Source organism: Pocillopora damicornis, chromosome 10 (genome assembly GCF_964200805.1).
Source record: "Pocillopora damicornis chromosome 10, jaPocDami1.2, whole genome shotgun sequence".
Lineage (NCBI taxonomy): Eukaryota > Metazoa > Cnidaria > Anthozoa > Scleractinia > Pocilloporidae > Pocillopora > Pocillopora damicornis.
Genome location: NC_142679.1, coordinates 9,322,660 through 9,461,322, shown reverse-complemented (window position 1 = coordinate 9,461,322; position 138,663 = coordinate 9,322,660). Strand labels below are relative to the sequence as shown.

The 138,663-nt window shown below is 37.4% G+C and overlaps 14 protein-coding genes, 3 long non-coding RNA genes and 1 pseudogene across 51 annotated transcripts; 7 read left to right on the top strand and 11 right to left on the bottom strand.

The window, feature by feature from the left end:
• Positions 1–149: 149 nt before the first annotated feature.
• Positions 150–35,434, bottom strand: LOC113677042 (BAI1-associated protein 3). Of its 13 annotated transcripts, XM_089184355.1 has the most exons (39): positions 35,283–35,411; positions 32,392–32,647; positions 31,901–32,049; positions 29,751–29,835; positions 28,728–28,832; positions 27,846–27,953; positions 26,042–26,101; positions 25,734–25,761; positions 25,007–25,045; positions 24,579–24,768; positions 22,246–22,290; positions 19,996–20,073; positions 19,288–19,378; positions 18,107–18,214; positions 16,852–16,956; positions 16,103–16,209; positions 15,383–15,500; positions 15,058–15,182; positions 14,858–14,942; positions 14,629–14,685; positions 13,068–13,165; positions 12,546–12,594; positions 11,668–11,813; positions 10,781–10,904; positions 9,963–10,031; positions 9,776–9,850; positions 9,493–9,597; positions 8,879–9,094; positions 8,472–8,540; positions 7,436–7,515; positions 6,962–7,028; positions 6,814–6,855; positions 6,454–6,525; positions 5,314–5,397; positions 5,069–5,147; positions 4,213–4,251; positions 3,643–3,763; positions 3,345–3,562; positions 150–1,516 (listed from the first exon to the last, which is right to left on the bottom strand). In XM_089184355.1, exons 3-39 carry the CDS (start codon positions 32,032–32,034, stop codon positions 1,428–1,430), a joined length of 3,510 nt encoding a protein of 1,169 aa, XP_089040481.1. In that variant the 5' UTR covers positions 32,035–32,049; positions 32,392–32,647; positions 35,283–35,411; the 3' UTR covers positions 150–1,427. The 13 variants fall into 13 exon arrangements, 11 of the variants coding, with proteins under 11 accessions (XP_089040481.1, XP_089040482.1, XP_089040485.1 ...); XM_089184356.1 differs by lacking the exon at positions 31,901–32,049 and having other exon boundaries at positions 35,283–35,434; XM_089184359.1 differs by lacking the exon at positions 9,963–10,031.
• A 162-nt stretch (positions 35,435–35,596) lies between these two features.
• Positions 35,597–45,455, bottom strand: LOC113677051 (transmembrane protein 26). Of its 2 annotated transcripts, XM_089184368.1 has the most exons (6): positions 45,179–45,455; positions 44,504–44,994; positions 41,548–41,695; positions 36,647–37,309; positions 36,262–36,532; positions 35,807–36,090 (listed from the first exon to the last, which is right to left on the bottom strand). In XM_089184368.1, the coding sequence occupies exons 2-6, from the start codon at positions 44,695–44,697 to the stop codon at positions 36,047–36,049; spliced, it is 1,320 nt and encodes a 439-aa protein (XP_089040494.1). In that variant the 5' UTR covers positions 44,698–44,994; positions 45,179–45,455; the 3' UTR covers positions 35,807–36,046. The 2 variants fall into 2 exon arrangements, with proteins under 2 accessions (XP_089040493.1, XP_089040494.1); XM_089184367.1 differs by having other exon boundaries at positions 35,597–36,090; positions 36,262–37,309.
• Positions 45,456–49,010: 3,555 nt separating this feature from the next.
• LOC113677048 (uncharacterized) lies at positions 49,011–58,705 on the bottom strand. Of its 2 annotated transcripts, XM_027193793.2 has the most exons (7): positions 58,545–58,705; positions 54,622–54,720; positions 54,053–54,199; positions 53,697–53,785; positions 53,481–53,561; positions 51,409–51,490; positions 49,011–50,595 (listed from the first exon to the last, which is right to left on the bottom strand). In XM_027193793.2, the coding sequence occupies exons 1-7, from the start codon at positions 58,644–58,646 to the stop codon at positions 50,524–50,526; spliced, it is 672 nt and encodes a 223-aa protein (XP_027049594.2). In that variant the 5' UTR covers positions 58,647–58,705; the 3' UTR covers positions 49,011–50,523. The 2 variants fall into 2 exon arrangements, with proteins under 2 accessions (XP_027049594.2, XP_089040495.1); XM_089184369.1 differs by lacking the exon at positions 53,481–53,561.
• A 468-nt stretch (positions 58,706–59,173) lies between these two features.
• LOC113677049 (epsin-2) lies at positions 59,174–75,415 on the top strand. 2 transcript variants are annotated; one of them, XR_016180289.1, is made up of 3 exons: positions 59,181–60,977; positions 74,630–74,738; positions 75,113–75,415. XR_016180289.1 is itself a non-coding variant. In XM_027193794.2 (2 exons), the coding sequence occupies exon 1, from the start codon at positions 59,322–59,324 to the stop codon at positions 60,942–60,944; it is 1,623 nt and encodes a 540-aa protein (XP_027049595.2). In that variant the 5' UTR covers positions 59,174–59,321; the 3' UTR covers positions 60,945–60,977; positions 67,375–69,195. The 2 variants fall into 2 exon arrangements, 1 of the variants encoding a protein (XP_027049595.2); XM_027193794.2 differs by lacking the exons at positions 74,630–74,738; positions 75,113–75,415 and adding an exon at positions 67,375–69,195 and having other exon boundaries at positions 59,174–60,977.
• LOC149038831 (uncharacterized) lies at positions 64,682–65,659 on the bottom strand (annotated as a pseudogene).
• Positions 68,591–76,357, bottom strand: LOC113677050 (protein N-terminal asparagine amidohydrolase). Of its 14 annotated transcripts, none has more exons than XM_089184330.1 (11): positions 76,149–76,357; positions 75,968–76,053; positions 73,776–73,881; positions 72,954–73,019; positions 72,420–72,534; positions 72,060–72,133; positions 71,928–71,981; positions 71,349–71,402; positions 71,087–71,187; positions 70,226–70,348; positions 68,591–69,725 (listed from the first exon to the last, which is right to left on the bottom strand). In XM_089184330.1, exons 2-11 carry the CDS (start codon positions 76,049–76,051, stop codon positions 69,555–69,557), a joined length of 948 nt encoding a protein of 315 aa, XP_089040456.1. In that variant the 5' UTR covers positions 76,052–76,053; positions 76,149–76,357; the 3' UTR covers positions 68,591–69,554. The 14 variants fall into 14 exon arrangements, 13 of the variants coding, with proteins under 13 accessions (XP_089040456.1, XP_089040459.1, XP_089040457.1 ...); XM_089184333.1 differs by having other exon boundaries at positions 75,968–76,086; positions 76,149–76,355; XM_089184331.1 differs by having other exon boundaries at positions 75,968–76,083; positions 76,149–76,348.
• Positions 76,358–76,561: 204 nt separating this feature from the next.
• On the top strand, positions 76,562–79,673 carry LOC149038830 (uncharacterized). Its single transcript, XR_016180292.1, has 3 exons — positions 76,562–76,698; positions 79,147–79,254; positions 79,534–79,673. It is a non-coding gene; the product is annotated as an uncharacterized LOC149038830 (long non-coding RNA).
• Positions 79,674–80,786: 1,113 nt separating this feature from the next.
• On the top strand, positions 80,787–87,924 carry LOC113677038 (general transcription factor 3C polypeptide 4). Its single transcript, XM_027193782.2, has 8 exons — positions 80,787–80,954; positions 81,552–81,781; positions 82,786–83,291; positions 84,169–84,317; positions 85,325–85,535; positions 85,948–86,096; positions 86,184–86,574; positions 87,148–87,924. The coding sequence occupies exons 1-8, from the start codon at positions 80,820–80,822 to the stop codon at positions 87,699–87,701; spliced, it is 2,325 nt and encodes a 774-aa protein (XP_027049583.2). The 5' UTR covers positions 80,787–80,819; the 3' UTR covers positions 87,702–87,924.
• Positions 85,206–87,238, bottom strand: LOC149038829 (uncharacterized). The gene is made up of 2 exons (XR_016180293.1): positions 87,054–87,238; positions 85,206–85,732 (listed from the first exon to the last, which is right to left on the bottom strand). It is a non-coding gene; the product is annotated as an uncharacterized LOC149038829 (long non-coding RNA).
• An 853-nt stretch (positions 87,925–88,777) lies between the features above and the next one.
• Positions 88,778–99,517, top strand: LOC113677040 (uncharacterized). Of its 4 annotated transcripts, none has more exons than XR_016180291.1 (7): positions 88,784–89,034; positions 90,298–90,679; positions 91,190–91,231; positions 91,832–91,874; positions 97,946–98,008; positions 98,090–98,134; positions 98,806–99,517. XR_016180291.1 is itself a non-coding variant. In XM_089184343.1 (7 exons), exons 1-6 carry the CDS (start codon positions 88,962–88,964, stop codon positions 98,106–98,108), a joined length of 666 nt encoding a protein of 221 aa, XP_089040469.1. In that variant the 5' UTR covers positions 88,784–88,961; the 3' UTR covers positions 98,109–98,134; positions 98,806–99,517. The 4 variants fall into 4 exon arrangements, 3 of the variants coding, with proteins under 3 accessions (XP_089040471.1, XP_089040469.1, XP_089040470.1); XM_089184343.1 differs by having other exon boundaries at positions 91,832–91,918; XM_089184345.1 differs by lacking the exon at positions 98,090–98,134 and having other exon boundaries at positions 88,778–89,034.
• Positions 92,606–93,548, bottom strand: LOC149038828 (uncharacterized). The gene has a single exon (XM_089184346.1). The coding sequence runs from the start codon at positions 93,406–93,408 to the stop codon at positions 92,743–92,745; it is 666 nt and encodes a 221-aa protein (XP_089040472.1). The 5' UTR covers positions 93,409–93,548; the 3' UTR covers positions 92,606–92,742.
• LOC113677039 (uncharacterized) lies at positions 94,992–95,762 on the bottom strand. Its single transcript, XM_027193783.2, has one exon. It carries the CDS (start codon positions 95,700–95,702, stop codon positions 94,992–94,994), a length of 711 nt encoding a protein of 236 aa, XP_027049584.2. The 5' UTR covers positions 95,703–95,762.
• A 1,917-nt stretch (positions 99,518–101,434) lies between the features above and the next one.
• LOC113677037 (gamma-glutamyl hydrolase-like) lies at positions 101,435–113,704 on the top strand. 2 transcript variants are annotated; one of them, XM_089184327.1, is made up of 10 exons: positions 101,435–101,732; positions 108,132–108,243; positions 108,797–108,847; positions 110,290–110,374; positions 110,563–110,731; positions 111,533–111,639; positions 112,058–112,151; positions 112,291–112,428; positions 112,937–113,081; positions 113,396–113,528. In XM_089184327.1, exons 1-9 carry the CDS (start codon positions 101,573–101,575, stop codon positions 113,053–113,055), a joined length of 1,035 nt encoding a protein of 344 aa, XP_089040453.1. In that variant the 5' UTR covers positions 101,435–101,572; the 3' UTR covers positions 113,056–113,081; positions 113,396–113,528. The 2 variants fall into 2 exon arrangements, with proteins under 2 accessions (XP_089040453.1, XP_027049582.2); XM_027193781.2 differs by having other exon boundaries at positions 112,937–113,704.
• A 358-nt stretch (positions 113,705–114,062) lies between these two features.
• On the top strand, positions 114,063–118,628 carry LOC149038827 (uncharacterized). Its single transcript, XR_016180288.1, has 2 exons — positions 114,063–114,346; positions 116,691–118,628. It is a non-coding gene; the product is annotated as an uncharacterized LOC149038827 (long non-coding RNA).
• A 3,808-nt stretch (positions 118,629–122,436) lies between these two features.
• On the bottom strand, positions 122,437–125,731 carry LOC149038826 (uncharacterized). 3 transcript variants are annotated; one of them, XM_089184324.1, is made up of 6 exons: positions 125,593–125,715; positions 124,946–125,185; positions 124,691–124,737; positions 123,763–123,843; positions 123,128–123,298; positions 122,437–122,895 (listed from the first exon to the last, which is right to left on the bottom strand). In XM_089184324.1, the coding sequence occupies exons 2-6, from the start codon at positions 125,030–125,032 to the stop codon at positions 122,790–122,792; spliced, it is 492 nt and encodes a 163-aa protein (XP_089040450.1). In that variant the 5' UTR covers positions 125,033–125,185; positions 125,593–125,715; the 3' UTR covers positions 122,437–122,789. The 3 variants fall into 3 exon arrangements, with proteins under 3 accessions (XP_089040450.1, XP_089040448.1, XP_089040449.1); XM_089184322.1 differs by lacking the exon at positions 124,946–125,185 and having other exon boundaries at positions 125,593–125,731; XM_089184323.1 differs by lacking the exon at positions 124,946–125,185 and having other exon boundaries at positions 122,437–122,892; positions 125,593–125,731.
• Positions 125,732–125,846: 115 nt separating this feature from the next.
• LOC149038825 (uncharacterized) lies at positions 125,847–126,837 on the bottom strand. The gene is made up of 2 exons (XM_089184321.1): positions 126,206–126,837; positions 125,847–126,100 (listed from the first exon to the last, which is right to left on the bottom strand). Exons 1-2 carry the CDS (start codon positions 126,671–126,673, stop codon positions 125,849–125,851), a joined length of 720 nt encoding a protein of 239 aa, XP_089040447.1. The 5' UTR covers positions 126,674–126,837; the 3' UTR covers positions 125,847–125,848.
• On the top strand, positions 126,821–132,030 carry LOC113677046 (coiled-coil domain-containing protein 166). Its single transcript, XM_027193791.2, has 7 exons — positions 126,821–127,087; positions 127,440–127,493; positions 128,539–128,593; positions 128,893–129,037; positions 130,006–130,085; positions 130,817–130,993; positions 131,501–132,030. Exons 1-7 carry the CDS (start codon positions 126,969–126,971, stop codon positions 131,747–131,749), a joined length of 879 nt encoding a protein of 292 aa, XP_027049592.2. The 5' UTR covers positions 126,821–126,968; the 3' UTR covers positions 131,750–132,030.
• Positions 132,031–132,182: 152 nt separating this feature from the next.
• On the bottom strand, positions 132,183–137,543 carry LOC113677047 (uncharacterized). The gene is made up of 5 exons (XM_027193792.2): positions 137,142–137,543; positions 136,679–136,772; positions 135,868–136,027; positions 133,827–133,979; positions 132,183–133,384 (listed from the first exon to the last, which is right to left on the bottom strand). Exons 1-5 carry the CDS (start codon positions 137,276–137,278, stop codon positions 133,185–133,187), a joined length of 744 nt encoding a protein of 247 aa, XP_027049593.2. The 5' UTR covers positions 137,279–137,543; the 3' UTR covers positions 132,183–133,184.
• Between the last annotated feature and the right edge of the window lie 1,120 nt (positions 137,544–138,663).

Below are 138,663 nucleotides of genomic sequence, written 5' to 3'. Positions count from 1 at the left end.
ATCCCGCTGCGTAGATTTTGGGCATCTCGAAGATATCCAAGACTCGTTCGGCGACGGTATTTGCAGCTAGCGCTTTCGCACCAAGGTGCCCATTGCCTTAACCACCAAGACAGTGAGCAGCATTACTAGTTAATGAAGATGCCTTACTCTTTTAAGACATTGTAATAGTTTATTTAACTCAGTGTTGAACGAATAGCTTTAACCACAGGTTCTATTCAAGTTCTAACAGAAATTGTAATACACAAGTCTATATATTACCATAAAAAAGTTCGGATATAACGCGCGCTGTCGTTGGTTGAAAGAGCATGCTCTATAAGAGTATAGAGCTGAGCTAAAGCTGTCACACCGTCTGCCAAATTGTACTATGTCCGACCTTTTCCGGGACTTATCTCTAGTTTTTTTCCTTTGATTGAGAGTGAAATTTCGGAACAGGTAAGTCGGCCAATAGCAACAGATGAACCAAATAAAGGTTTGTGAACATGCCAGGCGCAGTAATTTACGTTATTATAACGTGAGCAGAGACAAAAAATCCTCAATGAATAAACAAAATGGACATTCCAAATTTTGATGGTTTTCACATTCATATTTCAAGCTTACTTACGGTAATAAAAATTAAACACAGCTAACACTCGTGTCGTATATATAGTTTCGTGTTCAAAAACAAAACAGAACAAAACAGGAATGATAAAAAATAAAGCAGTCAACTAAGCCTCAGAAATTACATCTGCCGCCCTCTGAGAGAACAACTAAGAGCTTGCTCTGATATCCTTTCCGATGCGTTGAGTTGAAGCCAGTCAATTCGACCGGATTTCGCTGGATATTAGAGACTAAAAGACTTCAGGCAAAAGTGTTAAATTTGACCTGCCGAATTACTGAGTTTGTAAACTATTGCAGAAAGTGAACTTTGATTGTTTGACATTTTTGACAACTTCAGTCTTGTACAGCCAATGGGATTATTTGAACCATTCTAACAGGAATTCTGATTAGCTTATTGTGGCGTACTTTGTGAGAGAATAGAGCATGATGACGACACAGTTGTTTGCTCTGGAAATAAAGTTTGTCTTGAAAATTGAAAGTAAAACGACTACGACTCGCGTTTCTTCCTGCACTTCTTTCGTGCTCTAGCCGCTTCCTACGTGCTTTACAACGGAACAGAGAACAGTCAAGGCTTCTCTATTTGTTAAATATAAACAAAGAGATGAAACGGTTTACAATCTACTGAGACATTAACTTTTCACACCATTCTGCTTGGTCTCTTTCGAAACACGTCATTTGCGGGCTTGATGGCTCTTGCTACCTCTTTGGTAAACATGATTTGAAATCGTTCATCTCAGAAAGTTAGCAGGCCAAGTGAGCTAAATGACGAAGTATTGCTTAAATTCTTAACAAGACAGAGACTGAAGTTGCGTCATGGCCAACCTGGTTCCTCACGCATGTGCGCTGATTGTTCTCTCGTGCAAGTCAATCTCTGCTTTCGCAAACCGTTGAGCCTTTTCGTCATCCCGTGACTCGAGAACTGAAAAGAAAAACCCCTTGGTAAGGAAAGTGACATTAAAGAACTTAAGCAAAGGTGTTTTAAGACGCGAAGTATTACTGGGATAGGAATGGTATTGATTATGGCATGCCTTGACACTAAAGCCTGGTTTTCACTAGGGACGCAAGCATAAGCGCAAGCACAAACGCAAGCATAACAGTTCTTATTTCACCGTGAAAAAGGCCTCGACGTAAGCTTAAACACAAGCGCAAGCTAAAACACAAGGATCAAAAAAATTTTACCTTTCAGGATTTCTCACATCTTAAATTTTTTCATTCTAAAATGTTTCGTTAAGTTGCCAATCTATGTTATTTTCTAAGGTGAGAAGCGAAAAGAATCGTTGAAACTATATATCCAAAATACTTTTTTTTCTTGGCTGGAGTAATTAATCGAGAGTAAAATTTCTCCCCACAGTCACCAATATCTACCAAAGTAGAATTGTAGTGAGAATCACAAATTGCCAAGGCTAAAAGAGCTTTTATAATTGTAATATACAGATCCACTTTTATTTGGACACTTCATACTATCATGTTTTTTATCAATTGCACCAACGCAGTGAGGCAAATTCCACAGGTCTTCGAATTCCTTTGAAATTTCTCTTCAGTCATCAGGCGAACTTGGTGGTCTTACATAAATGTCTCCCAGGGCCTTCCAAATTGCACCGCATGTCTCTCTTAGAATGTGGCTAACGGTGGTCCAGCCAGGGCAGTAACTGAAAGCTAATGATTGTTGATCATACCCACTGAGGGTTAAGCGTTCTGCAGCAGAAATGGGCTCTCTCATTTTAGTAGTCTTCTTGGAAATTAGGGGCCAACCAGGATCAACAGCTATTCGAATCTTTCTGGGCTCATGCGTTAGTATCTACAATTGAGGTGGTAAAAGCCAAAATAACAGTTCATCAGTGATGACAATTTGGACAATTTGTATAAAACTGAATTTCATTCAATCAGCTGAGGGAAACAGAAAGCTCACCTTAACTTTCTGGAGCTAACAGAGAGTAAAGTAAACATACAAAGTTTACCCGTTTATATTGAATATTTTAAAACTTTCCATCTCTGTATATAAGCTTACCTGAAATAATATTCACGATCTCCAAGTCGTAGCTCCTCCACGAGGTTGTAAAAATCACCTTAGCTTCTCCTTTCTTAAAAAAGATCCCTAACCCAAAGGCATTTGTTTTTCTCCTCTTTTGTAACCGTTTTCGCTTTCTTCGTCGCAAGAATAGAAGAAACAACAGGACTCGACGCTTTTAGGTGTCTGCCGCCATATCGGCCGAGTCGAGATCAACGAAGCCTTGTAACTAGTAAAAATTTTGTGCTATGATTCTTAAGCTTATGCTTTAAGACGTTCGTTTTCACTCGGCATGATTACCTCGAGCTTACGTTTGTGCCTGCGCTTGTGCTTGCGCATGTGCTTAAGTCGCTAGTGAGAACCAGGCTTAACAGATCCGCAGGAAGGTCCAACTATTGCATTTCAAACCAAACGCTGCTGTCAAAAAAGGTGAAAGGATAAGAACTCTCAACTCTCGGTTGCCTCAAAAACATTTGCGCTTAAGCTCCCTGTCGTAATCGTTTTCAGGCAAAAATTTCACCGACACCGTCCCTAAAAGATCGGACCAAGTGCATAAGATCCACCGACTTTTATTTCTAATCTTGATGTCTAGGTTCTGCGCGACTCGCAATTATCTCCATCACCTATGGAAACAACGAATAAATATGGGCCTGGAACTTTGTTGGGTATGGGAAAGATATCAGTTTTGCCCCATACTATTCTAAAACAAAACCTTAGTCTTGCAATCCTTAATCCTTACCTTCAAAGTACCGGCCTCCAGGCTTAGGATGGAAGATATTTCGTGTTTGTTGAGGTACGTTAGAAAAGCCTCCTTCCACAACTTCCCGCAAACCGCAGACGTTATTCAAGTTGAAGTACACGTGACCAGCAATATCGTCATTTGAAAATACGTCATAATCCATAACGGTCAAGTGTAAACAGGAACCAGTCTCTCTCAGCAACTCCGGCTCAACATCACTTAAGGAGGGAATTTGACACCTAAGTGTTTGGCAGTAATCAGTAAAATCAACACCAAATCAAGTAATAATTGTACTTACAAATCGAACTGCTCATCGAAAAGTGGAAACAAAGTGTTCTTGATGATTTCCGTTTTTTTCATCTCCTTTCCGTAAAAATCTTCTGGCAAAAGCTCCACCGTCACATACGGATCACACAGCCCTGATGCAAAAGGATAGAAAAAGAGAAAAAAAAACTTACAATTACTAATTTTAATTACAGCTTAAAAGCAGTAAAGGTAAAGTCAACAATGGATACCAAACAGGAATAACCGACGTTACTGGCTGAAAAAGCTACTTTTTCACGTGGTCAGCTCAAGGCTGAATGCTTCTCGAGCAAAAATCTCAAAATTTTCAATAAACAAACTTTTTGTCCTGACGACACTCTTCTATTTCACTGATACTTACAGTTCGTCTCCTTCGGTATTATTTGGATAATTAAGTGAGTGACTTTGGCTGAACTTTGAATTGAGAGGTTGGTTTTAGTTAGGCATTACCTCTCATCGCTGTTCTTCATCCGTACTGAAAAGCGGAGACTACACAGTCACAGCATAACATCGAAAGTCAAAATGTAGGACCTTCAAAACGTCCAGATAAACTCGGTATACTTACCGTTAGTATCTAGTGGTGGAAGGTTCTTTGCATTCAGCACTGTAAGAAGAAAGAATGTGTTTGCACTGCTCATAACAAATCAATTGTTAGGCATGGGCTCATCTAGTTTTTAGCACACTGGACCAGATCAGGTTCGGGTTCTACCCTGACCAGGTCATTATGTCACTTGTCTCAGAGTGCCTCTTTCCACTCCTAGGTAAAACTGGGTATCAGCAGAAAGCTAGGGCTGATACTTGCGGTGGCGGATCTAGGGGAGAGACCCGGGGGCCTGCCTCTCCCCTCTCCTCCCCTCCCTTTTTATGGGTAAAAAAAAAAAAAAGAATCTTAGACGGAAGAAAAGCTGGCAGGGCAAGCGACAAAAAAACCGCCCCCCTCCCCTTTTAGCTCAAGGTCTGGATCCGCCACTGACTTGGTGAAGAGCCAGAGGGTGCCTAAGAAACGTTAAAACCTTGGTCAGGTCAAGGAGGCCACCAGTTTCTTGATACTGAATATACAGAGAATACATTGATTGAAAAATATTCCAAAAATGCGCGTTGGATGTGAGATGACAAAGACACGTAACCAATGTCGTATCCAACAAGTGCGAAAAAAATTATTGGTTTGTCAGATTCTCACTGTTTTGATATTACAGTGGAAGCTTACTAAATTTATTTTCACGCAAAAAAATTTTCGAATCTGATTAAAACGTATCGAGAGGCACTGTGTACAATTATTATTGTTACTGGGATATTATTGACCCGTAATAGTTTTTCTTGTTTTTCTCTGTTCTGAAGAAGCGTTCGCCTTCAGCCGAAAAGGAAGGCGAAGATTAAAATGACTTTAAATGAGAAGGAAAGAAAAAATGATTATAATCTACCTTCGACTTGAAGCTTCTGGTTATTAAAATCATAGAAAGCTTTAAATGTTACGGCTCCATATTTCTCTTCGGCAGTTTCCTTACAAAGAAGCCACAACAAAGCAAAAAATGAGCTCCATAACAGTGGCAAAAACTCAAAATACAAACGATCTCTCACACTAAAGCTTTTCTGTGAATTTGAGGTTTTTTTTACTTCTTCATGTATCAAAAAGAGAGAATAATATCTAAAAGGCTCTTGACTGTACCTGTTCTCCACACCTCTCGGCAAAGTAGTGTTGGATTAACTCTGTTGTGGACATCTTGCGTAAGGCGAGGGTTTCAACCAAAATCTAACGAAACAATTTTTGCGTGGAAATTCTCTTAAAGAAACTTTCCCGTTTCGAGATATTTATGCGACTACTCTAAGACTTAATAGGTAGCGGCTTACGGGAACGTTTGCTACACTTTTCTGGCGTTGATGGCGATCTTCAAAAACCCCTCCATGGGCCAAGAGTGATCGGTGAGACAAAATGTTATGGGAAAAGTCCTGAGTTTCCAGTGGATATGGCTATGGTAACAGTATCTAGAGTGCACGTGAGTTTGCAAGCTCGCAATATCTATGGGCTGTTCTTTAACAACTCCGAAACAAAGGAAATGCTGAGACTAGTTGGCTAAAAAGTGTGAAGAATTGGAATCTCAAATAAACGTAACAATGTTCGCTTGAAACAGTGAGCACAACCTGTGCAAAAGTTAGGAGTCACGACATTTATAGAATTTCCAATTAAGGAAAAACTCACCAAAAGTTGAGTCGTATTCTGGGCTGTACCCAGACTAAAACAGATTGGTTGGACTGGTGCGGCGTCGGTGGGGGAGCATAACATGTTAATTTGGTTTTATTGACTGAGTTGATAACTTAAATGGCCACCGTGGAGAGTTTCTAAGCTGACGTTTCGAGCGTTAGCCATTCGTCATGGGTCTGACGAGGGGCCAACGCCCAAAAAGTCGGCTAAGAAACTATTTATGGTAGCCAGTTTACGTTATCAACTCAGTTGATTAAAGTACATTAGCTTTGAAATAACTTACTCGTGTTGAAAAAAGAATTCAGCAATGAAGAATTCAGTACATTTGGGACAATTTGAGAAGACTTGGTCTGAAGTTTTTTTCTATCGGTAACACCTTCAGTGTAGGTTACTGTTTGCGGGCTTGTCGGAAAAGCCTCATAAGAAAAACGGTTTCTGGTTTCAACATCACTGATTATTCAACCGCTAAGGGGTAGCGTCCATAAGCACGAGATATCAAACCATTTTGATTGCACAAATGATTAAAATCGTTTAATGTTCATGCAATGAACTAAAGAGTAAAAAAGTGAGCTGTTGTTATGCCACATGTAAATATTTCAACGGTACCTTATAGTTTCCCAGCTGCAGACGTTCCAAAGGAACCCCAACTCCATCGGCGTAAAAGAAACTCTGCACTATCTAAAAACAAAAGACAGAATTTTCCAATCAGTTGTAAAGTTGTACAAAAAAACATTACTTGAGTCATTGGAGTTTTGGAATTTCTCTTTGCTGTGTTTACACTTTACATACCCGTAACAAGTTGAGGACGAGAGAAGAAATTGCATATCTCAAAGCGTATCTCAAACATTACCGAGCGACGAAATGTTAACGGGAAGATAACAAAATGATCTTATTAAATTCACAAGATATTTCCAGCTCTCCAAAAGAGGCAAGAGATACACGATTACGTCTCGCCAAGAGTCTCACCTCAAGTGCTTCGCATTGTCTTTGGTAGAAGGACGCAGTTCTCTAATGAAAAAAGAATAATTAACTCTTCATAACTTACTGAATCATAGCAAAACATGTTAAATCAAACAAATAGAAGGAAATTGTAATGTATCATCAATGACCTTACCCCTCCGTTGGCTTTAATACCATTACTGAAGTTTTCAATCACTATTTCCCAAATGAAATGGAGAATTCTGTGAACCAAGAACACGAATAACTCTCAACTAGTTCAAAAGTGTCCATATTCAACAAGGAAATGAACTAGGATGGTAAACGAGAATTGGCGTTGCAGCTTCTTTGCAGTTCTGTTAAGATGACAATTTGGACAGTTTTGGTCCAAGTTTCACCTGGTTCGAGTAAACACTGAAGGAAGAAACGAAATTCCTTCGAAATATCAAGCTGCATAATCTTAAACACTAAGCTCTGAGGATTGATATCCAACTGAACGTTTTCAACATTATTGCAAATAAGACGAGAACCAAAAAAAGGGTAATTTTGGCCTTGCGAAACCAATGATCATGTAAAGGGCTTAATTCATGCCATATGCAAACCACGAGACGTGACAGATATGAAGCAGTTTATCTGGATGTGAACATTTTACCTGTGAAACACAGATTTGACAACGCTTGTATTCAGAACCATGAGATCATCGTCCAAGTATTTGAGTAAAGGAACCACAACCTTAAAGTGAAACAGCAAAAAAATTGTCAAGTTGATATTAGCCATAACATTCAATATTCCAAATTCGCTATGACGACATTTTCACGCCACGAATTGATTAGAAGCATGTAACCCAGATTGTATGCTTCTGATTGACAGAGCCAAAACAAATTGTCAAGAATGTTGCAGCTGCAAAATCAAAATATATTGTTTGAATAAAATTCCACTGGAATAACGGATAGGTGCTCGAAATAATAGTCGTTCACTTCTTTCCATGAACGCAATTGCAACGAATGCACCGTAATGATTCCATTTAACGTCCTCGTTCAGATAAGCGCCCCTAGATTATGAGCGCCTCCTTTGAATTTGATTATGCTAATAAGTGCCCCGATTCTAATAAGTACCCCTTTTGATAAAGCATCCTCATTCCAGTAAGCGCCCATATACCAATAAGCGACCCTATCCTGTTTCAGTGACAGCACCGGTAGAGTACGTGTACATTGAGATCAACCACGGTTCATCTTACTGCAATTGCTGATTCCTGAACAAGGAATAAGCGCCATGTTTCGTTTAAGCGCCCTCCCCCCTTGAGGTACCAATAATAAATAATCGCCCCGGGAGCTAAATGGAATCATAACGGTAAATCTGAAAACATTAAAGAAAAACGGCGGAAAGTAAATCAAACGATGAAATAATCCCCGCTGTCATTTTTGGCGATCTAAACAATTTCAAGAGGATGCTTTAAAAATAAGGGCGTCCTATGACAGCTATGAATATCCACTTTATAATATTTAAGAAAATGTCTTTTTTTCCCTACAAATTAGCTGCTTTTGTCACTATTGCGGAGACACGGAGCTCGTTATTGACCTACTCTATGGGTTAGTGGCTTGATTAAAACAACTTAACACGAACGCTGAGAAACATCCCTTTGAGGATCTAATCATCATCTCGTCTAAATCTTCATAAATGAAACTTACTTCTTCAGCTGGCGTGTCTTCTGGGGCACAGCACAGTTGAAAAACAAATCTCTTGATATCGACCCCCATCTATCAAGGAAAAAAAATCAAAGAGTCTACCAGAAGAACAGGGATAAAAACGAAATACAAAAATACATATGAACGAGGGGAACCGAAAGGATAGCGAAAACTCGAGAAGAATGCACTGACAAAACTATATTCTTAGAGAAGAAAGGGCACTGTTTTGATGGAGCGCAAGGGAATATATCTCAAAGACGAAAGCTTGACGGGATGTTTACAAGGAAGCGCGAAGGGCCCTTTCACGCGTCCTGGTAAACTTTTGAGCAAGCGCGACAAACGCGCTGAATAAGAAGAAAGAACACACCTTTTCACTAGTATAAAGTTAAAATGAACCACTGTATACGAACCCGGTGCCCAATGTGCTCAATAGCATCGGCAACCTTATTAAGCATGTCGTCGTCTGCACTACATAGCATATTTTCCAGAGCTGAGCGTGCATGCTTTCCACCTCTTTCACCATGCGCTGTTATCAAGGCGTTAATGACATCTTCCCAGCCCAGCTTCTCAGGCAGTTTCGATAACCAAAGTCTCATGTATTCAATGTTATTCAAGGTAACACATAACTGAGAGATTTTAATAGAGAATACAAAAACGTCATACTTAAAAGGACTATCTATGAAGTTTCACGAAGTTAGCTGCCTCGTCATTCAACTTATTTTGTTGATCACAAGGATTACCACATACAAAGGAAAGAAGTGTAGGTTGTTCAAATTTCTCAAGTTATATTGTAAGTTATCAAATTTCTCTTTGAAACGTTATTTTCATAGAATAGTGTTCATTGGCATCACAATAGCAACAAAGAAACTAATTTGCCAACCTTCAGTTTTGAGAGTATACGACAAAAAGAGCTAACGATAGAATGAAAAGCGATAAAAAGAAGGAATATTGTTGTTGGCCACTTTTAATCAGAGCACATGACTCAAAAGAAGCGTATCTATTCAGAGATTCGGGTTGAACATACCTGTTCACTGACGTCAAACTGAGAAGGATCCTTGTCATAATAGTTATTTTTAATCATCTTGTCGAACAGAAGATCAGCGTAGTATGATCCACTGCTACAAATTTGCTGTGGTATAAAATTTCATTTTTTGTCACTTATGTATAACGTTAGGTACCTACCATTTAAACGTTGTTTTTAAATCAGAGAGATCATTTGATAAACTCCCGAAAGAGGATTACAGTATTATTCTAATCATATCGTCTCGGTGAAGTGCACCATAAGTGTTTACAGGCATCTTACTTACGTTGGTGATGTGCATGACAAACACGTAGGATCCAGATGGGTCCGGCCAAGCCAACTTCTTCCAGAATTCTCGAATCTAAGAGGAACAAAAATGGATTTACATGTACAGCGACAAAGTCAGTCAAAAAGAAGAAAGCAAACAAGTGGGGAGAGAGACACAAGCCATACACCTAACTCTGTTCATATACCTGGTAAAAGCAACCAACTCCATCGATGGCTGAAGTTGAATGACTAACACTTGCATCAATCCTCAAGATCTAAATGATCAAAGTTAAACAAAAATTTTTTTTCCTTTATCGAAGTTTGAAGCTTGCGATTCCCCGGCAAGTTTCCCCCGGTAAAGGTATGGTGGTTCATAAACCCATTGAGGATTTTCGACAATTAATATATTTAGTTATATTATGTTTATATTATATTATATCATATTATATTGTATCACTGTATGAGTAATTCCTTTTATTCCTTCTGATGTATTATAATTAAACATGGCAAAAATAAACAATAAAATAAATAAACAATATATGGTAACGGGCATCTGTCGGTTTTTTTGACAAACAATGGCGAGATTTTTTTGTCCTATGATGTAACCTTCTTGTTTCGAAATGTGCCTCACGGCGCCGGAGACAATTCACATAATGGTTGACAAAACTTTTGTCGATGACCGGCTAGATAACTACTGACTGCTTCCTGAAAAATTACAATTCAGCCCTGTTTTTACTTTTGTCTCGTCACAATTTCTCATCAAACAGAAAATGTTTTGTTAGTCGCTATTTTTCTAGCTAATACTTAATTGTTCAATTCATGACGCTATGTCATTGGGAAAACTGGTAGAAGTAACATCATTATGCAAAAGAGGGGACGTGCTCGGGAGAGATGAAGGATAGAAAAAGTCCTTTGAGGTACAGAAAAATTAAGATTATTTATTCGCCTTAGTCCTGGATTTCCATTACTCCACATTAAATAGCCCCAATATAAAGGAACACGGTATTGAACCCTCTAGACTTACCTTGTCAATTTCAACTGCTCTTTTAATTCTCTCTTTGGCCTTAACTTGTGCAATATCGAGCCAACGTAAAATAGACTGTTTGAACCACCCATGATAGTCATCCAGGGCATACACATGGTCTGGCCTGAAACATAATGATTATGGAACCTTGTTATATAGGCCTGTTTCTGGCCGAGTGCAAACATTTCTCATAACGGTCGAGCAAGTTAGAGGTTAGTTTATCATATGGCATTCGGACCATGCTTGTTCAAAGGGCTTCCACCGTAAGGTATTTTCGAGGGTGCGAGCAACTCAGACAGAACATGTTTCTTCAAAGACAAATGTATTGAACTTTAAATAACTTTTAATTAAAGGGAGACCGCTCAAGAAAGGTTGAGGACATTTAAATTGAAATATTACATCAGCATCAATAGCGGCAGGTTATTGTCGAAGCAACTAGAAGTTTCTCTCGATTCGACCACGAGTTTTCATTAAACTGAAAAAAAATAGAAAAAAAAAGAAAAAAGTTCTGGGGCAAGTGGGATTAATTTAGTTCATTTGTTATGTAATTAACTTCAATGAAGCGAAGAAGAGTGTTTATAGCAGATATATTCTCTTTATTTGTATTGTTTTTATTTGTTTGTTTATATTTATCTGTGGTCTTCTTGCTGTCCTTTATAACTTTCAGTCTCAGTATCAGAAGTGTTCACATCTTCGCGATAACAAATTTAGCTAACAAGATTTGGGCCATTTTTAGACAAAGAGTTAAAGCTATCGATCTTTCCACAGATCATTTTCCGCTCTACTTTAAGAGCGATTAAGTTTACGAAAAAGGACTTTCTTTGCCAGCACTTTAAAGCGTGTCAGTGTACTAGTTCTAGAGCACTGACGATGATTTGTTTTCTTACATTGACTCTCCTATGCTCCGGTAACTAATGACTTCCTTCACGGCCAAATATAATGAAAACAGCTTCTCTCCAACAATGTCAGCGCCACCTTCCTGTTTAAGACGCTTGTTGACATTCCCCATAGTGTTGTGAACATCAGATGCAAGCTAAACAAAATAGATAAATAAAGGGGTAAGTTTCTAAAGGAACTGTGGTGCTGCGTCGGTGGGAGAGTATAGCAGGTAATTTAGTGTTAACAACTGAGTTGAAAACGAAAATTAGCCACCGTAAAGGGTAAAAAAGCTGACGTTTCAACCCACAATTCCTCCAATCGCTCTGGCGAAGGGCTAACGCTCGAAACGTCGGGTTTTTTACCCTTTACGGTGGCTAATTTACGTTTTCAACTCAGTTGTTAACACCACATTACCTGCTAAACAAAATAGAACCAACAAAAAAATATATAACATTAGAACATTTCACGATACCTTCGGCACTTTTTTCTGAACCAAAGGGTTACCCAAGTATTTCTGGACGCAAAAAGGAAAATACTTAACAGTGACCTTAGTTAGGAGTCGACCCCTTTACGCCTGACACAACGCGCAAAACACGTGTCATCGACACTTTCTTCGCACATTAAATACGTTCTATGAGAAACTGAAAGGAAGAAGCGGAAAATGCTACAATTTTTTTTCATGCTTCTCCAGATCCTGACTGAAATAGTAACTTGCTTTAAGTTTCGAAACGCTATGACACATGATCTATCAATTTGTTGATAACCTAATCATTAAAGATAGAAAATATAGCCAAACAGACGAACAAACGAGAGACCAAACTCTAAATAACAAGAACCACAACATTTTTGAAAAGACAATGGGAAAAAGGATAATTTCATCACTTACCATTAATTCCAACTGGTTGTAAACTGTAGTGAAATACTTCACTCCCGTTCTGGTGCAAAAAATAAAAACATAACTGAACGGTAGAATATTAAGTTGAAACTTGTGTTTTTGGTTTCTTCAAAATGGCCCCTCGATAGTTTTATCGTATCATTCATTCGCCTCCATTCCCTTTCAGTAGCCACATCATTGAGACTAGAAACTATTCTCGCACGAAAGATTCGTAGCAAAAAGGATTAGAAAATTTTGCTATTCTGGCCCTTTTCACCCAATTCACGACGTTAGATAACCGTTCAAATTGACACAAGTTTGCGTTTCAGTATGATCCGAACATTAAAGGGGGAAAGGCGTGCAAAACCTTCTTTGCATGTTCTCGGTCAACTGAAATTGGATCTCTCTATGCATTTCCCAAGGTTGTCGGTTTTCAGATTTCAAAATCTTAACTTTGCCACGAGCCACTACAAACACTTTAAAAGCATAAATTGCGTTGTGTGGATCGCAGCTAAACCTTCAATGAACACTAACACTGCGAATATCTTTCTGTAACAGGCCTTGGCTTGAAACATGTCTGTTACTAGAGATTCAGCAACATCCACCATAGCTGATAGCATAGCCTCTTCGTTCTAAAGAGCAAAAATAAACGTAGTCAAATTTACAACGAAATCTTAGCATGGTCAAAACCCCGTATACAAATTTTTCATCTGAACAAGTAATCAAGCACTCTTTTGAACAAAATCAACTTATTTCGGAAAACATGTCTTATTGTGTGCACAGCATGTACAGTGAAGCCACATGTTGTCCACATGCTACCAGAACTTACTATGAAAAATAATGGTGAGAAAATAAGCCATGAATGGCTGTTTGGCATTCATCACAACGTAAACGCGTCCCATAGCTAACAAGATGGCCCTAGGGTTTCCACATAAAGAGATACAATCAGGTGAAAGCATGAAATCAAGGAATAGTGAGTTGAAGCCACAGAATGATAGAACAAAGATTAGATGGAAGTGAAAAGAGGTCTCTTCCATCGAAACAAACAAACAAACAAATAATAATAAACACAAGAAAAAATTTGCGATGCGCCTTCACATAGAAGGCTTACGCGTGGAAGAATACTGTCCGATTCCCACTTACAAGACGAGCGTCATGCATCAGGACGATTACTAGTCTCAAGCAAAGTGCAAAGTTAACCAAACCTACGTTTTGAGTAGAAGGCATAGTCGACACGGGGGAAGAAATTAGATACAAGCTGGCCACGTTTGCGTGATCAGGATTAAAAGTAAGGAGAATAGTAAGAATCAAAAGTAAGATTTATATGAGTAAGTGTTTCACAAAAGAGGACGGAAGCTCAAACCCCATGATAATTTGCATAAGCTTTGGTCGAAAACATCAGTTCTGTTTAATAATAGTGACTGTAAATTGAAGTTCCAGGTGACAGTTGGATGCGAAGTCAATATTAGCTTCAAGCTCTCCTCTTCTACGCGAAACTGCCGAAAACTGGCGGTTTTTTTTATTGTTTCGTAATTGTGTAATAAACCGTGATCCTTGTCCGTGTAATTGAGGATTGACACGCCCAACGAATAAATGAAAATGGGTTTGCCCTTTTCCTGCTTCTCGTTGCATCTTCATCAGGTTGGTGACAGAGAATAAACGAATAAATGAAAATGGGTTTGCCCTTTTCCTGCTTCTCGTTGCATCTTCATCAGGTTGGTGACAGAGAACTTTGATGAAGGAGTAGGAATTCACGGCGAGCATAGTTGGTGTCTTTATTCTAGGAGGGAATACCTTGACAAAAGAGCCTAGATTTTATTTAGATAAGGCTGAAATATTTTTTTTGCGTTTGACTCTGCTTTATCTTTTTGCACATTACTGCGCCAAGGGCACGCACCTTTTTCTTTACTTAGGCAAAGTCTGTGATCCAGACGAAACTCGTTTGGTTTTGCCCTAAGTCCGAAATTTGTGTGATTTTGACGGAAACAATTTTTGCCCCGCAACCAACGATAACCCCCAAAATTACGAGCTATGGGCAGGTTTTATAAGGATAAAACAGTACAACAATCAAGGCTCAAAAGTTTGGGGAACATACCTTTGTCTGAGGCTCCTTCCATGCATACACTTTCTTGTACCAAGCAAGGGCTGATTCCTGTATCAAAAGTTACCGAGAGGGGTAAACAACATATGTACAATTAAAGGTTATCAGTTGCCAGTCAGCTTCTTTAAAGAAGTTCAAAACTTGTAAGGCTGAGTTTTTTCATAGCACCTAAAACTTATCAGAGGATGCCCTCTAAAACGGATAAATTGCTGCTCTCACTCACTTTAAGAAGATTTGACATTTGAACATTCAATGGTTCCTTAATTGAATTCTTGAAAACTTCGAGCTTGTATAAATTTGACAAACACCTACAAACAAACAAACAAACAAAAGAAACGTAGCACATCAATGGTTGTGGCCGCATCCAGGAAGAAGATCTATAATGGAAAAATGAGGTGAGCTCGTATGGTAGGATAAACTTACTCCAGTAAATTTATCAAGCGACTGAGCTTTCCTTTATCTGTGGCAGGGAAAACGTCTCTATATTTTATCAATAACCTCCAACAGTTATCTGTAAATATCTTTAACGACTTGACCAATGAATGTTCCTGAAACATGTAGAAGCAAGATGCAGGTTATCGCATAATAATTTACAAGTTTCAATCGCAGCTACAACCAATAATAGTCCGGGTTTAGCTAAGTAAAGAGCTTGAAACTAGTTTGAAATTCATCCTAGAAAAAAAAGCATCTCTAAACCTAAGTTCCACAGTTCTAACTTTGTTTTCCTTACACTCATTTTCACATGTACCTCTCGTTGGCTGAGTGCCCCAGTTTTCCATTCCTTCTTTAGAGTGCTCACTAATACGTTTAAAGAGCTGTACTTCATTGGCTCAAGCCAGTGATGGTGACTGAAAAGCATCCAGCGACTAAAAACATGTAAAAATTTAATAAATCAATGCAAATAAGTGATCTGAAAACTTGCTTCTTCATATCACATTTCTTCTGTAAACAAAAATAGTAGTGATAGTTTTAACTTAAAGGCCACTTGGAAATATCACTCTGTCAGTTGTGCACAGTCTTTTCAGTCAGTTGTAAAATTTAGTCTTTACGCATTTATAGTCGCCCAGTTCTAAACTTCACGCGTCAAGCTGTGCCTCCCACACATTTGGTCTTAATACTCTGACAGGTATACGGGCTAATCCCTTTGGTTGCAAAAAAATTATTCTGCTCGTTTTATGCACAAATTCGATCGGTTGTAAACATAGTAATATGTCAGTTCTATGCACTCATTCGGTCGTTTGCGGGAATTACTCTTTCAGTTACACAGACTTGCACGGTCACTTGTAAAAATTACCCTTCGGTCGGTTTTACTACCTAGCAAATGTTTATATTACATAATCATATTAATTCTGCTTTCTGATTTAGCGACCAATGCATCCCATGTGAACATCTCTTGGTACCTCATTCGTTTGTGCCGGGAAGAAATAGAATAAGGCAAAGAAATTGTAAAAATCAACTAATAACTCACATGCTGACTTGTTGAAGATCGTTTAACTCATTCTGTAGAGCATGTTGATGAAGAATGAACTCCGCTTGTGGACAGAGCTCAGTTGAATTTCGTTTGCTGTCAGTGTCCTATGAAAGTTCAAACACAGACGTTTCGCACAACATATACGCGTTCCAATTTTCAAAGAACAATATCAATAGTAAGACCTTTCATTTGGCCAAAACATTTGGATAATTAAGGTATTATTTTAAGCGTATTTCAATCGTTTGGAAAATACAGCTCGTTTTATGGGCAATTTAATTCACAATGTAATTCTTCCTTTAAAAAATACTTAAAACAAAGATTTCACTTTACTCATTCTTTTCATCTAAATCTTTGTAAGAATCATTAACAATAATTGCCGATACCATTATCGTTATCTTCAAAACTAAAATTCAGTTATTAATAACTCATTTCAATGTGTAATTACTAAAAGGATACGACGTGACTGTAAAGGTGGGGCCATGCCACCCACTCTGAAACGCGATAACATCACAGCAGCAAAGCATTTTCAAAGGTCCAGACCTCTCCATTATCTTACGTGTGTTAGGAATATAATTCAGTCCACAGCTACTGCATTACTACACACTGATATTACAATACAATTTATTTTACGTCGGTAACGTAGGGGGTGGTTACCCAATCCCCCGAGCCAATGGCTCATGTTGAAGACTTACACTTACATTACTACAAATTGATTATAAAGGAAGAAAAATATCATTAAAGCTAACCTGGTAGTTTTCACAGCCATAATGAATAAATTCTCTTAAAAGCGCACCATGGATATCCAGGGTTGTTGGATAAAGATGCTTGATTTCATATGGAATGTCAGGTTTCTTGAGAATAAAAATGAGTGTAAGATCATCTCAGCAATATATATAGGGTGTATTGTTATAATTATAAACAGGGTAACAAGCGAATTTTAAGCGAGTTGATAATTTCAAATATAAGTCTTTCATATGGCAAGTGCTGTAAAGCCACAAATGATAACATCTCCCATCTCATTGGAGTATCTAGCACCTCTGCACAAAAGGTGTCATAAACTCACTAAGTAATAAATCGCTATATCCCTTAATCTGACCGACAAGACTATTGGCTACATTTGGCAACATTCTTCGCGACTTTGGTTAAAAATAACACTCTTTTTTAGATCTTTTCTCTTTTTTTTTCTAACTCTAGCAATCCAACTTTTTATTGTATAAAGGTTCAACCACATTCACTCGATATGAAAAGGTCATTCCAACCGTAACTTTGCGGAAGAAATATTGTTGGAGAATAAATTTCTGCCAAACTGGCAGAGAGAATGGGCAAAACAATATAATGCAATTACCGTATTAATCAAAACTATTACAAAACTCTCGAACGTGATTAGATATAGCCCGACAGACAGATACCAGCCCGATTTGAGCCGACTACCAGGACAGTGTACGCGTCATGCTTGTAACTGGACAGTGTAATAGGACACTTAACACGAAATACCTGTGTAGGTGAACAGAACGCTTCATGTACACGCTGTTGTCTCGTATTTGGCCGAGTTAACTGTTGCTTTTTTGTTAAAACGTAAACCGATGTCTAGTTTCTTTCTCAAATTTTATCATAGTTTTGATTAATTGGTAACTGGACTTCGTGACGTCTAATTGTGGCTGTCTGTAATCATACTCGTAATTAACAAAGCGGGCTCCCGCTTCGCGGTCGTCCGAGTTTGGTAATCACTCCTATGATTACAGACGGGACTGGACTCCGCTCGGTTCTATTACCATTATTAATCGAATCAGGAGTAGTTAACTTAAAAATCATTAAAATTGGTTAAAATGGAAACAAATCGAACAAAGAAATCCAAAATGGAAAAGGGGAAAAACGGAGTCTGTGCGAAGTTCAGTAATTATTTTCAATTTGTGTGAATGCTTCCTTTGATTTTAGTTTTAAATCTTTACTTCTGACAATTTGCCAGCCTTGAAGAGAAATTACAGGGCCTCTGTAAGTTACCTTTCCAGTAGTAAGGGTAATTTTAAGATGACAGTGACCATCCACGTGAGATTTTGAAGAACGTCCTTTAAGCTTGAACCACTCGTCAATGCCAGCGGCTGGAATTTCCTGAAAGAGATTGTACCCAATGCTTATGAGCTGCAAATCCAATATTGGACGAAAAAAACGCGTTAAAAAATCATCTACCAGACAGTTCACATTAAAATAACTGAACTTTGAACTGAACAATGATTTAACAAGTCGATACAATACACAACTATTTTAGGACATTTACTGCGCGTACTTGCAGGGTGGTAATGGCTGTAGGGAATTTGAGCGGTTAAAAAATGCGACCTGAGTGCTGGAAACAAATCTTAACTTTGTCCAACTTGACGACTTTGAAAGGTAGCACATCATCAGTACTTCCAGTGTGTTCAAAATAAGATACATACACAAACCGACAAGAGAGCAGGTAATGTATATTGCTGTATTTGTATATATTACGAAGCAACATAATGACCAGCTTCCACTTGGCTTGTTAGCTCAGTTGGTAGAGCACTGCACCGGTATCGCAGAGTTCATGAGTTTTTGAAAGGTAACACATCATCAGTGCTTCCGGTGTGTTCAAAATAAGATACATCCACAAACCGACAAGAGAGCAGGTAATGTATATTGCTTTATTTGTATATATTACGAAGCAACATAACGACCAGCTTCTACTTGGCTTGTTAGTTCAGTTAGTAAAGCACTGCACCGGTATTGCAGAGTTCATGAGTTCAAATCCTGTGCAGGCCTGAATTCTTTTGAGGCCTTATTTAAACTACTGCTTAATTGTTGTTCATTACTGCGAAGATCGATCTTATATTTATTTCTCAATCTGCAGTTAACATATCATTTTCCTATATTTATAGCTATAGAAGCAAACTTTTGTTATTAGTGAGGTCATCTATGTATCTTTCCTCTGACAGATCATAAGTGAGAACCAATCACAGCGTCAAAGTTTGTGTAATTCAACTTATTATATGTAATTAGGAATAGACTGCAGGGGGATGTATTCCTCTTTTTCTATCAGTTACCACTGCCGCGATGTTCTCTCTATTTTTCTTTCTTGCAGCTCTCTATTCCTTATCCGCTGTCTAATTATACATAAATATTGTCAAAATAGTAATAAAGAAAATAGTTTGGATTGGACTGATTTGTACCTTAATTGGTATTTCAATGTATCCGAGGAAATCATCAGTATTGCCATCCTCTCCTGATTTTCGAGCTGACTGCATGACATCTTTGAAAAACCTATCAACAGATGAGATGAATAACTGTAAAGTGTCACATAATGTCGCAATTCCCAAGAGTATATGAAGAAATTTAGGACGTGCAATTGACTCGCTAACCTTAAGACTCACTACACACAGCCTGCTGGTAAACAATATAAGACTCTTTCTACACAATTCTTAGTTACATTTTCTGTTTCTAGTGTCTGAAAATGTAACCAGTATGCATTGTAAAGAAAAAAATCACTGAGGTAAAGAGAGATGTTCACACTTTCTAAGAAACATTTCCTTCAACAATTAAATATCTCCTGAAGAAATTAGAAAATGCCCAGAAAAAAAACCTTTTTACAATCGTTCAATTTTTTAATTCTTTCCCTAAGTCTGAAGAGCAGGTGTCCACACTTATTCAAGAATTTGTTAATCAGTTTCATGTGTGTAGCCACATTAACATGTGGCAGAGTGCACTACGTTCAATGAGAAATAAATGGGAAATCGCCAAATGGCCAAGCTATTACTAGCATCTTTGACTGCAAAACTGTTAGATTTGATTGTTTCAACCCACAAGTAAAATTTAAACTTAGATTTCTGAAAGAAAGTTGAACAGAGGGTAAGAAAAAGACTCTAGTGTTCATATTTCACCTTCCCATTCCAGAGATCCCTCTTATTTTTGAAAGTTTTCGGTCTTCTTCCTTAAGTAATGCCTTGTCATCACAGTCCCTGAAATCGAGAGTGACATAATTCGATGAGTGCAATACGATTTTTTAAAACCAAAGACTCCTAATGTGAGATTTGCATCCCAAATGGTTCTTGGTGGCTAAGACCTCGAGACCCCCGTGATCCATATCAGACCAAAAAACACTTGCATGCAAAGACTTTTTTTAACAAATAGAGAGGCCTTGACTGTGCTCTGTTCTGTTATAAAGCACGCAGGAAGCGGCTAGAGCACGAAAGAAGTGTAGGGAGAGACACGAGACGTAGTCGGGAACTTCAGCCGAATTATGGCTCATAAAACACGCGAGTTTTTCACATGACAAGGTAGAAAACAAACTGTTCAAGGCGAGTGTTTTTTGAATGAACGACAGCCGAATTCACCGGAACATGAAGATCGCTCGGAATGACAGCGCCTCAAAACTCGGCTGCATTGACTGAAGTGACTTTCCACAACGCATCGGAAAGGATATCAGAGCAAGCTCTTATTTTTTCACTCGAAGGGCAGCCGATGTAGTTTCTGAGGCTTGCTTTACTGCGATGACCGGAGATCGCCAAGATGAGCGAGCCGCGATGGACTTCAGCATGATCATGATCATGATCTCCGACACCGTCATGATTAGTATGAATTTTAACAGTTATGCCAGTTTGGTTATATTTTGGTCATCATTTCTGTTTTGTTCTGTTTTGTTTTTGAACACTGAACTTTGTATACTATGTGAGTGTTCGCTGTGTTTGATTTTTATTACCGTACGTAAGCTTGCAATTTAACTGAGCGTGAAATTCTATTGCCTACTTTGTTTTCCCTTTGAGAATTTTCGTATCTACTCACGTTTTAATAACGTTCCAAGATAAAGCACTATACACTGAATGACCAACAATGAGACGCTAGCAGGAAGAACCTCTTTTCTCAACTGAAGATGGAGTGACTGTCACACTTTTTACTGCTGCCCAAATGAACATATACGTATTTCCTCCCCCAAGGAAAGTTCTATTCACAGACCCGTGGTGCAACTATGGGCTCGCCCTTTAAATATCTATTATTTGTCTGCAACGTGTATATGAAGGACTTCAAGCAGGAAGCTTAAAGCATAGCTAACACATGGCCTTTGATGTGCTTGTTATTTAACGTTGATGTGCTTGTTATTTAACCATTAGAGGCAGTGATCAATGCTTCAGTAAAATTATTTGTATTAAACCTATCGTCATTTATTTAAATTTTCAATCTAAATATTTCCCTTGTGGTCTGCTTCGTTCCCTAATGCTGTAAAACTTCAACACTTAATGTTTTGAAACAAAAAAAAACATTTGCTGCTTTTAGTACGATTATCTTTTGACTACGCTATCGTAAATGTTACTGAAGCAATGAGACCACAGAAGCAAATTGTTTATAACACAATAAAAAAAGTGAGTTAGCAAATTTAGCTTGAAAGAGATAAGAAAGACTTGCGTTTGTCACCAACAAAAAACTCGCTGACGCGATATGTAGCGACCTATCACCAGAAAGATTTGAAGAATCGATAAAATGCACGATATATCACCGATATATCGGCGATATATCAGAGAACAAAGCGCGATATTTAGCGACGAATTTTTGGATTACTTTTTCACAGTACTGCAGCTGTAGTGTTTGACTAAATACCAGGTAGCCGGGCACGGTCTCAAATCGACTAAATGCCTAGCAGTCGGAAATTTGCAAAGAATTTCCACCGAAAGCTTCTTTCAAACTTCTAAAGATTATCAGATGTTTTTTTAATGAATGTCAAGTGATTCCATGTTAATTTTTGGAATCGCTTGATATTTCTAATCAAACATTAGGTATTCCTGAGACGTTTGAAAGAAACTTTCGGCGGAAATTCTTGAAAATTTGTGACTGCCCCCGTTAAGTCTATTTGAGACCGTGCCCGACTGCCGGGTATTTAGTCACAGCGTATCTTTTAGTACTACAGAGAAAAAAAGCTACAAGTACCAAAGGAAATGTCAAAGAGAGGAAAAATTTTCTTCCACATAACCTTGTTAAATGTTTTACCATACATAAAATGTCCAGACTACAGAAGTTTCATTGGTATAACCAAAAATGTATTTTTTAATAACTTCCCCAGCGTAGGTGGGTTATATACTTTAGTTAGAGTAGCAGTAGGATAAATGGGAGTCCGAGCAATATTTACATTGTGTACTCACCAGATGTCAAGATGCAATTTCTCTTCTTGTGAGTTGGTAACCTTCCTGCAAAAGCCAAGACAAAACTGCAAATAGGGCATTGTATTACTGTGAAGTTTTTTACAATCGGAGATCCAGAAAATATACTTACCCAATACAAAATATTGTGATTTGTCAGTGTCTGGCAAATTAATTTATCGCCCGAAGTCTGACATCAAGGAAAGTGATTCTATTGCTTGCCACCATTGTTATATTCAATGTAACTGGCCGTAACATTAAATAACTGTAACAGTTAGGTTATGAGAAGCCCTTTCTTTGCACAATTTGGTGCTCAAAGAGGAAATAAAACATCAACAGAAGGAAGTTGAAATTTAACGATGCTTTGCCTGCAGGTCACCACTTCACAAAATTTACCTTAATTTGTAAAATGTAATTTCAATTTTTGTTGTTGTTAAAATTCCATGAATGTGATTTGTGAAGCCAACATTTGGAAAGGGAAGAAATTTGGGGAAATGCAAACAGGTACAGGTACTTATTGTGTTCTAAATGATCATGCTATTTTTTTTAATAAGAAAATTTCATACATTAATTGTTACTGAGTTCAGCCATTCAGTTCAGCTTTATAATGATTCCATGCTTGAAGGTGAATTTTGAGTGATCCCCTCATATATGACATAGGCATGCGTAGCATGCAAGAATAATTTTTTTGGCTGGGTGGGTTGGGATGAAACAGTTTGTGTATTAAATGAGAAAAGAGCATAACTTTCAAAAACGGAAATATCGCAGAAAGACAGAAAAAAACCATAGTTTATCTGAACTCACACAGACATTATGTGATCTATTGTCTCTACTGTCTAAATCTTTCTGAGTAAAAATGAAATGCATCGGTGCCACGCTTACTGTTGTCTCCTTTGCAGCCTTTGTTAGGTCTCGTCACACAACGCCCTCTATATCTCGTTTGAGAGAGAGCGCTTGTTGCGTGACGAGACCAAAAAACGGTTGTGAAAGAGATTACTCTTACTGCCGTTCTTCCAACAGAGAAAATCAAAATTATTCGTCTACTGCTAGTTACCTCAAAAATATAATTCCGCGTGATTTTACTACGAAGAGATAACTGGAAGTCTGTTGTACCTCTAATAGACCTTAACCAAAGATGAATTCGGCGATCTCGAATAAGTGAAGATACATTGAACAAGAGAAAAGGATAATATTTCAAAGAAGGTTCCTTGATTGGTTGTTGCCTATTTGGACTTTGCCCTCTGTGTATGAAATACGTGATAAAATGCAGGTTGTTACTGGGATACCTATGGTAGCCCAGTCATAAAATGCCTTTGTTTTTTTGTCGTCTTTTTTTTTTCCTCCGCCACAAATTCAAGTAATCCACCCACCCTACAAAAAATAACTCTTGCATGCATAGCGTGCCTATGTTTTGAAGTAGGTGTATGCCCTTGGCCAGACTTGAGCTCACTATTTCAGTATACTAGTACGACACCCGTAGTATCACTACAATTGATTCCAAGGATCCAGTACCATCCAGGTATCCCAGTTACCCTGCTCACAGGGTCTAGTTTTACAAGGAATGAACACGTAATTGGGTTAAGTCAAAGGTAGCTTAAAGCCACTTTAATTCATAGAAAAGTCAAACGCGGGAGAATTGCGTGGAAAATTCAATATCACTAGCATTTAGTTCCATGTGGAATTTTTCAGAGGGTTCAAATGGCGATAAAATGCAGGTTGTTTACAAGAAAATGACACGTGATAGAGCGAAGTCTAATGTGACAAAATGGAATTTGATTGGTGAAATACAATTCAAGCAAGTGAAAAATTGCCTAATCTTCATGAAGTGCAATGATTGGGTATGTCCTGATTGGACTTGGACGTTGTTTATGGTACGTAATGGAATAGTAGTTGTTTGGCGTGAGCGTTTTGCATAAAGGAGCGAAAAAAATTTTTGGCTTAAAAATGTAAATGCAAACCTTCCATATCCCGATAAATCTCGACCTTAATCGACAAGGCTCTCGGGAAGGTTACAAACCATTACACTCAACAAATGAGCCCAAAATTTCTGGTTAATGTCATTCTTTGTGCACAGCCCCCTGATCCATTACATTATTTACTAGAACATAATACCCAAACGCTGTGATTAGTGCAAGATATCCAAATACGGCATTCCGATTGGTGCGAGATACATACCTTAATGCAGTGATCTGATTGGTGCGAGATACATACCCTAACGCGGCGTTCTGATTGGTGCGAGCAATATACCATTCTATACGCTAATATAGAGTTATTTTTTATTAAAAAAAATAACTTTAAAAGCTTCCATGAAGTTGTAGATGGCACTTGCTACTCACATCATGAACGTTTCATTCCATACTGGATTTAGAGTGTTTTCTTTCACAGTTGTCATATGCATAGACTCGCCATCAAGAACCTCTCGGATTGTGCTCTTAGACTTCCTACGATGTGCTCTGATATTCTTTATTTTCTCCTCTTCCTTTTCATCTGTTATTAACCCTAACATGCAGTAGGGATCACTCAAACCTGAAGAAAAATTAAATTCAATAAATTTTCATGTTTTAGTTTGAAAAAAAATATTAAAAAATGCTCTAAAAATGTCTCCAGTTTGGAATATTAAGAAAATTTGAATAGCATTTTATGTTTTTTATGCATTTATTTATATCAACTGTAAATTTAGTGCCTTTCCAGTAATGTAAATAGCTCCGGAGCAACAGAAAAAAAAATCAGCGCAGTACTTGAATTAATTTTTAAAGTTTCATACCATCTGCATCTTTTGCCTCCAGATGTCTGGCCTCAACAACTAAATCAAATAAAAACATTGAAAGGTATCTGAGTAACTGAAATGGTCATAAGTGTAAAAGTATTTTCAATTTAAGTTAATGGGAGAAGCATAATCAATTTGTTGCAGACATAAGACAAAGGAAAATTTCTGAATTGAAATAATGACCCTTAACCCTTTAAACCCTAAGAGTGAGTAACATCTAATTTCTCCCTACAGTATCACTCCTGAATCGCACATTAAGGTCATGAGAAAAAAGTAAATGGTCTCCAGAGAAGGAAACTTTTGATTGGCAAACAAATTCTCCTTGTCAGTACCTTAGGAAATGTATAAAGAACAGTGTGGAGAATATGCATACTGACGATAGGGTGTAAATGGTTAACTATTGATCATATCAGCTGCAAAAAACTTGTGGTATATTGAAAATACATTCACATTATTATGACCCTTATTATTCCCAGTATACTAATGAGATCTTAACTAACATAGGGCTAATTTATCATCAACCAGAGACCGAGGTCATCAATTTCTACCAGAGAAAAACCAGTTTAGTTCCTTTTTAATTTAGTCAATAATTGTTGTTACTGACTGCACACCTTTTCTTCAAACTCATTCTGACTGAAAAGTGTAATGGTTGTGACCGAATATTGCAGGTGAGGGAACACATAGAAAGGAGCCATAGAAATCAAATATTGATTGTAAATGTTACCTTCAACTTTTATGACACACGTTGGAGGCTAAAAGATATTAAAATGAAAGTTAAGTACAAGTGGATTTAAAAAGAAATAATGAAAATTTTTCACAAATTTTAAGCTACCTTACGTTGTTGTTTCAATTTGGCGACAAACAAGTTTCCTACCTTCAAAGACTAAGACCTGTTATTAGCTGAGTTTTATAGGTTTGGCCTCTTGATATCTACTTGCATCGAGGTCAATGCTGACTGATTGTGAACCTGACTTGTATCCTCATTAATTTATTAAAATACTATTAACAGAACACGAATTTCCTCCAACTTACTTCTCTTTCTTTTGTCTTGGCATAAAGCATTCGATGTGTCTCTTCAGATATTTTTAGGGCCTGATGTGAAAAAAATAATTTAAATACATCATTTAAAATTCATATGGACGAGTTTAAAGGTAAACAGTCCACTTTTGTGAATGAATGGCATATAGAAGGAAGTTTTCAAATCAAAACAAAGACCCAGAAGCAAAGACAACTTATTTTCAAAATAACATGCCAACTTTGAAAAGAGCATGCTCTCCAGCTCTCCTGATTTGTCCAAAACTTGCCAGATATAAAGGTTGGGGCTAGCAAAACATCGCTATTTGCCTTGTTTGAATTCTTAGTTCATTTAAAGCACTTCTGAATCAATTCGTGATGTGTTATGCATGATCTGTTCACAACAGTGTTTGTATGTGGTCACTGACACCGATGTTAAATTTTCAGGATTTATCTAGAGAACTATTTTTGAGGTCTTTTGAGGCTTGTATGGAAAAAGTTTCTGCTGGAATAAATTGCGTTTAAGTTTGTTGAATTCCAAATAAATAAACAGGGCTCAGCAATAAAAATTTTGTGATCTTTCTTTTGAACAGTTTTTACTGAGACATTTCTTTCAAATGAAAGCCATCCTGGCTTCAATTTCTTTTTCTCCAATCAATGTTTGACATTGTTTCAGCGGGGAAAAGTCCCATTATAGCACCGCATCCAAAGATGAAGACCTTTTATGACTAAATAAGGAGACAAGAATCCATCAGTTCTCATACAATTCTCGCTGGCACTTAGTTCAATGTGAAAAAATGAGCAGAATAGTCCATCTAGTTGTGTGTTTGGCTGCCAAGCCTTTTAGCTGGAGTGAGGCTAAGGGTGACCTTGTTATGATACAATTTTGCTGCTTTTTTCAAATGTAAATTGTTTTGTTATTATGCTAACTAGGTACTAGCTTCTATTACAACAAGGTCACTTTCAACCTCACTCCAAATCAAAGGCTTGGTAATTAAGTATACAACATAGCCTATTAAAGGAATACATGTAAAACTGATGTTTGAGTGCATGCTCTATCACCATTAGAAAGATTAAAACCACAGCTGGATTTCCAGCAAGAACCTTTGTTTTTGGGTCTACATTTTTGGTCTTTCTTTTTTGGGGTCTTAGCTTCCAGGGGGGTCTCGACATTTTTGCCACAACCCTTTGCTAAATTCTATAACATTCGTTGATCAAACAAAGAATCATTCAATAAAGAATTAAGCTTGGCTGGGGCAATCGTTCAGTGAAAAATTCTGCTTGGCTGGGGCAATTGTTTGCAGCCATTTTGAAGTTCAGTGCCCCTTCTATTATCTCTTCATGTGAGGCGATTTTAGCATGGTATAATGTGAGCTTCAACCAATCAGAGCATGATAATCTCTCAGACCTACAATTAAAACTCTGATTGGTCAAGAGCATACAGTAAATATACAATAATGCCCAAAGTTGACATAATAACCCAATGTCCACAGCAAATATTAAATAATCATGTCAAGTTTAAAGTCTGCCTGGTCTCCAAGCCTCACCAAGTCTATTCAGTGTCCTCAAACTTTTGCAGACTCAGAGAGAAGTGTCCCTTTTTACATATTGTTTAGAAAATGTATAAAACAATTATTGAATTAGATTTTTGCATGATATCATGAATAATCAAACCTTGTGTCTGTGTTATCTACCTCTAGACATCTGCATTGATAATTCATGATTACAATTCAGGATAATTCTTTCATACTCAAAGTCATCCAATAATTGCCTATGATCACCCAAACAGTTATTAATAATAAAACATATTGTCTTCTTTTACCTCCTGAGCATACACAAATAAATCTCCAGGGGTGAGAGAGGATGTCTTGCCACGTGCTCCGAGCTGGTGTATGACAGTATACAATAGTTCACAGTACAATGCAGCTCGCTATTGGAAGAACAAACGATGCACACCATGTCAAGTTGATAAATTTAAGTTACTACAACTAGGTACTACAACTAAACTACTACATCCTGTTTAGAATCATGTAGAACTTTGATTTGTTTTAAAGGATAAAATATGGTGCAGTGTGTCTTTAAAAAGCATACGTGCCCCCATTTCTTGAGTGTTTCATTCCTTTTATTTTTGTAACATCAAGGCCAGTAAAATGGAATACACTACTTATTATATATTAGCTTATCCAGAGTATGTGTTGTATAGCCCTCTTTAAAAATAGCTGGCAACAAGACCTCTTACCGGTGTTGAAAATTTCAGTCTGAACATTTGTAATGAACAAGTGCCTGTATAATTGCTGAACATCAGTGAAGATTATTCATATTAATTCCTGCCTTTTTTTATGTATAATTTGATTAATTTTATGCCCTCATTGACCTTGTTACTTTTTTTTATTCTTCTATAATCAGTCATACAAAAACTGAATGCCTGAATGATCAATCACATTCTCCTACATGTAACTGCTACATGTGTATTCTCCTATAGCTGCTACATGTCTAAGCAACATTTTCATTGATTGATTGATTGATTGTCTTTAATCTTGTCCAATAAATGTTTGTATATGTGGTTCAAGAGAATTTGACTGAAGACCCATTTCTTAATTTGAAAAAAAAAACCAACTCAGGTTATTTATAAAAATTTTGAAATTGCAGATGCAACTCACAGAATTAAAATATCAATCTTGGTGTATTACATAATTAACTCCACCTGTTTATCATTTAAAGTTGGTTCAGCTTCAATAGATGATAACACCTCTGCCTCACTTTGTTCATCTTCCTCTGATTGATTAAGGTTGTCATCAGCGACTGTGTCCTACAAACCACAATGAAAAGCCACCTTTTAATTAGCACTATAAGTTGGATTGATTCAAAGAAGTTTAGAGTAGTGACTAAAATAATATAATCTACCTATGGGGATGATCAAATACAAGAGCAGTTAAAATACCATACTGATTAATGAATACTTCATTGTTTTTCTTATGGTGTAGATTGAGTCACCATTGACAAAAGTCTTGATTCAACTTAAATTCTTCATAAGGCAGTTGCAATAAAGAGCATGTTAGTCAGCTGTTGCTGGTTTGCTACAGCCTGCTACCATCAGTACATTTCAATTAATTAATTCTTCCACTAGTAGATAACTGGTTCCCTCAAACATCTGCTCTGTCATTAACTAGCTGCCAAAAACTTGTGGTTTATTAATTTTATAGAAGTCTCACTATCACAATCTACAATTTACAGAGTCTCTATAAGAGGAGATCACAAATTGCACATACATGTACATCTTTCATATCTAACTGGTATTGCTTCTTAAATTTAATGCTTGAATATGATCAACGGAAAGCATACCAGTATCTTTAACTCGTAACCAAGTATGTTGCAAACCAATCTCAAAACTGTTTGACACGTAGCATCTCATCGAAGAATTACTAAAAATCAATTTCAAACACTTGACAAGAATTATCAGCCAACAGTTTATCATCATGTTTGTCTTTGAAAACTACAGAAAGGTAGATGATGGTTGCTGTTGGGAATTGGTTCTTCAGTGAGATAGGCTAAAGGTTTGTCATGGCTGCATATGTACACATGTACATAGTATCAAATATTTTTACTAAAATTACCAAAATCATTGGAATTTTACCATGCTTTGACACAACATTGGCAAATATATTTAAACATCTCATTCCAAAAAAATAATTCATTCACACAGCATGTACCATAGTTCTCTCCCTACCTTAATATTTTGGTTTTCAGCCTGTTTTTCATTCCAGTTCAGTGAATTGAGTTTTTCAAAATAGCTGTCATCAAAGTTTTTAGCCCTGTGTGCAATCAACAATTACAGAGACAAAAGGAATAATATTCTTAGGTTTTACAGTTTTACAGCAAATAGGGTCTGAGAATAAATTCCTGTAAAATATCTAAACCAAACAGAGGTATACTGTACAGCTTTGCAAAACCTTTGAAAAGTTGCAGACCAAAACCAGGAGAAGGCAGATAGTGAATGCCTTCATACAGGTTTCAACAAATCCAAATTTTAGGATCACACTACTTGAGTCATTTTTAACCTTAACTTTCTGCTAACTAACTATTAATCCTGTAAATTGATTAGCATCTAATTTGTCCAAACATTATCACAACAACACAACAAGAAGCTCTGAACTGTTAAAAAAATTGTCCTTGACACTGTTATAATGAACAGTATTAAGAATATGCATACTGATGTCAAGATGTAGCAGGTTTAAGAAAATGCAATGATTACAATTAGGTAACAGTGATGACAACTTTACTTTTTCTGCAGATTATCAGAGATTGTGGCAGTCTTTAATTGCATGTCATATTTTGCACAGCTTTTCTTAGAAAACCCACTCAATAATATTCAAAATATCTAATTTCCCCTTATTATTTTATCAACTTGCATTATGACTCTATACCTATAATTAAAGTCAGATAGTGAACAGCAAGTTAATTTCTATGCATGGGAATATGGTTTGAAAATTAGTTTGCAAGTAGTTTATGTAATAATTGTATGCATTATGAATAATGTTGGTTTGGTAAACCTACAGCTAACAGTCAGGTAACTTGAAACTGGTTGAAAGTAATCAGATCTATGCTAGCAATGAACATGAACATGCTTTTGATTGGCTGAAAACAAGTGCAATTTTAATTTAACACAAGTGCAAAGTTGTAATATGAGTGCAAATCACAAATGACATATCATTCAAAACTACTTCTCTTATGACTTTCTGTGATATTTTGGTGGTCTTTGAAAAATTTACTCCTGATTATTAACACCAAATTGCACTAAAAATCATCTTATTACCTATACAAACACTGCAGAGATGCCAATTCCTAAAAACATGAAGATTGAGACACGAGATATTTTATTTGGGTTTAAAGCCCAGAACCCACATTCCCCATCCACAATTTAATTCATGGACTGTATGGTGTCATTCTCCCTTGCAAAATCAAACAAATGCAAATATGCAAACTTTTTATCATATTTCAAACAAAACTTTTTCTAAGACTTCTCTTTATGTCTTAGATGCACATTACTTGGAGGAATTTCAAATCCTTGGAGAATAATTCTATTTTCTTTAAATTGGTAATTTAATGGAATTATCGTGACAAACCCACCACGTTTTGCAGAACAATTCAGAGTTAAGCAATCATCTTTATCGTTAACAGCTTCAATTTTAAAGAGGTGTAGTAGAGAAATCCCTTACTGCACTCTTTGACACATTTGACCAATTAAGAATGAGATATTTTGCTGATTATGTAACAAAAACTGTAAAGGTAAATTAACAATGCATGATAAATGTTAATTGTATCCAAAAAAATATCAAGTGAAGCAATGAACAGAAGTCAGTTAAAGGCAAGCTGTCACCTGATCTTTCAAGGTAAAAAAATAAAAACGTTAGTTGAAATCAATTTTAGGAAAGTAATAACCATATTACATTCTTCTCTCTCAATTATGTTTCACATAACAAATGTTAAACACAACATGAGTGAAATATTGTTTACGTATCGTATGTAACAATGTATTCAACTTGGGTAGTGTAATCACACGAAAGTGGCCCAATTAAATGAGCCAAAACGAAATTTCAAGCAGGAAAAAGAATGATTACAATTGTGGTTATTGACTCGACAGAATGAAACACTGTCAAACATGGTTTAAATTTCAATATCCCACGGTGAGATGAAGCTTGTGGATCAACAGTGTAAGTGCCGCCGACGAAATAGGGTACCAAGAATTAAAATTTAAAAACATACAACGGCAATTGATCTGATCGATTATTTTTTACTCACATCACGAAATTTCTTTAATGACTACAGTCAATTTCTATTCCTATAGACAATTTCTTCTCCTCAAGTTGTAGGTCTTACCGCTGAAATGGTGTTTGCCCCTCTAAGTACGATGCACGATCCGGAATAGACAATTTTTGACAAAGACCAAGTTTTCTTGATTTTCGCAGACGCTTTCGTTGTTCTTCGCTATCATTAGTGTCTTCTGATGACATTTTTGCTTCCCTGCTCTGCAAAAGATTCCTTCAAAGACGCTAATTTCTAAACATTTTTCTTTTGTTTAGAATACTCAGTTGATAATTAAGGCAGGCTCACACTCCGCTAATTACTTAGACTACAAATTTGCATTGCAAACAAGCTCTTATTTTGCGAGACTTGATCTTTTAACCTTGTAGGTTTTGAATAGCGTGAATGACGAATAAACAGCTGTGTTTTCTCAGAGTTTCTGATTCAAAGATAATTAAACACTTCACTAACACGCACACTGAGGTCAGAAAGAATGCACACTTGATGTCACAGGGTTACACATATCGGATAGAGAGGTACGATTCAGACAGCTGAAAGATACTGACCTCACGCCACTGATTTCATGGATGGTTCCACTTCCTTCAGAGCGCGTGGAAGGTGTGCTGTTTGACACATTTGACTCCTTTTTCCACCGTTCACGCTTCCATCGACCGAGTTTCAGTCGTGCAGCCATGTAAATAAAGCTTGGTCACAACGACTTTTTTCAATAAAATCTCCTTGTTTCTTACGTAAAACCCAGAAAGTAGCAGAAAGATTTCGTGCTAATCGTCCAGCAGACTTTGTCTCAAGAACATACTCACCCTGCCAAATCAAAGACATGCATGTTTAACCCTTTCACTCCCACAAGTGACCAAGATAGAATTTCTCCATACAATGTCAATACAATATCAAGCAGGTAGGTGATGAGAATAGAGAAGAATATCAATTATGGGATTATTAGTTGATCCAATACCAAATTCTCTGAACTAACATTATAAGAATTGTAGTGCAGATAGTAAGGAGAATTACTAATTAGATATTGGGAGTGAAAGGGTTAACAGCGATAAAGTTCGCAACCCTATAGAGTCTTGTAAGGACTCTCATTTATTATGCTTCACGCATACTTATTTATTATGCTACACGTGATGAAAGATTGACTCGCCTTTAGACAGTGGTGTCAATTGAGCCAAAGCAGAAACCCAAGCTGACTATGTTCTAATAATAGTGGTTTAATTGTATATATATTGTACTTTCAGAATTTTCGAATTGAATTTTTTAATTTGTAGAAGTTTTGATTTTTTTTGTTGTTTTTCAATCAATTTATCCGGTATCCTTTCTTCAGTTTGGCTGTGGCTAAATGCCCGGTAGCAGAGAACGGCCTCAAATAGACTAAATGTATGGGCGGCCGTCACCACCAAAAATACAAGGATGTCAAATAGATTAGCAAATACAAAGCTGGTCTAAAGATCAGCTGCAGGATAGAATAGCTAATAAAGGAATGGCATGGCCAAATTATAGACGGTTTAGTTTTCCTTCGTGAAGCAGAACACCCTAAACATGGATAGTTCAGCCAAATGATAAACGGTCCAGTTGCCCATGTCGAGTTGGAACATGAAATTGTGAGATGGACTAGCTCAATTGCGAATAGCTTAGCACTCCTTTGCAATACAGCACACAAACGGTGTTGCGTTGCGTCAAATGGGTCAGGGTAACGTCGAGTAGCACAGCGTACGCACAAACGGTGTAGCGTTGCATGAAATAGCTCAGCGTAATGTAGAATGGTACAGCGTACACACAAATGGTGTAGCGCTGCGTGAAATGGCTCAGCGTAATGTCGAATGGTACAGCGTACACACAAATGGTGTAGCGTTGAGTGAAATGGCTTAGCGTAATGTAGAATGGTACAGCGTACACACAAATGGTGTAGCGTTATGTCGAATAACTTTGCAGAACATCAGACGCTCTATCTGAAGATTAAATTGCTTAGCATTACACGAAATATTTCGATGTTGTGGCGAATCGTCGAGCTTGCTTGTGGCGTGACATGAAGTTATCTCGCCGAAACCACCAAAAATACAAACCGCAAATGAAACGGAAAGCGTACTCCGAAATCCGTCGAAAGGAGGTCATCTCGGGTAGATTTCCGATTACGAAATCCGAGCTCCCCCGATGTTGTGCTCGTAATAAAGGCCCAAGTTAGCATTTTTTACCCGCATAATAGAGTAGAAACGAACATGTACTTCGTTTTTGCTCATGACTTCGTATTAGCACAATAACTCACCTACAAATACTTTTGACATTGATCTCGGTAGGGGAACATGGGTTAAATTTACTTGAAAGATTACTATTAATTTTCTGTGAGCGGTTCCACTTTAAGTAACCGTTGAATACAGGTAGAAGACCATACAAACAGGCCGTTAGGACTCACTCAAAGGTGACCACTACCGCTCGATGGAGGTGAAAATCGCAGTGATTTAGGGGGAAAATTTGCGACTTTGACAACCGATTGCTCAATCCAGGGTGATCGCTTAATACGGTGCCGCAGAATACAGGTTCGACTGTACCATGTTATCTTTAACAATCATTCATGTTGCCGCTGCGGTCAGGCTGCTAAGTTATTGTCCTGCCGGCGCTTAAGACCAATACTTTTCAAGCTTAATATTTTGTTCACATTGTAAAACTGTGGAATATTATAAGCAATGTAGCTTCCCTAAGGATTATATCTCTACAAGATCCCATATTGTTAAATTTAAATATAATTCTCCTCAAACTTTTGAAATATGGTCAGTGACGAGTTTCCGAATTTCAACATCGTTATATTTGGAGAAATTTTTGAAGAAGAACTATTGGAGATGGAAGAAAAAGCGAATGAAAAATCCTCTGAAAAAGAAAGCTGGTTCTTAGTACGCAACGTTGAAAGAAAGTGGCGCCTCGTGGTTTCGCTTTGGCTTTGAACATTTTTGAAGTAATTTCTATGATCAATAAGGATTGCTAATTTTTAAAAAAACTTTCGTTCCCATGGATGACATGGGTGGGCGCCACGCTTGGGTCCGAGTGTTTACACGTCTGCACATAGGCTAAATAAATTTGTTGATAAAAGATCCGTATTCTTCTATGACATCATCGCCCAGCCTTTGCTTCTTAGCACGTTGCGTGAGAGTGATGGATCACGCTTATGCGAACAGCAAACGGCAAGATTTAATTTCTCTTTCTTAACAACATTACGAACCTTCAAGTTCAATGTATACGAGGTGCTTTTATCTACTAACTTTTTTTTTTTTGTGGGATCTGTTAAAGCACGAGAAGGAAATTTTGCGAAATCACAGTCTTGCCGTAGGTTTATGAACAGTTTATGAAGCGTTGACTTGTTCCGAAATCTATTCAAGTAATCAAGGTCGTGATTCAAGCTGCTACTTGTGTATTCTTGTCATCATTTTCCTAAATACTGACAGCTTACCTTCAAGGTGATAGCTCATGATGTTCCTCCCGTTTTCTTCTGATATCATAAACGCTGCGAGCATAAAATATATAACTATTACTCAGCAGCGCCGAGTCGAAAGATTAATCCCCACGCGTTAGTGACACTACTCTCTAACCACAGGCAGCCCAAGCTCATGACTCAAAACAAACGCAAACATGAATGTTGAACGCCATAGTTTACCAGCGGTGTTATGTCACAGAGGCGCCATTTAAAAGGGTTCGTATTCTCGATTAGCTTCGCTGTTTTGCGGGGATTGTTCCAAAAGTATGTTAATTGTTAAGGAAAAGAAATTTGTTGTTGTTGTACTAATACAAACTCAACAAGCTTTAATAGGGTTGAAATGCAATGTTTTGATATAACAGTAACTAAGGCAGTTTCGAGTTAACTGGAGTGTCCACTTCTACGAGAGAGACATCGATTGTTGAATCATCTTTCAGAAAGCTCGCCCAATAGCGAGAGCAAACGAATTTCTAAAATTAAGAGCTACGAAGAAGGTATTCTTGACTAAAATGATGATATTTTTTTAAATAATTACCATGGCGGCAGCTATTTGTAAACTTTGCGTGAGCGGCCAAGAAATGGAGTTACACATTGCAGACTAACTCCAACTTACAAAATCCAATATAAGCAGATCAACCGGTTGCACCACAGATTTATATATTTACGAAAAAAAAAAAAAACTGATGCTGGTCGAAAACGGTCAGTTTTTTTGACACCAGGCTTTCTATGGGTCCCAGGTCCTAAGTATCGCCCCTTGAATTTGAATCCAATTGTAGAAGTAAACCTGAAATCGAAATCAAAATCAGAGAAAGAAATAATCCTTTGTTGGAATCCAGTGGGTAGAAAGGGAATGTCTATACTGAGACTCTTCAGTCTCAGTATTTTATTAGATATCTTATTAAAAATGGAAAATTGAGTGGCAAAGTATGACGTCAAGGCATGTCATCTTTCTTACTGTCCGTATCTTTGGGATCATGCGAGGGACGCTTTATTTTAAAACGACCAGAGTTGAGGCTCCTCTTTCGGCGCCATTTTGCCTGCTGCTGGAGCCTGGAAACTAGGCTTAGGGCTAAACGAGTGTGCTGTACGGATTTAATGGCGGTCTGTACATTGTTAAGCCTGTGAGAACCATCGCTGTCTGGAAAAAAATCATCGATGTCCTCTTCTGGTGGCTTGTAATACAAAACGAAGATGCGGTAGACTTGAAGCATAACAACCAAGGCATTCTTGACAGTCAGAAAGTACAAAGTATCATGGTAAATTTGATAATAGGCAATGACTATGAGACGAATAACAAGAAAAGGGCCATCTTGCATAAGCATCGGTATAAGTAAACTTACAAGCTCAGTGTAATCTTTCATTTTGCCTGCAAAATTGTCGACACCTTGGGTAAACCTTTTCCAACATCGATTACATCTTCCTCGGGAAGCATGCGTAGCAGCTTCCTCTTCATCCATGCTTGTTACTGACGTCATTACAGGTTTGATCTCTAGTCCAGATTTAGTCTGAATATATCTAACCCGAATTTCTTCTTTTTCTTTGTATTCTCGACTTTGATCCTTTTTATAAATATACAAAGCCGGTGAGGGCGCCACTTGATTTCTCCTTCTTCTAAAATCTTTCTCTTCTTTAACTTTTCTGAGCCGCTCTTCCAGCTCAGCCTTCTCTTTTTCGAGTCTTTGTGCTGATCTTTCCATCGCATAAATGGTCAAAGGGAACTGGAAGAGACTAACACTCCAAAACAAAATAACCGCATTGACAAAGTGGTGATTCTGAAGCATTTTTGGGTTAGTTTTTCTGATGTCATCCTCTTTGATGATCTCAGTGAATTCCATAATGTCCGCTGCTGTACCGATGTAGATAAGCAACAGTTGGGATAACTGATCACGTGATATTCCCCCTTTTGGAAGAAGCCATCTGCCAATGACTAAGATGAGAACCAGAGCTTGCTCCATGGTGTACAGTAGTCTTTCGTCGTCGGTGATGTTTATTCCTTGTAAAAACTAAAACAAAAGTTTATACAAAATCTTATTGCATGGTAACTTATAGCGACTGAAAAAGGTGCTCATTGAAGAACTTTCTAAAGAACACGTGATTTCTCTACGTATCCAGTTCAAAACACAATCACAGTCTCAACTGAAATCACCAAGCAGCTGCAGTTAGTGATCTTTGATTAAGGATCCTTGCTCACTGGAGGTGAGTAGGAGTCAGGGAAGGTAAGGATATGGGAACTAATTTTGCTATGAACTTAGTATCAATAGAGTATTTTGAGGTTTACAATGACACCCATTTCTCACTCAAGTCTATTTTAAGTCTTTTTGTTATCTCAAATTTGTCAAATATTATAGATTATCATACATTCAACTCACTATCTCTTTACTGATTAACCGAAAACGTACAGTGAATTTTCGAAATCAGCGCTTGGGACGTCATCAGGCTGCAGATCATACAATGATCATGTCAAGAACAGTCAAGGTTGCGGGTAATCATGTCACGTATGGCCGTGGTGCACGATTTCTAAGGGTAATCATGTCACGTATGGCCGTGGTGCACAATTTCTAAGGGTAATCATGTCACGTATGGCCGTGGTGCACGATTTCTAAGGGTAATCATGTCAAGTACGTGCGCTTTGTGTTGCTTGCTGATTTGTATATTTTTACAAGATTAGATATATCCACCACTTTCACCGAAACTGAGGGGCATAGGGTAAAATATGGACTGGACCATTTTTTGGACCATTTTTTGGACCATTTTTTGGACCATTTTTTGGACCATTTTTTGGACTATTTTTTGGACCATTTTTTGGACTATTTTTTGGACCATTTTATAGGGGGGAAGCATACCATTAGTACTCAGGGAGGGGTGGGATGCAGTCTACTAGTACTGAGGGAGGGGTGGGAGGCAGAGTGTTATTACTCAGGGAGGGGTGAGAGAAGGACTATTGCTAGGCAGTGAGGGGTGAGAGGTGGATGTAAGAGTAAACACTACTTGTTAATGGAGCTTTTACTCGATCGTACAAATTATCTTCATCGGTTTTTCGACTGACTTTTTGAATGTTCTTCATTTTTGTCGTCCTGCGAAAGCAAAACTGCCACGTGAACACTGGACTTTGATTTCTATTGAAAATATCGCGTTTAAGATCCTCTACTGTTGAGTTATGCCTGTGCCTTTTGAGTCGGTATGTGTACCATCAGTTGCTTCACGTTTCCCTTCGTGTATACAGTATGTAATTACTAAATTTATTGATCTTCCTTTTGTCATTCATCTTATCAGACGAGATCACGAAATTTCCGGTCCTTAGCCCTTAATTTAGCAGTATATAGAATTCACGAGCGCTCTTGCAATTTTAACGTCTATACCTTTACTATATAAAATAATCAGCAAACGATTTCGAAGAGGAATCCATATTCGCGTATCGAGCAAAAGCACTGCTTTACTTGTAATATGGGAAAGATGGGAAAGCGCAAATATCGATTTTATCTGTTTCGCAAACAAAGGAGTTAATCACCCGCACCGGAAATAGCGACCAGGCATTCCTCGCGACTCCCGTACGTTTGCTTTCCAATTTGCCCGGGCCGCTGCCAATCACTTCTTGTGTAAAAACCTACGTAACCCGCTAAGTGGAAGTACAGTGACTACTGTTGCTTACCGATATTTTCCGTCGGCAAAACGTAGAAGTACTGTTCAAAGCAAAGTTTCAAGATGAAAATCCTAATATTTCATTTTGGGAACTTTACTGATAAAATCACGGGTGAAAAGCTTATATTAATAGAGAACAAATTTCCTAGTGCGAACCTAGGATAAATATTTAGGTATCATAACTTTTCGCAAGTTTGACGTCGGAATCCGATACGAATATTATTTTTTCCTACACGTAGATTTCTTGTGAAATTCATGGAGAGGTGAAATATTTCGCCACCTGAAATTGACTGTAATTAAAGCGAACGTTGTATGTGAAGTCTTACCTACCGCAATGTAAATACCATTGTCCACATGATGTCCTAACGTCGATTGCATCTACCCTTCCATGCATGGCCTATCAAACTACAATGTTTTGCCAGTTGATGTCACTAGTCTTCTGGGTAAGTATTGCACATTAATCGACCGTACCACTCGCGGTAGAGAGAAAATTGACCTCGTACCCAAGTCTCTTTCGCGGCCGTGTCCAGTCTTCGTGTTCAAAGCATAACCAGAAAGAAGCAAACTTGGAAATTCAGGTAGAAAACACTCGTTTCCAGCGAAATGCGCGTGAAGTTTTGGTATTGAGACATGTCCCAGGGTGCAGCGATCTTAGATCGTAAATTGTGGCTGAGAAAAATGCCGATCGGGAGGATTTTCGGGGCGCAAATCACCTCCGCGTGGACCAAGGTCGAAATCGGAGTGTGCAGCCTTGACTTCGTCTTTTGACATGGATAACAGTGATGGTAAAGCAAGCTTAAAACAGCAGAAATCGCTAGAAACTTCGACGGATACACAGGGCATGAGTAAATTTTTATTGATTTTACGTGTAAAATATTCAGATTTCGAAATATTTATCGTTATAAATCGACCATATTTCGTTCCCCATACTATGCCCTATAACGTGTTCAAATTTTCAACGGTTCCTCCCGTAACTTAACACCGAGTCACACAACGCGTGACGCGTTCATGAATTCATCCTTGGCTTTTTCTCGAGACGTGAGCTTGGGCCGCCTATGTATACACGAAGGGAAACGTGAAGCAACTGATGGTACACATACCGACTCAAAAGGCACAGGCATAACTCAACAGTAGAGGATCTTAAACGCGATATTTTCAATAGAAATCAAAGTCCAGTGTTCACGTGGCAGTTTTGCTTTCGCAGGACGACAAAAATGAAGAACATTCAAAAAGTCAGTCGAAAAACCGATGAAGATAATTTGTACGATCGAGTAAAAGCTCCATTAACAAGTAGTGTTTACTCTTACATCCACCTCTCACCCCTCACTGCCTAGCAATAGTCCTTCTCTCACCCCTCCCTGAGTAATAACACTCTGCCTCCCACCCCTCCCTCAGTACTAGTAGACTGCATCCCACCCCTCCCTGAGTACTAATGGTATGCTTCCCCCCTATAAAATGGTCCAAAAAATGGTCCAAAAAATAGTCCAAAAATGGTCCAAAAAATGGTTCAAAAAATGGTCCAAAAAATGGTCCAAAAAATGGTCCAGTCCATGTTTTACCCTATGCCAAACTGGGGTGAATAATTGTTTTAGTATATACCACACAGATACTAAAAAAAGTAGATAACTCGGTTTTATTAACTAATTTGATGATTCAATGCGATAAACGAAGGGCTAACGCTGGAAACGTCAGCTTTTTAGCTCCTTGCGGTGGCCGAGTTACATCATCAACTTAGTCGATAAAACCAAAGTATCTTGTTATACTCCCCCACCAACTCAGCACAACAGTTTCTTCAAAAACTTACCCCTTTTAATCATTTGTACTAATAAATTAGTTTACTACTTTCAATATATAACAGCAATTGAATCGGGTGGAGTGCAATTTGATCTGAAATCATACTAGTGATTTCAAAATCGAACGAGCGCCTCGCGCAGGACACGAAGTGCAATTATTACATCCATTTTGAAATCGCAAATTTCAGTCGCTCACATTTAGGAATTTTTAGTGTGTAGAAATAGTTTACTGATTCGGAAGTAAGCTGGTTGGTAAAAAGTTGCAAAGTTCTTTCATTTTCCTTGAAATCTGATTGGTTGTTGGATATAGTAAAGGTTTTTCATTGGCTGGGAAAGGATGCGATTTTGAGCAAAATTTTGTGATTAAAGGAGAGCCAATCAGATTGCGAGGCTCACCAGGGATGTAATAAACCGAAAAATGGTCGGAAATTAAACTCTTGACGCTCAATTTTGTCTCGTCGGCTGCTCGGAGGCGAATAGTACTCGCTATTCACTTCCGAACTAGCCAACCGCAAAAAGCGCCATTTACCTCTGTGGTATATGCTAACAATATAGCCTGCATAGCTTATGTTTTTTGAACGCTGAATGAAAATGAAGGCAACGAAGCTGTGAATAAAAAAGATGGAGCTTCGACTGGAGAAACCGCGCGATGCAATCCGTCGAGTTCTTGCGCTTTATTTAAAACCTAACTCGACCTATCACAAAACAACTTTTCGTAGCAAAATTGCCATCATATGCTTCTTATTCCTTTTGCCGCTTCACTGCTCATTTTCATGGCTCCGCTTAATCTTCAATGAATAATCACTAACCTGAAAGATCTCCTCGGTTTCGTTGACAGCTGTGATGCAAGTTGAACTTGCATCGTTACTGGAAGCGACGCAATCAAGCACTTCTATTTTAGCAATCCAGTCACAGGGAATCATAGTCATCAGGTATAAAAACATGCTTGGACAAAACCTACAATCAGCAATGTGAACTGCATGGTTAGTGGCATCTGACAGAAGCCATTTTCTAGATGTATTTGTTTAGGTTTAGTTCTGAAACCAGTGAAGACGTATAGGCTCATGTGAGGAAGCAAAGATAACAGCTGAGAAATACCATCCATCATAACTCGCCTACAATTAAATGTCTATATTTAGGTGTTTGGGAAACTGATGAAATTAAGAGGACTATTCAACTTCATTCATAAAGGTCACGTATCGCCTGTGTATCAAGAGTTTTCTTTCAAACCGAAAACATGGAGGGAGAGGTGAAAGAAGGTAGCTCAGATAGACGACACGACAACAGAAAAGTTTTTAACTATGGAAACATTTAAAATAAAATTTTTAGCACCCTGACTATTTTACGAACGACGTCTATGCAAGCGCCAAATTCTTTAATAACTGAATTCAGAGTATTTTTCTCGCTTTTTCTCGAGATTTTTGCGCGAAATAGAAAAACGCACAGCTGATACAGACTGAAACAGAACATCGACTGACTTTCAACGAAATGAGGCGGACTAAGAAAGGTAATTCATGAAAAAGTCTACGTCAGACATCTTTGAAGTAACAGCCCACGTTAATGCACTCGATGAAACTATTTTACGTGAAAGGCTCTATTCTTAAAAACTGTCATGAGCCAGAATTACGGCTGAAACGTACAATAGGCCTTAGGGCACCTGGAATGAAAGACCACTCACATTCGGTAATTTTTTTTTTTTGTGTTCTTGTGTGGTTTGTTTGACCGAATACAATCCCCGCACAGAAAGCTCTCCCTAGCTTCACAATTTAAATTTGTAATAACATGTATAACGAAAATGGTATGTCATGAAAGTGACGCCTTGAAAATTCTGAATATTTTGTTTTAAAGGTGCACTGCGGTAAGAAGTGTGAGTTGACTGTTTAATTTTTTCCTCGTTTCGCAGCACTCGTGGAATTCGGTGAAATTATCAGGACTCAAAGTGTGGAGAAAAGGAAATCGATATTCATAGGTTTTCCTCGAAACTATTTCGGGAAAAATATGTGATTCATAGAGTTAGCCTCTCAGTTTCTATAGAACTGTGTAGCCCCCTGCCCATTACATTCTAACAGAACAGCCTTTTAATGTGTGTAGATTACTTTGGGCCGGAAATTTACATAAACTTGCCTTAGAGAAGCAATAAAATTACAGCGGCATTTCGGAACTCAGCTTTTGAATTACAATTTAACAATTTGCGGCAAATTTGCGACTAGCGAGATTTAACAGTAGTATTCTCTCTTAGACTAAGATATACAGCCGGACTGTTGATCATTCGCTGTTTCTTAGATCTATCTCAGTTTAACATTATTGATAGTTTTGTTTTCTTACTTGTAGACTTCAGGTGTCTGCCTGAATTTGCAAATTAGATGAATACTATAACAGCGACTTCGAATCTTTTGTAGTGCCTAAATGCCCGGCAGCCGGGTATGGTCTTAAATGAAGTAAAGCCCGGCATTCAGTAAATTTCACAGAATTTGCATTGAAAGGTTCTCTCAAACTACTTAAGAGTATCAGATGTCTCTTTAGAAATGTCAAGCGATTTCAAAAATTTCTTTGGAATTTTTAAGTGGATGAATTTTCCAAGCTTGTTTATACTGTAAAATTGCTAAGTTTTTCGCTGTGACCAAGCGATTTTATAGTTACCGTATGCACAAGCTCAGGAAACTTGTCACAAAAAAACTGAAATAATTTCTGGAAGCGCTTGACTTCTCTAAACAAACATCTAGCACCCCATGAAAGTTTCGGAAGAATATTTCAGGGGAAATTCTGACTGCCGGGCATTTTGTCCATTTAGACCGTGCCCAGCTGCAGGGCATTTGGACACAGCCGCAAATATATTTAGGTATTACCACTGATTTTACACAGAGTGACGTCTTTTACACCTGTCAAAATGACAAAGCCGCCTATAGATAAATATTTTTATTACTTGAGCATGTTTCTCAGAACTATTAAACTCAAAGGTTAGATCATGTATAGTGAAGAGAGCCTATTTTTTTTAAAATCCGAACAAAGGTACTGAGTAGGGGATTACTCATCAGTAGTCATAGAAATATCGAGCCGTTGCAGTACATCAGGTTGCCAAGTCACCGAACAATGAATTCTAATGATTTGTAATTTACTCTGTGATGGTGTAGTATATGTTTATTTAAGCTTTTTATCCATAAAAGAGATTGAGACAAGTTCGCATAAAAACTTCAAGTTGTTCGCAAACTTCCTGTAATGGTAGTCTCTGGGGATACAACTCGGGCGTAAGAAAAACCGTTCACATTCAGCTCACAGCTCAACAAAGTTGTAGCTTTTCTATAAGAACGTGCTAGGCTATTTTCCGTAATTATTTCGACTCTGAATCGTTTTTGATAAAATGTAAACGAAGCTCGGTATGTTTGACCATGCCATCTTTAATAAAAAAGCGGATTTTCAGTTTTCATGAATGTTTAGTAAAGCTGACTAACAAAGCTTTTCTCTTGACAGAAAATAAGCCACCAGAATAAAAAGCCGGAAATTCGAATTCCCGAGTCTGCATTGAGATAAAGCAAGGCAACCACACTTCATTAAAAAATGTGTTTTGCAAAGAAAAAGTATGATTTAAGCGCTATTTGCTTATACCTTCGTTTTGGAAAATTGTTGAAGCAAAGAAAATTCATACAGCGAAGCGAACATATTCCCAAATTCGTTGGGCCGTATGTTAGTGATGCGGCTGACATGCATACTAAACAGTCTATGTACTACTAGGCTGGCTTGTGCTTGAGATCGTTTTCTTTTACTTACCAACTATATTCATGTCCCTTTCGAAATCCCACAGTGATTATTGTTTCCACTAAGAGAGCCACGAGAAGAAGTAAAAACAGAAAATACATTCTGTCTTGCTTCAAAGTCACCAGCCAGTAAATCATGGCAATGGCATGGAGGCAAAACAGCAGACGAGTGAACAACGCAGCTATGTAAGTAAAAATTCTCTCCATGGTAGCTCTGTTGTTAGTAAACTGATCTAGGCTGATCAACAGATACAAAGTCACTTCTGTTTGATGAGAACTGAGACACCAGCCGATTGATTCAGATGCGAACTTCAAAGGGGCGACACTTCTATGAACCAGGTTATTGTTTTCTTGGCTACCAAATTACTTCATTCGGCCAGTCTACATGTGGTAATTTTGTCTCCACGGGGGTTCACAAATGACAGATAAGAATGGACAATGTAAATTACCTATCAATGGACCCCACGTAAACATAAGGAGAATTTGGATTGCATCTGCAAAAACCTTCGGAGAAGAATAGAAAACTACGCTTCAACTCTAAAAATAAACTAGGACATACTCAGAGAAGCTGAAGACGGAAACAACCGAAAACCCGTTACATTCTAGATAATTTTTCTCCTGGGCCACAGTCATAGTTCACTAAAATATAAATTGCAGTATTACATTGCGAAACTTAACTCAACATTACCTTTATTTCATTCCTCGATGGTGAGTTAAGCCCTGTTCCAACGGTCATGGTGGTCATGACAGTCGACAATAGTTTTTGCGTTCAAACGGTTCATGACAGTTGATGAAAGTTGACAAAATCACGCAATAAGATCGCATAATTGTAAACAAATATGGCGCGCGTTTAGGTCCGCAATTTCGGTAGCATTTGAAATTTTAGATAAGAAGATGCGAGATGAAGATACTGAGGCCTACCAGGAGATGATGGCAGTGAACTATAAGAAATTCTGGGAAATTTTGACGACTATTTTAGCTAGTAAACCCCTTGTCATTTCGGTTTGAGCCCGTTTTTAGCAAAACTGCTGACCCAAAAACATCATTCACTATCATCCGCTCGTTCAAAGGCAAATACTATCATCAACTATTGTGTCGAATTTGAATATGTCTAAACTACATGATAAGGCAATCTAGTTTTATCAATTGAGTTGATAACGTAAATTAGCCTCCGTGAAAAATTTGTAAGCTGACGTTGCGCGCGTTAGCTCTTCGTCAAAGGACTCAGAGCGATTGGTAAACTACATGATAGTCAATGATAGTGAAGAAATGTAAAATGGTTTCCGTGTTTACATAGCCTGATGTAAACACGCGAGAGTTTGAGAGAACACGAGATAAGCGTAGGAAACCACGACGCGAAGTGGAGTGGTTTCCAGGTTATCGAGTTTATAAAATAACTAATGAAAGAGGAACGAAAACCGTGTTTACATACGCTCATGTAAAATGGTTTTATGGCCAATCAGAGCGCGCGTACTATTTGAATTATTTTATAATCGACAATAGTCCACGATTCTCTGTTTACAAACGCGCATGATAGTTGAAACTATCATCAATTATCACGACTGTTTGAACGGGACTTTACTATCATTTATTATTTAGTATAATCACTCTGGCGATGGTTTACAGCCAAGTCGCCCGAGTGTTATCTTGCCCGAAGTCATGTTGCCCGAGATTTTAGTTATGTCGCCTGAAAAAAAAGTCAAGTCCCCCAAAGAAACAAATACTAAAAAGATCTGAATTTCAGACTCTTAATAGGCAATAACGTTGAGACATTTTTATAACTAAAGCGCTCTTTGTTTCCGACAACACCATGAAGATTCTTAAAGCGTTGTTCGTTCCTAACAACAAAGGGAAAAGTTGTTCGTTTCCAACATCAAAATGCAGCGTTGTTTGTTTGGTATGTAATAGTTCCTTACTCACGGACGTTTCGTAAGCTTGAGAAACTCTTTCTTGGTTTCTAACAATACCATGAAGACTTTGAATACACAGAAATCGATCGTATGCTCGGAATTGAAATATGTTTGAGTTACGATTCTAAAAGCGTTGTTCGTTTCTAACAACAAAGGGAAGCGTTCTCCGTTTCTGACAAAAAAATGAAGCGTTGTTCGTTTGATATAATAATAATTAATTATTTACATGGCGCAAAATACATGTGGATATGATCTAATGCGCTATACAATAAGACTAAGCAAAATAAAATATGAAAACGAACTATAAAAGGCTAAGAATATACAATATGACTAACTAAAAACGAACCATAAAAGCAAACATGAAAATGCCTGTCTAAAGAGATGTGTTTTAAGAAGTGTTTTAAAACAATTAAGATCATTTACTGCTCTTATATTTGATGGCAATCTGTTCCAAAGTTTAGGAGCAGATGCCCTAAATGATCTATCACTAAAGTTTTCTTAGTTATGGTCCTGGGTTGCAACAATTGTAGTTCAGACTGAGATTGTAACATCATACGTCCGAATTGTACAACTGAAATTTAAATGCAATAAAGTCCTCGTGTAAACCCGTCCTTCTCCACTTTCTTTCAGCTTTCCTCCGAAGTCGCTTGGCTGCACCGATTTCAGCCGTATAACAGGGCACTGAAGGATGTTTCCTAACGGTCTTAGACTTCAGCGGAGCATGATGATTGAGCAGGTTAGATAGTGTACTGTTGTAATCAGCGACAAACTTGTTCAAGTCTTCAGTCGATGTTATAAAATGGCCATCTGGAAGGCGTTGACATAGTGAGGTTTTGGAAAAAGACTCCATGTCGATCTGTCTCCGCTTTCTATAATTGATCACTTTGGCCGTTTAATAAGATATACGTGATGTTAGGTTGCACATAAGTGAGGTATGATCTGAGACAAAGAAATCAGTCACAGGTGGAGCTTTGAGCAAGTTATCAGAGTACCGGGATATTACAAGATCTAATGTGTGGCCGAGCACATGCTGCTGAAGTCAAAAAGACTCAAGAACATCCAAGAATGTTACAGCATCAACATTTTTGATGTCATCGACGTGGATAGTGAAATCACCAGCAATTAAAATCTGTTCCTTTGAAAGCACAAACGATTCGAGGTAATCAGAAAATCCCCGAGGAAAACACTGACTGTATCCTTATGCTCGGTAGAATAAGGTGGACGGTACACGATCAGTAAACGCAGACTACTGTATATGTACTCGTTTCTTACTCACGGACATTTCTTAAGCTTGAGAAACTTTTTCTTGGTTTCTATCAAAGCCATGAATACTTTGACTACACAGAAATCGATCATAAGGTCAGAAAGGCCATATGATCGACCCTAATCGTCGCACTGTAGGGCTTGTTGACGTGGTCTAACTTCATCATCACACTCAATGCAAGGATAAATACTCATTTGGATCAGATCGTATTCGTATTGTAGCTAGATTTACCCTCTTCATATATACTTCGGATCAAAATATCTATGTGACCGCCGGAGCAAACAGAGCACAACTACATAATTTTTGCCTTTTTTGGTCCTAAGGGAAATGATGCTATCAGACTAATACTGTGAAAAAAGTCACAAACAATAGACTGTTATCTTAAAAATATCGCACTTACCTTACGCAAGGCAACAAGTTAATTTTATTTGTATGTTACTCGCTTTACCTTTTACCGACTTGACGAACGCGACAATCGACATTCGATTACCTGGTGTTTTCGAATTACGGTCGTTTCGCCTACGGGTCGTTTCGCCTACGGTCTGTTCGCCTACGGTTAGAGTCGATTCGCCTACGTCTCATATGTCAGTTCGCCTATGTGTTAAAACATGTGTTACAACAGTTGATTCATCTACTTTATGTGCGATCGCGCTCGGATCCTAGTCGGTCGATTCAATTCCTAGAGCGTGACTCATAAAGTCAAGCCTATCGAAGTTAAATAATTGTAAATAAGGAGCGTTCGTTTACCTGAAAATTTCCGTTTTTTTTTCCCACCTTTTGTGTAGGTTGTTACTTTAATCTAAACCTTGGTTATTTGAACCAAGTCCAAACGTGAACACGAACGTTTATTTATCTTACTTAGTCCGAAGTATATGAATATGATTACCGATTTAACAAGCCGCAACATCGAAATAAAAAGTTACATCAACCTGTGTAGTGTGAACAAGCTAATTTTGTGGTAAGTACTATGTATGCTAATGAAAACTCTCACCTCCCTTTGTATGAGCGCCGCTCAAGTCACAAGTCTACACAAAGGACGCTTTAAGTTTTTATATTATTTGTCTGTTAGATGAAAGTACGCAAACGGAGTAACTCAGAATACCCGGACACATTACATACATAAACTAGTTTATAGAGATAAAAGATTCAACGAGTCGCCCGCCAAATCGACGCAGAAATTGAACCGACTGTCAAGTCAAGCCGAAGCTAATTTCGTATATGTTAATGAAAAGTCTCACCTTCTTTAGTTTAGGCGCCGCTCACGCTTCACAAGTCTACACAAAGACCGTAAACAGTGGTTTGTTTACTGCTCTGCTCGCGCTTTACACGACCACACAAAGACCGTAAACGGTGGTTAATTTCATTTTAATACACATCTTAATGCTCAGTTTTACAATCGCACGTTTCTTAAATCATTTTAAGCAAAATATCTTTCACACATTCGTAGACGACCGGGTTCCGCCATAATAAAGTTTTTAAAAACGAATTTAGATGTTTTAGCGCGTTGTTTTTCTAGCCATCGAGGATAGAATGGAAGGAAAAATACAAGGAACAAAGACTTTTAATAATTCCGATTTAAAGCTTCAACATCTGACTCGTAGGCGAACTGACATATAAGACGTAGGCGAATCGACTCTAACCGTAGGCGAACAGACCGTAGGCGAAACGACCCGTAGGCGAAACGACCGGATACCGGTGTTTTCATCTTTCATTGTTAAGAAAGTCACAAATAGACACAACAGAACTTTACTTGTATGTTACGCTGCATCCGTGCATTTGTTGTTATAGAAACGAACAACGCTTCCCTCTGTTGTTAGAAACAAACAACGCTTTTAGAGTCGTTACTCAAACATATTTCAATTCTGACCATACAGTCAATTTCTGTATAGTCAAAGTCTTCATGGAATTTTGAGAAACAAGAAAGAGTCTCCCAATGGAGATGCACGCGCTCTGATTGGTCGAGCCTCCTTAAGGCACCGCATGAGTACTTACAGGGGCATTCGAATCGCACACGATTATTCCAGTTGTAAGCAAGAGACATAACGCTACGTAGACAACATTTGGGTACTCATAGATTCGAACTGACAATGTTTAGAGCAGTTCTATGTCTGTCTCCTGTGCTATCAAGTCCAAGAATAACGTGAGAATTAAACAGTGAAAAAGAAGAAGAAAAAAATTATAAAAAGGCCGCTACACTTTCCACTAATATCATGCTGACCAGTTTAACCATAGAAAGAGATGTCAAGCTGTCAATTGGAATACCATTGTTTTCACATTTCAAAACTTGAGCAATCGATTGGATCGTTATATATTTTTTTACGAGGGTACAATATCATGCAACCACACTGGCAATTTATGCCCATTCCAGGACCTCCTTGATTTGGACACGTGATCTATATACGTTAGCCTGCAGTGCAAGGAGATAGACGAAAGTTGAAATCCTCACAGGATTTAGACGGAGTTTTAAACAGAGCGGATTTAGACGGAGGATCCACGCAGGGGATCCAAATCCAAAGTGAAACTGGCACTGAGAGGACTCAAGTGTTCTTTTAGCATTTTGACATCAACAACTGATTCGGCCTCTTTAGGAAGACATCTTCTGTAAACATTGATCTTTTTGTTGCGTATAATGAACCACTTGTGCTCTTTAGGAATGTGCCAAATTCACTGCTGAGATATCACTTTTAATATCAGCTGTAAAGTACCATCAGACGAGGTAATTTCCATTGGCTAAAAGCTAAAAATTAATACGCACTCTGAACAACCCTTCAATCCGCTACTGGTGGACAGAATTATCCTACAAGAGAGGCCCAGCATCAAAACCAAACCTTCTAAAAGAGCGAACAGAGCGGGAAGACGTCAGCTGTCATTCAAACGAATTAGTTGTCTTGCAAGTCCCTTGTTAGCGAGTTCCACAGGTGGCATTTTCATCTGAAAGATTACGATAAAGGGGATGAGCTATGGACAAATGATCTACGAAATAAAACTCAGCATCAACCACCAACATTACCAAAAGTTTTAATAATCCAGTTTTCAATTCTCAACGACCATTGGAGCAGGTTTTCCTGACTAATCATAAAAAGTTATGATGTTTGGTTTAAAAACCTCCTATTTTCCACTAATTCACTTGTCAAGTTGTTGGCGGACAGTTTGTTATCGGACAGTTCAATAAGCCAATCCCACTCAAAGTTGTAGTCTAATTCAGCCAGTCACATTCAAAGTCGTAGTTTAAATGAACCAATCACAACCTTGGTTTCAATCACCATAGAAACAGTGCACAGACTCCTTAATTGGGGCTTTCTTCAAAATGGAGAAATTTTTTCCATTGAAAAATGACAATATCTTGGAAGACAGAAATTGAAATTTTCCCTTTCTTTCCCAACTTGGCAACTGTTCTGTTCTGGAAAATTGTAATTTTCATGATTAATTGGTAATAAGAGTTCATGTCATCCAATTCAGTCTGTAATAATAATAATAATAAACAAAGGCATGGTCGCCTGATTTTGTTATCACTTGTATGATTTCAGACTAAATTGGACTCCACTCAGTCTTATTACCATTACTTATTTCATAGCAGGTTTGCATCCTGTGATATATTGACCTTCACTTTTCCTCTCTGTGTAACACTTAAGGACACAAGGTCTAACAACTGGGTGAGCATAAAAGCTTTAGCCACCAGGCAAATTTTCTCAGTGAAGATTGAAGATTTTATTTGTGAGATACACTGGGTACTGAGATCATTACCTTATTTTCTATAGAGAGAGTTGCCCCATTTTCAACCAGTGTAACAGTTATTTCTGCCCTATCCTCCTCACAGGCCATATGACTGCAGAAAAAAACACATTCCAGAAGGTAACAGTAAATTTATTCCTCCAATTGGAATTGCACCAAAGATCTTAATAGCCTTGGCTATTAGTAGTAGACTACTTGAATGCTTCTCTAAAAATAATCACCTATCAGCAAGAACAAAAGAATTCTAACAAATAAATTTGCAAAGACTCTTGTAAACAGTTCATAGTTTTCTAAAAGAAATTGATTTTGGGCCCTCTGTACCTAATAAAGGTTGGATGCTGTGGCAGTTGACAAGTGAAGCCACAAATTTGAAGTAAATTGATGCAAATGGGACATTGGACACAAACAAAAAAAGCAGGCATGTGCCTTATCTTTGGTTAAGAAAGAAATTAATAAAGGTATGACTCAGATGGGCACCAGATAATCTGCCTATAGGCAAAGACAGCAAGGGAGGGTATCTAGTCAAGTCGCCGACGGTTCAACTCGCCGACGTATAAAATCGAGTAGAAACATCGGCGAGTTGGTCTTCAATCCAGTACAACTTATTAGAAGTTAAACATATAGAAAAATGAAAGATCTTTAGGAAAAAAACACTTTTTTTTCTTTCAACAAAGTTTATAAGGATCTCATGGCGAATAAAGCGAGGTAAATATCGCCAATGACTAAGAAAGCTTCAGACGCGAACGAGATTTAATGTGTGACGACAACAACACTCTAAAGTCTTATCATGTCAATCGGTCAAATTTTTTTTGAAAACTTGGCTTTCTGGACAAAATCTTCAGTAAAAAACAATCCTTTTTATTTCCAACAGAGTTTACAAGGATCTCATTGCGAATAAAGCAAGATAAACATCGCAAATGACTATAGAAGCTTCTAACAGACAGACGCGAACGAGTTATTGTGTGACAACACTGTAAAGACTCAACATGTCAATCGGTCAGATTTTTTTAAAGAAAACTTGGCTTTTTAGAAGAGATCTTTCGTAAAAAACAATTCTTTTTATTTCCAACAAAGTGTGTAAACGGAAAACATTTTCTAAATGCTTTTACAGTACAAATACGATTAATATCTAACCAGAAGCTGACCAGAATCCAAAGAAGGGCTAATAGACGATTGCAGAGTAAGGTGTTTGGATTTTGGGAGAAATATGAGAATTGTAAAAAAACAGCGGCTCCATTATTGAAATCGATGTCAAGATCAAACGGACCTTCAAGAGCAGAAAAATAGCATGATATACGTATGAAATTTTATCGTAAATCAAACGTTCTCGATCATAAATAAATCATTCTTTAAAGTGAAAAAAAAACGTGGTTCGCGTGGTTGCTTTGGTTGGCTCACAAGAACTCGATCGCGTCTGAAGCTTTAATAGTAATTGGATATTGGCGATGTTCACCTTTCTTTATTCGCTTTGACATCCTTACAAACTTTTTTGAAAAATACAAAGAACTGTTTTTTACTAAAGATCTTGCCTACAAAGCCAAGTTTTTTTTTCAAATCTGACCGATTGACTTAATGAGTCTTTACAGTGTTGTCGTCACACATTAACTCGTTCGCGTCTAAAGCTTTTTTGGTCAGTAGCGATGTTCACCTTGCTTTATTCGTCTTGAGATCCTTATAAACTTTGTTAGAAATAAAAAGAATTTTTTTTTTACTGAAGATCTTGACTAGAAAGCCAAGTTTCTCAGAAAAATCTGACCGATTGACATGATGAGTCTTTACAGTGTTGTTGTCACACAATAACTCGTTCGCGTCTAAAGCTTTTTTGGTCATTGGTGATGTTTACCTGGCTTTATTCGCCATGATATCCTTATAAACTTTGTTGGAAGAAAAAAAATTGTTTTTTCCTAAAGATCTTTTATTTTTCTATGTGTTTAACTTCTAATAAGTTGTACTGGATTGAAGACCAACTCGCCGACGTTTCTACTCGATTTTATACGTCGGCGAGTTGGTGTTGGCGAGTTGAACCGTCGGCGACTTGACCGTAATTCCAAGGGAGAAGGGGGGCAGTAAAGCAAGAAACGTACAGAGCAGTGTTGCCTTCAGCATCCTGTATATCACAATTTGCATTGTGTTTTAAGAGCAACTTGACAATCTTGGAATGGCCCCTATGAATGTTATGACAGAAAAAAAAGAAAAAAAAAAAGGTTTTTTAGTCCATGAAGATTGTTACGTGATAAATTCTAGTTCACAAATGATGCAGAATTCATCTGAAATCATGTTTAAGAGGAGGAATTACTGACCGTGATGCAGCACGGTGCAGAGGGGTAGCAGCACTTGTTTTGTCCTGTGCATCAATGTGAGCCCCATTCTGAAGAAGCAATTCTGCAATCTGAGAGATTGAAAAACCACCTGTAAAAAATTATGTATCTTATCACACAACTGCAAACAGCCATACTAGGGGTGGACAAGCCTTAGCTTGGGATGAATAAGTCACAGGGATGATATTTCTCCTGTCAAGGTATCAAGCTGGCTTGGATAGTAAGTGATTAATTTCACTACTGAAAACTTATAACCTGAAAGAACACAATCTTGTTGTGCAGCAAATGGATGCCTTAATATAATAGTTTTGAGGATCAAGATGACTGCAATGCATTACCTCATATCTGTTTCTTGATGCTGCATAATGCAGAGGTGTTTGTCCCCCATCATTTGTGGTGTTAACATCAGCTCCAAGGCTGATCAACATTGAAACAATAGCATCTCTTCCAGCTGATGCAGCAATCATCAAGGGAGTCCACTGCGCCTAATATGAAGTCAAATTTATAAAAAAATTATTTGGAAAAAGAAGATTCTCTTTTGGCCCAAGCAGGATATGAAATATAAATAGTCTGCCTCGGAGGAAGTATGTAACCCAATTAGAGTGACTTGAGCCAGGTACATGTAGTAGTTTTCAACAACAAAAAATCTTGTGTTTGAATTCCTGTATTAATCCCATTTAAACATCCCTGGTTTTCAATTAAAAAAAATGCATCTTGCACTGCACAACACATGGGAATTTCTGGCGTTTTGCAAAATGTTGAGAATGAATCAGCCAAAAAGAGAACAGACACAAGAGAGGCTGAGCTGAAGAAATTGAAGTTAGGTTTTGCTTTTTCTCTTGCTTGCTATCCACCACACACAAGCAAACCCTATCTTTGTGTGCATACTTAGATTCCTACAACTTACATCATCTTTGTTATCAGTTGGTACTCCTAGATCAAGCAAATGTTTAACAACGTCAGTATGTCCACCAGATGCAGCCCAGTGAAGAGGCATGCGCTCATTCTGTAATGCAAAAAAAGTTAACAGATAAATGACATGGACTTAGCATTCGCCTACGATTACAACTACTAAATTGGATGTGAAAATGATGGTACCCAGGTGAGCTATCATTCTAAAAGACTTTTTACTAGTTAGGTTATGTTATACCCAACATTTGAGCAAGTTATTTCCCTTCCACTTGCGCGACATTGGCTGCAGCTGCACTGAGAGAGTTAATTGTATTGGTATACTTTTTAGAAACCTAGTTAAAATTTCCAAAAAGCTTAACTCAGTTAAGGGTTGGTTATGTTGAAACAACAGGGTTATATTTTATCAGCCACTGCACTGAAAAGACATCAGGGGGGGAAACCAAGAGACAGACTTCACAGACCAAGTTCATATTTTCTCCCTTTTCCTTCTTTTTTTTTCTTTTGTTTCCTTACTCTGCACTCACTACTTAAGCAATTCCCCTTCCTTCTGATGCATAATGCACAAATTTCCAAGGCAGTTTTTTTAAACATCATGCTGATTTTTGTAGATGTCAGAGTGTTCTCCATCACTGTGGAATGAATCATCCCAGGTTAGGGTTTATCGGAGAAATCAGCAATGGCTTGAGGAAAGCAGGAATCCTGCCATGCTTGGGTTTTAAAGAGAACACTCTTAAATCAACATTGAGTCCTTTCAACCCCTTTGCAGTATTTTTTCACAATTAATGGCAAAAAGAAACTCTGGTGCTTCCAAGCAGCAATACTGATAACTATTTGGCTGTGATACTTGGGTAATGTAACTGTTTAATTTAGTGTTATCAACTGAGTTAAAAACATAAATTGGCTACTGTAAAGAGTTAGAAGGCTGCTGTTTTGAGCATTACCCCTAATGTAACTGTTGTCCTCAGAAACCATGTTCAGAAGCATTTTTTAGGTGCCATGAAGACCATTTCATACATAAAAAGTGATGACTGACACATATTGCGAAAAAGCCATTGCACAGCACTAATAAGAGACCACTTAGCTGGGTTAAATTATACAAAGAGGTAGTTTAACCACAATTTAAAATTAACCACACTTGGTTGAAAAAATCTATTGTTCTTCAATTAAGTTCCATGGTAGCCATTAACCCAGGTTCAGTTTGATCAAAAGCTAAAAAAAGCAGCCACATCACGAGTTCTCACTAACCCAGTCATTTCTAATTAAACAGTTAGAAATAACCTGGTTAACTCTCCTTGTGCAGCCTCGGCCATTGTAACTTAAAGATCCTTGTTGTTGTAAGATGTAAAGGCATAAAATGGTCTAAAACTGTTGCATCACAAGTTACGGAGTGACAAAAAAGTTATTTCTTTCGCAGCATTGTGCAACTAGTGACAGCAGTATTATTTATGTTTGTGAATGTTACTAGTGTCATAGGGCTGTAGTATCCACATTTAACAAATAGAGAGGCCTTGACTGTGCTCTGTTCTGTTGTAAAGCACACAGGAAGTGGCTAGAGTTTGAAAAAAGTGTAGGGAGAAACACAAGACATAGACAAGAGTTTTTCCCACTTCTGGGTGTTCTAGCTGCTTCCTAAGTGCTTTATAACAAAACAGAGCACAGTCAAGGCTTCTTTGTTTTACTATAAAGAACCAAAATTTGCAGGATGACACATGATTGATCCAAAATTATCTGCATAATGTGGAAGTGGACATCTCAATGTGATTTGCTATTTTATAAGTGTGTGAAGTGTGTTTTACAAGACTTACTAATTAGATTTACACAATAAGTGAACACTCTTTGATCTAGAAGGATACCAATCATTCAAAGTAGATAGTCTTAGTTCATTGGAAATTATTATTAAATAATTAAAATAAAACATTAATAATAAAACATTATTTCCACTAAACAAGAATCAGTAAACTGTGGCACTGTTTTGTGGTCTTTCCTGTCCTTTGCTGACCTTTGCTTGACCTTAAATGTCTTTGTAGGTCAACATTTGCATAAGGACTTTGACCTTCAGTGTTATTTTTGTTGACCGCCTGGTTGTGATAGTGCATCAGATCATATTAAGAAAGACCAGAAAGTATGCAAAACCATTGAATGAAAGATCTGAAAGAATGTAGACCCAAACAACCCCAATGGCTGAAACGGTAAAAGACATTGGTGTTTTGGTGTCATTTTATGCTGCCTGAGTAAATGGTAATGTTAGCAATGAGGCAGTACACAAGGAAAAATTTTGTGCACCAGTTAGTAGTACACAAACTTTTTCCAAGGTTGTCGTAGACCTAAACGAATTCAAAAGCTACGTTATATCCTTTACTGACAAAAAAATAGTTGTTGTACAGAAGGGGATTGGGCAAAACCTTAACATAAATATTGCCGGTATCAAAGAATAGTAAAGGTTGTGTAGATATCTATTCAATTTGTTCAGAAGACTCTTGGAGCTATGAGTGGCCACAAATTGAAAGGCAGCCAAATTAGCCAAGTTCATACCAGTGCTTGTGAGAACTAATTAGCCATATATGAGTTCACACTACAAAAACATTGTCAAAACTATGACTACTTACTTATTAAACAACACACTATGATGACTATGATGCCAAGACGAACACCTCAGATGGTGAATTGAAAAAATTAAAAAATCTTAGTGAACAGAACTTTGAAGGTGAGGCAAACAACAGGCTATTGGATGAAGAGGATACTCAACGAAGTAACTTGGGTAGTAAATATGTAAGCTTAGCTCTTGTGTTATATGTACTGATTCTTTAATTTGTTTTTACTATGTCTGATACTTGTAAAGTAAGATTTGATATTGTGATACCAAGCCTAAGTAAATGCTCTCAGAGCACCTCGTTTCAACAAGTGAGTTGTCTTTATTTGTCTCACAAAAAGCAATATGACAAGTGAAATGCAATTCAGTCCTGGATGAAAAATGTTAGATGCAATATAAGTTTTAGTAATACATCCTATAGGTTGAAATCTTACAGTATCAGCTTAGTACACTTACTCCTTTTTAAGTGAAGCATGATTGGTTAAAAAAATTATCCATGATGCATGATTTAATAGAAAAATTATGTGTGATGTGTGATTGGAACTTTCCCTTTGCCACCCTCTTTGAGGATTCTCCTCCCTGCTAATGTTATAATAACATAAATATTATATATTCACTTGTTCCAAAATTTCACTTTAAATTTACAAAGAAAAGCTTGAGAGAAGTTGACATAGTACAATTCAGCAGAAGGTGTGACAGCTTTATCTCAGCCCTATGCTTTGTACTCTAATAGAGCATGCTCTTTCAACCAATGACAGCATGCATTATATCCAAACTTCACTACAAATTAAGCTCAGGTTGTGTTCACCGGTTACCTAAATTAATATGTAATTGACAAAAAGCATGTCCCATTGAGCAACACACGACTTGATAACTAATCAGTCAATGCTCTTATTTACTGATTTAAAGGAAACCTACTGTCGTATTACAATATATGATACATTTTCGCCATACGTTTGCATATTGTAACGGGAGTTAAGAATACGATAAATCAAAGGCTTAGAAACTTGAAGGACGATTGAGGTCGTGATTACTGAGCACAATTAGACTGGATTAGAAAGGGGCCATGTGTATTTTCCGCTTCTTCCATGTGTTTTGCACGATGAAACTTAAACTACGAACTTCTCTTGCCAAGAACCCAATAAAAGTATGGTCTATCGCGAAGGAATGTAATATCATGAAACAACTATAGTTAGGGCTAAAAGGTTGCACGACAATTGATTATATTGTCGTGACAACAAACCTAAGTAACTAGTACCCACTGTTGAGAGGAATCATGATAAACAAGAGAGATGTTTTACTTGACCCACTTTAGAATTGAACCTCACCTCGTCTACCTTGGTCGCTAAACTCGGTTTCAATTCAATTTTTTCCTTTAACTCGTTAAATTTTCCCTCGTACGCGAGTGAACAGATCTCTACACAAGACATTGTCGGCGTCTTTTTGAAACCATCCGTCTCGTTTTCAGATCGAGGACGACAATACTCTCAGGGGTGGGGTCACTGTGAACTTTGGAGACATATCACAGTTGGTCCTAGAGATAGTCTTGACGACCCTATTTAAGACTCTTTAGGATAGATCGGCTTGGTAAAAATGCTTAATCATTAAGAATACATGAACTCAATCAAATTTTTTAGAAAGTAGGAATTCGTGAAAATATATGTGTATTATCTATGTATAAAATAATTATTTATGTATAAAATGTAAGAAAGCAAAATTACATACATTACACGGGTAACGTGTAATGTCTGTAAACTAATCGAGTTTAGCGGTATGAGCGGAAGGCCGGAGCTTGCTATGATTTGCGAGAACTGATGCCTCTTGCACCGGAGGCAGTGAGTGTTTTTATAAGTTTTGTTTTAAGCCAAACTTGATGAAATGACACCCGATTCGTGGAAATGACAAGGACTGTTACGCGTAGGCCCCGGGGAAGAGTCATTAATAATATGTGGGAAGCTTTGCAGGGGGTAATCTTATTTCGATCGTCACTCGCGAGGCGTTGTATTATGTCCGCCATTTTGGTGGAATATTGTATGAAATTTAGAATTTGAGACTGAAATCCAGCTACTCTACCTCACTTTACCAACACTATTTGAAACATCGAAATGTCCGTTAGACGCCAGTTAAAGAACGTGGTGAACAACTACTCGAACGCCGAAGTAAAAGTTCGCGAAGCTACTTCGAACGATCCTTGGGGACCATCAAGTTCTGTGATGACTGAGATTGCCGATGCCACTTACAACGTGGTTGCCTTTTCAGAGATAATGGGGATGATTTGGAAAAGACTCAACGATCATGGAAAAAACTGGAGGCACGTGTACAAGTCATTGGTTGTTTTGGATTACATTATTAAGACTGGCACTGAAAGAGTAGCTCAGCAATGCCGAGAGAACTTGTACGCAATTCAAACTTTAAAAGATTTTCAGTTCATCGATAAAGACGGTAAAGATCAGGGAATGAACGTACGTGAAAAGGCTAAACAGCTTGTTGCATTATTGAAAGACGAAGATCGGCTGAAGAGTGAGAGGGCTCGAGCATTAAAAGCAAAGGAGAGATTCGCACAAGCCAGTTCTGGCATCGGCAGCGATTCGGTGAAAGCCGGCAACTTACGAGACTCGGGAAGCACATCTGATCTGCGTCTTGGTGCCCCAGCAGCGCCAGCAACTGGTGTACCAACTAGCCGCTCGTGGGAACCTGCCAGGAAAGTCCTAGGCAGCGATATGGAAACCTGCCGTCCGTCGAATGCCAACGAGGAAGAATTACAGTTGCAATTAGCGTTGGCACTAAGCAAGCAAGAGGCAGAAGAGAAAGAAAAACTGAACGAGAGGGATGATCAACGGCTACAGATGGCCATTAGCCAAAGTCAACAAATTCCTTCACCTCAGGAACCATTGCCACTGGATGTTGGAAGCAATGGTGTTCAAGTTTCCCAGGATACGTTTGACCCTTGGGGTTCTACACCATCAGGGGTTGCAAGTTCCCCCATGTCACAACCGTCTATATCACAACCTTCCATTCCACAACCTGATCCCTGGTTAGGTGGCACTAATTCAGTCGCCACTGCTCCTACCAATCCTTGGGGAGACAACAGTGCATCTTATCAATTGCCAATAAACTCATCACAGAATCTTTTTGGAGCTTCAAACAACACACCTGTTGTGGCAGCTATGGCTGGAGGAACAGATCCATGGGGAGCAGCCCCTATACAAAGTAATTCAGCTACAGCACCTCCCCTGAGTGACCCATGGAGTGGAAGAGACATTTTTCCCGCAGAAGTGGCACCACAACCTCAAGGGCCATGGGAAACTTTGCAGCCTGAGGGTTTCAATGCTTTCAACCAGAGTGCTACTGGCAGTGGAATTTCAAGTCAGCCACCTTTGGTTCCATTTAACCTTGAAAATAAAGATGAAGTATTAATGAAGTCAACAGGTGGCCAGGAATTCCTGGATAACAGGGTTTCTAATTTGGTGAACTTAGATTTGCTAACACAAAAACCTGACCCTGTTGCCAATCCTTTCTTGTCCAGCAAACCAGCATCATCCAGATCAACTAATCCATTTGTACAAGATAAGCCTCAAGCACCAACACTGAATCAGCTTCGTGAGCAGCCAGTTGTAGTACCAAACAGCATGCAGAGTATGAGTGGAGGAGTGTTACTACCCTCACCTCTAATTCCAGATTCTACCTCTAGACCCCAGCAAACAGTTCAAAGTAATCCCTTCCTGTGAGGAAGCAAGTGATCAACTTAGTCAAGAAGAAAGGTATGTTTAATTTGTTGTTTCAACAGAATTGCTTATTGCCTTGAACATATGATACTGCTAATCAGGTGATGGGGTTCCCTTCTGTGGAAATTATCTTTTAAAAGGTTTTTCCCCTGAAGTGCACTTGAGGTTAAGAGAGAAGGAAATGAAAAATAAGTAAAAAGCCATGTACACCCTGCTTACTATGCTAAGGTTTTGTTTTTGGTCACTCAAAGAAAACAGAGGTGGCAGAGCAAAAACTAGTCACAAAGTTTGAGTGTTCAAACCACCTGCTGAAATTCAATTGGTCAGTTATTTAAACTTTTGTCTAACAAAAATGTGTTCTAAGCCATCTTCAATTTAGCGGAACTTTATCTGAACATTTATTTTCATGTACAGTGTTAAGTGGGCCAAAAGCTTATTGTGGAAGGACATTTATTTTATTATATCAACCCTCTTAAAGAGAATCCCTGAGGCCCACTACTTGGGTAAAGCTATGGTTTGGGTTAGACCTTGTGTTAATAACCAGCCCAATGAGTTTTCTAGAGCTTCCCCTTTGGATAGTTTGCTAACAACCAAATTGATCCACCCCAAATGGAAGGAACCTGTTACATATTGCATCTTGCACCAAAATCAAGAGTCTCCCAGTAAGGACTGTGTTTACTCGTGTCTAAGTCGACCTTTTAAGACCAAAAACTCAGCCCAAAAAATCACCCATGACTTATACACAAGTCATACACAGAGACGTGGTCTAAAGCAATCCAAGAAATTAGCATAACAATTGCCTGAAGTCTGTAAAGGAAACCAAGTTTACAAAACCAGTTCTAATTGTGTTTGAGTTTCGTCAGTTTTCAGTGCATTCTTCATCAACAAAAAGCTTGAAATAATAAATTTTAAGAGGCTTAAACACAAAGCTACTGAAGCTGATGACTATTTTGTCTTCTAATCTGTAGAGCAGACATTTCACTTACAGCTTTGCTGCTGTTTGCGGTGCTGAATTGAATGATTTCAGTAGCTTAGTGACCTGGCGAATGGTGTTGTCTCACATAGTCTTGTTTTTTACCAGCAATCTTTCAAAGCTCCCCAGTGTTCCTTCGGTCCACTAAATCTCCTTTCAAACTTAACATTAAGTTTAGTTAAATGCAAGATGATTTTATTTTCAATGTGATTTAAAAAATATGGTAAAATACTTCTCTGGTAAATGGAAGTGCTAGTGTATGCTTAACTGGTGGTGATATAAACAAGTGCTGATAAACTCTACAGCACATGGTTACATTTTGCTTTGCAGTTTTTTTTTTAATTCACTGTGTTTTCAATACATTCTCAGAAATAGGAGATTAACTTTTTGGGAAATTTCTATTGGTATTAATTTTACTTCTTTAACCATAAATGATGAAGAATATGATTTTTGACCTTGAAAATGAGGGGTGGACTTATACATGAGTTCGACTTGTACACAAGTAAATACAGTATGTACATTTTTGTTGATGCCAGTAAAGTAAGAAATGCCTAGGTAGCTACAGTATTTAATCTAGAAAGGCCTCAAAAGAATTAAATATTAAATTTTTTATAAATACTTGTATTGAAAAAACAGAACATACTGGAAACAACCAGTGTCTTCCATTTCCATTTTCTTGACCATATACTTGACAAAATCTTTTAATCATCATGGCCAATGTTACTAATAGAACAACATGCTTCTCCTTTTCACAAGCTGTTGTGTGTGTTGTTGCAACATTTTTCACACTGATTTTGGTCAATTTAGTGTCCTTTGTGTCCTAATGGTCCTCAGCCACTAATAATTTTTATTTGCTGTTCTGTTCAAAAGTAGCACTGCCAATTCCAGCGAGCCCTCTGAAATGCTTAGAGAACTTGTTTCCAATTGTCTCACTAAAATTAAACAAATAGTTCACTGATTAAACTATAATTAGAGAATCATATGGTGGATGTAAAGAACTAATTATCAATACTTTCAAAATTGTTTCTACTACAACATTCATTAAGTATATTGAATCTATGCCCAAATGCATTTCTAGAGTAATTGCCAGTAGAGAAGGGTGCATCAGGTGTTGAACTTTGCCTCCCTTAGAAAAAACACAACACTTTTCAAAGACAAGAATAGTGTCTTCTACTGAAAAGTCCAATAATAGTGACTAAAATGATGCAGCGGGTTTCACGAAGGAGTGTATACAAACATTGTTTGCATACAATATTTCCTATGTGTAGTTCATTGAAGATTATTCACAATTATCGACACTCTTGTTGATCTTTCCATTTGATTCTTTGTTTAATGAAAGATACAATGTAATTCTAAACTTTCATATTCTTGAGGTGTTAAAAAACAATGTCAAAGGTAAGCATTAAGCAACTGATACATACTTGCTAAATCAACATTTCTGAACAATCTCCCAGCATTCCTCTTAAATACACTCCCAGACACATTTGTTGGTGTTCTCAATGTTTACCTGCAAGGTCACTTAGAAAAAGTGGGGGTAAACAACATTGGAAGGGGGAGAAGGGTGAAAGAACATCATGGATGTTACTTTGGAAAAGTTCTCCAACCACAGTGGTTCTATCTGGGAGTGTAGATTGATTAGCAATAACTGTCCTAGCCAGCCATTGTATTTTCCAATTCTGTTTTGTGTCTCCTATTTACTATTAAGTTCAGCTTGTGCTCTATACCAAGGCAGCTTCCTTTCCCTAACCCCCTTCACCCTAAGATCAGCATGCATATTCTCCTTACTGAGATTAACAATCTAGATCCCTTTTGTTGGTGATTATTTCCTTTTTTCTTGTGACCTTAACTGTGTGTTCTTGTGTGGTATTGTAAGGAGAAATTTGATGCTTGTTACTCATAAGGGTTAAACAGTTAAAACAATACTTTAGGGAAGATTTTGGTAGGTGGCTGCTCAACTTGTTAACAGCCTGAAACAATACCCTGTTGTAATGTGGATGAACTTTTTAAACAACTGGCAATATGAAATGGAATAGGCTCTGGACCTTCTTTAATTGCTCCAGCAAAGATACTTTTCCTGCTGCCTAACATTTCAATCATTAAATTGTGTATTTTGCTTGCACCAATCAGATTGCACTTCGGTATGTTGTTAGCATTGATAAGATTGCACCTGCTATTTTGCTGGCATTAATCAAATTACACCAGGTATATTGCTTTCACCAATTAGATGGAATTTAACTTTGTGTTTCACTGAAATTTTATATAAGATTCATCTTGTTCACAACGTTGTGCCTTAATTTAATTCTGGAAGCTACAAGACAAGTGTGTCCAAGATATGTCATGTTAACTCTAATGTGTTCTTTACATGTTTTGCCATATAAATTAGACTGCAACACTTGAGGATACAGTATTGTGGGACAGGATTTATGCCTCTTTCTTATACAAACTTGTAATCTTCCCTTTTTCTTTTTTGCAACATAATGGCAAAATGAAACATCTTTATACACGTGGTATCCTCGAACAGCTGAGTCAATGATGGCCAGGCCCTGGCCCAGACTCCTCCCAACATCTAAAGCTTGGCTACTACGCACTTGTTTGTTTTCTTTTCTGTTTCACTTTCTTTAGACTTGATAAATGTGAAAGACAGCCACAACTTCTATGTCAGTGTTCCGAAACCTTGATTGTTTGTAGCAGTACAACTCTACTGAAACTTCAAACTTTATTGTTTTATTTTTTTCCAAATTCTGCACCTCCAAATTGGGGGTGCGGCTTATCTACAGGTGTGGCTTATACATGGACATTTACGGATTCCTTGTTTCTCCATATTAACGGCAATATTAATATCTGCATCATATATTTGAATTGTCTGTGGGAAATTGTTGATAGTGAGTGGATTGTTATCGCCATTGAGTTTTTCTTTGTAAAACTTGTTTGTATGGTCAGTGATTCGATCTAGAGTCTGAAATCCAATACCCACAGTATTTGATGATGGAAAAACAAATGCTATAAAAAGATGTGGCATAACAGCACAACAAGGGAATATGAATGGTTGTAATTTCAGCATCTGCATGATTTGCTTTGAGAGGGACAGCTGACAACTGGTGATCAGAAATATCTGTCATATCACATTGTTTTTCATTAATATGTACACTTTTGAGTTCAAATAAAACATTTGGATTTTGCCTCAAAATAGTTTATTAGCTCATTTAAGGTGTTAACCTCTAACAGTACACAAGTTCCTTTAGGATGGGGCATACCATATGAATCTCTACCATGAGAATCAAATATCTTAAACTTACCATAACCATTACTGTAAAAACCTACTGTAGTACTAAGGATTGTTTAAAGAAAGAAATAATAATTTTGTCCTAGCACAGCCTGCATAGCATTTGCAAATGACATGCAATAATTGAAATCTTGTACTTCACAAGTACCATGTATAGTATTAGTACAGCTTGGACTATATTGAGGCTGATAATTAATATTAAACATTATTACCATTGCAGGTACTTCTGTTAACAGTAAATAGGATTGCTTGGACAGACTAGATAGACCAGAATACAATTAATTACCAATCTTCATGATATTAACCAAGTCCATTGAGGTTACAATACCATTCCTCTTGTTATGTATAAAGGAAAGCAAGTGACATGGCTACACACTGTGTACCAGCACTTAACCCAAACATTGCCACATTGTCATGACTGTAAGGAACTTGAATTGTTTTAGTAGAATTGATAATAGGACCAGGGTTTTTTCTATATCCCCAGAAAGATTAGACTTAAAATGATTTATCCTGTGATTCAGATTTTTATAAACATTTGGTACTGAATTAGACCTCCATGCATTCAACTGCTTTGGCTTTGGACTGTTTATTACATGTGGGTATTGGTTTTGCATTTTCAGTATCCTGTATTTGTTAGACTTTGGATATTTTCTCCTGACTGCAGAAGAGGGATATTTCATTGTTCCTTTATTTTCACAACTGATTCCATGTGCATATATTTTTTCACGAGCTTAATTTGTAAAAAGATGCATTCGAGAAGACTTCGGTATGCCTTTTCTGATGTAGGTTCGAAGTAAATGTCTTACTTTCCTGGATTTCTGCAAAATATGTGTAATTCTTTTCTTTGGTATTCTGCTGGGCTCACAATCCTGAACACGAATACCATATGTACGAGGGCAACTAAAATAAACAAATTTGTCATATCGAGATCTACAGTTACAGACTGTATTTATTGAAAATGCTTCATCATTGCTATTATTAAGCTTATTATCATATACAATAACAGAAAACTGAGCAGCTTTCTTAAATATGTTACATTCATCAAAGCTATTCACAGCAGCTTTTGCTGAAGACATCAACAACTTCATGTAGAAATCAGCCCACAAGACAAATGTGTAAACAATAGATAACATAACAAGATACACAAAAATCACAGGATTTTGGATCATGTATTTATTAAAAAAGAATATCCATACAACTACAATGAAAACAAATATAAGATTCACCTTTGTGATCGTGAAATTAATACCATTCATACTGTTATCGTAGCTACGTTCCTTGGCATCAAGTGAATCAAACATGGTGTCTTTCTTCACAAGCAGTTATCATCCATTAGAGTTTTGTTCTTCAATCTCACAGTAGTAGTGGTATGATTTTGCTTTTTTTTTTTTAACAAGTGTACGTTTTTCAACTAAGACATCAGCATACATGGCATACAAGGCTTTTATGGCTTTCAAGGCATACAAGGCTTTCATGGCTTTCAAGCGTTCGTGACTCAATCCGTTCCAAAAATACTGCCCAGTAACATCTTTTAGTGTGGATTGTCCACGAATATGACTTGTGCATGCGTCTGTAAGTATTTTGAGTGTTTGCGCCATATAGCTCTAGGTAATCATAAACAAAGATATTGCACCTCCATCACCAAAGCAACAATCCCAGAACAAATACAGAATGGCTGACAAAAGAGTTTTATAAGCAAAAATCTTGTGTTCGTCATGTGACCCGGCCTTGTCCATGCATGACAACGTCAATCATCGTCAAGATAACATGCATGATCAGCATGTGAACACCTCCACCCCCATTGGATCACAGTTAGTTATCATGGTGTTGAGGGCCCAATGACCACTGGGTACTATTGTGAAATTTTCCCATTTTGTGTCAGAGGAAAAAAAAAAAGACAACAAAAACAAAGGCGTTTTATGACTGGGCTACCACAGGTATCTCAGTAACGAGAGACTTTTAAAATTTTTGAAAAGAAGCGAGTAAATACTCCTTGTGTTATGCAGTGGAAAATACTGATGAATTACTGTGTGATCAAATTTAGTCTTCAGTTTTCTTTCTTATTATTGTCTTTGTTTTTGGCTGATAGAATATACTGAAAAGTAAAACATTAACTGAATGTTGTTAACTTCATTTTGTTTACTTATTCATTTATTTGCTTATTTATCGCTTTTCAGCCACTGCCTGAAGATTCTTGGGAAAGAATTCAGCTCAACTGGTCTTAGAACAAGTAATTATCATCAGCTTTCTTGTTTAAAAAGAAATATTCTGGAAAAACTGGAGACTAAGAAAAGTAAAATATGCCTTATGGTGTTCTGTGGGTTTTTTTTTTTTTTTTTATTTTTTAAACATTTTAATTGTTATAAGTACATATAGGTTAGAGAGTAGCTACAGCATCAAATCAAAAATAGAAAGTAATACCTTTACAAACTTCAAATTGTATCTAAAATTTTTTTTTTATGATATTTAGCTCTCTGTTACATGGACATTTAAACCAGAAATAATGAAATTGACCTGAATGGAAGATCAATTTTTCAGTTGGCCATTTTGGATATACTAAAATTCAAACTTGACTCTGAAGCCTGGGGGAATAAAACAAAGTAAATGACATGGAGGTTTAGCGATGAATAATTTATTTCTTTTGTTTTATTCCCCCTAGCCTTAGAGTTTCATTATATCAAAAATGGCCTATTAGCTAGTTGATGGAAAGAACTTGCATGTAACAAAGGAGAGTGTTAATGGTCAAATTACCATTGATCAGGTGATAAATTGTTGTCGTGGAGACTGATTGAATTTTCATTACTCATGTCATCAGTTCCCTAGTAATAAAACATCAACAAATTAAAGAGCCTTTTTCTCCATTTTTCAACACATCAGTGGCATTAGAAGTGTACCTTAGTGCATAATTTTCTTTGACATGAAATGAAATTCAGACTTCAATTTTCTTTATATTGTTTCTTACCAATTCAAAGACTAATTTTCTTGTTTGTTTATTTAGTTGTTCCTCAGCAATTTGGGTCCCAGAGTGCCCATTGACAATTTTGATTTTGATTGTTGTTTTTCATCTGGAATTAATAGGTGAATTTTGAATTTTCCATTTTTCCCCTTGATTCTGTCATTTTGGAACCATACAAACAGATGTGTCCTTTGGAACAGCTTCTCTTAAGAATGCCTGAAACTTGGAAATCAGCAACTAGCAGTTATTTCATACTGACTGAGAACAATATTGGAAAAATATTGAGGAAAAATTGAAACAATTTTGTATTCAGTTCAAATTTCAGGAGGATGGAGGAGTAAAATGAAACCTGTTTCTAATCTCCTCTGAAATAGAACTGAACAACCAGTTTCATGTTTGCCCTGGTGCCCCAAAGCACAAAAATAAGGTTGAATTCCTTTTTGCATGGTATACATTTATAAAATCAACTGTAACTGTCTGCACACATGGACACACCCACATCTGCTTTGCCCTGAATATTTTCTATCTTTCCATGGATTTGTCCACCGCAGTAAAACGTTACACAGTTTAATTTGAGTGTTAACCTAATAGTTATGAAGTACAACAGAAGTGGTCTTTCCAAAGTACATAAATGCTAACCTAAACTTGATTCTGTGAATTTACAGCTTTGTAGCCAGTTGGGGAGGTTAATGGTATCCAGGAAAGGGTGTGTGATTGGCTGTGAGTTGTTCTTATCACAATGTGCCCTTGATAGGAAGATGCCTCCAGCTTGAACTTCCTTTCCACTGAAGTTGTAGTTAACTTGCACAGCTACAAGTAAATTTATGAGAAGTATATGACCCTAATTCCTATGCCACTGTTTTTTGTGGTTTGTGAACCTTTTTGCCCACAAGTTACACAAACAACTGGCCAGTTCATCTCTGCTACTGGTTTAAAATTCAAAGACTTAATAATCTATATTTATTGAGACGAAAATACATTTGCTCTGTCATCACTTTGCCATGTTGTAATGTAACGATAAAACTTGATGTCTGTCTAGAAATATGACTCTATTTGTAGTTGCAGGAAGCTTGGTGGGTGAAATGAGTCTTGCCACAACTTTATTGTTTTTTGCTCTACAAAAACCATCCTTTTTTGTCCACCGGTTTGGCTATCAGTTGTGTGTATATTTCAGTCCATTCATTTTGCTGTCTTCAAATTGTACTAGAGTGCTTTTATGTCTATCTGTTGGCCTTTCTTGTTATCTTACTGAAGTTTGATGACATTCTCATGTTTGTCTTGGTATTTCATTTGATGATGAAATTGCATTCCAATCCTCTTCACACAAAGTTAGGTGTTACCATTATGAGGGCCTACAGAATATACTTTTGCTGGTAAAACTGTAAACTTGTTCTTGTGTTTTTAACTTGTTCGAGTCCAATTCTTTTCACTATCAGACAGTTGGTAAACTCGAGGCTTTCCTTCTGGAAACACTGTAATCAAAGGCTGCGGATGAGTGAGAATATGAAGGAATGTGGCTCTGGTTGTAGATGCAAAGTAAGGAGGTTCACAATGAGGTGATGTTGACAGGTTCTGTAAGGAAGAAATACCTCAGACAAGAAACAAAGATAAAACAAAGAATTTACTTAGCAGGCTTGCCATTAGACCTCAGCCCAGCCAATGATGTGTTCATCATAAGTGAAAAAATGTTTAACAAAACACAAGCTGATTGAAAAAAACATGCTTTCTTTCACCAAGTTATGACAAAATCAAAATCTTAACTGTAACTGTGTCAGACTTCATTCTTGGTTACAAATAAAGGTGGCTTTGTTATATGCTCACCCTGTTAATATGGTTGGGTAAGGATACTTATGAAGGTAGTCTTGACTTACAACTGAGCCTTTTACCAATGAAGCTCACAAGGGTCAGTCTTAAAGCTGGGTTGAAATTTTGTAGGTGTACCTGTGCCTATTATGGGAAGTTTATAATTGGGACTTTTAATTTTGTTCTCAATCATTTACACTTTCACAATTCAGGTTTAACTATAGGAAAGTGAAGAAGAAGAGCAAATGGATATTTTATTTACTTATTACCTGTAGTATGACTTTGTCATCTGCATTACAATAAAACTCCAAGTATTTAGCGGGCAATTTGTTCTTACTATCATAAGGTTCAATTTGCAGCTCTTTGTTACTTGAATTATATACTTCTACCATCTGTTAAAGGACAAAGGTGAATCTCTGATTATTATTTATTCCAAATAATAGTGGAAATTATTTTAAAATTTTATATCATCTCAACCAATCTTCTAAGGTGCCAAAAACAATACTTTTGCTATCAAAAGGTTATCCTTTCCTTTTTTGTAGTTTTAAGAGATTCAAATAGCATTCAAATGAAGGTGGCTGTGGATGCAAAAACTGGCTGGGAACCTGTGTCCAGTCTAAAAGTTATGTTGAGCAGAAATAGTAAGATGTGAAACCTTTTAGGTATGAAACCTGATGTGATGCTAGGTTTACCATGTCATTCAACTGTAGAATACAAGCAACTCATTGAAAACAAATCTGTATTATCAAAAAGGATTACTTCTTCTCCCTATGTGATGGTGACCTTATCACCCAACTGTTGCCTGAAAAGTAATCCCGTAACTGTAACAGAAGGCATGCTGGGAGTCTGGATAACATGCTTGAAAGTCAAGCCAGAAAGAGGCAGAGGAGCTTCATTTCAGAAAATCTCAACAACTTCCTCAATGTAGCAAAATGTTAGGAGTAAAAAAGCATAATTATTTCAATTAAGTTGAACATTTAGATAGATTTAAGTGCTGATAAGCTGCCAAAAAGAAATTTTTGTCAAAGAATTTATGGTGCAAGTTTGCATATGGTATATGTTATTGTTGTCCCTTTCAGAGAGTCTTCTAAGTGGCAAGCAGTAATTCATGGAATAAATTATTACTTTACCCTTTCATCACCCACAAACACACGAGCATGTCGTATGATTTCATCAGGACCCTTATTCTCAAATGTTGCTGGATAAATCTCACCATCTTGAATGCTGACACCTGTCACACAAAGAAGATGATCAAGGCAGTACATAATCCAAATCTACACATCAAGCTAATTTTGCCTTTTTCAAGGTGGGCAGTCATAGGTTGCATTCCCCTCTCTTGATTGCTAAGTATGTAAAGGTAGCAAATTTGTGAGACAGTGGTATTTGTGTTACCTATTCCAGAAATTATAGGCTTGTGTTGTCCACTTTCAACCACATTGTTGAATCCTGTTAACACAATACAGTAAAGTCAGAGAATTAGAAAGGAATCATGTGCATGACACCAAGCATTGTAACAGTGAACATCTCATTCCTTCCCTTTATTTCCCCCTCCACTTCCTTCTCCTCTGTCTGCTTATTAATAATAATACCTCTCCTTGCTTCTCCTTTACCATTTCCTGTAGTAAGCGAGAAGGACTTTTATGTTCTAATATGCACATCATTTCCCTATAGACTCAAAACTTTAAAATAAACGTGTGCTTAAACAAAAGTTGTAATTTCCCCAACCAAAATGTCTACCGGTGAGTAACACAGTGCGTCTTGACAATCTCCTTATTTCCTAACCTACCTGTACCCACAAGGAGAATTTGTTTCACAATCAAGTGCTTTTTTGGTTGGCAATCTTTTCCTGTAATGTTGTGACTGTAATGTGTGATTTGAGGGGTGGTATTGTACAGAGAAATGAGCTGCTAGTCATTATGTCAGGTCAGAGAGTTTTAACTCTTGAAGGAGTTTGAGAGGTTTCAAACATACCTGTTACACATGCTGAACATAAATGAATGGGTTCGTCCTGTTTCTGTAAAGCTTCTAGAACATGATTTAACACATTAAGAATTTAGGATTCATTTTGTAAGAGGAATTTGTTACATATCAAAGAAAAATTACCTAAAATCGATACTGTTAATCCACTAGAAATCCCCCTATCATCAAGAAATCCTCCAAATAAGTGAAGCTCATTCCTAAGGAAAATAAAAGAGAGACGTAGTGGTGATTAAATAAGGGTTCTATAGGTCAGTTATACCATCATAACTTTAAAAAAAAAAATGAATGATAAACAATAAAATAAAGAGAGGTTATTAGCCAGTTTAGCCCAACACTTAAAACAAAGGTTCAATTACCGTAGATTTGCAGGTGAAATTATAGATATTAATAATTGTGGAACAATGTGATCTATCTTTACTTTCATTAGATTAGCAAAGTAAAACCTTCTTGGATGGATGTGGTTAAATCAATAGCATTACTTGCCTTCCATTTGCATCACATTTTGATCGGGAAAGGTTAGTGACAGATGCAATCATGCCTTTGATACCTTCCTCTGTACTTTGGCCATCAAAGTGTCCTAGACTTACCACACCTGATCCTGATAGAAGTAATATTCATTATACAGGTACCTTAAGTATTGTATTAAAAAGAATGGTCTGCTTGGAAAACATTTGTCATGTCCTAATCTTGCCAATGTATCTAACCTGTTGTTTAACAACAGTATTCTTTGTGCTATAAACATTTTAAAAAAGACATAAAAAGCAAGTTTGAATCAACTTTAGTAACACCTCTTACTCTAGTGGAGGATTAAAATGTATCTTTAACAAACTAAGCCTAGCTGACCACCAAATCATCATGACCAAATTGTCAATGCTCAATGCAGTTTTTATAGTCACATGAAAATTTCAATAGAAAATATACAATTCAAATGTGAGCCTGTCTCTTGATTCTGCTGCTAAAAGCCTGAATCCCAAAATCAGTTTAATTCCATCTCAGCAGAACCATATTTAGAAATACCTGTGTTTTGTAAAACAACAATATGACAAGTTGTAGCATCCTCAGATCCCATGATGGTAATAGGTTCTACAAAATGAAGTATGGAAAACCATGCAAAGCACAAATGAATAAAGGAGTAAGTTTCTAAAGAAACTGTGATGCTGTCTCAGTGGGAGAGTATAGCAGGTAATTTAGTGTTAACAACTGAGTTGAAAACGTACATTAGCCATTGTAAAGGGTAAAAAAGCTGACATTTTGAGCGTTAGCCCTTCGTCAGAGGGGACAGAAATACATCACTCTGACAAAGGGCTAATGCTCAAAATGTCAGCTTTTTTTACCCTTTACAGTGGCTAATTTGTTTTCAACTCAGTTGTGAACACTAAATTACTTGCCATGCAGAGCACAGATAGAGTTTTCTATGCTACTGAAAAAATTTCCAACAAACTAGCTACAATTATCCATGTGGTAATGTGAGAACATATAAAATACCCCAGCGAGTATTGTAGGACATTCATAAAGGGAGAAGGATCGAAAATTGTTAAAAGAAATACACTGTACAAGACAGGTGTGATATTTCAAGGACCCTTAGTAAGAAAAAGTGAAAAGTAAAGCTTTACATGTGGCAGAGTACTCAATAAAACTTGCACATTCTGGAAGATTTCTAGGTTATGAATACAATAATTAGAAAATTACCTTTTAATGATATTGTATAATAGTTGTGGCACCCAGTCTTATACAGAAACAATTAACTCTGGCCTTTTAGGCAAGAATATTTTGGAAGAGTAAGAATTGAAACAAAGAAAGTGTATATAGTTTTCACAAATGAAAAGCTAAAGCTCCTACCATCATCTTGTGCCACAGTAGCATATTCCCTTTGAATGATGTATAGTACTCTGCTTGGTCTCTTTACCCTTCTTTGTGGCTTTTTGCAGAAATTTCTAGCACTTTCCTACAAATAAAAGCACATCATGTTTGCATCTGTAGAGTGACCCCATTTATGAACAAAGGTAGTATTAAATGTACCAGAAACTCACTCACTCTTTGTGAACTTTTATGCTTGGAGATCAAATCTAATTCCAAGACTGTTTGGAGAACAGAAATAACTGATCTCAAGACTTGAAAACTGGACTCCTGAAATCTCAGATCAAGACTGCTTCTAAACTAAAGAAATACTTGTCCTTCCTTAATACAAATATACTCTTACAGCTCCTATGTAGGAAACTTTGAGTAAAAACACATAATTATGTACTTTTATTAAAAGTAGATGTTAATGTCAACCTCATTGGTGATTTGGGAGAGCCAGTACCTTTTCACATGTTGACCATCATGTATATTTGTTTATTAAAATGCAAGGAAGTTTGAGTGTCATAAAATAAGAAAAGAAGAGAAAATTTCTATGCATCTTAGAAAAAATTGAATAGACATTACAAATTACATTTGACACCTTCCTTACCAAATTTTGCTTCGTCCCTCCAACATTTTTGGAGAAAATTAATACACAAATCATGCCATAATTAATATGATTGGAGCCAAACTTAGCACCCAAAGGAATTGGAAGCAGGCGGGTAGCTTCAAATTGACCTACCAGCCTTATCCTTTATTGTAGTGGTTCAACACTGATTGGTCAATTTTAGATGGCCATTATCCCAAAATTACTGGGTTCACATTCAACTTGCCTGGCATTTTAAATATTTCAGTAAAGAAAGAAGGCAACATTGAGTTCCCATTCACCTAGCCAATCAGAATACAGAATTTGTTACTCCCTTCCAGGAGTGAGGTAGTTTCCAACTCAGTTCCCATCAACAGGTAAGTTGCCAAGCCAACACATCATTTTAACTACTTTAAAGTATGCATGGGTTCCACAAAAATTTGACTTCTAAAACTTCCCCCAAACTAATATAATTTCTATGTGTATATTCTAGAGCCAATATATCTGTTAATAATGGTGATTGAACTGAGTAGAGTGCAATTTGTATAGGTAATTACATGATTTTGAGTGCAACTTGGGACAAAGCACTGAGCATGAGTAACTTTTTCAAGGGTTAACAAAATTACCAAAGCCCATAGGTAAAGTGCAATTTTGAATTGCGCATACTGATTCATCCTAAATTGCACAAGAAAAATCATGTGATTACTAGTTAATAATACAAGCAAAAATATGATTCTGTTTTCCTTTTTAGTTGGTTTTTGTTCCATGTCACGGCTCACCAGTGCAGTTGCTCGCCTTTGCCTTGTTGCCAGAGTTGTCTGGCTTTTCCCTGATGAACTTGCATCACAAGAAAGCTATCACACTTGTAATCTTCCCAGTTTTTCATACAAACTGTGGCATGAAACTCCTTAAGAATTTTTTTCAAGCCCTTCATTTCATACTTTCATATTCTTTCTTGAAAGCCAGATTTTTATCCAGTTTTTTCCTTCTGTTGGGTGTTTTTGTTTAAAGTATTCTCCCTCAAACTCTGAATTAAAACATTGTTACTATCTCCTCACCTGTTCTCCATTTTGTTTTCCTGTGCTTTCATGACTTACCTTTCTGCACTCAATTTTAACTTTCTGCACTCAATTTCAACTTTCTGCACTTTTTGGGATTAATTAGTGTCTTCTCAGCGAATGAGCATGTTGAAATTTTTGCCTGTGTACTTGATCTGGTCTGACATCGTATGCATGATTTGAAATCACAAGTATGAATTAAGACCAAATTGCACAATGCAAAGTTCAATTACCAGTTTATAACATCCATTTTGAAATAGCAAAATTCAGTGGCTCAGGTACAAGATTTTTTAGTTTGTAGAAAGTTGCAAAAGTTGTTTTTCATTTTCCTGCAATTTTATTGGTTTCTTTAAACTAGCAATTGGTTGTTGTATCAGTAAAGCTTCCTCGTTAGCTGGGAAAAAGATGCGATTTAGAGCAAAAAATGATGCGATTCGTGAATAAATTGTACCAATGAGAGCCAATCAGATTACAAACATCACCAGTGATTTCAAAATGCATGCAACAAATACTCAAAACAGATTGCTGAGTAGGTGAGTATACCGTACCCTAAAATGTTCATGTTTTCTTGAAAATTCTTCAAAGGATCTTAGTCGTGAGCTTTCAATCTCGCCATTTATTACTAGCGGCATACCTAAAGAAAACAAGGAAAAGGTATACAGGACTACTAAACCGTATTTTAGTGGCTGGTGCATGCCAATCTGTCCATTCTTAACTAACTCGTTTTACCGGCAAGGTGGGGCCGCTACGGATACCGTCGATACCGAGGTCTGCTCGGAAAATATCGATATTAGAGGAAAGTATCGATGCTACGAGGAGCCGAAAAGACCCTGGGCTTGAGATTGACGAGAGTTTGGGCGATGAAAGCGCCGCAGCGTTGCAGATATGTCTTCCGGGTTACGCTATATCGGAGGCGTTCGTCGAGGGTAAGAGTACACGGTAATTTTGGTCAGCGGGAAAATTATCAAACCCGCGAATATTGCGAAAGCCCGCGAAAGGATGACATCTAAAAACTGAAGACAATTTTTGATTAAGACACTAGAATGCGTAATGATGCCGGTAACTAATCATTCTTCTTTAAATAGATCGGAGATTGACTTCCTTGAGGAGAACCTTGAAAATTGTTCTGTTGAAAACCAGTACTTCTTGGGTTATTTCGACGGGAAAAGAGACGAGTTCGAGGATATTCTCGAGAGGTTTCTTCTTATTTGTTCCACATGCTTTGTAAAGAAGGCCTTGAGGCCAAAGGGGTTAAATCACAAGAGGCTTTCGAAAAATGGTACGCAGTTTCTTTCATTTTTTTAGCTGATTTTTTTGCCTTTATCAATTCGGTGTGGGCCTTGTAGAGACTTGGTCATTTGCCGCAATTTTGTAAAAACTTACTCAATGCACCGGGCGTAAAAGTGTTTAAATATTTAAAAGTATTTCATATATTGGAAAGCCCTTGGAAAACACTCTAGGTGCGTAATCTAGTATACCGAAATACTTTTTCAAATTTTTCGTATTACGTAAGTAAAAAACATTGAACTTCTCTCAACGGACTCGACCCTGCAAGGAGAATCTCTCTGATAATTTACTATTTAAGAGACGACATTACCGTCGAAAATTCAAACGTTACTGTTAGGCTTATTAGCGCATTGATAACCTAGTAAATAGCTCAAACATACTGAAAACATTTTTATTAGTTTTTGTATATCTTTATCTGTGAGCCACATGTGAGTAAACAAAAACAGAGAAGTATAGTTTGATGGCTTGTTTTCATGAATCTAGGATTTTGGGAATCGCTATAAACTACGCGATCACGCATTTAGTAATATTTCTTCTCCTCCTAGTGATCGATACTGGAAGAAAATAGTAACGGTGTAATGCTATTTTATGTCTTAACATCTTAACATTTAGAATGCGAGATAGTAACAAAATAATCAAGCAGCAACAACCATTAACATAACATAATAATCCGAAGACAACGAACATTAAAAGAGTGCAGGGTACTGAAGAAATAATGAGGCAACAAACTAACATTAAAGGAGTGAGAGATACTAACGTAATAATCCGGAAAAAAAAAAAAAACAAACATTAAAAGACTGCAGTATACTAACGTACTATCAGACAACAACTACAACAACAAACATCAAAAGATGTTCAACATTGGGTTTAACATTGAAAGTAACTATTCATTCCAACAAGGGAAGCTAAAAAGAACACCAGAAACTAATGTAATTATCGGGCAACAATAAAAACTAAAGAACGCCAAATACTAAAGTAACAATCATGCAACAAGGATAACTAAAACAATGCCAGATACTAAATTATTATCGGAAAACAAGGCAAACTACGGAGCACAGTAAATGCCATTTCGTATTTGTCATCCACTTTTTTCTCCACCACAACTTTATTTTATTTCAGTTTTTTTCCCCGGTACGACTAATTCTGGCAAGAATTTTTCCGGCACGACTTTTTACAACACGAGTTCTAACTTTTTTAACAGGAAGACTCAACAAAAGAATCAACGCTGCAAGTCACCGCCGGCCGATCGCAATGTACTTGCTGTAACACTGTTTATATAAAAAAAGTCTTCTTTGTATAAACGGATTTTTTGCCGCCATTTGAATCGTTTATACCCAGGATTTCTTATTCCTCAAATATCTACTAGGTCAAGATCTCGGCGTATTTCCTCAATACAAGAAACTGAAAGCTATTTTTATTCAGAGCAATCAAGATCTTGATCAAAGTGAATTCATAATCGTCCCCTACTAAAATCATTTGCTCGTCGTTATTATAATTATTTTATATTAGTTAGTTTAGTTAACTGAAAAGCATACTTCGCTCTTTAACATCGTTCTGTGCGTAAGTGTTAACAAGCAAGAAATGTGAACCTTGACATTTGCATCGAGATGGACGCGACGGCCTTCGCAGTCAATACTTTAAGATTTAAGCTGAAACTCTAGATCATCTGGTACAACCACCAACGTTCCGCAACTGCGGTTAGTACTATGTGAAAAGAACATCTTACCTTTCCATTGTAATTTCCAAATCATTTCTACTTCTCTAGTGCTGTAGGTTTCTTGAAGGAAAATAATGTTGGCATTTGTTTCTTGATGACGCCTTTCTTTTAAATACAGAACGGATTCTTCAGACGTTTAGAGGATAAAATCAATATTGTTTTTTGTGAATATTCATCATCAAATTGAACAAATAAACACAACTGATTAAAAACGTACGAAAGGAGACCAAGAGATCTCATGAGCACGGTTAAATACCGACATGGCTCAACACATTAGACCTGTTACATATGTCGGCATTTGACAATGCGGCATTTGGCACAACATTTATCGGTGTGTAAGTTAGCCGAATGTTGGAGGGAGAAGACTGCACCCTGGATGTTTCTATTATTTAGCCTATATACTTGTCATTTTGATCTCCAAAAGGTATATATCTCAATCGGGATGGAACGGAAAAACGATCTTAAAGGTTTAAAATCTCACGGCTAAAATGCAACTGAGGCAAATGTTATGCAAGTACGGCCGTTTTGTAACTTTTCAGGGACTAGGTAAGACTTGCACCTCCAGTATGTTGTAATAAGACTTTCTTAATAGTCCGATGTCGTTGAAGCCTGCGACCGAGGGTCTTCAACCCGAAATAGGTTATCCTAGACCAGATGTCTACAATTACTGCCACAATGGTTGGGTTTATCTTATATTTTAACTAAACCATGTTATCCTAATAGATGCCGATAAAGCGTGAAGGATTCGACCGATAACTTTCAGAAGTCAAGTCTAAAACAGAGGCAAGAAAAATGGAAAAAAACATGCCCGTTATATTGATATTCTTCAGTGTAAGTTTTGTCCAAAATGATGTTTTTGATTCAGTAATACCAATGTGTCTACTCAAGAGGAGAATTTGTCGTACTGTTTTAAACAAAAAATGTTACTTCTTGCCAATCCAGGATAAGGTTCACATTTTATAGAAGAAAATAACACATCATGCACGGAGGCCCAAAACATACCAATACGTTGTTATCCAGAACACACCCTTTGTCAAATGATATCAAAGGGCTGTAGCCCAGTTTCTGACAAGTTGACATGTTTTGTCTGATCTCGGCATGTCAATATAGGTTTCAAGCAAACAGTATTAGAAGAAACTCAAATTCCACTTCAGAGGCAGCAAAGGAAAGATTTAGCGGGTACCTGAAGGAGAACCTCCGGTTACAATTGTTTCTCCGCTTTGCACCAGTGCAGTGGCTGTGACTGCATTTCTCCCACCTTCATCTGCAGAGTGATCGCGATGCAGCATACAGGAGCATAGAAATCAGAGCCAAGAACCGACATGCAACACTTGACAAGAAAACGTTCGTGGAATGAGTTTCCAACATTAATTTTTAAAGTTTTCATCATGGACGCCCTTCAAAGAAAAGGGAATACATCTGTTCATGTTAAGATACGTGACTAAAAAGTATACGGGCTTTCTACATCTACATCTTACAATTTATTGACTTGATAAAATCGCAAGATATGATACCAACTGTTCAAATAAATAAATAAATACAAATAATAAAAAAGAGACCCAAAATTTTAAAAATCTAAGAGCTTAAATCATGTAATATATAAATTTCGACTAAAAATCAGTACAATAGAATACTTAAAAATATTGACTAACTTCGTCTTAAAGCTATCTACGTACAACAACTTCGGGAAGGGAGTTCCATCAATTTTACGTGGGAAGGAAGAAAACTTGAGCACATCTTTCTTTTTCCTTAGGACTACAACCTTAGATGGTTTGGATGGCTGCTACTGGAAAATCTTTTAGATAGTGGGAGAGATTATAGATAAAAAATAGTCGGCGGTTTCCTAGTTAAGTTCCTGCAGCATTTCCGTCACGCTTGTGTATGGGTTGTAGTTGCTCGTACAGAATCGCACTACCTTTTTCTGAGCTTCCTATTCCTTTTGAAAATCCTACTTAGAAGGCATCCCATGCGGCACTTCCATATTCGAGGGTTGATCAGAACTAAGTTGTACGCCGTTTCTCTTATCGATCTGGAACTAATAAACAAGTTTCGCCGCACAACGCCGAGTACTTTACATGCTTTTCTCAAGACGGTCAGTACGTGTTGATCCATTTAAGAGTCGATTAGCCTGTTTCAACCGCTCAGCAAGTAAAGGGAGGCGTGAAAGCGTTCTTTAGGCGTCCAACCTAAACCTCTTTCGTTTTTCGCTCTATAGATTGCACTGTTTTCTTGCAGGAATTTCGCATCATATTACTTGCTGAACGCCTGGAAGAGGCTGGAGTTGGTCTAGTGATTTGGCGTGCCGCGCCAAGAAGCCAGTGAAAAGCCCAGTGTACCTTTGCACAGCGGGCTTTCTTTAAAATTATGTGCGCTTTCCGTAAGACGTATGCGTAAAAATGGCGTACCGTTCAATGGAGGCAAAAGTCATAGAAACGATAAAATTTAGCTGTTTACCTTCGTATCCGGACGCTATATCGTGGTCGCTTGATGATAGGGTGTCTATAATCACCGATAAATGTGTTTATATATTGGTATCCTTTTCATATTATTTATTATCATTATTTTTATTGATACTGAATAGCGCATCTGCAAGAGTAAAAAGGGACGAATGTGTACGATTAACGTTCGAGCTAAATGCAGGAACGGCGTGTTATTACGTCGACACAGAACCTAAATATTAAAATTCGGTGTGGTCAAAGAGAGATATCTCTGGTCGTGTAGAGTAAACGATGGCAAAGTATTTTCTGTTAACCAACAGCTAAGAAAGTTCATATTATATTCAACAAATGGATTCCATGTTGCTGTGCACCTGTTCGGTAACAGATCGCAGGAAATGATGTTGTTATTGAGATATCTCAAGTGTCATACCCTCTAAGATGGTGCACTGTACAGAAGTTCACCGGTTAATGTACTTTTGTTTAATGCTTAATTTTTGTGAAATCAAGTTACCAAGTCTTTTTTGATATTTTTGTTTTGTTGATGTGCTTTTTCCTTTAGTTGCTGCAGAATAATCAGCTATTTTAAATGTCATATATCAAGTATACATTAAGCAGTGTTGTTGTAGAGTTGTGTGTTAAGGTACAGAGGGTCTTTTCTACAAATAACTGTCACTTGACAATTCCAAACAGACACTTACTTTATCTCCAACAAGATTTGGTGTAGATCCCAAAAAGACAAATATTCCTGGTTGTCAGAAAAACAGGGAATTTAATGTGGGTATTGATAAGAAACAACTCAGCAATGTGGAATCAATAGAGTGGCGTTTGGATCCCAAAGTTAATCAATCAATCCTTGCTTGTAGCTCTAATGGCTTTCTCAAGGTTGCATGGTCACCACTTAACTGTGAGGAAAATGGCAGGTAGTAAATATTTCACTTTGCATTTAACTTTCAGGTCAATGTTGTAGCATAACTAAATTTGTTTTGTTTTATAGACACAATAGACCTTTGTGGGTGTCCTTTGCAAAAAAAATTGTTAATATTTGAAGGGTAACCACCATAAATGGTATATCTATGAAAAGGTTGTTGCATACACTGCCCAACCAAAATTGTTCCCTTTTAGCTTAATCTCATCGTAAACCAAATGAGGCACAACAATCCGAATCAGTCTTTTTTTATGATACATTTTGGTAGAAGGCATTGTGGGGGATGCAAAACACAGAAGTTGTGGTATTCTTAATGGGCCTAATTTCAAGGCAAGCCATTAAGTTTTCCTGCACTTAATGATTCATTTAAAGAAGACACACTTGCCCAAAGAGGAAGTAGCTTTTGTCCAATTCCAAAGATTTGCAAATATTTTGTAACTTTGGGTGACCACATGTCAAGTTTTTTCAACACTCTTGATTGTTGTTCACCCTTGATATTCAGCACTTTCACCACAAACTTATCATCTATCATATGGCAATGCTTTTGTCACAACAAACTTCTCCTAAGTTTGTTTGACCTTCACTTTCATCATCTTGCTGGTGCCTGTCTCTGGTTTTTTTTTTTTTGCTTGTTTTATTTTATTTCATGTTTGTCTGTCATTGCTCTTTGGTTACCACTGACATACATGGAACCATGTGTTCATGCGTGAATAATAAAGGTCAAGGTTAATAAGATTCTGAATGTTATGAACAAAGGTAAATGGTAACTTTTTTGGAAAAAGATGTTTGAAAACAAAAGAGATTTAGTTTAGCTGTGTCATTTTGATATGTCTATAATTAAAAAGTAAACCTTGCAACAATGACCTGCAAGAAATTAGGTTTTTAGGCACAAGGTTTGTAGGAACTACTGCATAAATTTTTTTTAGAGATCTTGAGAAGAAGGTGAAAGCTATTGCTCTTATTGATTTACTAATATAATTTTATTTATTTTTATTTCAGATGCATCATAGCAGCACTCTTCTCAGAATATCAGCTGTGTATTTACTTGTCTCCAGTGCTTGGTACAAAATGGAAGGAAGCTATTGATATATCTCAAGAATTTTCAGGTTATCTTGCAAAGAACAGTAATGAATTGGGTCAAGATGTGATGCAGAAAACAGATTGGCAGAATGTTTCCAGGTCGGGTACAAAAAACTGTGGGTCACACAAGAATCAGTATTCTGTCTTCAAGCAACGTACTGAAATCCTTGCCTTCACTTGTTTGCATTGGTTTTCTCAACTTTATCAGAGCAGAGAAGATGTTTCCTTAAATAACACAGAAGGGATAATTAATGATAAAAAGTTTGCAGTTTTGGGTGTTGGTAATCGAAGTGGTGCTGTGATGTTTTGGAAAGTGATGGTACCTGTTAAAGTTGACAAGGCAATAGTTCAACTGGGTGGAATCCTGAACACTGGACAGTCATGGCCTAGTTCCTTGTCATGGAAAGAAACAAACCTAAACCAAGGTAATGTTATCACAAAATTTTGCAAAAAAAGCTTGGGTGCAGCTTACACGAATCTGCAAGAACACCTGAAAAAGGTGCCTCAAATTTGCCCTTGCACTGCAGCAAACTACTGAGTAATAAGGACTTTGTGAATTTGCGAGGGTATAAATTGATCATTGCTTTTGCAAGTGCATTGGTATCTAAGTGAGCTGTTTTTGTTCATGAGCTTATGCTTATAATTCCTGTTTCTGATTAGTGTCAAACCTTTGTCATTAAGAGACTTCTAAGTCATGTTTGCCTCCTTGAGAATGGTACTTGACAAGAAACCTTGCCTTGTATTGCTATTAAAAAGCTATTTACTCATGTGTAAGTCAACCCCCCATTTTCAAGGTCAAAATTGGATTTTTCATCATTTCTTGTAAAAGAAGTAAAATTCAGACCAATAGAAATTTCCCAAAAAGTTAATCTCTTATTTCTGAGAATGTATTGAAAACACAGTGAATTACACACAAGACTGTGTGAGACAACAGCATTTACCAGGTCACTAAGGTACTTTAATTGTTAGATGAAAACAAAGTTCAGCACTGTAAACAGCAGCAAAGCTGCAAGAAAAAAATGTCTGCTCTACATATTAGTAGACAAAATAGAAATCAGCTCTAGTAAGTTTTTGTCTAAGCCTTCGTGCTGATTTTTTACATGTTTAGAAATAAATTATCAGTTCTACTTACTTTCGTGACCATTTTTTTTTTGGTTCATATTTTTGTGATATCCAGACTAACCAAGGTCTTGGTAACAGTTATTAGCCTCAGCCTTTGGCTTTAGTTGATAACCCCTAACTCGACCTTTATTATTCTGGATATCACAAAAACCTCATCCAATAATTGTTTATTGTCTGTAGGGTTGTTGGCTGTTGGGAGTACAGATGGTCTTATTAAGATTTTCAGTCTCAAACTGTTGCCATCAATCAGTGGAATTGCAGAGTATGTGTTGTGGGGAGACAAGGATGACATGCAAGTCCTGTACTTGGACTGGCTTCATTCATGGCAGGTGTGTAGATGGTATTTATTGTTAATTTCTCCAGTAATGCAGACAGGCTAATGACATCTATAGTATGAAGAGATTAAATTACACTGTAGCCTATCAAAACTTTTCCCTACCCCATAGAGTAAACAATCTTGTCCAGACATAATTCTCCAATCCACATATCACTTGTTGGGCTGTGGCTCTCAATTTACCAAGGTGCAATTGATAAAGATCAGCATATAAGATTGACACCTCACATGAGTGAGTGTGCTTTCAAGAAACATGTTACACATGCAAGCTACCTTAAAATTACCAACCTAGCGTCCAGTATGCCTTCCACAACAAACAACTAGTCAATCTTTCCTTTTTTCAATATTTTTTGCTCTTAGTAGAATTTGAAAAGTGTATGGAGAAATGTTTATCTATACTGCAGAGGTTATGCAACCAAGTAGTCCATGTAGTAAATAAAGTACTTATTAACAAGTTGACCAAATTTTTCCAGTGCCTAGACATTTATTGGTCGGGGCTTCAAAAAAAAAAAAAAAGAGTCACTGGTGCTTCAGCAAATTCCAGTTTAGATATTTATTAAAAAGAACAAAGCAATAGATCACTTTTTGGGTTTAACAAAAATGAATAGAAGAGTTGATAATAATAAATTAACAGTTTGAAATACCTTTCTTCTGTTGCTGAATGTTGTCCATCCAACACAAAGTAGTATCTTGCTGGCAACTTATCATGAAATTATGCAAGTATGTCCCTGAACTGAGTTGCAGTTTATCTGCGGATGGTTAGTTCTAGGAAACACAGACTAAAAAAATGTGTTTTAAATTTAAAAAAAAAACAGAGAACAAACATAGTATCCACCAGGATACATACATAAGCAGGGGGTATCCTCAGTACGGTGCCACTCTCTCCAAACAAGGTAATGTTATTTTATTAGATCCTTGCATACTTAATCTGGTTTAACTTGGGCTTTTATCATTGGGCCAAAGCTAATCAGATGTTTTGTTTTTTTTCCTTTGCTTTCATAGACATGTGATGATCTTCATTATCTGGTGGCATGTAAAGGTTCATCAGTTATTGTATTTTCAGTTGTGGCAAAGAATGATATACTAACACAAAAGCCAAGCTATAAAATAATACAAGGCATTCACAAAATGCCAATCACAGGGCTAGCTTGTACACAAAATGGCACTATCCACACTTGCAGTCTGGATGGATCAGTTCAGACCACGTCAGTAGGTAATGACCTTAGACAAGTTTCATATTACCAAGTCTACTTTCATCTTCATATTCTTGTATTTTACATCTGTCCACATCAATATGTTGTCAAAACCTTGACACTGCCTAACTAAGCTGTCCTAAACTTGATCTTAACTTGAGTTGCATTTCACCAATTTGAACTCCATGTTTGTGTTCTTCTTCCTTTGGAGAGTTTCCTGTTGAGAATTTACTGGAACTTTTTTATTAGGCATGAATTATTTATCTGTAAGTAGTTGTTTTACCTAGATGTTAGACAGATGTTTGGTAAAATAGTGTCCTAATTTGACGTTCTATCAGTTTACCCAAATGTCTTTCATCACGAAGTATTTGTGACAGTAAATGGTAGTTAATTATTCTTGCTTCTTTTTTTAAAATTTTTTATTTCTTTAAGACAGTGCAATAGCGAGTGCTGTGAGTTGTGCTGTAAAGAAAGGATTCACATGCTCTGGCATAGGAGTGTCCGCTAATGGTGTCTTCATTGCCTTATTTCTTTCTCCGTCAAATCACACACAGCAATATCTGGAATCTCACCAGATTCATGTGAGTTTACGGTCTAACCAATTTTCCTTTAAAATTGTGTCTACTGATGTACACGTGTAAAAATTGCTGACTTTTATTTACATGTAGATTCGCTTTGTAAACATTGTGTGGGGATCAAATTCAGTGGAACGTCTCCTGAACAGTAACGAAGTTCAACTGGATAGAAAGTGGGATGTGTGTAAAGCTATTCAACACAACATGTATTACAGCAAAAAACTACCAGAACCACTTCAACTAGTTAGCACTGGTGCTATGGAGGGCTCTTCGTTTGCTGTGTTGGCGATCATGCAATACGCGCTGACTGTTATGAGGGTAATATCACAGCAACAGGAGGATGATCTAGCTGGCAATCAAGTACAGCAGCTGAAGTGGGCAGCTCAGCTTGAATGGATTAGAGACTACATCTACAAACGCTTAGTTTCTGCTACGCTAAACAGTTGGTTAGAAGGAAGGAAAGCAGGAACTGTTAGTCCTCTAGGTTAGCAGACAACGGGTGCAACTATATTATGAGTTTCTTACATTATGTTAGTTGTGATATAAATTAGTGTTGAGATTACCCTCGAAATGTTGTGACATGAGTAAGAAACTTATACTAGTGAAAAGCTTGACGCAAAGTACGAAATTCTATTAACTCCTCAATGCTAATTGCTCAATTTGTCTTGTTAACTTTAGGAACTTCTAGTTTAATTAGTTTTGCTAGTGAATAGTGGTAAACATGTTGTTATTACTTAAGGCGAACAGTGCAAGGACTGGTAATTTCATTCTTTGTTGTTTTCAAGAGAAAGCTTTTCAATTCTTCTTTTATTTTAATAGGACTAGGCACGCATAAAACTCATTGGCTTGTAGCTTAATCTTTACTGGCTTTTTACTTGTCCGACGGGAAGCAGTTTGGGATTGGATTGGTTAAATCAGGGAATTTTGGCACTGCATTAACAAAATCAAGGGATAAATATTTACCTTAAAGCACAAATTAGCCTCCAGGGGTTTGGCATTGACACGAAATACGGCATCCATATAACGTGATTCTGACATTTTTGTTTTCTCTACGCAGATTCGGTTCCAGCACTGATAATGTGCGACTGGTTGGTGACTAAAGGTATTGACTCTGCTGTCACTGATATGGTTATTCAGGGGTACGAAGCCTGTAATGATATAGAAGGTTTGAAGAAGGTCTTATCACACACTGTTAAAAGCCATGAAAATGGCAAAGAAAGCTCTTCTGGTTTGCTGCTTCAAACTGGAAAAGCCACAGAGAACCAGTCTGTTATCTTTCAAAGTAACGCGAAGGCTGTAAAGTCACAAGTAAATGACAAAGATCAAACCTTAACTGGTGTCACAGACGAATCTTTTACCTTACTCACAAGAGAGCAATGTCCATTATGCCAAACTGCTATTGCTGTTGAAAGCTTGGAGTACGGAATATGCCTAAGTGGCCACCGCTGGCCGCGTTGCTGTGTGTCCTTTGTCATTTGTGCTGAATTAAAACTCAGACGTTGCCAAGATTGCAATCGCTGTGTTTCAACCCCGAATCCTGGATCATCTCCCTGGTTGCGAAGCTTATTGAAAATGACGAAGTGTCCTTTTTGTTTAGGTTTCTTTCAGTAGTGTTTTTCCTTCAGTTGACTCACAATTTTGTTAGAAAGGAAAGTGTTTCATACATGAAATACAGTGGAGTTACAACAGCAAGAGGCAGATATTGGCCACTAACGGACGCTTAAAAAACTTGTATCCTACCCGTCTGTTTTCACAAGAGTACGTGAGCTAACCTGCTTATCAGGAGATGAAACAAATCACCGAAATAAAGTAACAAAATGGTGCTTTGTTTGTATATTCATCAGCATTGGAACTTTATTCGTTTTTAACAGGACGAATGAGGTGCGTGAGGAAAAAGCAAACCTTGTGATGATTAATTTTTTCGAAACTTTTTCCTTCGAGCAAACCTTACGGTTTAAGTAACCGAGAGCAAAACTGTCAGTGAAATCATTCTTGAGTTATCCAGAAGGTATAATTGTACAAGTTATCGAATGTTGACTACCACATTGTATCGACTGACAGACGCAGCTAACAAAGCAGCCCTCGGGCTTTCTCCTGTAGATATTTCAACAGAATTTCCTAACGGGAGAGAGCGTAGGAGATGTGGGAGAGATGCGGGATAGGGTGGTATGAGGCTGATGCCCCTTTTTGTTCTCTTCCTATTTTCCTATAATTTTTGTTTCATTAGGTTTTCATCGTCCATGTCAGTTACAAACCTTGAATTTGAAGACAGCAAAAAAGTACAGTTTTGTTTCTCGAGAACTTTCTGTGGAACGTTTTAGTTGATTTTAGGGCTTAAAGAGCGAAACTTCCACAAACCTCTGACGGTCAGGTCGGTCTGTCTTAGCTACTTTTTGTCATCGAGGTAAAAACAATTCATTTAAGGTATTTTTGTTGTCATGTCGAGTTCAAATTAGAAGAAGACACTTCAAATTGGTCCGCATAGTCCCATTTGTCCAGTGAAGGTGAAATTCTTTAGAGCAGCTGTCCACAGTGAAAACACAATCGATTAAAAATGAAGCCGGCCGGAAGCTGATAATTACAATTAATTGTTGTCGATACCGGTTGGATACGTGGGCCTTGAAGAATATTAATCTTATTTGCATGACCTGTCAACTTTGTCATGTTATTGGCAGAAGGGAGCTTTTAATTTTGTCACTGTTTACCTTTCTCAAAAGCGCACGGGCATCATCATCACTTCTGAACGTGCACTTCCTAGCAAAGTCGACATGAAGTAATTGCTTCTAAGAACTTCACATTGTTAAAACTAAATTGGCGGAAAGTATTGCCGTTAAAAGGGCGGTGGGTAAATCAGTGCGGCGTGAACCGGGCATGAATACTGCGCGTACATTCTTGTTTTTCATCTTGGTCGTCTTGCTTGACAGAATATTCACTTGTTGTGCAGGTAAAGATTAATTTTCACCTTGGTTACTGAGACTCGCCTTCAGTGAGTTTAAATATTTTTTTTAATGTAGTTTCTTAACTATTAAAGCCTAAGCGAATACAAGGAATGTGTCGCGGCTGTTGCAGGATCTCTATTGTCACGTTGATGTAAAGGCTGTTGTTCTCCTGGGCAATATAAGTGGAAGGTTTTATTAATCGGGTTTCAGTAGTCCATAGAAGTGACGTGTTTCGGCAAGTGTGGTGATTGTATGCTATTTATTTCACTATGTTCAATCACAAGCTAATCCGACTTTATGAGATACATTGCCCATGTTTTCATACAGACAATCAAAGTTCGCCAGATTTTATAGCAACCGAAATATGAAAGCATGAAATGACGTTTAATGAAATCTCCGAGACGGCGTGAGTTCATCGATACAAAATCAGCGAGGTTACTTCACCTACAGAAGACGATTGGAAGGCGTGGGGCTGAATTTTTTTAAAGAAAAAATTGCGAGAGGACTGCTGAATATTTTGGAAATTTTAAATGAGGTTTTTCATCATTTTTAATTACGTTCTTGACAAGTACTATTGACAACGTCATACAACTGAATTATCATAAATCCAGGCAGGATTTAGAATCTTTCCTTTCTCATTGGTGTAGAGTAAAAATCCTACATCCCTCGTCGTTAATGCATTGTGATTCGTTGTATGAAAAAGTCTACTGATCTGTTTGCGATAAAGTTAAGGAGCATATCACCTAGCTATCACTTGTGTCTCTGTTATGCCTGTGGCTTTTCACGGAAAAATGAAAGCCACATAAAACTCTCTATATAATTTTACTCTCGTTTTGTCTCTCCAACTTGCAAATTATACAGAGTTTCGTCGAATGTGTCTAGTACAGGGATCAATATAAGAATTATTTAGGTGAGAGGGAGAGATGAAAATTTCCGATATTTCGCACTAAGGAATAACATTTTATTTCAAAAAGCGGTGAAAATTACTTGGATGGCTAAGGTAAGTCTTTCTCATAAATTTTGAAATACGGCAACGCCTGTAGAATTTATTTGTAAGGAGTTACGTGACTTAGAAAAATCAAAACCTAAGTTCGACGGCGGGCATCTGCATGAAGCTATTGTATTTTGTACCCGCATTCTTTGAAGTTGTCGATGGTAACGCGTAAGCCATGCAATTGTTTGTTTTGGAGACAAAAGAGGATCAGAAGAGCAATTTATATTTTCTACTGTGATTACATTTGATAATGTGCACCCTCTTTCCTCTGCAGAGCTTAATTCATCTTCATCCATAGAGAACTCCATCTCTCCACAAACTAGATCAAGTGGTAGTCTTTTAGTTAAATCTGCGCTCTACTCAAATTGTATTCCGTCTTCGGTCCAACCAAGTATTAAAATCAGTTTTACTTCGTCAATTAAAAGAAGCATTCACCTGGAAACTGACACAAAATACATGAGAAGTTCGTTGGTCATGATGACTTCTGTCGCAAGTCCAACTAAAAAACTGGTCGTCCACACCACCAAACCTGTGCGACAGCCTCCACCAGCACCACAGCTGACTTCATTTGGGATATTTTTAATAACGTTTGGTGGTGTGTTAATTGTATGTATGATCATCGCTTTAGTTTGGATATGCTGTGGGAGAGAACGCAGGTGAGATACTTAATCGCCCTCTACAGGTTATTTTAGACCTTATAATCATTTCATCTCGATATGTTCCATTAGAGACTTTCTGATTTTCAGGTTTTGATCGTTTCTAGTTTACAACAGACCTATTTTAATTTTCGTTTCGAGGTCATGGAAAATATTACTTTTCCCAACTGATCGAGTACCCTATCTGGGCTGGTATTTACCTCAGCCACAAGGATTATATGTAAATACAATTGATTTCATACTTTAGTAATAAATAAAGTGTAACTGTGAGGCTCCCCATGGAGCCTTGGTACTAGAAGACTTGGCACAAACCAACGGGAAAACGATGCCACAAATAAATAAAATGATTGATCATCACAGCTGAATTGAAATTGAAGAAAATGATTCCCCATGCAACCTTCAACCCTAGTCAAGTCGTCTAGTCTAGCCTAGTCTATAAGTATAGCCTGTCTGTGTATCTCTCAAGCATACTAATACCTCTGTATCATGTTCTTTCTTTTTTTTTTTCAGCCCTGAAGCGCCACATCCCCAAGTGAAACTGAAACCCTGGAGGTAATGAGTTTATAGCACTAAGTTCTATCTAATCCCGGCACCAGTGACTCAGCGACCGAAGATGTTATTAATGAAGGCATCACTAGTCGAAAGGCCAACCTGAGCAGTACTCGACTTTTCCCAAGAGTGAAATTTCTTCCCATGGGAAATCTGTTCAGACTTTTGAAAATATCGCTTCTTTAAGCAAAAGAAATATGAGAGATTTCGAGCTCGGCATAGCATTAAAGAAAATTCGCCTCGTCACGAGCGCGGGACAAAAAAAGATATTCCAGTGCCAATGAAAAATGGAATCCGAGATTATTTGAATCCGTTATTGTTGTATGATACTAGTTTATCCTCTGATAAGTTGAACCATGCTGAAAAAAAAAAATTACTGTTGATGAAGAACTTATTTCGTGTGCAGATGGTGGGTTAGAGCGTTTTTCCATGTTCAATGTATCGTGTGGAGGAAATTAAGGACATTTTTCCTATTTTTGCAAAAACGATTGTTTATGTCTAGAATTGTCTTCTGGACAAACGCGTTTTTATCTATGAAACTTATTGCTGTAGATATTTTAATGAGGAGAGCCTGTAGTGAGAGTGTTATTTTTCTTTTGTCAGTCATAGCCCACCGGAGCAAAGTGTCAATGATACTGCTACCGAAGTAAGTGATCTTCCAAACAGCTATCAGAACCAGGGATTAAATAGGTGAGCGTTTAAATGATTTCCTTTGCTTCAAGCCTTGCTTTTAAATCTCAGTTGACTTGGTTGGTAATGTGTAGTTTGTGACATCGGAATAATTTTTCACTTTGGAGTCGAAATATGCCATAAAAGTAAGTAAGAATTACACATATATTACTCTGTAATACACTAAAGATAAGACGCTGAACCCTTTAATTTTTTTAAATGGCCCAGACAGATGAAATACTTGGACGAGTTTATCATGAATACATAATATTCCTGGGTACTGACCGATATTTAGGCCCCATTTATAAGGTCTCGGGTACTCGAGACAACCCTTCCCCCGAGACAACTTTGTGGAGTGTTTATAGGAAATTTGACATCTGCTAACCCTTGTTCGGCCAGGTTACATATTAGACAAAATGGCGAACGAAAGGGAAAGAATAGCTGTAAACATTCCAGTCCCAGCTTGCGCACGCATTTTCTGTTCGAGTTGTTACGTCTCGAGTGAGCGAGACAAGCTGTTTGCATGAGGAAAAGTTGTCCCACCTGCCATGGCTACCCTACCTGCTGAGGTGAGACAACTAGCCCTCCCCCCCCCCCCTTCGAGTTGTCTCGCCTTTCCGAGACGAGTTCACAACTTCATGTAAACGTAGAAAAGGTTGTGGTTATTCATCGTGGTGAATAACCATAAAAGCTAAGTTTAATTTTCCGTTTGTCTCAAGATGCACGCGTGAATGATGTAGATCGCGACGTTTCGACTGCATACCGCTGGTCTTTTTCAAGCGATGAGGTCGACTGGTCATGCGTGATCTTATAAAGCATGATGCTCTGCTGTGATAACTTGTTTTTCAACAGCTCTGATTGGTGCATTTCGATCCTTTCTGTTCATTCAGTGACCTGCTCCCTCGGCGGTCCGCTGTCGCACGGCTCTCTTGTTGTTGTTTTTTGATCGTGGGCATCCACGCTTCTGGAATTTCTATTCCTCTATCCCTGTTGATGTTGTTAGGGTGAAGTCTTATATGAATTGCCTCTTTGACCCTGCGCGTGTAGTAATAAGGGTCACGATCAATAAACTTTACTTCGTTCCAGACTGGCTTGTGTCCGGTGTTGTGGGCATGCTCTGAAACGGCGGAGGTCTCGGTACAGGCGAGTCGAATGTCTCGATCGTGCTCCTTAATTCTGTCTTGCATAGGTCTTCCAGTCTGTCTGATGTATACCTTGCCGCATTCACAGGGAATCCTGTAAACTACGCCATCTTGTTTAGCCGAGTCGACGGCGTCTTTTGGTCGTACTAACTGAGATCTTAGCGTAGTCTCCTGCTTGAAAACAGCGCGTACGCCTTGTTGTTGTACGCAACGACGAAGCTGTTCGGAAATACCTTTGACATAAGGTAAAACCGCAGTAGTTTTAAACTCGTTGGCGGGTTCGGCATTGTTGTATGGTTTTCCGGTCTTGGTAAGTTTCTGCAAGAAAGAATCAAAGTGCTCTATGAGCAAACTCGTGAATTGACACATGATTTTTTGGATTATGTTTAATGTTATCTGTTTTAGGGAATTTTGTGGTTGATTGTCGTATCTAGAGTACAAGCAGTAGTTCAGTGTTCGCTAATGTAGCAAAGAAACAAAGTAATTGAAATTGAAATGATCATGCTATTACATTTGACAAGGGTGGATGATGTCATGTGTTTTAAACGTATATCATTTTTGTTTCTGGTTCAAAAGCAAGGTTGGAAGTAAATATGGGTGAAAAGTGAAATTTACTGTCTAACATTGTAAAAATTAGAAAATCAAGGCAATACTGTCTTAATGAAAACATTAACGATTCCCCCTTTATCAAATGAGACAAACGGGGACGAGTTTTGAGTGATATAACTAAGCCAAGACTGCCACCGTCATTTTGGATCTCCGCCTGGGTAGATTTTAGTCACGTGCTAGGCAACGTATAATCAATAACAAGATAGAATTTCATTTCAGACCTATTTATCAATTTTGTGGTGTATAACTTTCACATTTTAGTACGTAATACGTATTTTGAATCTTCAAACTGTCTTGAAACTTAAAAGAAAATTGTTCGTTAAAAATTCACTGAAAATCGGTAGCTAAAATTGTTTGTTTAGGTGTTATTTGATTTTCGTATTAACTTGTAATTTCGTCAGTCGCCGGCATCTTCTGTTGCTTCACATAGGAAAAACACACGATACGAAACGTAATGATCGATTTTGTCCTCAATCTCACGCTATAACAGAAAAAGCTTTTGAACATCTGTAAACTCTGTGCGCTTCACAGTAAGTGATGTTTTCAATGAATCTTCGGATTGTTTTCAAGTTCAAGGATTGTGAATTACAATTTTATGAAAAACGAAGGTTGTTCTGTTATTTCAGTGTGAATCCTTGCATGCCTGCCAGTCGCTGGCGCCGCTTGTTGAAACTAAAACGAAAAAAAAACTCTTTTAAGATTATCTTTGGCTTCTTTTTCACCCCACCACTATTCTTAGCCACAAAGGTCGCCATTATGTTTGTTTATTGCTCGCCAAAAACTATCAAATGCACTCAAAAGCCTAAAATCGAAAAAAAGTTTACAGGAATCGACCAATCGAGCGAGCGAGCGAATGCTATTCCCCACATCGTATCTATAACTCGCTCTTGCGCATGCGCGCAATTCACGAGTTAAAAAGGATAACCATTAGATACCAGAAAAAATGACAGATGTTTTGTCTCCTCGGAGATGACGGAGGGTTTTGTTACGAGACGTTTGGCGCGCTCGTAAAGGCACTTAACAATACCGCGTTTTACTGATTGAGGGTGGTGTGAATCATACGCTAAGTATTGATCGGTGTGCGTGGGCTTCCTGAATACGCTGATGGTGAGGCGGCCGTCAGGTTCTCTTAAAACTGCGGTGTCTAGGAAGGCGAGTTTGTTGTCTTTCTCTGTCTCCATGATGAAGCGGATGGAAGGCTACTGGTTGTTTAAATGCTGTAAGAAGTCATCTACGTTTTCGCGATCCAGGATGGTAAAGGTATCGTCCACGTAGCGTTTCCAGATTCAGGCTCGTAGGATGATGTAGTTATCGCCTGTTCTTCGAAATTCTCCATATAGAGGTTAGCAATAACAGCGGAAACCGGACTCCCCATGGCCGTCTTTTTGCTCGTAAATTGATCCATTATACTGGAAGTATGTGGATCTCAATACGAAGGTCAAAAGGTCAGGGATCTGTGCAGGCGTTAGCGTGGTGCGATCTGCAAGGCTTGGGTCGTTCTCGAGTTTCTGCAGTGCGGCTTCTACAGCGGCGTCGATAGGAACGTTGGTAAACAGCGATTCTATGTCGAAAAATACCATGATCTCGTTGTCTGAGATCGTCTCATTGCTGACGGTGGATACGAGGTGGGCTGAATTAGTCACCGTGTACATTGACTTTCCTGTTAAAGGAGACAGGATTTTGGCTAAGTAAGCGGATAAATCATATGCAAAGGTATTTACGCACGATACGATAGGTCTTAGCGGTACATCGGCCTTATGGATCTTCGGTAAACCGTAGATTCTAGGCGGCTGTTTGTGTCGGGGTCTGATCTTGTTGTAAACGGCCTCTGGTAGATATCCGCTTCGCTTCAAGGTAAACAGCTTTTCGGACAACTTGCGGGTCAGACGGTCTGTCAGATCTTTGTTGAGGAGCTGGTTCGGTCCGTTCTCAATAAGCGTAGACATCTTAGCTCGGTAGGTGTCAGTATCCATGACTACGCTAGCGCGCCCTTTGTCCGCTGAGAGAACCATGATGGACTCGTCTTCTTTCAGGCTTTTAAGTGCATCTCGCATCTCCTTCGTGATGTTAGGCTCTGGTGATTCCACCTGTTGAAGGATACCGTTAACAGCGCTTCTGACTACGCTAAGATCTCAGTTAGTACGACCAAAAGACGCCGTCGACCCGACTAAACAAGATGGCGTAGTTTACAGGATTCCCTTTGAATGCGACAAGGTATACATCAGACAGACTGGAAGACCTATGTAAGACAGAAGTTAGGAGCACGATCTAGACATTCGACTCGCCCGTACCGAGACCTCCGCCGTTTCAGAGCATGCCCACAACACCGGACACAAGCCAGTCTGGAACGAAGTAAAGTTTATTGATCGTGACCCTTATTACTACACGCGCAGGGTCAAAGAGGCAATTCATATAAGACTTCACCCTAACAACATCAACAGGGATAGTGGAATAGAAATTCCAGAAGCGTGGATGCCCACGATCAAAAACACAACAACAGGAGAGCCGTGCGACAGTGGACCGTCGAGGGAGCAGGTCACTGAATGAACAACAAGGATCGGAATGCACCAATCAGAGCTGTTGAAAAACAACTAATCACAGCAAAGCATCATGCTTTATAAGATCACGCATGACCAGTCGACCTCATCGCTTGAATAAGACTAGCAGTATGCAGTCGAAACGTCGCGATCTACATCACACGTGACTACATCGTGAGACAAAAGGAAAACTTAGCTTTTATTCATGTAAACGGTCAGCTGAATTTTGTAAAGAAATAGGTGAAAAGTTAGCTCGCCCGGGGTATCTGGGGGGGAAGGTTGTCTCGGATACCCGAGACCGTGTAAATGGGGCCTTAGTTTGTGCCAAGCCTGATGATTAATTTAATATTTGGTTTTGTGCCAGCTTTGTACAAGTCTTTATGCAGAAATTTCTCTTATTAAGCTAATCAAGATGGTCAAGGCCATGTAATATGAGAACAAGTGAGCTCTGACTGATAGCTCAAAGTAAAAACGGCCGGTTTGTTTGATATCTGGAATACCTGAAGCACAGTTTCAACTTTACTACTTGATCGTGTCGACTACATTATAAGAAGAACAGTACATGATATAACGAAATTAGTATAAGTTAGAAATCATGTTCTAAGCCATGACGTATTTTCCAATGATATTGCATTGGCTTAGATTCAGAAGAAAGTAATAAGTCTGAACTTCTTCAGCAAAGAAACTGAGTTCAAGAATAACCGCAAAGAGGTGAAACTCCTGATTTTTAATATATTCAGCAAAGAGAAAGTACAAGTATTGAACACCAAGATGGCTTTGTGTTCTTGGCCGCGAAGGTCTTTAAGAAGGTGGCACTGAGGAAGACATAAAGGGAACGTTGATAAAAAAAAAACAATGGCGGCGTATTCCAGGTTGGATAAGATCTGGGAGGGAAGTTAATTTACGAGTAGGACTTAAGATCAAAATCTTTAAGTGTAATGTCATTTCGGTGCTGATGTAAGGGCGCGAAACTTGGGTAATGATTCATATGTGTGCCATGCCAAGAAGGCCTGCGAGAAACGGGAGGGAACATCCTTTCTAGAAGTAAAGAAGATGAGCATGGCTGGGTCACGTATTACTCTCACCTGGATATCAGAAGGCAAGGGAAAACTATAACGAACAGTGAAACGCAGCGAAGGACTTACGAAACAGAGTGTAGGCAGCGGGGATTAAGACCATCCTTTTCGTCATTTTAGATTGTGATTATGATTTTATAGCAAGGTAGAAAGTATGAACTGGTTTTGAACAGAAAACAAACAAAAATAAAAACTTGACCCACAATAGAAACATTTTTCAACGATAAATCTTCAACGACAAATATTTCAAGATGAAATATTACGTGGTACTGAATATTCCGCATTATCCTCAGCTGAGTTGCTTACAGTTGCTTACAGTAGTGAACAGTTGATTTTTTACCAAAACGAGAGAAAATCAAATAAAAACAGTCCAAAATTCGGCGGTTGTTTTTTTTAAATTAATAGTGAATCAAAGTTGGGTGCAGAAATAATGCACTCGTGGACCTCTTTCCTATATGACAGGACTAATTTCTATTATTTTCTATCCATGTAAATTAGCCTTTTTGTCCTCGACCAATGTTTAAAAGTAATAAATTTCCACTAAAAAGTGAGGCTTATAAGTTGAATGAACTTAAAGGGATGATAATAACGCCCGCCATTATGAAAGAGGCCTATGACGCGTAACTCTCTTCCCTTATTATTCTTACCACAATTTTAATTAGTTTTCTTTCTCTGCCGTTCTAGTTCGAGTCCAGTTAGCCCTTCCACAAAAAATACCAATACCAGGAGAACAACAGAAGATTTCAGGTAAATTAAACAGATCTCAATTTTATAGAATCATTAGTAAACTATATGAACTGTACGCTACGCATTATTGTCCTCCTACAGGGAGTCACCACTAATTTAGGGATACGACTGAACTCATCTTTTGAGGTAAGGAAAATCTCAAAGAATTATTCGGATGTTTACCTTGGTTATATTATATAAAAATCTTTTTTAAGTTAATGGGTGAGGAGCATGTGCGTGTGAATGAAAATTTTATAACCAGGATTCTACACTTACTTCCCGTGCACCTATTTTTGACATTTTTATCAAGATTCAATCTCGTTTTGTCCTCTGTTTGCTACTTTTTGACGTCATGAAATATATCTGTTTTATGAAAAGGCAAAAAAAAGCTATCTATGATATAAATGACTTCATTTTTGTGCTTTTCTTCTGATAGATCATTGCTAAGAACTCACAGAACAAACTCAGTTTTTTCCCGCAAATAGAACAACTGCGTAGATCCTCTTTCGACGTAGAATTGCTATGTGAAATGCAACTCTCTGTAAGACGGCATAGTGTCTGCATTAGAGAGGGTCACGTTGAAATGTGGCTGGTATCCCTTACATCTAAATGAAGAGTTGTTTTCAGGCGAAGACAAATGAAACATGATTAAAATTGGCGGAAGAGCAGATTTCATCTAATATCTAGCGAACAGTTGAGTTAGGAATGAGATGTTATTTTCAGGTATTGACAGGAAAAGCAGGCTGGGAGAACGCTCAAATGAACACATATCCATATGTGAAGTCGCTGACTTATCTTGCTTGCCTTTATTCTTTCAGATAAAATATTTCCTCCTGTACGTTTTAACATCATGAAGGCCTGGTTCCAATCTAAATGTAAGATAACTGCGTCGATGTATGCGCCCACTTGGTGATGAGAGCGATTGTGAGAATAGAACCGCAATACAGACATTATGTATAAGGAATCTTTTTTGCGATGTGTTGTTTATGGATAAAGAGGACAGAAAAATTGATGACTCACAATAGTAGGCGACTGGACACACTCCTTTCACCGTTTGATGAGGACATAACTAGCTTGGACCTTGACCCTTTCTGTGATTCCACGGTGATATCGTGGCACTCGCAGTGGCTGGAGGGAAACACTTCGGGCACAAGACACAAATGTTTATAAATAACCGTGTTGTATTTTTGTATTGATCCATGCCAACGTTGAAAGTCATATGTGTCTGACACACGAAGGAGAAGCCTGGAAATTAGATCAAATGGGTTCATCTTTGTCAATAGTCAAATACAAAAGAAACCGCCAAGCAGTAATGTATATGATGCAAATTACACAAAATTCCTTAAGAGGAGTGTTCTTATAGTTTATGTTTGAATATGATCAAGAGTTACTCTGGTTTTGACTTGATTAACTATCTTGAATTTTAAACGCAAACCGGCTTTATTAAACCACTGCCGCTATCGACCAAACCTGTAAACATTATCCAAAAGAAAGTAAATCAAAATATAAATAAAGGAGTGACTTCGACAACATAAGTGAGTATTTAACCGGAACCCAGTTTGTCATTGAAGCGTTCGGACACTAAATATCTGTCATAGTGACAATGGTGTGAGGCTTCTGCCTATTCCTATTTCCGAACCCTGACCTTATTTTCTTATAGAAACCAGGAACACCAAGAACTTGAAAAGGAGTTACGTATACCTGGCTTCATGGGAAAACCCTTCTTAAAAATCCTCCGAGCACAGTTTTCCCACTCCTAATGTTTTGTATCTTGTTTCCTGATCTGAGACCCGTTCCTACAAAAGAACTGGTGCCGCCAAATCTGATTTAAAAGTACTGGCTGTAAAACGATCTGTTCTATTTGCTGACTGATGTTTTTGGTATTTGGATTTCAGTCAAAATCAACTATTCTCGATGAATGTAAACATACACAAAAAAAACAATTTTCGAGATCAGTAACTACCGCGATAATGGTAACCTACCGGTAACCTACCTATTAAGCAATGGCTCCTATCGCGGTGCATTACATATAATGAGTTTCATTTACAATCAAAAGATAATCTTTCACTTAGAAAAAGAAAAGAATGAAAACCCGTCTGAATTGATTTTTATCACACCCTCTAACTCCAACAAAGACCCTCAGTCGCACAAACCATGTTTAGTTTTTCGAGGTCCTTTTCGTAAACCACTTTTTAGTGAAAAAGTTTCCTCATTAAAGATTGTCATTATTTATTATTATTATTATTAGTCGCTTGTCATCATACAAAAGCTCGCTTCCCATCCGCAATGGCCACTCACCTCATGGGGACGACTGAGTACCAGTCAGAATCTTACGGGCCATCGTACATTAGTGGTGGTTACACACACCTTGGGTTTGGGGCCTTATGTTGGGTAAATGGCTTGGGTTTGGTTAAGCTCAGGTTTCACGTTACCCTTGGGGATGCAGTTACACAGTAGAATCCCCTCAGGGTCAAATATAATTAGATATGAGTTCACTGACCTGACAAATAGGCAGGAAAAGTACAGAACGACATGGATGTTACGAATCGAGATCTATTAAGCTTAATTTCAGTGCTTCTCCTGCTTACTATACGACATTCCTCCATAGATATAACAGTCCAGCAGTTTTTTGCGAGAAGGGTCCGAAGAAGGCGTGAAATTAGCCAAGCGCATCGAGGTCACCTCAAAACACTGCAGGCGATTTCCTGTATTAGCTACATTCTGCTTTATGATTGGCCAAGCCACCTCAGGGAGCAAATAAACTCTATTTTTCAGTTCAGGAACTGTCACGCGAAGTTCTTTTGTTCTTTTTTATGTATCCATGGAAATAACACTAGGGCAGTTTCGGTCTGGGGAAAGCGGTTACACACAAAAACGTCCTTGCCCGTGGGCAAACGCTATTTACCCATGGGTAAAAGGGCTAGACTAATATTGTCGCCCACTGATTTAAACCGGGCTAAATTTTAACCTTCCCACTGGTTTTATCACCTGCCGTGCGCGGAGCACTACCTTAAGAAATTCTTGATGGCATCCTCTATCTGAGTTACCAAGTCCCTCTGCTTTTGCGATTCAAGAATTGAGATCGTCTATATGTTCACAACGCGTTGGCAGATTTACAGCTGTAAACTATATATCCGAGTGCGAAGTCTAAATTTTATGAACAGCTATTAGTGTGAACAATGACCTGCGGTTAACCTTAGGTGGTTTGTCTGGTACCCGGTAAATGCAGCCCTACCAATCTTAGCCATGTGCCTTCAAGCTTGGAATAAATTGCATACTACAGGATCACTGAGTTCCAATGCCACCAAGAGGAATTAAACCTTTTATTTTGTTTGGAAATATCTTTACCGTCATGAAACATTGTTATTTGTAGGTAATTACAATCATTAAGCAACCAGTCACGAACAGCATTTATTTTATTTATAGTGCGTGTTGGGAAAGGAACAAAGAAAGTGTACGAGAACAATAGAACATAACGAGTGATACGACACTTCAGAACAGATTCCTACTGTTCAACTGTCACCATTGGTGCTCATTTAGGTACTGAATTCAATCGACCAACAAAATCTACACAGGGCTTTTAGCATGCGTGCCATCCTTTCTTACCGGACTTCTCCACAGCTGACCATGATGTTAGCAATTTTGATAGCTTCTACTTTTACGTTTGGTTTTGCTCTTGAAAACTTTCAAGATCAGCAATACTTGGTACCTAAGAGCGCGGTCAAAACGAATCGTCCAATTATAGGTTGGTAAAATATATTTATGATGGTTCTCTAGCCGTTTACTAATATGGTTTTGTTTCGTTTAGATCCGTTGTAGATCTTGTGTATTAGGTTTAAGTTTCTTTATTTGCAACACTGACAATTTATTTACAGAGCCATCTAATTACTTCCTATATTACTTCCTAATTACTTTCTATATGTATTAAGGCTTCATAGCGGCACGAAGTAAGATACCGCTTTGATGAACCACACGATGCTTTCAAAGTTTATTTTTATTATATTTTTTAATGAAAACAAAACATGTTTCGTCAGTTGTATAATGAGAAATAGAATGAAATTATACAATGAATATTATAACAAAGTGAGATATTAACAAGAATAACAAAAAAAAAAGTGAAACTATATAAGCTAAGAAGGGAGACTAATTAGTATGAAAGGGATAAATTAAGATGTTTAAGATGGATGTGGATATAACTATGGAAAAATGCTTCCACAAGCTGCTTCCACAAGCTACTTCCAGAATCTGCTTCCACAGCTGCTTCCACAAGCTGCTCCCACAAGCTACTTCCAGAATCTGCTTCCACAGTCTGCTTCCACAGCTGCTTCCACAATCTGCTTCCACAGCTGCCCCCACACGCTTCCAATTGAAAATTATGGAAGCCATGCACATCCTTTGGGAGCAGCCGTCTTTAAATTCCCAGTCCAAACATCTTAATTTATCCCTTTCATACTAATTAGTCTCCCTTCTTAGCTTAAATAGTTTCATATTTTTTGTTCTTCTTGTTAACATCTCACTTTGTTCTACTATTTATTGCAAAATTTCATTTTATTCTCATTATACAACTGACGATGGATGATGTTTCATCCGAAACATGTTTCTTTTTTCATTAAAAAGATATATATATATAAAAAAAAGTGATCTTCAAAAGCATCGTGTGGTTCATCAAAGCTATATGTATTAGTTATGATGTCACGAAAGTTATGTAATAACAATAAAATAGAAGAAATCGATAACAGCTGCCTTGATCACACATCAGGATAACTTACGTTAATAAAAATTGGTGATCGTGTTCGATCCTCAGAGATGGACGGCAACTGATCAAACAATTCCAAGAACCACAATCGCGAACCTGCTGTTAAGAGCGTGTCCACGAGAGCACCGGGCAGTCGTGCTACATGCCATCTCACCGATTTCAATGAAACTTTGCCAGTTTAAAGTAGCTACCCTAAATCTAAAGAAGACAAAGTGCTTTCTGTTTTGGTTTTTTCCGAGGGGGAGATAGACCACCCCCGCCGGTTTTTCTTGGTTTTCACCAAGGAAATCGCCTCAAAAAAAGTAAAATGTATGAAGCTCTCACTGCGATGGTATTTAACCAATTAATCTGAGAGTTTTCACACATATTATTTAATCCTTAGTTAATGTCCAACGCAAGTATCAGTCAATTTGATTGACGGCTTGTCAATCAACAGAGGTAAATAAACAACTGTGTTTTTAGACTTTTCGATTCCTCCAAATATTTGACAACTTTGAGGTTAAATATCTCCCCTTGCCAGAGAGCTACAACACTAACCTTAATTCCCCTTTATAACCCATCATTTCATCTCTAAAAACCATCAAAAACATGTTTGGGCGCTACCGTATGTTTGTCTTGGTTTCCTTTTAAAATCTGCGATTGTGATAAGTTTCTCTTAACTACACCTGTCACGAAATTCTGGCTCTAACCGGTCACTTAACCGAATAGACCTACATTTTTTAGCTCTTCATACAAGGTGATTGATCAAGAAAGCTAAAAAATGTGAAAAAATTCCGAGGTCTTTCGTAGGAATGGAAAATTTCACATTTAGAGAGATGCATGCTGGCGAAAAATCGATGGGAAAATCATACCGTTTCTTTCTTCTGTCGTTTATTACTTTGAAGATTTGCTTAAGTTGGCAAATAGGGCTCTTGTACAGAACAAAACATTCATTAGTCTGTAATTTGATTGTTTATTATCATTATAGCACAGTTCACAATAAGGAAACTGTAACAGGAGTGTAGATTTTAAAGTCGCATGTCGCGTGCTTGTTGACTTTCAAGTTCCCGTGTTTCATAGCTTCAGCTTTTCCAGACCGCGGATGACGAGAAACTCTGCCCCACTCAATTGAAAGGAAATATCAATAGCCCCATAAAAGTCATTAACTCCGCCATGTTTCCAGAAAATAAGACTGCAAAGTTTTTTTTCCACTTTCCACCATCAAAAAATTCCACGCAGAAATGGTATTTGTAGCATGACTGCGTGACCTTTCACTAGAAATAAAAATTGTTTATCTTTTTTTTACGAGAAAACACTTCTACAAAGTTCTTAATCCTTCTGTTATTTTATTTGCCTGTTTTCTGACTGCAAATATCGTCAGCATTTGCTATTATTTTTGCTGATTTTCATGGCCCTTTCCTGCGTACGTGCGAGCCAGTTGGTATACTGAGCTGCCTTTCGAGTTTCTTTGCGTGGTGTCGGGCCTAGGTGTGTAGGTCTGGCAAGAAAGATATCTACAAGCTGCACCACGGTATTTTCCCCTTTTTCTTTATTTGTATTTTTATCCTCTTTCTTGCATTATCACACATGTGTGTTATTTTAATTCCCTCAGCGCGTTCCCTCAGATTTGGAGGACGCCTATGAAAAGTCAATATTGACCAGAACTCAAACCTTTGCTATCACTATTTGTTTTAAAGAACCCCTGTTCTTTATAACTTTATTTCTCAAGATAACGTGTCTTTATCTGCTATTTATTTCCATTAGAACATGAAACTAGGTCCCGATAAGTTTTTGTTTCGTGACTCCCAAAAACTGTGTTTGCGACAGCATCAATTGAGAAATCAAAAGCAATTACGCCCTTCTAACCGCAGAAGGCAAATCCATGTAATGAGGCGTTCTAAGACCTCTGTAAACTAGAGACATGACGTGGACGAGGATGTAATGTGTGGAGGGGTCAAATATTTATACAAAAAATCTGTGACCCTCAAACGGATCACATACTCGTACATGTAACGTCCGAAAAATGTCACGCATGTACAATACCGCAGGCGCACCTGGCGAATTCTTTCCACTGGCTTCAATAGTAAAGAGACAACTTATTTACTATTTGTATATGAGTAAGCTTATTTACCCTTTTGTAAAACTCCTTGATGAAGTCTACTATTGTCAGACGAAACGCGTGGGAGATAAATACAAGTTTTTACCTTCTCAGTTCGTGCGGTGATGCTCACTTGTTTGTTCCGTCAAAAACGCTTTAACTTGAAGTCATGTCGACCTCGACAGAAAAATTAAGCTCACCTTGTCATAATCAATGTTTTGATACTGTAAGTACCAATTAAGGTAAGTCATTGCGCTTTGATCACAATAATGAAAAAAATGTGCGTTTTCTCACGCTCACCACATTTATTCTTTGGAAAATTATTTTACTGGAGGGCGATGTCGCCTAGCTTGGCACGTCTTGACTCTAATCGACGAAAATTATCGAGGTGAGTCCCATGAAATTCTTGTCAAATGTTTTAAAAACTTTGTCTACCCTTGGTTTGCACGCAGAAAAAAAGACAAATTCTCCACGGTATTTCAAACTATTTTATTTATTAGTCAATTTATGAACTGTTTTATAACAGCCCGAGGAAAAAGCAAGATGGAAACAACTGGCGTATCGGTCAAACGAATTCCAATTTTTTTCAACAAGGAGTTTCTAAGTTCCTTTTTCCTAGTTAATTTAAGAGGAGGTCAATGTTTTGTGACAGCCGAAGATAGACATCTCTGAAACGTCTCTGAAACTCTTAAAGGGTTTACACTTCCAGTAATATTTTCCTCCCTCTCGCAACAGCGCAACAGACATTGTTAATCCTATGTAGTGTGTGTGTATCAGTTGTACTACGTCTTCATAGTGATGCCATATAAGTAATCGAGTGTCTAAAAAGCCCTCAATTCAACCTAAAACTTGAATTGATAGAGTCAAGATGGTTCATTTGCACCTAACTGTAAAAACCAACTTACTTTTCTCGCACTGACCAGAGACGGAAACAGCTCATACCCATAAATTCGTGAGTGCACAGCATGAAAAAAAAACATTCGAGAGACCTCAATGTATCCCAAACATGCGTTTCGTCCGAGAAGAAGCTTATTCTAGCTCATATTGGCTTATTTGGAGATTACGAAGGCCTCGATTTCACTATATACCTCAAATATCGTGCACAACTTGGTGTCAGATTCAGACCTTCGGGTTCGTAAATGCCAGTATCCTCCTCATAAAAAATCGGAAACGTAAAGTTGAGAGAGAGGTAAACCTGAAGACGGCAGAAGAAATCAAAGGTGGCGGCGAGTCTTCCTGGTGGCAAGGTGACTGTAAACCTAATAGAACGCGTACTGTAATTGCTATCTTAGAGTCGGCAAGGAGTAAGTAAGAAGGGCAATAAGAGCGCTTATCTGAACATCAGTTTTCCTAACTGGTGATATGTGACTGAGATGAACTTTGTATCATATGATTGCTACGCAGATACTGTAGAGGCGCTCGCATAAATAGAGGCGGACGATCCTCCCTCTAACTTAAGAACTGCGACAAGTTTATAGCGCAGACCAACTGGCACAGTTTGGAGGCTCATCACATTAGAAACCTTCAGCAAACTAATCGTAGAAGTGGGTGGTTATCAGCAACATGCATAGATCTCTGAACGCGGGTCATCGCGAGAACTATACCCAATCCGTCACAGACGGAACAAGAAAGCGAGATATTCTTGCTAAGAGGAAGGATGTATTAAGACGTTTCAGTCATTCACTGCCATCAAGAAGAACCTTAACAAAGGCAAACACAAGGTGAAGCTGACAAAAAAATCCACCTATAATAAGATCAAGAGGAAATGGACGAAGACTCGCCATTCTGTAGGGGGTGGCTACGTTCAAGGTCGGACCTCAGGTAAAATTTTGACGAACAATCCCTAACTAGCCAGGTGAACTTTGGATGGGCTCTTTGGAAAACACAAAAAGCAGTCGCCTTTTCTCAAATAGCAAAGAATTATCTCCTAGACGTGTGCTGGACATGGGAGGAAACTAGTAAGGCAACCGCCTCTAATGCGGCCAAATATCGAGTTTAGGAGACGACACCGGCCAGAAATGCTGTCTAAGACTGACTGGTTGATAGAGCAGCAAATCGCTCGATACTTCAGCCGGTTACCTGCCGTAACAAAAATTGGTTATTGACGAAGTCCCCCTCTGTAAGTATGAATGAGGACGAAGAGGCCGATGCCGATGATCTAGCTTCAGAAATCGAAATTGACCGAACAAGGTAGAAGATAAGGAGAGACCTTGCAAAATTTAGACGAAGGCTGCAGGAGAGGGTACAGATACTATCAAGCTAAAAAAATAAGGACCTTTGCATCTCACTTTTCTTTCATATTTATTGTCATTGCTCACGAAAACAACTGACTATGTCCTGGGATTTTTTCATCGTGGGAAATTTTCAGGAAGCCCACTGGTCAAAATACTGCTAGCTCATTCTTACTATCTTTTACAAGTCACGCAATTAAACGCCGGCAACAATCAAATTATAGACTAATGAATGCTTTGTGCCGTAAAAAAGCCATATTTGCTGATTTTAGCAAATCTCCAAAGTAATAAACGACAGAAGAAAGAAACGATACGATTTTCCCTCATCACATGCATCTCTCTAAACGTGAAATTTTCCATTCCTACGAAAAATCTCGAAATTTTTTTCACATTTTTTAGCTTTCTTGATCAATCACCTTGTATGAAGAGCTAAAAAGTGTAGGTTTATTCGGTCAAGTGACCGGCTACAGCCAGAATTGCGTGACAGGTGTAGTTGAGAGAAACTTGTCACAGTCGCAGATTTTAAAAGGCATCCAAGACAAAAATACGGGTAGTGCTCATAGATTTTTTTTATGGTTTTCAGAGATGAAATGATGGATTATAGAGGGGAATTAAGATTGGTGTTGTAGCTCTCTGGCAAGGGGAGATAATTGACCTCAAAGTTGTCAAACATTTGGATGAATCGAAAAGTCTAAAAGCACAGTCGTTTATTTACCTCTGCTGATTGACAAGCCGTCAATCAAATTGACTGATACTTGTATCGGACATTTACTAAGGATGTAATAATATGTGTGCAAGAGTGATTGGTTAGATACCATCTTAGTGAGAGCTTCATACATTTTACCTATTTTGAGGCGATTTCCTTAGTAAAAGCCAAGAAAAACCGGGGGGTGGACTATCTCCCCCCGGAAAAAAGTAAAGCAGAAACCACTTTGTCTTTTCGAATTTTGGGGTAGACCCTTAAAACTGGAAAAGTTTCATTGAAATCGGTGAGATGGCATGTAGCACGACTGCCCGGTGCTCTCGTGGACACGCTCTTAATACTAGCTTCAAGCTCCATCGACTAATTTTTTCAATCAGGTATTTTGACTCAAGAAACCAATGCCAACCTTACGCAATTCGGTTACCAATACCTTAGTGCTCTTTACGTGAAGACTTTGGAATCTGCAGGGGCTCGAGCTGTTCCAGTTTTGTATCCTTTTCACCTCATAAAGTAATTTGACGATTTCTCTGCTCCTGTGTCACTTCAAGCTGCAGAAAACACTATTCCCCTTCGGAAACTACCTTAATAACCCCTCTGAAATTCACGAGAAATAATATTAAAATAATAAATATATACAGATGTTAACTTGACTAAAGAAAAAACTTTCTTTCGGTCGTAAAAGACAATGCATTTTTTCACTTGCCAGTCGGCCGCTTATTGTTAAAACCTTAAGGAAAAACTGTCAGAATAATGGAATGCCTCGTGGTGTTATCTGTTTATTTTCTTTTTAAGATACAGAAATTAACGACAACTAAAGATAGCCTTTTTCCTTATTAGTACATTTTGTCTGTCTTATTCACGATGCAAATGAAATTTGCCAGTGCGATTGTACCTGTCATTTGACACTGAGGCACAACAAAAAATCCATCGATGCACGATATGGGAAGGTTCTTGTGGAAGTCTTGTGGAAGTATAATATTTCCTTGGTTTAATGTCCGGATCGTAATGTATGTCTTAATTTCTTTCTTGATTAAATGCACAGTGTCAATTCCAGCACACCGGAAATAGAAAATATGTTTCATTCTTTAAATGGGTAAGTAAGCAATGACGTGGTAGATGGAACTTGGCAACATTACCTTTTATCGAACAGGCATCAGTTAAAGATTAAAAGGGCTTTTTTTCTCCGAAAATGGAGGTTCGAACTCTGAATATTTCTCTGATAAAAAGTAAGTTAACCTGCCAGTTTCTTTGACCGAAATTACTATTGTTAAACATATCGCTTGTCTTCGAAATCAAGACACTCTCAAAAAATTGAGACAAACTTACCTCTAATTTTGTGTTCTTGCCGAAACAACAGACTTACTCTATGTGGGAGGGATTAAGATAGCGTCTACCCCAGCCGAGTCACTTCGCCTTCAAGTGCAGTCACGTCGGCCCTTGTTGGATCGACTAAAATCTTTGATGATCTATCGTGGTGTCACTATTCTACTTATTTTTGAGAATTTCTCACCGTCATGGTAGGTTGTGATTCAAATCTTAATCTTATGTCGTAAACAACACAAAGAGAGTTTAAAAAGTTTCTCAAGTCTGGAGGATTTTCAATACGCCGCCATGAAAATGACATTGGCGTCGAATATTTGGTCACAGGCTAACGTAGGTGTGATGTGACCACGCTTGTGGGCCACGGTACTCGGCTCAGGGGTGACAACTGACGTGACTCGTTGCCATTGTAACAGGGGGCATAATGAAAGAGGAATGATGTCTATCACAATTTCTTCGTTCAGCATACAAAACAAAGCTCCAACCTGTTTATTATGACCTCTTAGCCTTTCTTGATGAGGGTGATATGAAATCTTAAGAAGTCGTCTTGTTCCCAACTCAAGAAATTTGAAAGCTTTCCTTTAACAGTACATAAGCGTTATAGATCAATTTTGTTCGGTCGAGATGGCTGGACATTGGCCGAGTTTTTTTGTGTGTGTGTGTTGCGCTTTTATGGACCGAGACGCATAAAAACACAGAAAAGAACGAGGCTAATATCCAGGCACCTTGACCGGGCAAACTCGTCAATAAAAGATTTATGATATAGCAAAACGATTTCGCTGTAATAGGAAACAAGAATGACTTGATTATTTCGAGAACTGGGAAAGAAAGCCAACTGTATTTGTAGCACATTAAATTCACGAGAATGGTTTTACTGTCTTCTGCCGCTTTTTGCCGATATTTTCCTAAATTAACGAATTTTGTGAGTCCGTTCCAGGGTACTTTGTTTTTCTTGCGCAGGATCAATGCGGGCGGTCCCGAACGGGAAAGATGCGCACATCTTACCCACACGGGTGGCCAATCAGAACACAAGATTTGCTTCATATCGCCGATGGGCGCTGCCAGCTATATAATATTTATGATTATGATTGCAATAATTCCTTTTTGTCTCAGTTAAGTGTTAAGATATATTTTTCTTTTGGGGTGGGAGGGGGGGTAGGAGGTTTCAGAGGACAGTGACTCTCTTAAACCCATGTTTTGCTTTCGATTTGTAAGGTTGATCTTTCCGGGAGGCCATGTGAAGTTAAATATATCTAGATACACAACAGTCGGAAGGAAGTTCCTAGACCTTGCTGTTAAGGTTTGTTGCTGATATGTTCCTTTGCCGTCATATTTTTCAATCAGTTAAGAATAATACAATCGTGTGATCGGCAAGTTTCTATGTAAGAATTTAACAAAAAGCTTAAAGACTTATTCGGATTAATCAAGGGTGCGGCAAGTGCCTTGGCGGTCAGTTGTCAAAAATACTTCTCTATCATTTTTTGCCAGGCCTACGATGAAACAGGAGACGTATTTCCAATATGGGCCGAGTGCCTAGGATTTGAATTGATTGCTCTTATAGTTAGTGGAAGGGACTTAAAGTTTGGTCAATACGACCAGTCGTTCCTCAGCCTCACAGATGCAAGAAACATCAGTTTAAAGCTTATTTTATCTCCAGGTAACTCAAATCCCAATAGAAAAGACATGAAATGGCACGCATCAAACTGGTCAGGAAATATTGTTTTGAAAGGCTATTTAGTGGCCTATTTAGTGACAAGTGCTCTAATGGCCTGCTCATAAGATAACTTTCATTAGGAGTGGTCTTAATTTAGTATGTTATCTTCACTTTGTAAGTCACGAACTCTTAAAGCCGCGTCATGTAAATTGTACATGACGAGTTGAATTGTCCACTGTCCATAACGATCACCCTAACTCAAACAAGATGAGCATTTAATACGAGCAAGATCGATAGCGTTTGTTTATCGGAAATTGATAGAATGTTTTCTTTAAAAAGAAATTAACACTGTTTCCTCCTAATCTAATTAGACTCACAGTCCACATTTTCATACTTTCCACCCTTTCATTTTGTCGAACAACATCGAATAGCTACGATATGTGAATCAAACTAATTTTAAAGCGTTTCCAATACATCGTTTGGTCATGTTGTTATATTCTAAATTGTCAGGATCAGTAAGCTTACTAGTTCTTCAAAACATATTCAAACCGTTTAATAAAGGGGGTAAGTTTCCCAAAGAAAGTGTGGTCCTGCATCGGTGGGGTTATAAGCAAGGTATTCGGCTTTATCGACCGAGTAGATAACGTAAATTGGCCACTGTGAAAGTTTCTAAATCTCACGTTTCGATCGTCAGCCCCTCGTTTTCATGGCCTAGTTTGCACGACTAACTTCGATGGTCGATCAAATACGAACAAAAAAAAATTTGAATCTTCTCTTTATGAGTGCTGATACTATTTCTTGCAGATTTTAAGTCAACGAAACTGTTAGGGTCTGCCCCTGATAATATCATAAAGTACATGACACAAAATGATATCAATTACAACAATCACAATAGAGGTTTGACGCCCGAGGTAAGCAGATTGCTGTATTCGCCTCGTTCTTTCTTCTGTCGAAACACACAAAAGAGACTTCTGTGAGGGCTTCTGCAAAATTAGATGTAAGAGTTAAATGATTGCAATATTCTTTTCATCACCAATTAGTATATTGAGTTACTGAAACCGTTTTCCCGTCTGGCAGAAAAAGAAACGATGGGAAGTTAAAATTCTCGTCGTATGTTTGCATAACAAGAGTACTTCATGTACAGAAAGAAAAAAGGTATCAAACCTCCCCTTAAAATGACCTTTAAAACCTATCTTTTCATCCTTTGCGACTCACATTATCTCCTTGATTTCTCTACCATCATGCACTGATGATCAGAATGAAGATATGCGGTTTTAGATTTACAGGTTTCTTTTCACACGTGCTTGTTGTTTTTTGACATTTGCCCAGGTATTCCATAAAGATGAAAAGTTGAGTGAGTTTTTTAAAATAGTTTCCACGAGTAATGACAGGAAAGGAAAGCCGTTTATCTCTACTATGGAAGGTAATCTCTCGAAATCATCATTTTTTCTTCGCCTTCAATGAAAGAAAGGCCGGCTGATAATCTAGAACAACAGCAGATCAGATGGGCAGTTATGTAACATTCATCACTTTTCACCAACAACCATCGCCTTCTTTTTCAGCTCTTAAATATCCTATTTACAGTTTTCAGTGGCATCCGGCGAAGCCTCTGTTTGAGTGGACAACACTAAAAGACATCAGACATACAGAGGAGGCTGTTCTGATAGCACAATATTTCGCAGACTTTTTTGTAAATCAAGGTAAATTGTTATCTTTGTAATGGCGATATACGTTGATTGGTCGTTATACTCATACTTTTGTTAATGTGACAAACCAGCAAGTTAGGAAACCTTCAGCAGCTTGAACTGAGGCAAATTTGGTATCGATAACTGAAGTTAAGGTAGAGTGGGTTGGTAACTTGCCCCTTTTTTCAAATTCTTACTCTGTCATACACAATAAAGCAATCCAAGAATTCCTCATTAGAATTCGATGCTTAAAGTAAATGTATTACATATTAAACGAATTATGAAATTAAATTGTCATTGATTTCACCATACTTTAATTTAGTGGAATCTCAAAATGAGGGTGCTTGTGGCTAGCTTCTTTCCTTAGACGTTTTCATAGTTCATTGTTATTTCTTTAACTAAACTTAAAAACTGAGGCGTGCTTATGATCCACTTTGTTACTCCATTCCCTAATATTCTGATTTCTACCTAGCGTTGATAAACTATACCTTTCTTTCTTTCTAAATCATCAATTTGGTTACAGCTCGTTTAAGTGACCATCGATTCCCGAGCACAGAAGAGGAGAAAAAGGCATTGATTTACAACTATACACCAACATACACTGGAGATGTCGTATCAGTGTTACAGATGTACTTTTGGTGATAAAGAGCCTCCTTGAAATAACTGAAGTATGCTGATCCTTTTTATGCCGGAGGCATTTTTTATGCTGTGTATTTTCGAATTTACGGGTACAAGATGTGTGGAAAGCAGAAGTTGAGAAGTTTGGCCACTTGCTATGAGCTTTTGAACTACCTTCTTGGATAGGCTAATGTCACCTTCCATTCTAAATTTCAATATTAGCTTGCAAGGGAAGCTCATACACTGAACCGAACTATTTATATATAAAGCAGCTTGCATGGCATCTGTCTCGAACAGTAAATCTATAAATATAGATAGGCCTTTTACTCTGGTAGTTCAAATAAAACATGTCTTTTTTTTCTAGCCAAACAAAGCCAGAAGCCCATTTCCATGAAAGAGTATTTAATAACTGTGTTCATTAAATAGATTTTAAACAATTTTTGAATACCTTAAATTCTTTGAAATCGTTGTACTTTTGCTTTCGAAGACAATACAAGTTACAAACGCTTCCTGTTGTTTTTCGTTGTTGCTGTTGTTGTTACTGCTACTGTTGGCATGTTAACTCCACCGATTTATGATCATTTATTTTTTGAAGAAAGAAGGATGTATCGTTTTTGGAGCTGAACCTACTTTGTAAGGTTTTCGGAGGAAGCATTAAAAACCAGAATTATGTTCATACGTTATACGTTTATACATTTCTACGTTAAAAATTAATATTATCAAGAACATATAAAAAGTTGTATCTGTGTAATAATTACATGCAAAATCACTATTTGTATGCCGCGAAGCTGAGGTGGAGACAGCATCGAATCTAAAAGGGTATTCGATAACTTAAGTCCTTGTTACTCAGATGCGAAACTCCCAGTTCTTTAAAATTGACCATGCGCTACAAAACAGAACCTCTATTTGTAATAGAGTCTTTCATGAATCTGCTTTGGAACCTTGGTACCGCCAAGCAATCCTTGCCGCGTAACGAATAGCCTTAACATCCTGATATCCTGACATCCTTTGGTGTAAATGTCCTCCACCCGTTCCTCACGTTGTAACCCAGTAACTACTGGACTTGTAATGACGTTGTAACCAGTAAATTAATGCATTGTAATCGGGATAGACCTATTGACAAATCTAGACCTGGGGGAGGGGTGAATGAGTAGCTAAAATGTCGTGTGTAATCTACGTATCACTGGCGCGCTGATTCGGATCGATCGATTCAGAAGAGATATATTTTTCCTTTATTTGCAAGCTCACACGCTTTATCTGTGCAATTAGCCGACACCTTTCTGGTCGTAAATTTGGTTTATCGATCATTTTCAAGGTGAGTATCACTAATAATAAAAGGTATTCTACTTTGTTTAATGTTCGAGGCACTTGTCTGATGATTTGATGATCGGATATGATCGATAAGTTATAAATATTTCTAAGCCTTTATTTACCTCTCAAAAATTCACGGGTCGATAGGTAAGCAAACCATCACAATATTTTATAAACCAGTAATCGTGCATCTCATTTAAATTAATGGAGCCATTTATTTGCGGGCTACAAGTACCAGTATTCACAATAGTGATTCATGCATGTGCGGCTTAACAGTCATCTCGCCATCAGTTACAATGAATATCATGACAGTTATTTTATATTTAAGATTATTGTCATTTAAAGAACTGAAAATAAAAATTCCAATCTACAAATAAAGTCACATTTAGCATGTTTATGTGTATTAATATATAGTCCCACAACGATCCATCGCATTCCAGATAACTGATGAACTGTCTAGTTGTCCTCGTGCACCGGTGCTGTACCGGTGCGTGAAGGAATAACCATTGTATTTTCTTTGTTTAGGAGTCATTGGTTAGCTGTTATGTATTTTTTGGTCTTTTGTATCGGCTCTTGTGTACCGGTACCCGAGGACAAAACCAAAATGTGGATTACATTCATCTCATTACAATCCAACTATTTGTGGATTACAATATTTGCATTACAATCCAATAATTTATGGGTTACAATCATCTCATCACCATCCAATAATTTGTGGATTACAATTATCTAATTTAAATTCAATCATTTGTGAATGCTATTATCTCATAACAATCCAAAAATGTGTGGATTACAATTATTTCCTTACAATGCAATAATTTGTGGGTTACAATCATCCCATTACAATCCATTATTATATGGCTGCGATAGTACGTGCACTCTGATTGGTTAATTAGGGGTCCAGAATCCCCCGGTAATTGCTTATGGGCATTACAGATTTTTCCCCCCACAAAACCTAGTGAACTTAGTGACTTTCCCTGAAAGAAACTTCGTTGAAAAAAGACAAAATTGAACATTGAACAAAACATGTATCTCTTCTTTAAATATGAGTTCTGAAGAAGATTTTCTTCATAAGTTTATTACCCTGATGAAATTGTGACGTAAATGATAGGCAATGTAGATGTTCTCTCTATTCCGCTTGCTTTGCCTATGTGAAGGCATATAATAAATAACTTAACAGACTTTGGGCTGAATTTTTGCTTTATGGACCGTACCCAGAGGCTCAGTCCATAAAGCAAACATTTCATCCCTCAGTCTGGAATTTTACAGTAAAGCCATTGCGCATGGTGCACATGGTTATTACGTAAATAATTTTTGGATTACAATCATCTCATTACAATTCAATAATTTGTGGATTACAATCATTTTATTACAATCCAATAATTTGTGGATCATCTCAGTACAATTCAATGGTTTGTGGGTTACAGTCATCTCATTGCAATCCAACCATTATATATGCTTCCTTCTATACCTTATGTATTTTAAGGATTTTGCTGGCAATTGAAGTCTTAGTATTTCCTAAAGTTTTTCACTTATTACTTTTCAAACAATAATGATTCCATGGCAAGTACAATAAGATGGAAAGAGTATAGTTATAATATAGCTTTTGGGATGCAAAAGACAAAGTGCTGTTCACTTGGATTCATTGTAGAAAACATTAGCTTTAAGAAACACTTGCCAATACTGATAAGGAATCCAGTCTGAATGTAAGCATCTTATACGTATAAACTGCAGGAATCGCAGTGTGTTAAAAGAAAATCAGGCTCAAAGTAGCCTATCAGGCCAGAGTAGTCCAATGGGATCATGCCCATCAGGGATATGGTCCATGAACCTTCACAGTCCCTGACAAGGTGGTACATGGACTGGGTCCACAACAGTGGACCATGGACCTGGGTTACGATAATTGCAATACAATCTAAATTAATTTTTGTATTACATTATCATCTCAATACAATCCAATAATTTGTGGGTTACAATCACCTCAATACAATCCAATAATTTGTGGGTTACAATCATCTCATTACAATCCAATAATTTGTGGGTTACAATCACCTCAATACAATACAACACATTATTATATGGCTACGATAGTACACGTGCTCTGATTGGTTAATTAGCGGTCCGTAATCCTCCGGTAAACGCCCACGGGCATTACAGATTTTCACAGTGTTCCTGTGTGTTTGTTTTTAATTATATATTTATATTTTTGAACTTGATTTTTCCGGCTTTTAATCTGACTGGACAATCATAGTGACACCAATAGGAAACTGCTGTCTTTTAGTCACTATACTTAGCATTTTATTTGAGCAATTCAGTCAATTCAATTTATACTTCTTTGTCTTGTTTAGGTAATGAAGTTGAGCTGTTTGACAACTCCAACAAACTCGTTTGTCGGGGTGTTGTAACTGCTCAAGCCATGGTACACGACCGGGCACTGAAAACCGGATGGGCCGCGGTGATGATACAGGATATCTTGTCAAAGGGAAAAGTGGAGCCATGGCAAGAATATCCCACCCATTCTGGGGAAGTAGAAGAAGGGAGTTTTGTCGCCTGGCCGACTGCTTACATCCAACCGCGACGAGAAGCTCTGCAAACTGCCCGGCCGAAACAAAACCTTTCGGAGACGCAGGGTTTAAAGGATGCCCTTCATCCCGACAAGTTTGTCTCTACCGGGACAATAATGTCCAGGGAGAGACAGCTACGAAGTAGAAAGTGAAAACATTATGATTCCACTATTGCGCCATTTTACCATATTTGGACATGAGAACGCGCAAATCATGAGCCTGTAATGCCCCGGTTTGACTGTTTTAGAACAGAGCAAATACGGACGGAAAGCGTAGAGCAACAAAATGGTTGGACAAAAGGGAGCAAAATTGACTTGTTTACGTCCTTTACGCTTGACTTTTAAGCGACGACCTTTCGACGGGAACGCATTTTTTTAACTCAACAGAAGGAAACTTGCGAGGACATTTAATTCTTTTTGTTTGTGTTGTTTTCGTCATTCGCGCACGCTTCATAAGATCGATAAGATTCTCAGGCGATGGAGGTTGTATTTCAAAAACTAGGTGCCAAAATGCTAGAAAATGGCGCAATAATGAAATAATAAATCCCTTATTGGATGGTTTAAAATTAACAAATAGAGAAGCCTTGACTGTGCTCTGTTCTGTTGTAAAGCACGCAGGAAGCGACTAGAGCACGAAAGAAGTGTAGGGGGAAACACGAGACATAGTCGAGTGTTTCTCCCCACTTCTTGAGTGCTCTAGCCGCTTCCTAAGTGCTTTTCAACAGAACAGAGCACAGTCAAGGCTTCTCTATTTGTTTTATAATAAATAATCCGTTAAATTCCCCAAGAATTACTTTCAATTTTCAAAACAAATCTTATTTCCAAAACGAACAACAGTGTCGTCAGCATGCTCTATACTCTCATAAAGCACGCTACAATAAGCCAATCAGAATCCCTGTTAGAATGGTTCAAATAATCTGATTGGCTGTACAAGACTAAAGCTGTCAAAAATGTCAAACCATCAAAGTTCAAAAACCATCAAAGTTCATATTCTGCAATAGTTTACAAACTGAAATAGCTCGGCATGTCGAATTTGACACTTTTGCCTGAAGTTTTTTAGTTTCTAATACAGGATCTGAAAGTGAAATGTTCAGTGAAATTCGGCCCAATCGTGGCTCACAAAAATTCGCAAGTTATTTCACATGACAAGTAGAAAACAAACTGTTCAAGGCGAGTGAATTATGAAGGAACAACAGCCGAATTCACTAAGAAATGAAGATCGCTCGGAATGACAGCGCCGTAAAACTCGGTTGCAGTGACTGATCTGGCCTTCCACTCAACGCATCGGAAAGGTAATCAGGGCAAGCTCTTATTTTTTCACTCGAAGGGTAGTCGATTTAGTTCCTGAGGCTTGCTCCATTGCGATGACCGAAGATCGCCATGATTAATTAGCTAGCCGCGATAGACCTTAAGTCGCTCTGACACCGTCATGATTAGTATGAATTTTAACAGTTATGCCAGGTTATATTTTTTATCATTCCTGTTTTTTTCTGTTTGAAATCGAAACTTTATATTATTATACAAGTGTTAGCTGTGTTTGATTTTTATTACCGTACGTAAACTCGCAATCTAACTGAGCGTGAAAACCGTTAAAAAAACTCGGACTGTCTATCTTGTGTTATCTTTGAGGATTTTTGTCTCTGCTTACGTTACAGTTACGTAAATTACTGCGCCTGGCATTTTTGCAAACCTTTGCTCGCTTGTTCCGAAATTTCACTTTCAATTAACGAAAGAAAAGCTAGAAAGAAGTCCCGGAAAAGGTCGGACATAGTACGATTTGGCAGATGGCGTGACAGCTTTAGCTCAGTTCTATGCTCTATACTCTCATAGAGCACGCTCTTTCAACCAATGACAGTACGTGTTATATCCGAGCTTTATTATAACGTGTAATACGTCCGGACATTTAGCTCGTTTTGCTACGCAACTCGCAAAATACCCGCGCGTATTATATGTTAAACCATCCAATAAGGTGTATGTAACGGTTCACTGTAAAGTTACGCAACCACACAGAGGACGACAACGAAAATGCAATGTGGGAGGCTAACCTTTCCTTCTGGAAATTTCATTGAGACTCTTGAAACTATTTACATTCATAGAATGGTGCTGACAAAGACATAAAGCTTTATTTGAGGTTATTCGTGTTGTTTCTTTGTACAGTTTAGCAGATTGCAAAACACATGTGCAGGTCTTTGCCCTGCAGTGTTCTTCCTCCCCTTCTCTTAAGCGATGTTCTCGTTGCCAACGCTGTTGTGGTTGCGTAAATTCCCTATTGTAAAGAAAAAATGCAGTTTGCATGGAATGAGATAACCAAAGTTGTAATTCATAAGTCTGTTTATCGTTTCCTTTTCTCATGATTCTGTGTTCTCTTAGTCGATACTAATCTGTTACATCTTGCTGACTTATATTCTATTTTAAATACAAAATCATGATTAGGATAGGAACGAAGGATCCTCCACTGTCACTTGCTACTACACACTCTAATAAATCACCGTACATATCAATAAATAGGATAGCCGAGATATATTAAAATGAACTTATTGATGCGTTTTAGCGTATGATGTACATAAGACAATGTATGTTCCAATGCTACGTCTTCAGAAGATACTTAACAGTACGACCAGTGTTTTCGACTCTCCCCTGGATGCTAGTCCATTTCAGGGTCACCCCCTCCCCCTCCCCCTCCCCCAGCAGTTAATACACCGGTTCCCATGTATCATCACCCGACTGAAGAGAGGCATAGTAAAGGTTAAGTGTCTTGCCCAAGAACATAACGCAGTGCCCTTACAAGAGCAATTTTTTGGGCCCAGTGCATGCTAACCCGGCATAAGGTATATTTTTTGGTCCAGCGCATACCGTGACAATTTGTCCACCACGCCCCCATGCGTCTCTATACAATAGTGACAGGGTTCGCACTCACCTTGAAAGTCCTTGAAAATCCTTGAGTGTCATAAAAAAAATTCACGACCTTAAAAGTCCTTGAAAATTGCAGACAGTGCTGGAAAGCCCTTGAATTCACTAAATTCACCCCATTTTTCAGTCTGTTTTTGTGTCTACCCCATTTTTCAGCCTCTTTTTGAAATAGAGTAAAATCGGGGCGAAGAGTTGATATGCCGGGTATACGATATAGCGCTTAGTGTGTTAAATTCACAAAATTCACCCCATTTTTTAGTATCTTTTTGAAATACAGTAAAATCGAGGTGAATAGTTGGTTAGCCAGGTATAGGACATAGCGCTTAGTATGTTAAATTCACAAAATCCACCCCATTTTTTAGTTTCTTTTTGAAATACAGTAAAATCGAGGTGAATAGTTGGTTAGCCAGGTATAGAACATAGCGCTTAGTATGTTAAATTTACAAAATTCACCCCATTTTTTAGTTTCTTTTTGAAATACAGTAAAATCGGGGTGAAGAGTTGGTATGCCGGGTATAGTACATAGCGCTTAGTATGTTAAATTTACAAAATTCACCCCTTTTTTTAGTTTCCCTTTGAAATACAGTAAAATCGGGGTGAAGAGCTGATATGCCGGGTATAGGATATAGCGCTTAGTATGTTAAATTTACAAAATTCATCCCATTTTTTAGTTTCCCTTTGAAATACAGTAAAATCGGGGTGAAGAGCTGGTATGCCGGGTATAGGACAAAGCGCTTAGTATGTTAAATTTACAAAATTCACCCCATTTTTTAGTTTCTTTCTGAAATACAGTAAAATCGGGGTGAAGAGTTGATATGCCGGGTATAGGACATAGCGCTTAGTATGTTAAATTTACAAAATTCACCCCATTTTTTGGTTTCTTTTTGAAATACAGTAAAATCGGGGTGAAGAGTTGATATGCCGGGTATAGGATATAGCGCTTAGTATGTTAAATTTACAAAATTCACCCCATTTTTTAGTTTCTTTCTGAAATACAGTAAAATCGGGGTGAAGAGCTGATATGCCGGGTATAGGACATAGCGCTTAGTATGTTTAATTCACAAAATTCACCCCATTTTTTCGTTTCTTTTTGAAATACAGTAAAATCAAGGTGAATAGTTTGTTAGCCAGGTATAGGACATAGCGCTTAGTATGTTAAATTCACAAAATTCACCCCATTTTTTAGTTTCTCCTTTGAAATACAGTAAAAGCGGGGTGAAGAGTTGATATTCCGGGTATAGGATATAGCGCTTAGTATGTTAAATTCACAAAATTCACCCCATTTTTTAGTTTCTCTTTGAAATACAGTAAAATCGGGATGAAGAGTTGAAATGCCGGGTATAGGACAAAGCGCTTAATATGTTAAATTCACAAAATTCATCCCATTTTTTAGTTTCTCTTTGAAATACAGTAAAATCGGGGTGAAGAGTTGATATTCCGGGTATAGGACATAGCGCTTAGTATGTTAAATTCACAAAATTCACCCCATTTTTTAGTTTCTCCTTTGAAATACAGTAAAAGCGGGGTGAAGAGTTGATATTCCGGGTATAGGATATAGCGCTTAGTATGTTAAATTCACAAATTCACCCCATTTTTTAGTTTCTCTTTGAAATACGGTAAAATCGGGGTGAAGAGTTGATATGCCGGGTACAGGATAAAGCGCTTAATATGTTAAATTTACAAAATTCACCCCATTTCTTAGTTTCCCTTTCAAATACAGTAAAATCGGGGTGAAGAGTTGATATGCCGGGTATAGGACAAAGCGCTTAATATGTTAAATTTACAAAATTCACCCCATTTTTTAGTTTCCCTTTGAAATACAGTAAAATCGGGGTGAAGAGCTGATATGCCGGGTATAGGATATAGCGCCTATTATGTTAAATTTACAAAATTCACCCCGTTTTTCAGTCCCTTGAGGAAACTTGGTTTGAGAAATCGAGAAGTTCGAGAAATTGGCCATTTCAAAGACGAGCGGGTACGAACATATTTTTTCTTGGTACCAACCTTCAGTATCGATTTGATTGAAAACGAGGCATGTCATCGGGAAGCCTTCCCGAGACAACTTCTCGCGTGCCGAGTTTAACATAATTGCTAGAATATAGGTTTTCAAGGGCAAATTTATATTGTTAACATAAAATTTAACTCAGCAAAGGTAACAGTAGCGGAGTAAACGAAAGGAACTTAAAGGAAGGAGAAATGAGGATTTGAATATTTAAACGAGCTCTAAGTAATTATGCAAGATCGACTTTGACTCGGTCAGTAAGAACAACTCTTTTCATATAAACGCTCTGTAAAGATGGTTTGGTATGGAGGGTAACCCTCCTACCAGGGACAACTCTCCTTCATATAAACAGGGCCTAACGCTGCTTGCAGTGTCTTATTCACAAATATTAGCTAAAAAATTCTCACTCTTTGACTCGTTATCCGAAAAACGTTGTTAACATTTGTCACATGATTGATTACAGTCATTTTTGCTGCACATTGGACTTCAAAGAAAGACATTATATCCCCATACGAGTGCATTGTTAAGCTAAGCAAGCAGGAATTAAGTCAGCTTGGGAACATGATAAAAATGCATGGAGTGTTCTTAAAAATTCCCAAGTACTTATACAACACAACAATACAGGAGGACAAGTTTTTATTTCTTTTATATAATGTTAAAGAAATTGTGCGCGCTACAACTTGTGACCAATCATAGAGTACGCAATTTGTCGATGATTTTACGTTGGTACTAAATTATAGTTGCACTGCGTTGTTAGGTATTACTTTCTCAAGCATCATATTTCCCACGATTTCAAGTCGAATTCTGTAAATGTTATCAGTGAACCAAGACAAAAACAGTACATAGGAACATTTGTTTAATGCTCCAGAAATGAGAATGTTGTCTAGCCTTAGATCATATACAGACTTGTCAAAACTACGGTACTTATTACAAATAGTCAGTAATCCTTGTCCGAATACTTAATATAAATAGTCACACTTCAACATCACTATCATTGTCATCATCTTCATCACTTTCAAACTCTTCGCCTGCATTCCAGAAATCGAGTACATTGACTTCCTGGACATTTTGACAGCTACTATAATTACAGGAAGATGAAAAAAAAAAACAGTAATGGCAATAACACAATGAAGGTGCTGTAAAAAAAAATGATCAATTTTTAATGATTAATTTTATTGATCAAATTATTCATCCATTAATAATAAGATCAGTCAATAGCCACAACAAACATTATTTTAGAATGTAATGAATAATTCACAGAAATAAGAAAAAGAAGAGACAATTTAATGCAGAGATTAAAAAAGACACACCTTGTTAGGTTCATTTCTACTTGAAGGATAGGCAGCCATGAAGTTATCCACATTTTCTTGATTGTGAAAAAACATGTTTTCACTGAGTGGGGGTCGATAACTTCCACCAAAAGACTTTTTTCTAGGCAGCCCAAAACAGGCATCCAGAGACAAGAATATTCTACCATTTTCCTGTTGACAATTATTGGACAATAAATTTGTTAAGTATAACATTACATTTTGTAGACAAAAGGATTTAAGGTGTTGTAATTATACAACCTGCATAACAAGGTCATAAATTATCTAAACAGGTCTTTGTTATTTATAAATTGTTATTTGTCCTTTTTTGTGAACACTAATAAAATTGATAGTGGGTAATAATTATATATATATGAAACAAACAGCAACTATATATGTGTGTGGAAGCACTTCACCTAAACATCTGATAATATAGCATATTTGCAAGAGTGTTAGCCTTTAAATTTTGTGCATTTGCAAACTACTGGAATTGTTGGACTGAATATATATTACAAACCAAATGAACAGAGAACTAAAAATGCACCACAACATAACATTTAATCTCTATATTGAAAACTACTTTAATTAATCTGAATTTAGTTCTTTGAAAATGGCAGCAGAGGTTTTCAAAGTTTTACCTTGGGACAAGCAGGACAAACTGGACACCTGAGTGGCAAACCTCATTTTCAGTAAAACACTGGAGAGCCTTTACATGATACCTGTTGTAAAGAGACATACCTTTAATGTGCACAGTGTTTACACTAATAAGCATTTTAAACTAATAAAAGCATCTATCGAGTTCAAATTACCAAACCATATGGTATTTTTTGAACCAGCATTAATGACAATAGATAATTATTTGTTGCACTATCGTGGCCTAAGAATTAAATCAGATATTTGAGTAATTTCTTCTTTCACTTGTAGTCTTATATTTTCTGGAAAATACTTTTAATTATATGTAAAACTCAATCAAAAGGGATATTGGTTGTTTTTATTCCTTTTCACACAACAAAGTAACAAGAATTATCTCTGTATTAAATAATAATTTTTTAACATAACCACTTAAATAAAAACTCTGCAAATCAGTTTGAGTCTGGAAGTTTAGAACTTGCAGAAGGAATTGGATTCTAAAAAAAAAAATTGAAGTACACCGGGTGTCACCAAATGCACTGAATACAGGAGCTCACCTCAAGAGACTTTGCATGGTTTTACAACCTAAACTGTGTTGATCACAAGGTATTTCTAACTTTTAACTTGACCAAATTTCTATGGTCTTCATTACCATCTACCGAGGTATCAGTTGATGCTTTGTGTCAAATTTATAACACTTCATTCAGTTCTCTTTGTTTTAAACTGGTTATCTGCATATATCACCATAAATTACCATACATAGAAACAAAGGATAATAAAATTTAAACTAAGGATAAAGTTGATCCAAAACATTTAACTACAATCTAAGTTACTCATTAAAACACTTCTAAAGGTCTTATACACATAAAACTGGGATGTTGCAAGATAACTGTTTGCTGGAAGTTCTAAATTCACAAACATTAATTGTTAAGCCACCTGAATTCCTCAAAGCTGTCAATAAATTGGTCATATATCTTCCTTTTCTGCAATTAAAACAATAAATAACAAATATAACAATTTGCTACATCTGTTCTATTGTAAATCTATCACGAATGCTATTCTCTGATTGGCTGCCCTACCCACTATCTATTCTGTGATAGATAGTGAGTAGTAATCAGTTTGAGTCTAGAAGTTTAGAACTTGCAGAAGGAACTGGATTCTATTCTGCAGTATACAGTACTGTACACTCACCATTATCATAACATTGTGTAGTTTGCAATATTTCATTTGGTGGTATTTTTTGTCTTCCAAATATTTGTTAGCTGGGAAAGTTCTCATAAGCGGACATCTAGGCTACACCTCTGGTGGTGGCCGCTTATGAGAACAGTTCTTGTAAGGTGGCCAGCTCCAGTTACAGACACTTTTAACGTGTCCCGAGGGTGTACATGTATGAGAGCTTCAACTGTATTTTCATTTGTTTAGTTTCAGTATCTATGAAGGAGATCATGATAAAGTTTTGGCTAGGTCATGAAGATTTATACTAAAGCAATAATATATTATGATCTCATGATTTCTATATTATTTGTGTGATGGTTTATTTGGTTTTGCCCTCAATAATTCAGGGTCGGCCAGCGGGGGACAGTGGTATACCAGTATACCCGAAAAAGATCTGCCAAAATACCCCAAAACACCCAAGATTTCTCCCAATATACCTAAAATTAATCAAAGCGTTATATAGTCTACTATATACCCGAAATTAGTAGTATACCCATCTTTCAGCTGAAATATACCATATACCCGAATTAAAAAAGCCCCTTAATACCATATACCCAAAAACCCTGGCCGACCCTGATAGCTATCACATGATGGAGTCGTTTACAACTAAACCTATAACGAACCTTTATGAGAGGGTGGGAGTAGAAGTCTGAGGCCTTCACAAGATCAAAAATGGAAACTTGGCATTCCATCACAAGTGCCAGGGTAAATTCCATCAGACTTGTGGTGAATGCCAAGGTTGGTTCCACTGGCGTAGCAGGCCACAAACCTTGAAACAGAAAACTCTCTGCCACACTAAAACAAGTGCAACAGAGAATCTTCAATAGATGCTGACCACCTTCAGAAAAAAATATTCAACAAGGAAGAACATTGCTGACTTTATATCGATATTTTAATAACCTTAGAATTAAGCTCACCAAAACAATATAAATGTTTACAATATATTAAATAACTGCAAAAAGTGAATACCAGGACTACATTAACATGAACAACAATCATGGTTTGGTCTTTAGGGATAGCTTTACTTCTTTCATCTATAACCGTTATTTCCCTTGTGTAGGAAAATGAGCAAGAATGATAGGGATTACTCAATGTCCAGTCAGGAACAGTGTGCAATTTCCAAACACCGTCCTGAAAAGTTCAGTATAAAAAAAAGACAAGCTTAATAAATTTCTTAAACCCGGGTTACTCTTCTAGGCAAAAAACAAAATTGATAATTATAAAGGTCATGCATACCTGTATTATTTCTGGGTGATGAAAATGATGTTTGGTCTGATGCTGGTGATTACAGCAATCAAGGCAGAAGTATGCCGTAAAGCTACAATCCCTGCATCGACTTTCCACCGTTTTACCACAATTACATTGATGGGGCACGAAACCTTCCATTTCAACAGAGAACTTCAGCAATGTGGATCGCAAGGATTCCCAGTTTTTGTGGAGCCTTTCCTTGCGCATTTTGTAGGAGCTGGTGGAGGAAGTGGGCACCACATCATCGTCGGAATCTGGCGGGTCACCATCACACAAAGCGCACGGATCTTCCTCTTCTTCACCTTGTTCCACATCTTCCACACTACGATGTTGCTCTTTTTCCAGAGGCAGAGTAGAAGGAAGTTGGACGGTGGATTTCCGGGTTTTATTTGATCTGTCTACCACTTTAAAGGAGGAAAATCCTTTCCTCTTACCCGGCCCTAAAACCATTCCCATCAAAATCCAATATGGCGTCTCTTATGGGCAATTTAGTTACTCATTCACCCCTCCCCCAGGTCTAGATTTGTCAATAGGTCTATCCCGATTACAATGCATTAATTTACTGGTTACAACGTCATTACAAGTCCAGTAGTTACTGGGTTACAACGTGAGGAACGGCGACGTGAACTACCCGTTGCATTACCGCTGTACAAACGCAGGCGTCATTAACCTTAACGACCGAAATTGAAAGATTGTTTATATCGACTGATATAAATACAGTTCTTACTTAGTCCCGGTACGTGAAGTAAAGATGCCAGCCAAAAAGAAAGGTAAAAAGAAGGCAAAAGGAAGTAGCAGAGGTGAAAAGGAAGAGGAAGAAGGAGGAGGAAAGCCTGAACCTACGGGAAAAGAGCAAGAACTGAGAAGAGAGTGAGTAAGCTTTCTCACTCAGCCTTATTTTTATGGGAAACGTGTTACAGCAATGTATAAAGAAAGCGTTATATACTTAGAAAAAGAAAAGTAGTGATTTTTCAGGCAATTAAAACCACCGGTTCAAATAAGCCTTTGTTCTTATCCATGTTATGTCTGTCAGTATGATATCCTGGACAATATTATGCGTCTCTAGCTAAATTGTGAAATTGCAAGGACTAGATAATGGATTGAAGGTTGTGCTGCAAATATACTATGATTCTCGTGGCAAAGGGGAGATATTTATCATACTATGTCTGTACTTCAGTTTTGAGTAAACTGGGTCAACTAATTATGTTTTCTTAATCTGTAGACTGGAAGTTTTAACAGAAAAATTATCAAATCTTAAGCGAGAGGTTGAAGGACTGTATCTTTTCGAATGGGCAAGGTTTTCTTTGTTATGATCGGATGATTGAATATTTTATTTATGACCATTCACCGCCCATTCACATGATTTCGCTGTATTTGAATCTGTTATCGTAACTGCATGCACTAGACCTGGTCATGTTGGGTTTCGCTCCCATGATGCAGTACGTAAACGAGTGTGTTTCTTTGGTTTTTAGACTAGATCTTTTTTACTAACCTCAACAAGACGAGACTGTAGCCTGTAATGTACGAACCATTTGTGATTGTAAGGATTACTAAGACTGATGGAAACCATGCTTCAAAGCTTCTAAGTCCCTTGCACTACTCATAATAATGTGCACTTTTATCATAAAAAGTTTTGCCATACTTATCTTGAATTTACACAAAGCTTGTAAGGAAATTTTTGGGTTTCAGATCTGTAGAAAAGGGTTCTTAGTAGCTAACTGATTCAGAGTGGGGTCCAAATATTGTATGATAAAGAGCCCGAAATTAATCGATATTCACAGCTTGTCCTTGGAGAAAAACACAAAAATGAAACACTTTCAATTATCATCAGTTCATGAAAACTATTCTTCTATAAAAAGCAATGTTGCTTTAACTAATAAGGCATATCCTTCTCTGTAGTCTGCATATTCACAATAGGTATTTTAATTTAATTAAAATTACATTTTCTCAGCTGAGGGTGTTAGATGAAGACATTGACAAATTTAATTTTGATATAGGTATGTTGAAGTATACAAATCATAGCATCCCCTAGGGTCCATAAATACGTTACTAGGAAAGCTAGCAGATGTATATGTTTTTTTTAACAATCCTCTTTTTTAAGTTATTTACCAATCATTAAGTGTTATAAGCAAAAGATTCTCTATTGGTACTGGTACCCTTGGTCTTGCCTCATAATGAGAATTCTGGAGATACTTTTGAATGCGAGAACAATAGATCTTTAAGCTACACTTTTTTGTGTTGAGAACTGGAGAATCTTTCAGGAAAAATTTCAATGACAGTTGAAATATTAGCAAAATAAAGTTTCTTAACACTTAAATCAGACGGAAGGAAAACGAATGGCTCCAGGAAGAGGCTCAACAAACTCGACTGGAAAGTGTGAGTAAAATAGATGTGATTGTTTAAAATGCTCAACTGGCAGATATGATTGTGTAAACATGGTTTTCATGTGAAGGTAGTTGCTCAGGTGGAAGGTGTTTTTTTCATCATATACATGATGAAATAACATTTGCTTCTGTACCAGTACATGTTAGTCCTATTTTCAGAGATTGGACATTTTTTGACATGGATCATTACTAAGTTTTGTTCTACCTAAAATTACTGCTTTGGTGTCTTTAATTCTGTACCAATTTAATGCTACCACTAACAACTGAAATAAGTCTTGTTTGAATGTAAAGCATGAGTACATGTCCTACATGGCTAAAAAGACACAGAAGAGACAAACAACAATAATATCACTGAGTGACAGCAATCAGCAAGAATTGGAGAACATCAAGCAGCAGAGAGAGCAGATGTTAAATGAATATCAAGAGAAGAAACAAGGTACAACTTTCTACTTAGAGCTCACACGCTTCAGTGAGATATAATGTCAGTGATTGTTACTTTGATCACCTGAGAAAGAATCATTGTCAGGTTTTGTAAGAGTTGTTGGTAAGTTGAAATTACACCAAAAATATATACATGTTGTATGAAGCTCAATGAAACTGAACAGCCACCTTTACTAGCTGCTATGATTTACTGGTACTGTAGATAAGACACACCAAGATGTATATATATATATATGTACATACCGTAATTATGTACACCATGTGCTGCCAGGGTTTCCAAATAGTCTGATTACTGCAACATGTTTAGATTTTTAATTCTTTCCAGCCAATTGGTTCACAAGATTCATTTGGGAGGTTAGAACTGTTCTGTTTAAACAAACTCTGGTTTACTCATCTAAAATCTATTATATAATAATTTTACCCTCATGACAAAGGGTATAATTATAACCTCCCACATGAATCTTGTGATCTGAATTATGTGGGAATTACATAAGCTGATTTCATCCATTGGGATTTTGCCTTACAAGAGTTGGTGTTGTAGACACAATTCCCATGGGAAATGAAACTTGGTTCTAAGAGGTGGCCAATCTTTGAGACCCTGTTGGCATCCTTGAAATTAATCAAACTCCATTTTAAAAAAATCAGATAAATGTTATTGAACACATTGTCACACAAAAGTTTCCTCACAATATTATAATGTGAGCAACAAGGTGCCACAGATGCAGTTTGAACTGTTTTTATTGTGCAAATTTTTCTATAAGTGTTTTCAGATGATTACTGATAACTCATTTGTTCAAGGTTTCTTAACTGGATACCTGATTCCTGATCAGTGTCACACAGGGGTGCAGATGCCATAAATGTGTACCCATAAATGTGTACAGGGAGGGAATTTCCTTGGGGAGAGCGACTAAGTTAACTATATCCATAGCACAGTGACAACAATTGGTGAGTTTCTTATCACAGCTTTGAAGCAACTGATGCTTGAGAAAGAGGCTGAACTTGCCCTGACAAATAATGAACTGGCTGAATTGGAAGAGTATCAGGTAATAGTCTGTTATGCAGTAACTCAACAACTAATTGCTACTGATGCTTGAAAAACATCATGCATTAAATAGAATGTTATAATAAAACAATACAATTTCTGTCTGCACATAAATATGCTCTAGGCCTGAGGCACAATCAGGGAAGGGCCCAAAATATATTTATGCCTAAGAACATAAACTGTATTTCTATTTTTTTATTCTTTGGAGGGCAACAAAAAATGACAACAAAAAATGATAAAAAAATAGTCTCAACAATCACACCTATGTATGTGCAAGCTAATATACATTTTACAGTGCCAAATTCTCCATTTTTGCATGCAAAATGGACCACAATTGCGGAGAAAGTGATAATAATTGGAAAGCTTCCACCCTGCACTAGCATTACTTTGTAAAACTTTGGGAATTATTATTTTGTCAAATTTTGGGGCAATGTAAGCAAAGGATTGTGTTTTTTGGGAGCAGTTAGATGGACAATGAATGTGAGCTCCAGCTTTGCCATGTATCAATTTTATGAGATCAAATCTTCTCTAATTAAGTTGAACTCTAACAGTATTTGGTGTTGGTCTATTTTTTTTTTTTTGTATTTATATTCTGATTAACCTCAAATTGTGCAACACCAGGAAATAAAAATTTCTAAACCAAGGTAAATCTTGAACAAGACATATATAGTTGTAGTTTATGCTCACTCTCATTATTGCAATTGATGAAAAAAATTTCCTGTATATACAAAGACTCTTCAGCGTGATCAAAAGGCAGAGATTGCACATCTGGAGCAGGAAGTTCACATGATGAGAGGAAAACACTCAGAAGCAATACAAAAGCTTAAATCACAGTTTTTACGAGAGAAAAGAAGCTATCAAAGGGAATCAGATGATAAAATTCAAGAAATGGCACAACAAGCCTCACAGGTTAGAGAACCACAGCAAGTGTGCCATAGTTACTTTAAAAGGATTTTTTTCCTCTTTTGTTTACCAGCAGGTTGGTCTTATCTGATGGCGAATTCAATGTTGTACTGACAGATTTAATCAAAAGTGATCCTCCAAAAATGGAACAAAACTTAGTTAAAAATCAGCACCCACTTTGAACCTAGGGTTAAATGACTGTCAAGGAAAAGAAGTTTGTCCTTTTTAAATTTTAAGTTATCAGTGGAACTTAAATTCTTTTAGAAAGGCTATGATGCTTCAAATTCATGTGCATTGATAACTGAAAGTTATTCTTTGCCTGCATGAGATTTTTGCAATCTTAAGCATGCTGTTCCAAGCTGTAAAGGGAATGGACTAAAATTTGACTTCATGATTCCTAAGTCATCAAAAGAAGCAGTGAAATAATTCCAGGTCATCACAGCTGGATAACAATTACATATATATATCAAGTGTTTAATACTTTTTTTGTTTTTGACTTTTTTCCATGTTAAGGAGGCAAAACAGTGTTTAGATGAGCACACGCACAGGATCAAAGACGAAAACCGATTGTTGCGGAAAGAACTGTTACAGCTAATCAGAAGAACACGGGCCCTTCATGAACATCGCCAAGAACTTGAAAAACAACATAAAACACTTTTGCGTGAAGTACAATACAGTAGAGACCTGAAGAAACTCAGGGGTTCAAGGCAAAACAGGCTTCACCAGAACTTTGGAATAAGTACAGAACAGGGTCCACAATAAGAGCATAATTGACCATAAAAGGACAAACATGTTCTGTCCATTTTGTGGTTGGGACCAGGTAGAAAATGAGTTGAGAACACCACTTCAAAACTTATTTATTCCCTTGTGAAATGTTTTTGCAGTTTGTTTTGGGTTGTAGTGACCATTTTTGGAAAAGATCCTTGTTTCAATGAAAAGTTTGGAAAATCATGTGACAAACTTACATTGAAAATGTTACTTACTGCATTAAAGATGTCATGATTTTTGCTCATAATAAACCTAATAAACCTAGGGTACAAGTACTGCTTGACTGCAATGAAAATCGTTCAAACTAATTGGATTGTAAAGAATCTAGTGATTTGTCAGCAGGTAAGTGAAACACTCAATGGCCCCCATTTGATAAATAATGATAATTGAACTAAGTGGAAACTGTAAGTATGATTTCAGACCAAACTTGCTTGACATGTTGTTTATTTGCTGCTTTATTACATCCATTTTCAAACTGAGAAATTTAATTGTCCAGATACACAATTTTAGTCAACATGAATATTTTAATTACCCAGTACTGGGCTGGTTTTATCAAGAGCAGAATTTCTCTACTTTGTCCTTCTCCTTGCTGCAAGTTTATTGGCCTTGACATCTGATTTATTGTTTCACTTGATTGCTCTACTCTTATTACTTGGGAAAAAAAATTTGATTCAGAGCAAAATTATTATGCGATTTAAGAATCATCACAATGCTGAGAGCTAATCATATTGCAAGGATTAAAAGTGATATAAAAATGGACCTAATGGAGGTAAGTAAATCAGAGTAGAAATTTTTGGAAGGTGATACTTCAATTATTTATTTTTCATCTAAGCAAAATCATTTGCAACTTTTATCCTTGAACATTGACAACATTTAAGATTTTAATGTCAATGCCTGCAACCTATTCTAGTTGTGTCACACTATTGTCAATTTATTATTGGTCTGTTTTGGATGACACAATTCATGTTAGTAGTATTCTTGGCTGATTGTCTGCAGTTATAATTTAATATTGCAAGGGAAACATGCTATCACACGATGGAAATCAGCCACATGGAAGATCTATGGTGTCAAATAATAATAATAACTATAAAAAACAAAATAGGAAAAAGAATTTTAAAAACAAGTGTGCCCAGTTTGGCTATACCTGGATGATGAAGTAAACAACCTTAGGTTTTAGATAACTTTTCCCATAAGTGACCACTGCAAGGACATATCCAAACAAAAGAGCCTCCTAGCAGGCTGAACAGAAGGCAGTAATGGATCATGTACGGGGGAAGTAGATTGCCACTATCTGGCTTATATTAAAACTTCTGCTTTACAGATTCAGTTTTGGTGGTGTGTTATACACCTATGTTGTTGCATGTTCCTGGGCCTTCCCTTAAGTGTGGTGCATGATGAAGTTTCACCAGGTATAAGTGGTTACCATCCTCTATGTTGCCTTTGAATGTTTGAGCACTTTTTCTTTGACCTTCTTTTTCTTGGGTGTCTCCTGACTTTCATCATTGGTTGTGGTCCTTTTTCTTTTAGTCAAAGTTCTGTTGTTGAACATTTCAGGGGCATACCTTTGTCCCACAACATGAGTCCAAAGGCACAGCTCAATCTTATGTTCATTCCACTCTCCTTTGGGGTCTGACAAAAGAAAAAGTTATTTTGTCAATACTGCTTCATAACCTTGGCTTTTGCTTCTTTTGGTAGTAAGTATCATTGCTTCCTTGAAATAATGCAAACCTGATGCAAATCCCTGACTACTTACTGCTCTATCCCCAGGCAGAAAATAGGACCAAAAACCTAACTCTAACTCTAGGCCATTTGCCCACTTTTTGCCAACCTTGTTCCATAAGAAGAATTGAATTAAGGCTTAAGTAGTGACACTGTAACTGTTTTAATGATCTACTGTTGTTGTGCCAATCTGGGAAAAGAAGCCTGCGATTCTAATAATCATTATAAGGTTGTTTGGGATGTAAGCCACAACTTATAAACATCATAATTAAGCATAAATGTCTGTGGGTTATTTAGTGTTTCACTATACGGTAAGCTGCAGTTAGTGACTTGAAGTAACAGGTGTACTTACCCTTTTTCAATAAGTTTTTAAGGCAACTTCTTATTTTGTCAAGATATTGGAGATAGAACTTGAGTGTGTAATCAATTTTTCCAAAGCCTGGTATGGCTTGAATTGCTTCATCTGCCATGAATGGTACTTTGTGACAACCAGCGCATAAGATTGCTAGATATATTAATTATGAAAAAAGTTAAAATCAACATTCCAAAATATTCATATGATTTTTTTTCTCCTTGTATGATAGATAGTGTAGAGAGAAATGTTACACACAGGTTAAGACATATGAATTACATGTAGTTAACTACAAGTTAAAGAAATATTTAACAAATAAAGAAGCCTTGACTGTGCTCAGTTCTGTTGTAAAGCACATGTAGGGAGTGGCTCCCTTCACCTTGTGTAAGTGCTTTACAACAGAATGAGCACAGTCAGGGCTTCTTTACTTGTTTTATAGTAAAGAATCCTTCAAATTCCCCATGCATTACTTACTACTTTCAAAACAAGTTTTTCTTTTCAAAGCAAACAGAAATGTTGCCAGCATGATCTACACTCATAAAACAATAAGCCAATCAGAATCCTTGTCAGAATGGTTCATATAGTCTGATTGGTTGAATTTCAAAAATCAAAGTTCATAATTTGCAATAGTTCACAAACTGAAATAGTTTGGCAGGTTGAATTCAACACTTTTGCTTGAAGTTTTTCCAGTCTCTAATACAGAATCTGAAAGTTAAATTTTCAGTGAAATCCTGCCAAAATTAGGAAACAATTAGGAAACAAATTTCTCAAGGCATATGCTTTATGAATGAATGAATGAAACCAGAATTCACAGGAACATGAAGATTGCTCAGGATGACAACGCCGTAAAATTCAGCTGCAGTGATTAATGTGGCCTTCCACTCAACGCATTGGAAAGGATATCAGAGCAAGCTCTTAGCTGTTTACTCTAAGGATGGTTGATGTAATTTCTGACACTTACTTCACTGTGATGATCAGAGATTACCATGATAAGCCAGCCACGATGGACCTCTGCATGATCTCTGACGCCATCATGATTTATATGAATTGCGACAGTTGTGCCAGCTTGGTTATATTTTTCATCATATACTACATGAGTGTTAGCTGTGTTTGAGTTTTATTACTGTATGTAAGCTTACAATCTAACTACGCATGAAAACCTCCAAAACTTGTACAGTCCATTTTGTATCCTTGTAGAGGATTTTTGTCTCTGTTCACATTACAATAACATTAATTTCAGTGCTTGGCATGTTTACAAGCCTTTATTTGGTTTTGTGTTGCTACTTGCCCACTCACTTGCTCTGAAATTTCACTTTCAATTTACAAAGAAACACTATAGAGAAGGCCAAGTAATTGGTCAGACATAGTATTAATTGGCACATTGGGTGACAGCTTTAGCTTGGCTGTGTGTTTTATACTCTGATGGAACATGCTCTTTCAACCAATGACAGTACACACTATACCTGAACTTTTTCATGAAATAAGTTAACTTTCATTAAAGCTAGATTAAACCTGCGCATACAATTAGGCAACAATTTGATTAAGCTACACATAATATCTTTTATGGTTAGACAGAGAAACATAAGAGAAAAATCAAAACAAGGTAAAACCAAAACAGTGGCTAGTGAAAATTCACCAGTTAATTGGTCAGATGATACTTTTACTATTGTATGGCTGACTCTCTGGACAGGCAAAATGGAGTTCTGGTTGGTTCCTGACCATTTGACATTACCATTCCAAAGCTGGCTTACTTTGTTTAAATTCTACAGGCGTGTTTCACAAGAAGAATGACCAGTTTTCTGGCAGGTTTAAAAGCAACAGATAAATCTTGAATAAAGTCAAAACAAAGACATCCTGGATGAGCTTTCAGAATTTACTTTTCAAGAATGTAATTTATTTATTGACCAAACTTGCTTGGATGAATGTTTTCTTCACCTCAATAGTTCTTGACCTTCAAAAAGACACTTTACGATATATTCAACATATTGTCATCAATAAACACATGTTGCTAAGGTGCCTGAGAAGCCCTGTTTTCACTGACCTGAAGCTGTTGCTGGTCCAACAGCTTTCAATGTTGTTAGTTCTGTGATGGCCAATTTCACATCAGGTAAACACTTGAAAGCATTGCATGTCACCTCCTTGACAGCTTCACTGGTGTTTGTCTGTACAAGCTGAGTCAGGCGGGGCCTGAACTTCCCACGCTGTAAAAGAACAATAGCTTACTTAATATTCTTTGATCAATATGACTTCATATGACTAAAATGAATCTGTACATTCATTGTTGACCAAGTGACAATCTCATATGAAATATTAAGAAGGGTTTTACACATAAGCTGGCAGACACTAAACCCTGTAGGATTTCAAAAGCACCCCAATTATATCAAGATCTCTACATCTCTCAACTTTCCCAGATTATCTTTATGTACATGTATCTTTCAAATGTAAAATGATTCTCCTGGTTTCTAATACAGTTGCCTACATCTCACATAGAGAAACAATTTTGGCTTTTCTTTTTGTTCTGTTTATTTGTTTTGCTTTATTTTGTTTTTGTTTTTTTTTCATTAGAGTAGGAAAATCAATTCAACTGGAGATAAAATTGGTTTTCCTGTTCAGGAATAGTTGTATTTTTTGAAATGTCCTTTGATTCTTGAGAATGTGACAATGTACAGTTTACAACAGTAGACTGGAAGCCAACAATAAAAAATAAAACTTAGGGGTGGAGGTTTGGAATGTGATGCAAAATTGATAAGCATGTCCACACTTCAGATTCCCTTTAGCAATACTAGACAGAACTAAGTCGTCTCTCATAACTGAACCATCCTTTTTTAATAGCAGTTTTAAGAATAGCTTACTGTTAATTTCCACTCCATAAGCTTTGTGAGTTCTTCCAGTGTTATATATTTTTCTGATCTCTTGTTTATTTCTTGAGGTAACTGGTTTTGAAACCTGCATGTGTACATTTCAAAGTGCCATTAAAAACAATTGGCTTGTTATGAACTAAACAAAAACATATTCCAAAATTTACCATAAACTTAAGCAGCACAATGTTTAAATTATCAGGTTCATAATCCCACTATTGTGGGATTCAAGCAGAGAGGAAGGGAGCTAAAGGGAATTTTACATACATGTAAGTTTAACCATCACAAAACGTATTTAATGTATAAAAACACGTTTACAGCAAAGGAGGATCTTGAACCATGCTTAACCTACATTCAACCTCTCCCATTTAAAATTGTACCTTTCTCTGCATGAAAATGTTCGATTCCTCGCCAACTACAATAATTATGATTTCACGAAGACCTCCTGCGCACTCACCAGTTGTCAAGATCCAACAGCTTCTTTGCTTTATCCTCCTTTCCTTTTTCGGCTCTAAGTTTTAACATCTTTCCGTATAGCTGAAATGTTACCTTCCATGGTTCAACTTCACTTGCTTCGAACAAGTTGGTCGCCATTTTGCAAAACTTGGTTCTTTCCCGCCAAATCAGTTGTAGACCCAGGCCTTAGCAGATTCCGACCGATCGGTTTGATCGATACAGTGGATGATTACATGATTTCTGACCAAAATTGTACGACACGAAGTTCAATTACCACTTAAATAATATTTATGAATAATTATAAAATAATTCAAACAGTACGTGCGCTCTGATTGGCCATAAAACCATTTTACATGAGCGGTTGTAAACACGGTTTTCGTTCCTCTTTCATTAGTTATTTTATAAAAGAAATGTAAAATGGTTTCCGTGTTTAAATAGCCTGATGCTTATCTCGTGTTCTCCCAACCTCCCGCGTGTTTACATTAGGCTATGTAAACACGGACACCATTTTACATTTCTTCAATATGGCGCACCTGATTGGTTAAAAACGAGTATATTTTTACGTGTAACACGAATGCAAAGTTGTAACACGAGTGCAAATTACAATAAGCGCGCGCTGCCAAATTTCGTCCGTCATGACTTTCACTGATGCTTTTTTCATGTAAATTATTAACAAGAAACAACATGATTTCTCGTGCAATTTGGTGTAAATAATCGCGGGGAAATTGTTCAAAAACTACACGTTGCTCGCCCTATGGGCTCGTGCATTTTTGTTGTCTTCGACGAACTGAATCGTGCATATTAACAACAATTGCACCCAAAATTATGTTGTTATCTATATTAACACATCCATTTTGAAATCGCAAAGTTCAGTCGCTCAAATACAAGAATTTTTTTTACAAACAGTTCATTAATTCAGTAATGGGCTGGTTTGTAAAAAGTTGCTAAAGTTTTGTTTCATCTACCTCTAAAATGATATACATGAAAAAAAATTACGCGCTTCTGATTGACTGAAAACATGCATTCTCATGTTACACAAGTGCACACGAGTGCAAATTACAACTAGCGCACACGCTTTCAAAATTTCGTCCGTCTTGACCGTCTGTGACGTTTTTTTTCGGTTTTCATTTACATTGTTAACAAGTAATAACACGATTCCTCTTGCAATTTGGTGTACTAAGAACTGGTTAACTGCACTTGTCCTAAAGGCTCGTGCTACTTTGTTTTAATTGAAAAATTTAGTCGATTTACTCATACTTATTAACACCAAATAGCTCTCCAAATCATGTTATTACCTATACATATTATTGGTTTCTTGAAACAAGCTTAGAAATCTTATTGGTTATTGTGTCATAGGATAGGTTTCTCATTGGCATGGAATAGATGCGATTTAGAGCAGTAAATGGTGCGATTCGAGAGCCAATCAGATGGCAAGGATTACCAGTGGGTAAAGGTTACTTACCTACTTAAAGTCGCACCTCTTGGCGGGATGTGATGATGGGATGTGATTGTTGTCTTTGTTA

What these genes read in the sequence shown, in the direction of transcription:
- LOC113677042 (XM_089184355.1), bottom strand. Translation starts at nt 32,034, where the DNA reads ATGTCATCAGAAGACACTAATGATAGCGAAGAACAACGAAAGCGTCTG. An exon ending in CAACTTTAAATGATAAACAG is followed by an intron (nt 27,954 to 28,727) that starts GTGGAGTTAATT and finishes TTCTTCCAATAG; the next exon opens with CGAGCTGCATTGTACTGTGA. An exon ending in ACAACCAGTTGGAATTAATG is followed by an intron (nt 11,814 to 12,545) that starts GTAAGTGATGAA and finishes TATTTTGTTTAG; the next exon opens with CTTGCATCTGATGTTCACAA.
- LOC113677051 (XM_089184367.1), bottom strand. Translation starts at nt 44,697, where the DNA reads ATGGAGAGAATTTTTACTTACATAGCTGCGTTGTTCACTCGTCTGCTG. An exon ending in AAGGGACATGAATATAGTTG is followed by an intron (nt 41,696 to 44,503) that starts GTAAGTAAAAGA and finishes TGCTGATTGTAG; the next exon opens with GTTTTGTCCAAGCATGTTTT. An exon ending in TGATCCCAAAGATACGGACA is followed by an intron (nt 36,091 to 36,261) that starts GTAAGAAAGATG and finishes TTTCGATTTCAG; the next exon opens with GTTTACTTCTACAATTGGAT.
- LOC113677048 (XM_027193793.2), bottom strand. Translation starts at nt 58,646, where the DNA reads ATGTCTTGTGTAGAGATCTGTTCACTCGCGTACGAGGGAAAATTTAAC. An exon ending in CATCAAGAAACAGATATGAG is followed by an intron (nt 53,786 to 54,052) that starts GTAATGCATTGC and finishes TCAATCTCTCAG; the next exon opens with ATTGCAGAATTGCTTCTTCA. An exon ending in CTGCACCGTGCTGCATCACG is followed by an intron (nt 53,562 to 53,696) that starts GTCAGTAATTCC and finishes TAACATTCATAG; the next exon opens with GGGCCATTCCAAGATTGTCA.
- LOC113677049 (XM_027193794.2), top strand. Translation starts at nt 59,322, where the DNA reads ATGTCCGTTAGACGCCAGTTAAAGAACGTGGTGAACAACTACTCGAAC.
- LOC113677050 (XM_089184328.1), bottom strand. Translation starts at nt 76,114, where the DNA reads ATGCACCAGCCACTAAAATACGGTTTAGTAGTCCTGTATACCTTTTCC. An exon ending in TACTGTGGCACAAGATGATG is followed by an intron (nt 73,020 to 73,775) that starts GTAGGAGCTTTA and finishes TTCATTTTGTAG; the next exon opens with AACCTATTACCATCATGGGA. An exon ending in GCCTATAATTTCTGGAATAG is followed by an intron (nt 71,188 to 71,348) that starts GTAACACAAATA and finishes TTTGTGTGACAG; the next exon opens with GTGTCAGCATTCAAGATGGT.
- LOC113677038 (XM_027193782.2), top strand. Translation starts at nt 80,820, where the DNA reads ATGGCGTACCGTTCAATGGAGGCAAAAGTCATAGAAACGATAAAATTT. An exon ending in AGTTCAGACCACGTCAGTAG is followed by an intron (nt 85,536 to 85,947) that starts GTAATGACCTTA and finishes TATTTCTTTAAG; the next exon opens with ACAGTGCAATAGCGAGTGCT. An exon ending in TGGAATCTCACCAGATTCAT is followed by an intron (nt 86,097 to 86,183) that starts GTGAGTTTACGG and finishes ATTTACATGTAG; the next exon opens with ATTCGCTTTGTAAACATTGT.
- LOC113677040 (XM_089184343.1), top strand. Translation starts at nt 88,962, where the DNA reads ATGAATACTGCGCGTACATTCTTGTTTTTCATCTTGGTCGTCTTGCTT. An exon ending in AATATTCACTTGTTGTGCAG is followed by an intron (nt 89,035 to 90,297) that starts GTAAAGATTAAT and finishes TTTCCTCTGCAG; the next exon opens with AGCTTAATTCATCTTCATCC. An exon ending in CAGAACCAGGGATTAAATAG is followed by an intron (nt 91,919 to 97,945) that starts GTGAGCGTTTAA and finishes CTGCCGTTCTAG; the next exon opens with TTCGAGTCCAGTTAGCCCTT.
- LOC149038828 (XM_089184346.1), bottom strand. Translation starts at nt 93,408, where the DNA reads ATGTGTCAATTCACGAGTTTGCTCATAGAGCACTTTGATTCTTTCTTG.
- LOC113677039 (XM_027193783.2), bottom strand. Translation starts at nt 95,702, where the DNA reads ATGCGAGATGCACTTAAAAGCCTGAAAGAAGACGAGTCCATCATGGTT.
- LOC113677037 (XM_027193781.2), top strand. Translation starts at nt 101,573, where the DNA reads ATGCGTGCCATCCTTTCTTACCGGACTTCTCCACAGCTGACCATGATG. An exon ending in GCTCGAGCTGTTCCAGTTTT is followed by an intron (nt 108,244 to 108,796) that starts GTATCCTTTTCA and finishes TTAAATGCACAG; the next exon opens with TGTCAATTCCAGCACACCGG. An exon ending in ATAGAGGTTTGACGCCCGAG is followed by an intron (nt 111,640 to 112,057) that starts GTAAGCAGATTG and finishes ACATTTGCCCAG; the next exon opens with GTATTCCATAAAGATGAAAA.
- LOC149038826 (XM_089184322.1), bottom strand. Translation starts at nt 125,685, where the DNA reads ATGGAATTTACCCTGGCACTTGTGATGGAATGCCAAGTTTCCATTTTT. An exon ending in ACTCCCACCCTCTCATAAAG is followed by an intron (nt 124,738 to 125,592) that starts GTTCGTTATAGG and finishes TTTTAATTGCAG; the next exon opens with AAAAGGAAGATATATGACCA. An exon ending in GTAGAAATGAACCTAACAAG is followed by an intron (nt 122,896 to 123,127) that starts GTGTGTCTTTTT and finishes CTGTAATTATAG; the next exon opens with TAGCTGTCAAAATGTCCAGG.
- LOC149038825 (XM_089184321.1), bottom strand. Translation starts at nt 126,673, where the DNA reads ATGGGAATGGTTTTAGGGCCGGGTAAGAGGAAAGGATTTTCCTCCTTT. An exon ending in ATCACCCAGAAATAATACAG is followed by an intron (nt 126,101 to 126,205) that starts GTATGCATGACC and finishes TGAACTTTTCAG; the next exon opens with GACGGTGTTTGGAAATTGCA.
- LOC113677046 (XM_027193791.2), top strand. Translation starts at nt 126,969, where the DNA reads ATGCCAGCCAAAAAGAAAGGTAAAAAGAAGGCAAAAGGAAGTAGCAGA. An exon ending in AAGCGAGAGGTTGAAGGACT is followed by an intron (nt 127,494 to 128,538) that starts GTATCTTTTCGA and finishes CACTTAAATCAG; the next exon opens with ACGGAAGGAAAACGAATGGC. An exon ending in ATATCAAGAGAAGAAACAAG is followed by an intron (nt 129,038 to 130,005) that starts GTACAACTTTCT and finishes TTCTTATCACAG; the next exon opens with CTTTGAAGCAACTGATGCTT.
- LOC113677047 (XM_027193792.2), bottom strand. Translation starts at nt 137,278, where the DNA reads ATGGCGACCAACTTGTTCGAAGCAAGTGAAGTTGAACCATGGAAGGTA. An exon ending in TTATGGAGTGGAAATTAACA is followed by an intron (nt 136,028 to 136,678) that starts GTAAGCTATTCT and finishes GTTCTTTTACAG; the next exon opens with CGTGGGAAGTTCAGGCCCCG. An exon ending in TGGACCAGCAACAGCTTCAG is followed by an intron (nt 133,980 to 135,867) that starts GTCAGTGAAAAC and finishes TAATATATCTAG; the next exon opens with CAATCTTATGCGCTGGTTGT.